Raw genomic sequence first — 140,582 nt, 5'->3', positions numbered from 1 at the left:
TTACGCAAAGTGTATGTTGATTGAATGTAGGGAGCTTTGGAATTCTTTGTTGTCTGGTGTAGTTGATTGAATGCCTTGGATCGTTGTGGGCGATTTTAACATCATAAGGAAGGAATCTGAGAGAAGAGGAGGACGTCCACGACATTTCTCAGCAATGGAAGAATTTAATAGATTTATTGATGCAGCTGGATTGTTTGATTTACGGTTTGAGGGAATCAGTTTTCGTGGTGTAATGGCCAGGAGGGGAGGGCGAGGAGTTGGGCCCCGTTAGATCGTTCTTTGATTAGTGCAAATTTTATCACGATTTTCCCAGAGGCTTATATGCATTATTTACCACGCACAACACCAAATCATGTACCAATCTTGATTATATTGGAACCAAAGTCCTTGTCGTATGGTTTCTCGGCTTTTAAATTTCATCAAATGTGGGTTACGCATGAGTCTTTTTTGGATTTTGTGCTAAGGCTTGGGAGGATAGGATAGATGATCATGGTATGCCGAGGTTGACCAAGGAGCTCAAAAAACTTAAACTAACTCTTCAACTATGGAATTGTGAGGTCTTTGGTAACACGGGTCAACATATTAATCAGTTAGAAGATCGGTTGTAGAGATTGGAGGAAAGATTTCAGGAAGAGGATGATGAAGAAGATGGGCAGGATTATTTAGTGGCAAAGTCAGAATTGGATGTGTGGCGAGACCAAGAAGAGATGCGACTTCGTCAGCAAGCTAAGCAGATTTGGCTGAATAAAGGAGAAGCATCGGCTTTGTTTTTTCTGGCTTTCAATTCAAAGAAAAAAAGAAAGGTTAAGGAGATGAATTTACAGGATGGGAGATGGTTACAAAGTTCGGCAGAAATACATAATGGGGTAGTGGAATATTTTCGTCAATTTTTGGCTCACAAACAGGTGGAGGAGTATCTGGATTTATCTAGTTTGGTGCAACATGTTATTCTGGAGGAGGATAATGATAGATTGGTCCAACTCCCTTCAATTCAAAATGTTAAAGATGCAGTTTTATCAATCCCTATGGATAGCAGTCCAAGACCTGACGAGTTTGGTTCTTGCTTTTATCAAGCCTATTGGCACATCGTTAGCAAGGATTTAGTATAGGCAATGCAGACATTTTTCTTGGGTGCTGACCTGCCCAGGTTTTTTTCGACTTCTTAGTTGGCCCTAATTCCAAAAGTTGAGGCTCCAGCTAGTTTTGACAAATTTAGACCCATCAACTTATGCTTGGCTTTTTTACAAGGTTTGTTAAAAAATTATGGTGAGTCGATTATCTCCTCTTCTCTGACGGATCATGTCCCCGAAGCAAGATTTTTTTTCGGCTTCGTAGTATTTTGATAACATTAGTCTAACTCAGGAACTAGTGCATAGTATCAACAAATCGGTTCCCGGGAGGGGGGGGGATATTATTCTTAAGATTGATATGGCAAAGGCATATGATAGTGTTGATTGGAGTTTTCTCTTGCATGTCCTGGTTTCTTTTGGTTTTTCGATGCAGTTTTGTGGTTTGATCAAGAAGTGTATTTCCCTACCTTGGTATTCTATGGTTATGAATGGGGTACCAAGAGGATTCTTTCAAGGTGGACGTAGTTTGAGGCAAGGTAATCCTATCTTACCTTATCTTTTTATTATTGTTGAAAAAACTCTTTCAAGGTTGATCAAGAATCAGTTTCAACAAAAGAAAATTGGTGCGTTTACACATCCTCGATCTACCTCTATTATTTTACATTTGTTATATGCTGATGATATAGTAATTTTTGCTAATGGTAGTAAAGTCTCGGTACGGGCTATTTCAGATACATTTAGTATTTATGAGAGGTGGTCGGGTCAAAATGTGAGTAAGGCTAAATCCTCTATAACCTTCTCTAAGCATATTGAGATTGCTAAACGTCGAGCCTTGCTAAGAATTCTAGGATTTGCGGAAGGTTCCTTGCCTTTTAAGTATCTGAGAGTGCCAATTATTTATGGTCGTTTGAAAGCAGTGCATCTAGAAGAAATTATGGGAAAATTTAAGGCCAGGATTGACGGTTGGAAAAATAAATTGCTATCGAATGGTGCTCGGGTATTATTGTTGAAGCATGTTCTAATGTGTCTTCCCATTCATTTGCTTTCCATTGTTCATGTTCCCTTATTGGTGATGAAGAGTATTAGTAGGAGCTTTAGTAATTTCTTTTGGGGTGTTAAAGATGGGAAGTCAAAGAAGCATTGGAGGTCTTGGGATAAACTTTGTTTGCCAGCGGTAGAAGGGGGTTGGGATTCAGAAGCTTTCATGATATTCAAAAATTCTTATTGATGAAATTTGCTTGGAAGGTAAATACAGAAGATTCTTTATGGTCCAGATTTTTCCAAGCCAAATATGTCAAAAACCACCATATTTTGCTTTTGGAACATGGTAAGGGTACTCGGTTTTGGAGGATGGTCCATTCATGTATTCCGGAGATGTCCTTAATTTGACAAAGTGGAAAGTTAGGGATGGAAATGTGGCTTTTTGGTTGGATAACTGGGTAGATGACGGTCGCCTTGGAGATGATTATCCTATTGTGGGAATTCAAACTTACAAGTGAAGGAGTGTAGGGTGGAGAATGGCTAAGATGTTGAATTACTAGTTAATCTCCTTGGTGGTGAAAAGGCTAAAGAGGTCATGAAAATTTTGAGCAAGGCTCAGGTTGGTGCGGATGTGCTTGTGTGGAAGGAGAATACTAATGTGAAATTCACATCTAAGAGTGCATGGCAATGTAATAGAGTTCGAGCTCCTAAAATCCAATGGGTTGAGTGGGTTTGACATTATTGTCCTAAAAATATTTAGTTCACCATGTGGAAGGCGTTTAACAACGCACTAAGTGTTGACGACAAATTAAAATCTGTTGGAATCCCGGTGGTATCAAAATATGATTGTTGTTCGAAGAGTGGGTATGAGGATTTAAATCATGTGCTTTTAATAGGACATATTGCAAGATAGGTTTGGCAACGTGCAACAGCTCAAGTTAGGTTAGGTTGTGTGTCAGGTTCTACATGGAATCAAATTGTTGATGTCTGACTTATAAAGGCGCCTAAGAGCTCACAAATGGGGTAGGTTCTAGGCATATTGCCTTCTATTATTATCTGGAAATTGTGGCTTAGGCGTTGTCGTGCTAGGATAGAAGGGGTCTTTCAGTCGTCAACGACAGTTTGGCTTCAATTTAAGCTTTGGATGGTGAGAGTTGGGGAAAAGTTAAAGACAAGGAAGTTATTTACTCCATGGGATTAAGCTATTCTCAACGACTTCAACATCCTAGTCAAGCCTACAATAAGAAAAGTTACACGGCTTGTTTGTTGGCAGCGTCCGCAAGCAGGCAGATTGAAGCTTAACATAAATGGGGCCTCGAGAGGGAATCCTGGATTGGCAAATGTTGTAGTTGTTCTTCGAGACTCGGAAGGTAACTTACTTATGGCATTCTTGGCTGCTATTGGCACAAGTTCTAATAACTATGTTGAATTGATGGATTTGTTACACGGCATTCGAATGTTAAAAAACATAGGTATTGTGCATCTTGATGTGGAGTTAGATTCTTTGTTGGTGGTTAAGTGGTTAAAGGAGCAGAGTTGTGAAAACTAGTATCTTGAGGACTATTGGGAAGAAGTCATAGATATTGTTAAGTGCTTTCATGTTCGAGTATCTCATATATACACGGAGGGGAATGCTTCGGCAGATTTTATGGCAAGGATGGGAGCGAAAGGGATTAGTTGCCAATGGTGGTCCTAAATGGATATTCCTTCCCGTCTTAAAGGAATTTTGCGCATAGAAAAGATGGGTCTACCTCATATTAGACTTGTTTAATACTAATCATAAGGGTGGTTTTTTGGGTATATTGTAAAGTGGTTGGATGTTTATGGTTTTTTTTATGTCTGGGTTTTGATTTTTTATGAATATTTATAACTCTCATGTGTTTAATTTGTTACTACGGTTTTCTTTCGCCATAAATGAGAGCTATCAATAAAATTGAAATTCCGTCCTCTTCTTAAGAAAAAAAAAAAAAGTACTGATCTTTGATCATAACTTTGTACTACTTCTCATTTGGTTGTGAAGCACTTATACTCCAAGTTGACAAAATAATTGTCTAATATATCGAAGTACCTTTTTTCTGAAGAAAACACGGGGAATTAGGCCAAACTAGTGTTGGGTGGGTTCGGATTGAAATTCGACAGACATGAGTTGATTCTTATAATCTCCTTTCTCAAGATGACTACCATTTTCTCTGCAAACCTTTGCCAAAAATTGATAATTTCCCAATATTTAGGCTGCTGGCAACTTTTCATATACAAAGGTATACACAAAGCAAAAAAGGGCCTGGCTCTATCTTCAAGCTAGCCAGCTAGCCAGCTAGTATAAGTATTATATATGTATGATGGAATGGGAATTTGGGATTAAATATAACAGAACAAGTATTATATATGTATAAGTATTATATATGTATGCTGGCAACTTTTGCTACTGTTACTTATTTGAGGATTTCTTCTTTTCATGTAACATTTTCAGATATACGAGTAAGAAAATAGAAAAATAGGAGAATATAGAGAGATCATTTAAATATAACAGAACAATTATACTGTAATTACAGATTCAAATACCTTAAACCTTGTTGATCACAAAACAAATTAAGGTATTAAAATAACACTAGGGAAAATCTTATGGACTCTCGAGCAAATAAAAAACATCATAAAAGAAGTAAGAGAAAATATACTTACAATCGTGAATTGCGTAACCGCCGCGTAATCGCTTTGAAAAAAAATGAATAAAACATGGGACCCACATGAAAAAAATTAATTTTTTAATAGTGGATCCCACTCTTTTTCAAAGCAATTATGCGAGGGTTACGCACTTTACGGTTGTATGTAGAATTACTCTTCAAGTAAAGAACTTAAGTAGCATAACACTATAACAGTAGGAAAAGAAACCGTTCATTTAACATGCATGCCAAGAGATAGATGAATGATGGATGATGAGTCTTGTGTCCAAAGCTACTAATTCCATCGACATTTAAATATCCCAAGGTTTAGGTCGATGATGATCTATTCCATCTCAGTACTTGAATATATCTCTTGACAATTCAATTTCAGCTCACGGCTTATTGCAGGAGACTTGAACTTCTGCAATATCAACAAGCTTTACATGTTGCTTAACCCTTTTCTTCCTAGATAGATAGATAGATACCTTTTATCATAGAATTGAATTGAGCATGCAAGATGTGTTTACTTTTGAAACAAACAACTTCCTTTTCTCCTAGCTCTTTGATGAAAGATGACAATTCAAACCAATAACCATGCCCTAGTACTGATCTTTTATTAACGTTGGGAAAGTATATAGTACTACAACTTATCGATTCCCAACATTAATTACGCAGCAAAGAAACTGCAAACTGACATAGCAAAGCTGCCAGAACATACCACATGGCCTAGCTAGACAGATCACATTGCACATCCGGGACCAATTTTCAAACCAAAAACATAACTTACACAAGAATTTGGTGCTCATGATCATATGCATGCAGGAATTTAAAACGTTTGAAAAACAAAACCATAAAAAAAGAAAGCCACAAAAACCTCAGAGAATCTACTTTTTGAAAAACCAATATCAGTGAATGTGACCTTACGGGTTGTTAAATTTTACAGATATCTCAAAACTTGTTGATCGAGACCGATATTGCTTTACGTATGCATAGTTGTCAATTTGGGCTGTTTTTTTTTTTTTTTTTTAATTTTTTTTTTTATGTTTCTTATGACCTTTTGATCAATGGAAACCACTCATGAACGAGATTTGAAAGCATATTTATCAACATAATTCAGCAATATCTTCATATATATACTAGCATGCACACGATAGATAGATAATGCCTACAAAACTTTTAGAAACCCTTCCTAATATTAATGCATGTCTTTTTATTTTCCTCAACTCATGCATTTTTAGCTTTAATTATGACTAATAAATTCATAGAAATTAATAAATTTTACAGGAAATTGAAGATCGAGCAAAGTTCTGATTAGTTTCGATGGTTAATGTTAGTTCGACAGACAATATATATCGAGAGCCATCGCTCCTAGATCTCTCTCTCTACTCAATCGACATTTGTATGGTTTTCGATTTTCCACACTTTCTATTACGAACATAAAAATAAAGAAAATAAAATAAAAAGAAAAGAATTTATAATTTCAGATGGTTTATGGATTCATAACAAACTTACTCATGTGGTATGGATAATAACTTTAACCATGATTTAAGCTTCCAGCATTTGAAACCAGCAGGCATCACGATTATATGCTCAATGATCTTCAAAAGTTCGAGATATGTCACAATCAGAGGACTTCTGGGTTTCTTGCACTTCTTCATATGGTTGAGCACTGTAAAGTCTTAGAGTAAAATAGAGAAAGCAGAGTTTGAATATTTAAAATTATGTTCATTAAAGTGTTCTGATGTGATCTATATATAGTACACAGGTATAACAAATTACATTTGATACGGAAGTATTTAAAAATTAAATATCAAGATAAGAATCCCAAGAATCACGACTTTGCTTCTTTCACTCTGCACGGCAATTGAGGAATTTGTTTTGCTGAAGACTCGGGTGCTCCAGGTTGTTTTGCTGAAGCTGAAGACTCGGTTGCTTGAAGTTGTTTTGCTGAACTGCTTGTTGCAGTTCCGTTTGACTCGGTTGCTTGAAGTTGTTTTGCTGAACTGCATGTTACAGTTCCGTTTGATGCTCCAATACGCCCCCTCAACCAAATGGGCAGCTCTTGCACATGCAGGTTGTGTCTTAATAAATTAAATCGAGCAGCAGCCAGTGGCTTGGTAAGAAGGTCTGCAAGTTGGTCTTTGGTGGACAAAAACGACACATAGAGTTTCTTCTGTAAAACTTGATCTCGTACATAATGAAAGTCAATTTCAATATGTTTGGTTCTGGCATGGAACATGGGGTTTGAAGACAGGTAAGTTGCTCCAATATTATCACACCATAGCTGCGGACAGTGAGGGAGCTTGAGGTCAAGATCATGTAGTAGGGACTGCAACCATTGAATTTCTGCAGTAGTGTTGGAAAGTGCTTTATACTCAGATTCTGTACTGCTGCGTGCAACCGTTTTCTGTTGCTTACAACTCCAGGAGATCAAATTGTTTCCATGAAAAATACAATAAGCTCCAACACTTCTCCTATCATCATTATCTGCCGCCCAGTCGGCATCACTAAAACCATGAAGTGAGTGAGTAGAGCTGCTGGAAAAACGAAGGCCAAAGGAGATTGTTTGTTTGAGATAACGCAAAATCCGCTTCACAGCTAGCCAATGGGGCACCTTGGGGTTATGCATAAATTTACTAACTCGATGGACAGAGAAGGCAATATCAGGCCGTGTAAATCCCAGGTAATGAAGTGCACCGACAGTGCTTCGATAGAGTTGCGGGTCTTCAAAATCACTTCCCTCGAATTTTGAAAGTTGGCAATTAGTGGACATCGGTGTGGAGCACGGTTTGACCTTGTCCATTTGGACCTTGCAGAGAAGATCAGCAATATACTTCCTTTGTGTGAGAATGAGATCGGATCCATCATACAATATTTCGATGCCAAGAAAGAAGGATAATTCACCCAAGTCCTTAACTGGAAGAGCATGAGCCAATTGAGTGATAAAATTAGTAATTGCTGCGATGCTAGAACCTGTAACAATGATGTCGTCCACGTAAATAAGAACTACCAAATAAATAGGACCTTGGTTAAATATGTAGAGGGATGTGTCTGCCTTGGATCCGCGAAAGCCATAGTGCTGCAATTTTTCCGTTAGTTTTGAAAACCAAGCACGAGGTGCTTGACGAAGGCCATAGAGACTTTTACGTAAGCGACAAACATAATGTGGAAAATCTGGGTGTTGGAACCCTTGAGGCTGCTGCATATATACTTCGTCATGGAGGTCGCCATGGAGGAAAGCGTTTTGAATGTCAAGTTGGCGAAGAGGCCAACCTTTGGATGTTGCTAGAGATAAAACAAGGCGAACAGTGCTCGGTTTTACCACTGGGCTGAACATTTCCGAGAAATCGACACCAGCTTGTTGGTGGTACCCCTTGGCAACCAGGCGAGCTTTGAAGCGTTCGATATGTCCATTTGCATGGGTTTTGATGCGATATACCCATTTATTTCCCACAAGATTTTGATGAGGTGTTGGTGGAACTAAATCCCAAGTTCCATTTTTGATCAATGCATTGAACTCGTGGTTCATTGCATCACGCCAGGAAGCATGCTTGGATGCTTCAGTAAACGAAGTTGGTTCTTTAAATGGTGAGGTACAATCTGCGAGTAAGCATGTTGGTAAGGGATACCTGACTAAGCCGACAAAGGGAAGCTTTGGCTTTAGATTGTTGGTTTGGGAACGGGTTATGATGCGCCGAGGTGCAGCTAGAGGATCTGTTGAAATATCTGAAGCACAAGTGGCAAGTTGAGCTGGAGCAGTGGGGATATCTGTGTTCTCGACTTCTGGTAGACAAGTAGTTGGGTCCTGATCAAGGGCTGTTGACAGTGGATCAAAGGAACAAGAACTATTACCTGCAGAAGGGGTGAGTGGGCGTGGAAGTGAAGGAGTTAAAGACAAAGGTAATGAAGCATTAGGCAGTGGAATGGAGGTACGGGTGGATTTGCAATTTTTATAAGGAAAGAATGACTCATCGAAAACAACATGCCGGGATACAAATATTTTTCCTGTAGATAAATCGAGACACTTGTAGCCTTGATGTGAGAGACTATAACCAATAAAAATACACGTTTTCGACCGAAAATCAATTTTATGCTTATTATAAGGGCGTAAATTTGGCCAGCAAGCACACCCAAAAATTCGCATAAAATTGTAGTGAGGTTTTTGTTGATAGGCTTTTTCAAAAGGAGATTGATTTTGCAAGATTTTGGTAGGCAAACGATTGATAATGTAAGTGGCAGCCTGGAAGGCATCTTCCCAAAAGGATGTAGGTAGGTGAGAGTGGGCTAACAACGTAAGACCCATTTTCACGATTTGACGGTGGCGACGCTCAACAGAACCCATTTGTTCATGTGTATATGGACAAGAGAGACGATGTTGGATGCCAGAGTTTTTAAAGTAAGCATTTAGTCGACGATACTCGCCACCCCAATCAGTTTGAATTTTTTTAATTTGGGTCTCAAAATGGCGTTCAACATATATTTGAAATTGAAGAAAAATGACTTCAACATCAGATTTGTGTTTTAATGGAAACAACCAAATAAATTTAGTATAATCATCCAAAAAACAAATATAGTAACGAGAACCATAACTGGAAATAACCGAACTGGGTCCCCAGACATCAGAATAAATTAGTTCCAAAGGCTTTGTAGAAACATTAGGAGAAGATGAAAAAGGTAAATTATGGCTTTTAGCCATCTCACATTCAGGACAGACAGGTTGTCTTTTATTATATCCAACAGGAATTTTATTAGCATGCAGCACATGATTGACAGTGCGAAAAGAGGCATGGCCTAAGCGACGATGCCAATCAGAAATAGAAACACGAACACCAATGAAAGCGGTAGAAATAGTGCGTTGGAGAGGCTGGGAAAAGCAATACAGCCCATCCTTGCTATGGCCTTTATGCAGGATGTTCCCCGAGTAGTCCTTAATCAGAAAAAAAGAATTGTGAAACTCAAAATAAACATTATTATCTTGAGTAAATTTTTGAACGGAGAGTAGATTTTTTGTGATTTGTGGAACAACAAGAATTTGATCAAGCACAAAAGATTTTGAAGGGGTGGGAAGAGAGGCAGTGCCTGTGTGTGTAATAGTCAAACCTGATCCATCACCAACTTGTATTTGATCGGTTCCAACATACTCGTCTGTTCGGAGATTGAGATTATGCAGATTATTTGTTAGGTGGTGAGTAGCGCCAGTGTCAGCATGCCATTCTTGATCAGATACTTGCTGAGGTTGGCCAGTAGAGAGATTTGCTTGTGCAGGTTGACGTTGTGGGGGAGGTAGAAAATGAGGATCGTACCGTTTGTAGCATCGAGATGCTGTGTGACCTGGTTTTTCACAAAGTTGGCACCAGAGATTAGATGGGGATGGAGGACGAAAAGGAGAATTACCTCGGCCTGAACCACGGTTGCGCCCCCTGCCACGGAAAGGTTGAGAGCTACGTCCTCGGAAGTTGTTGAAGGAGGGAGACTTAGCGGCAACATGAGCAGAGGCAGTTATAGAGGGAACCGTTTGAGAGTGCTGCTGAATACGGGCCTCACATGTGAGCAGCATTGAGTAGAAATCTTCTAATGGCATAGTGGTGTCACGAGCAGACACAGTGGTGACAAGAGAGTCATATTCAGGTCCAAGACCAGCAAGAATATATGTAATAATGTCATCACATGTTAAGGGATGACCAGCAAGAGCGAGATCATCAGCCAAGCGCTTAATATGCAGAAAGTATTCACTAGCCGTCTGGGTGGTTTTACGTGCATTGGAAAGTTGGGAGCGCACATGAATGGACTGAGCTCGTGAGTGGGAAGCAAAGGCAGAGGTAAGAGCCGTCCAAACTGCATGTGAGGAAGTGCAATGTGCAACTTGTGCAAGAACTTCATCAGTGAGAGAAGCATTGATGCAGCTTAGAAATAAATTATCCTGAATTTCCCATGTGTCAAACATAGGATTTGGAGAGCAGGTGCCATCAGCAGCACGTAATTCTTGTGGTGGTGGTTTGAGAGTGCCATCCACATAACCAAAAACTTTTTGGCCTTTCAAGTAAGGAAGCATAGTAGCTTTCCAAGTGAGGTAATTGTGACGGCTAAGTTTGGTGATATTAAGAGAGGAAGTGGGACTGAAGAGAGGAAGAGTAGAGGTAGACATGGTGAATAGAGGAAAACAAAGATGTGGGATCGTTAGGCTGATACCATGTAAAGTCTTAGAGTAAAATAGAGAAAGCAGAGTTTGAATATTCAAAATTATGTTCATTAAAGTGTTCTGATGTGATCTATATATAGTACACAGGTATAACAAATTACATTTGATACGGAAGTATTTAAAAATTAAATATCAAGATAAGAATCCCAAGAATCACGGCTTTGCTTCTTTCACTCTGCACGGCAATTGAGGAATTTGTTTTGCTGAAGACTCGGGTGCTCCAGGTTGTTTTGCTGAAGCTGAAGACTCGGTTGCTTGAAGTTGTTTTGCTGAACTGCTTGTTGCAGTTCCGTTTGACTCGGTTGCTTGAAGTTGTTTTGCTGAACTGCATGTTACAGTTCCGTTTGATGCTCCAATAAGCACTAGAGCTACTTGTGGACACAGTAATGTACACCATGACTTATGGGCTTGGATTGTGATGACGATAGGGAAGACAGATACTTAAGAATACAAAAATTCCTCTTGAAAATTCAAATGTATCTTAATTCAAAGTAAGTTTGGACTAATGAAAGTGAGCCAGCTTCATCATGCAGCCTAATTCGGGTAATATCATAATCTCTACTCTTAAATTTCGGACATCTTCGATAAGATTTGTGCTGTGCTAGCTCCAATATCTTTGGTTTTGATACCATTTATCATCATCTTATAAAGACGCTCTAATAAAACATCTTGGTTATATCCAAAAGATTTGGTCGGTTTGGAATTCCTTGTGATCTTTTTATTTAGTCTAAGTTTCACCAAACATCCATACAACTCCTTTAGTTAGCATCTAATTCTAAGCAGAGTATCTGGACACATATGCCTAGCTAGTGCTTGCGTGAGCAAAGGGATCTCTTACACAGGGGCGGCTCAAAGGGCAGGGCGGCTAAGGCGCTTGCCTGAGCCCCCACTCCTTAAGCCCCACCAAAAAGCCCCTGCTAACGTGGTTTGTTTAAAAAAATGTCATTTATATTATTTCAAAAAATAAAATTGATAAAAAATAAATATTAAAAAAGGTTAATATTGTAACGAACACTTCTCAATATTCTTTTAACATTTTGTTATGAGTTGTAAATAAATTAATAGAGCAATATTTCTAATAAACACCTTATAACATAAAAGCGTAGTTATTTAAGATATACACTAATTAAGAATAGAATACAAAATTTAGATTTTAATCTCAACTTTAAATAATATTGATCATGATCTGAAAATAAAATTTTTATGATTTTTTTTTTTTTTATGATTTGGGAGAGGTGGTTTTGAATTTCAGACCTCTATTTTAAAAATTAAATGTTATGACAATCAAGTCACATACCTTTAATTAAAAAAAAAAAAAAATTCTGATCTTGAAACTTACATAGGGGAAAAAAAAAATCGTATATTTTAGAATCTGTTTATTTGTATTATACTTAATTGGAGAGTTGATTGAATTATTATATTAAAAGTTCTTGAAAATAATCTCATCTTAAATTCTTGCCTTAGGCCACCGTGTGCATTGAGCCGCCCTGGCTATTACACGACGCTAATGATCAACTGCAAAATGTAATCCACTTTTGAAAGAAAGTCCACTACTTTCCAGTTTCCAATAAGAAGATGACATTCATATCACATTTTACACAAATATTCAAAGGTCTGAGAAATATTTCGGTGATCATCTACTCTTATTATATATATTCTTTAATGAAAATCGAGTAATATATATATATATATATATAACAGATGAGAAATGATATATCTAATGCTATTAATAATATTCTTTTCCAAGAAATTTCTGAGAAATTTCAATCATTTTGCTTATTCAAAAATGGATTGGTGCTGTTGCACCTGAATTTCTTTTGGCCTACGAGCTTCATTTCTATAAGATGTTTTGATCGAAAGTAAGAAAACTAGAGAGAGAGAGAGAGAGAGAGAGAGAGACTCTTTATTATCAAACTTCGCCTTTCTTATAGTTTTATTAGTTTCAGACGCCAAATTTTCCACAAACAGAACGCTCAAAGTTAGGTGTTAAACGTTAAGATCAAGTGTTTAAGGTTGATACTTTTCTAGAAGATTGATTTGTTCTATAATCATGCACTAATCACTCAAAGTAAAGTATATACATCATGTATTGCCAACACGTGTGCGGCGCTTAGACTCTTTTATCATTTTGTATTGACAAAAAACAAACACCACGATTGCATTTTTGTGCTTTCATGTTGAACCTATACTGAACATGTCGGCAGGCTTTTACATTCACTGCCCCATGACAATATGAATGAGAAGTGTGACCATAGATCATAACGTGACAAAATTGCAGGACCTCTAAGTAATGTAATATAATAACATTTGTGAGCAGAAGGATATCGTGTTGGATGTATACAAGTTGATTAACAACCTGCTGAATGGTGTAAACTGTAGAGACATCAGTCCACCCCCACAAACTAATCATGAAATATTGTACTGAAATGTTCCAATTTTAGCGGCTTAAAAAGCACCAATTTTAGTGGAGATAAATTGCCCACCATGGCCTCTGATCTCTTAATCTTAGTTTCTATTTGTGTTGTCATTTATTGTTTTGTCTTAGTTCTATATTAAATATTAAGAATATAATACAAATAATTAAATCTATTTATTCTTATCAGCTTAAATTTTTGGAATGATGGGTGATTTTGTATATATGGTATCAAAGTAGAGGTTCTGAGTTCGAACCCAAACTCTACACTCTATCTCGTTTAATTAAATATTTCACGTATTGAAAGCAACTGATTGAGGGGGACGTCTCACCACTCACCACTTGTCCTCCTGTTTAAGACTATGATTGCCACTTTCGAAAATTTAATTTGGATTCCGAAAAAAATTATGGATTTGGAAGTGAACATGCACAATGAGGATTCAAAAGGTTTTATAGTAGAATGACACAAAATATCAGACAAACATCAAGGATTCAAGGGTTGGATTCACATGATCTACAGTTATAGGATACTGATCAGTGATCATTCCCATTGATGTAATGATCGTTTCATGTAATATCACATGCCGACTATCATTGGTTCCTGAACCAAACTACGCCTGCATACATGATTGCTTCTGGTTCTGTTTCCCTCAAGCTAGTAAATGACATGTTTGTATATTTTTCTTGGTTGTAACCGAAATTCAGATAAAGTCTCTGCAGCCTTTGACATGATTAATCCATGGCGAGTTACTGTTTGCAAACTTATTGCTTCTTTAACTACTTTTTTTATTTAGGATTGCCATTTTCCATGTAATGAATTGGATCTACCAACTTGATTAGTTTTATGCCACGTGGGGTTTTAATAAGAAAGCCTGGTAATCCTACAATGTCAATGATGATGGGCTGCTTCAACCTATCTTTCACTGATTGTGTTTTTTAGTATTTTACGGTAACAGCATCGGCTCTTACTCTATCGAATCATCTAATGTAAACCCATTCTATATCATTGATTTTGTTTCAACCTAATGTAGATCCTTTCATAAGGTTGCTGTGTTTGGAATATGTGATTCCAACCTCCATGATGAAGAAATTTATGGGCCTAACTCATCTCATAAAACCGGTTCAATAAGAGAGGATTGTTCATTCCTTATAAACATGCCCAAGACCTTGTCCACAGATAATGTGAGATTATTCCTCAACACCCTCCCTCATGTGCAGGTAGGGCTGCAAACGGTCCGGTCTGGCGATGGACCGAAAATTTTCGGTCCATTATTTTTCCGGACCGGACCGGACCGAACACCCAAAGGGACCGGACCGGACCAATAGCTATCAGTCCGGTCCGGTCCAGTCGGTCCGCCCTCTTTTTTTTTTTTAAATAATTAATAAAAAAATTTATTTAAAATACTAAATTAAATTAAGTGACTTATTAATGTGGATTATGTAACAAACTTAATAAAAAAATATTTTATATGGTCAATGATAATAAATTAGATGAAAATTATATTATTAATTTATATAATTACTATATAATTATCTAATTGATATTATATATTTATTAATTCATAGAATATTAACAAGTGTTAATAGTATATTTAAAATTTTATATTGTTAATAGTGATAGGTTAAATGAAGATATATATAAAATATTGTTAATTTATAGAATATTAACAAGTATTAATAATATATTTAAAAATTTATATTGTTAATTGTACAATTATTATATATAAAATATATATAAATTTTTTTTTTTTAATTTTTCATTCGGTCCGGTCCGGTCCGAAAAAACCGTGGACCGGACCGAATGATTTCGGTCCTCTAAAATATAGACCAGACCGGACCGGTCTAAGTCTCGGTCCGGTCCGGTCCGGACCAAAACGGTCGGTCCGTTCGGTCCGACTGGACCGTTAATCACCCCTATGTGCAGGCCAATATTTTTCCTAATCCTTGGGCCCAACCTGATCCGACATCCATGCCAATATAGGAAAAACCGACCCGAATCTAGTCGGGTCAACCCGTCTAATATCAACCAATCTCCAGAAATGTCTTTTAAAACCCCTTCGAACCCACAGCCTATATGGGTTTCTTCTTCAATTGCTATAAATTCTCTCAAAGCCTCCAAATCGTTCTCTATGCAGCCTACTCCGAACTACTAGGGTTTCGAAAGCGAGGGTGAGAAGGAACTTAGACACTGAATCACCATAAGGGCCAAGTTAAGATTTGATTGTAGTCTTATTGCCATATGATATTTGTCGGACCCTACTATTTGCTCGATCTAAAAACTAAAAAATGGACGGTTTTTAATTTTTCTAATCTCGTACTGGGGTTTGCTCTTTGGTTTCACAGTGGAAGAAGAAGCGCATGAGGAGGTTGAAGAGGAAGCGCCGAAAGATGAGGCAGAGATCCAAGTAGTTCTCTTGCCAATAAATCGACGTTGTTTTGTGTCTAATTGGTTTTTGATTAGAGAGTCATAGTGTTTTCCATTTTTACGTTTGGATTTAATATCTGAAAGGTTGGAGTTTTGTGCTGTTAAATGAGTTTTTTCCTTTCGCTTTTCCTTTTTGATCTTTGTCTAGTTTGTCTGAGTCTACAGAGCATCAAAGAAAATGGGGCCCAACGTTGCAACAAAACTACGCCTCCGACCTCGCGAGCTTGGCTTAGTATCAACCCTATCGCGTAGCCGCAGCACATGCAGGGCATAGACTTTGCCGATGACAACGACTTAGGTGATAACAGAGAGAAATGGGGAGTGATGGCAGCTATGGTTTGAGATTTGGGGATGGATGGCATAAGGTCTGTGATTGTTGGATCGAAACCGATAGTTAGCGGGTTTGACCCACAAGTTCGTTCAACCCGCTTTTATCGGTCGGGTCGGGCCAGGCCAACATCTTTTCTGCACAACCCTACCTGTGGCAGGCTCTGATACCATGAAGAAATTTGTGGGCCTAACTCATCTCATAAAATCGATTTAACAAGAGATGATTGTTCATTCCTTATAAACATCCTCAAGACATTGTTCACAGGCAATATGAGATTATTCTTTTCCCCCATTTGTTTTTCTAGTTCACTCACTTTTTATCTCCGACCAAAGGAATATAATAGCATAAAGTGAGGTAAAAGGAAGGCATGAGCAGTGGACCATGAGTCCACTACATCTAAATACAGGGACCATTTACTAGAATAAACCAGATAATCCTAACAAAGGGCTAGAAGTGAGTGACAAATTAGCAAAAATTGACCTGTTACAACAACATGAGACTTGAATGGTATCTACTGTATGTCATATATATGGCATAGGTATCACGTATTTTCACAGGTTATGTAGGCATGCCTTTCCCTTTTTTTTTTCAAAGACTGAAAATATATAATATACCGTCTTTTAGGAAATTTTTAAGCACAGTGATTCATTCATTTGTCCTGAACGAATATAGCCATTGTGGAACAAACAAACCAAAAAAATATTTGACCCTGACTTTGAAAAGACATTTAATCATTGTTTTTATGGAAGGAGGCAATGCCTCCTTTGTGATCTTCAACCTATAAAAAAAGTTGATCCCATCTAAACCAGAATTTGGACTTTTATTGTAAAGAATGAAATGATGGAAATGGAGAATTTCATAAGATACACATATCCATCTTGATGTTGCAGTTCGCACTGCAGCAAGGTGATATCAGGCACTCTTAGGGAGGTGGTGGGGCAGCACTCAGCCATTATTTCTCCTTGTGGTGTTAATCTTTCTTCGAATTTATTTATACTGAGAACTCTTTCATACTAGAACTCGAAAACTGCACACTGCAGCATATTATCAGACAGACATGGCAAAGGCCATTCTTCTTGCTATTACAAAGGTATTAATGATTCTACTATTTACCGGTTGGATTTCCCTTTGGCTTCTAAAGCCCACACAACTGTGGACAAGGAAATGGAAAGGAGCCGAAGAGACTGCTAGGAGTACTGTGCTTGGATATTATGGTACCTTCTCAAGACTTCATCCATTTAAGTTTTACCTACTGCCAAGAAATTCACTGAATTAAGCAGGAGTTTCATAATTGAATGTGAAATTAACATTAGTTAATAATGGAAATATGTTGCAGGTCTTGATTTTCTTGTGTATACATTTCCCCTGATTGCTTTGGCTATAACCGGACTTGTTTACTTGGATCTGAAAGCCAGGGAACCAAAAAACAGGTACTATTGTCTCTCATCTGGTTTTAGAACATCGCCACCGTAATTCTTAATTTATTGATTTTCTTCTCCTGCTTAAAAATGTATGACAGGCAAGGAAGGACTACACATGTGACTTTCTCAAATCCAGTGGTTGTGAACAGTCTTATTGGTGTTCTCTCCGGTATTGAAATTCTGGCAGTGTTTCTGTTTGTCCTTTTCTTAGCATGGACTTTCTATGCCCACATCTCTAATGATTTCAAGAAGTTGATGCCAGACAAAAAACTCAAGTTGAATTTGTAAGTACCTTTGCTAGATATGTTCGACACAGAAAACCAACAATTTCACCATTTTTAATGCTTAATTTGTATTCCAGATGGCAACTCAAGTACTTAAGAGTGGCAACCCGGTTTGGTTTGCTAGCAGAAGCCTGCCTGGCTTTGTTGCTTCTGCCAATTTTAAGGGGGCTGGCAATCTTTCGCTTACTTGGCATTCAGTTTGAAGCTTCAGTAAGATACCACATCTGGGTTGGGACAGCAATGCTAACTTTTGCCACTTTACATGGTGCAAGCACCTTGTTCATCTGGGGGATCAGTCACCACATTCAGGACGAGGTAATCATACCCTTTTATTGTCCATTTCAGTCATTCACTTTACAGATTATTTTTCATCATCACTACTACTTGGTATTTCAGTTTAACTTGTATCATGTTTTTCCGTGGCTTGTTTTTATTGAACAACAGATATGGAAATGGCAGAAAACTGGGAGGATATACCTTGCTGGGGAGATTGGTCTTGTTACAGGGCTAGTGATCTGGATTACAGCACTTCCTCAGATAAGGAGGAAAAACTTTGAACTCTTCTATTACACGCATCATCTCTACATAGTCTTCCTAGTATTTTTCCTGTTTCATGGTGGAGATCGGCACTTCTATATGGTTTTCCCCGGAATTTTCCTGTTTGGCCTTGACAAAATACTCCGAATCGTACAATCAAGACCAGAATCTTGCATTCTTGCAGCACGTGTCTTCCCTTCCAAAGCCATAGAGCTTATTTTGCCCAAGGATCCAAGTAAATTTGCAGTCCCTTTCAGTTACTAGAAAATCATAAAAGAAAAGGCTTGAAAGTTCTCCATGAAGCAATTTTTCCAACTCATTTGCAGGCTTGAAGTATACCCCGACAAGCGTGCTATTTATGAAGATACCAAGTATCTCCAAATGTCAGTGGCACTCTTTCAGTATAACCTCGAGCTCTAGTGTCAATGATGATTCCATGTCTGTCATAATTAAATGTGAAGGATGGTGGACAAATTCGCTCTATGACTTGATACAAGCTGATCTAGACTCAGATTCGGACCAGACGAAGTGCATACCAATAGCAGTTGAAGGCCCTTATGGACCTGCCTCGGTCGACTTCCTAAGGTGTAGAAAACGATCCAACTACATTAAAATTTTCTGTGAATTAGTTATAGGACTTGTTCAAGATGCTCAACTGTTCATCATCTCCTAGAAATCATGTTCGTAGGATTTAAATTTTCTTTACTAATAAAAAGAAATCTTCTTGCAGATATGACAGTCTACTTATGATCGCCGGGGGAATTGGGATAACTCCATTTCTAAGCATTTTACAGGAAATTGCCTCGGCACAAACCAGTGGCAAATATAGATTCCCCACAAGAGTGCAACTTATATATGTTGTGAAGAAATCTCAAGATGTATGTGTGTTAAACTCAATCTCATCTCTGTTCCAGAGCCAGTCAACAGAAAGATGGCATCTAAAACTAAAAGTTTTTGTGACTCAAGAAGTGCAAGATGGTCCAACTGTAAGAGAACTTCTATGTGATTCATCTCAAGTTCGAACTGCACAGTTCAACACAAAATGTTCGAATTATGCAATATATGGACTTGAAAGTCTGCTCTGTATTGCAGCCTTGGCTGGATTTGCCTCCATTGTTTTCCTTGTGTTCCTTATTTGTCTCAATCGTATCTTTGTTCCCTCCCAAAAGAAGGCCTCCAAGGAAAAGACTCCTTCTTGGGTTGCTGATCTACTTCTCATATCTTCATTTGTCATAGCTTTAATATGCTCCACTTTGGTGGCAGTCATTTTGAGATGGAGAAGGCTGAAGAATGAGACTCCACTAATCTTCCAAAAACAAGGCAAAGCCATGGATGTAGAATCAAGGATGGCCCTTGAGGAACATGAAGTCCATTTTGGAGGAAGGCCCGACTTCCAAGGTAATTTCTGTATTCCTCTTTCCATAACTTTCCTTATTTGTTCCCTTTTTTTCTTGAGCATCTTGAGCAAAGACAAATTAGTCTCGGAATCTAAGAACGGAATAGGATCTAACGAGTGAATTCAACAGATATATTTGCAAAGTTTCCAAATGAAACGGGTGGATCTGATATTGGAGTCATGGTGTGTGGACCTGAATCAATGAAAGAGTCAGTAGCTACAGTCTGCCAGCATAAGTCTCAAGGTTTCAAGATGGGGGGCGCCAAGAAAAATAAACCACACTTCAGTTTCCACCCCCTCAACTTCACACTCTAGTGCATCGATCACAACATATAAAGTACAAGATAGTGTCTAATGTAAGCATACCTCTACTGGAGATCATGATAGAGGTTTGTCTAGATTGCTTGCTTATGTGATTGGTCTTTAGGCCATTAAGTAAGGAATTGCAGCATGTGCATGTTTGTACTATACGATACTAGGAATTCCCTCAAGAACTTGGAACCCTTAGTAGTTCTTTTCTAGACTGTTTGGAACCCCTTTCTCTTTCAAAATGGATTTCCTGATCATATGTTACATGATTCTATTCCATCATCTCAATTTGAACTCAAAGGAGTCCAAAGAGCCTAGCCAAAAGCATTAACTTCAACCTTTCATTTATGGAGAGATAGCTCGTGATGCTCAAATGGCTCTAAAAATAAACCTTGACTACTGTAAGTGCAGGTCATTCAGGTAAAAATAAACCTTGGCAGGTCTGACTTCTCTTTTGCACTTCTCAAGGTCTTCTCTGGAAAAAAGAAAAAGAATAATCACCTTAATGTTTTGCCACCAACTTGCCACCAACTTGTCATAAGTATATAACCTTGTCAAGACTGCTTTAATTTAGCTTGGAAGCAAAGACTTTTTCTAACTCTTGACTTCTCTTCTAATACATGAGCGGTGATGGTACTGAGCATTATTTTTTATGGCAAAAGAATACCGTGATAACAGTACTACAAAACAGCTTGGTGAAAAGGTAGACAAATCAAGATGCTAAAAACAACTTGATGGTACTAACATCAATCACTCTTAGCTTAATAATCTTAGGCAATGGTAAGGCAGTAAGGCTACATAAATTGAAGATGACATTGGGCACTATCTATTTTCTCAGCTTGCCCTACAACATGCCAAGGCCCCCAAAATAGACCCTCCTTTTTCTTTTCAGAGCACACCACAATGGACCTCATCTCTTTGACTCTGAGGACCACAACGAATAGGATAATGTATTTGATCATTCTATCTTAGCTTACATATGCATGGAAGATGATAAAGAAAAGTAAATAAAATTATATATTATTCACAAACTACAACCTTTTTTTTTTTTTTTTTTTTTTGCATAATAATAATTTATACTGTCAAAATGGTCATTTAACCCTCTCGATTCATTGCACAATTCATAATTTATTATCTCTTAATGATAATAAGATAAGATGATTTTAGACGAGTTGAATAAAATATTATTAGAATATTATTTTTTAATATTATTATTATTATAAGATTTGAAAATTTTTAATTATTTATTATATTTTATGTAAAATTTTAAAAAAATTATAATGATGAGATGAAACAATCTTCATATCTAAACGGGGCCTAAGATTGTATTGTATCATTTTTCTTATTCATAACATTTTATTTAAGAATAATTTTAGTGGTTTGGATTTCTTGTTGGAGGAATAAAAATGATATTTTTTAAAAATAAAAGGAATTGTTCACTATTTTTTTATAATTATTATAAATTGAGAAAAGTCTATGCATGATTTGACAAAGCATTTTAATAGATGCATCTATTGATTAAAGATTAGACAAATGGACCATAAAAATAATATTATGGGGTCTGTTTATTCTGTCTGTCAAAAGAAGATCCAATATAATACTGCTAAAAAAATCCAACTTAATTAACAATATTATATCCAACTAATCAATGGCTTCAAGAACTCTTTTATTAAAATGAATACAAATTTTTAATTTTATCCAAAACAAAGCCCGATTTATTTTTACTAGAAAAAAATACAAATCATACAAAATATAATACAAAATGCATAAAAATGTTTTTTTTTCTTTTTGTTACATTAAAAAAAGACAGTAATGTGAACTACGTCGTGGAAAATAAAATGGTGCGTCAATTCTCAGAAGTCAGTGAAGACCATTCATAATAAATTCTTTTATAACAAAAAGAAATTTTGAAAAAAAAAAGAAAGGCATTCACACCGCAGATCGCAGCGGCGCCACCTCCTCTGACTCGCCACCGCCTAAACCACCACCGATAGTATTGTCGCCGCGTGCCAAGTCTGACAGCAAATCCGCCGGAGCAGCGGCATCCTGCTCGCTCACCAATACTGCTACCACGTCCTTCATGGTGGGTCTCCGTTGGGGATCAGGGTGACAGCAAGCCAACCCAAGCTTGAGCACCATATCCATCTCCTCCGGCTCATATTCACCTCTCATCTTCGGGTCCGCCGCCTCACCCACCTTCCCGCTCACGTACAGATCCCTCACCCAGTCTATCAGCACCACCTCTTCCTCCGTCGCGGCCATCTCTATCGGTCTCCTCCCACAAGCCACCTCGAGTATCACCACTCCAAAGCTGTACACGTCGCTGGCCCACGTGGGTGAGGCCACAGTTGCGAGCTCGGGTGCTAAGTAGCCTAAAGTCCCGACCACGCGCGTTGTGTTGGGGACTTCACCGTGCTGGTATAGCTTGGCGAGTCCGAAGTCTCCGAGCCTACCTCGCATGTCCGAGTCTAGTAGTATGTTGCTGGACTTAACGTCTCTGTGAACTACCACTTGGTCCCAACCGTGGTGAAGATAGTTCAGGCCTTCGGCAATGTCGGCAAGCACTCTGCGGCGTTGTTCCCAGCCGAGTAGCTTCGTAGGCTTGTCGAAAATCCATTTGTTGAGGCTTCCATTGGGCATGTAGTCGTAGACAAGCATGAGTTGGTTGCCTTTTCTGCACCAACCACGCATTTGGACAAGATTCTTGTGCTGGAGCCTGCCCATGCTGGATATCTCTGCCATGAATTCTCTCAGCCCTTGTTTCGAATCGTGGTTCACGCATTTGACTGCTACTTCCGTGTTGTTTGTCAAAGTTCCTTTGTAGACTTTGCCAAATCCACCCGAGCCGAGAAGGTCATCATTGGAGAATCCATCAGTGGCCTCGCTAAGCTCCTCGTAGGAAAATCTGTGCGGCCAGTATTCAAGCTCCCAATCTTCGATCTCATCCTCTTCATCTCGCAATTTGTTCTTTCGCCAAAACAAGTAAAACCCAGATGCACAAATGATCACAAAGGCAGCACAACCCAGGGTGATCCCAGCAATTTCCCCAGTTGACATAGAATTAGACGACGATTCAGGCTCAAAAAGGGGCAAGTTGGTCGTGTTTATTTCCCTAGCAAATCCCGTGTCGCTCAAGCTCCAAGCCAAAACCCTCTGTGCCTCAATCCATTCAGTCTTCGACGCAGAAAATCCAACATACATCTCAGCCGAAACATAATTAGCTATAACCGGATCCTTGAAAGTAAGCGTGGGCTTAGACGGACGAGACATACCAATCGGCGCTATGGTAACATTGATTTCGAAGTCGGTACCATTAAAATCGATCCAAGCTCGTATATTCTGACCAGTCTGCATTCGGACGGGGACAAAACCCCCGGTCGAATTATAGTAACCGGCCGGCTGGGTCTTGGTCGATATGATATTATTGAGATCTATGCCGATGTGATTATCATTCGGGTCATTGAACTCGGGGTTTCGTCCCGTATCAAACTCAACCGCCAAAAGGGGCGCCACGGTAGGAACAGTAGCGTTGGTGAAAAGCCCAAAGTACTGGCTAGCAATCGCGCCTGGTGGGGAAGTACTGTTGGACAGAACAAAGGCGAGGCCGAATTGAGGACTTGTGGAAATCTTGGGCAGTATCGAGAACACGAAGGAGGTTGAAAACGAAGCAATCGTGGAGGAATTCGCGGTGGGTCTCATGGAGAGCTTGGTGGGATAGAAGGCTCGGCCGTAGGAGTACTGGTTCGAATCGTTGGTGAGACGGACGACGGAGGAGTCGAGCAGCGCGTCGTTGATGAGCGTGAGGTTGGTGGAATTAACGATCCCATTGAAGGAATTGAAGAGGAAGTCGACAGCAAAGGTGGGGGGAGAGATGAGAGATAGTAGGAAGACGATGAGTAGCATCATCCGTACAGATTCCGGCGAATGAAGGGTGATCTGCGGCGGCTACGAGACAGAGAGAAATTGAAGTAGCTGCGGAGGATTGGTCAAAAACCCATTTGGATAGGGATACTCAGTGATAATTTTGATTATATTCACCATACGCACCGCCGGTCTGAAAGCCAGCAGTACGTTTGAAAAATATATATATATAATATACTTGTTTTAAAAAACAAAAAGATAAGTTGGGGCTTTGACTCTGTAGATTAGAACTTTAGCATTATTCAGTTTCTAGTTTTGATACTTACAAATTGAAAAATTTTATATATCTTATTATTATCTCACTTTTTATGTCTTAGTATACTGCTATACAAACACATAATAACACTCATCTCGTATCATAAGAACTAAGCAACATTTTGAGCAGCGAGTTTGAATGGGGAGTTAAGAATGGGCCTGCTACGTTGCTTATGGGCCGTGTGACATTGGGCTGTAGAAGAGCCTTGTCTCTCTCTCTTCATGATTTGGCATTGCCTTCCATTCCATGCGTGTGAGGGCTGGCTACTTTATTTCCACTCTCTTAAAAGTTTTGGATGACTTCATCACTTTCAGGCATATTATTGTAGCCTCAATCCTCAAATATTATTTTTTAAATATAATTAATTGAGATTTACTCACCTTTTTTCTTTATCTATTTTTTTTTTTTTTTGGTCCTCTCAATTAACAATCGCTACTTCTTGGGACGCCTATATATAATAAATATTAATTTAATCCGTTCGGCAATCAGTTCGATATTAGACATAAAAAATAAAAGATAATACAATTTTGATATCGACTGTCAATTTGCATATGTTCTCTAGGGCTGTACAAGAACCATCCAAACCGAACAGAAACCAATTAGACCGGCCACCGAAACATAGAATCGGTCGAAATCGGTAGAGAGCCGATCGGCTTGCAGTAGAAAATAGAGAAAACCAATATTTGTTGGTTCGGTGCCGATTTGAACCTAATTCAAATCACTGAACCAGCCGATTAAAGAAATTATATTTTTTTATAAGTTCTGTACTCAAAACAACGAATTTATAGTTAAGTTTAATTGGAAAGAAGTCGTTTTAAACATGTAGTTTGTGTTTTAAACACAACTGAAATGACGTTGTTTAAATCAAGTATAACGACGTCATTTTATTTATAACGTAGTAAAAAAAATTAAGTATAACGACGCCACATCATTTTGAAATTAGATTGTCTTCTTCCTCTATTATTCTGCGACACACTCTCTCTCTCTACTCTCTCAGGCTAAGCTGGCCGCTAAACCAATTTTGAACCACTAGAGAATCGCCAGTGTTTCTCTTTCCCATCGATCGGTTATAGTTGGTTGTTCCTTCCCCTTTTCTCTCATCTATTGATGTTAATTTTGCCCAAAACCTGTGCAAAAATGGTTGATTTTCACCCTTAAATTGTTCTCACTTTAATAAATATTTTTTTATTATCTATATTTTCAAAATTATTGACAATTTAAATATGGTATTTTTTTTTTTAATGAAAGCCCCTCTCTCAATAGGCCTGGTTTAGTCGGTTTGGATAGCAAAGTATTCCCAACTCATCTAATCATATCTCATTTCATCTTATTTTAATATTCAAATATCACAATATAAATATTTTCAATTTCAAATCAAGGGATGTAACCAGTCCATTTCGGTTCAATTTTAGACATATTTTATAACCGAACCGATATATAACGGTTTTGAGATTTGAAGAACTGATACCGCATTAGTTACACCCTAAAACCGATACTTCTAATTTTATCGGTTTTGATCTAGTTTTTTCGATATATTATATATATAGTATAATAATATTGTTATATAGTATTAATATAACTACTAATAATATAGACTATAATGATAATATATAGTTATTTATATAGGATTTTAAATTTTAATGTTATCTTAATTAGTAATTTATCATATAATAGAAAATTGTTTTATATATATTATATATATTCCATATATAATATAAGAAATCATATAAAAAATATTTTATACAATATAAAAAATTAAAAAATATATATTAAAAAGTAAAAATATTATAAAATTAAAAAATTATATTCAAATAAGTTTTTAATATAATCTTTCGTTTTAAAATTTAAAAGAATTTATTATTTTTTACATTTTGTATGAAAGTTTAAAAAAGTTGTAATGACTAGGTAAAAAAAAGGTAAAGATTTGAAATTGAAAACGTTTTGTGTTTGAGTGATATTTAAAAATGAAATATTTGAAGATATTTAAGAACAAGTGAGAACATTTTTGTTCTCAAACAGGACTTATATATATATATATATATATATATAATCGTGTATTATATTCATATCTACTCCTAAAAGATATTAAATTAACGTCTAAGATAAAGAGGAATATCACTTTAAAAATTAACAAAAATGGTAGGGACACCACTGGTATATAACAAGTGAACAATTAATAAGATATCTTTCTAGAAAAATTATGTTGACTATTACTTTGACTTTTGTGTATTTGAAATTCAAAAATATTAATATTTTATTATGAAATTGTAAAATGATTTGTTTTTTGTGGAAAGCACTTCGTGAAGGTAGAGGCCGGGGGTGCGACAATGAAGAGTTGAGTCACGAGTAATCAACCCAAATCATTGCGATATACTTGAAGTTGGCTCCATCCGTTATGTCTTGGGTTTGGAGAGATCTTAAAACTATTAAGTTTTAGATCCTTTTGTTTAACAAATGTTTTTTCATTGATCTTGTATATGGGGTAATACCAGCATGGTGGAGGTAGAGGGTGGGGTGGACCCTTTCCCGCGCCTTGCCGGCATCATGTGGGGTAGGGATTTTCAATCCCGACCCTTACTCTAGGGAGGAGGGATCAAAACTGTCCCCACCCAAGCAACCCAAATCATTGCGATATACTTGAAGTTGGCTCCATCCGTTATGTCTTGGGTTTGGAGAGATCTTAAAACTATTAAGTTTTAGATCCTTTTGTTTAACAAATGTTTTTTCATTGATCTTGTATATGGGGTAATACCAGCATAGTGGAGGTGGAGGGTGGGGTGGACCCTTTCCCGCGCCTTGCCGGCATCATGTGGGGTAGGGATTTTCAATCCCGACCCTTACTCTAGGGAGGAGGGATCAAAACTGTCCCCACCCAAGCAACCCAAATCATTGCGATATACTCGAAGTTGGCTCTATACGGTATGTCTTGGGTTTGGAGAGATTTTAAAACTATTTTGTTTTAGGTCTTTTTGTTTAACAAATGTTTTTTCATTGGTTTGTATATGGGGTAATACCAGCATGGTGTAGGATGGGGTAAACCCTTCCCTGCACCTTGCCGACATCATGTGGGGTAGGGATTTTCAATCCCGTCCCCTACTCCAAGGAGGTGGGATCTAAACTACCCACCACCCAAGCAACAGTCTATTAGATCTAAAAATTATTTTTTGATTTAAAAAATATTTAGATCCAAATTATAATATAATTTTAATTATATTAAAATTTGTAAATATAAAAAAAATTTAAATTCATTAGAGTTGAATTTTGTATTGCTTTAACCTCCTAAGCCAACATTTATATAGGAAGCCAATATAATACAATAATCATACTTAAGCAATGTGAGACTTACTATTAACTTGAATATAACTTTAAATTTTCTACAAATTATATATATTTATATACAATATATTTATTTAATAAATATTTATATAAAAATTTAAATTTAATTTTTTATATTAAGAGAGGCAGAGCAAGGGGCAGGACCCTCTAGGGTCAGCCCGCTCCTTGCCCCCACTAGGAGGCTTACATACGAGGCGGCCAGACAGGGGCGAGCAGGCCCCCCTATCCATAACCATACCGGTGGTGAAATAGAGAGACAGGAAGGCATGTGTTGTAAATTATTGTATATATGGCTCTCAAATAATTTCACATTCTGATTTCAATATAAAAATCCCATATAACGGGTAGTATTTTTAACTATAAATATATTTAGTATATACAGAGATTTTATAAAGATGATTTGGGATATCAAATTGTATAGATTTTTTTTATTATAAAATATATATATGTAACGCTACACATTAATTTACTTTAATTTATAAATTTGTTTTTATAAAATTTTATATTAAACTAGTATTTATAAATACATTAATTTTGTTTATAAATATATAAGATAAAAAAGTATTTGGTGCGAACCGGTCCTTGAAAAAGTCATAGCAGTACATGGACCATGGGTCGGGCCCATTGAGCCCGCCTTTTCCTACTCATTTGGTTATTGCTTCATTGAGAATAAACGAATATCCGAATGAATCGTTGAATATATTGGAACGGAATGGATCCTTTCTGGCGAGAGTAGTATAGACGGAAAGTTTGCGCGTGGGCTCCACCTCCCATGACGTCATCATCCGAAGTTCCGAACCCTTTCCTCCTCCCAACTCCAAGTCCTAGGCTCTTCTTCCTATAAATACACAACAAAACTTATGCCTTTGGTTTGGAGAAGACACCACCTCTCCAACGCCTTCCCCGGCCCCCTCTCCGCCTCCTGCCCTGAGTTCTTCTCTCTCTCTCTCTCTCTCTCTCTCTACAACTTTCACCAGATAGTGTACCGAACACCATGGGCATGGAGTCTAACAAAGTTACAGATACTATCAAGTTCCTTTGTAGCTATGGCGGAAAGATCCTCCCTCGCTATACAGACGGCGAGCTTCGCTACGTCGGCGGCCTCACCCGAGTCCTGTCCGTCGATCGTTCTATTTCCTATACAGGTTCGTGTTATGTGGCTTCTTGCACTCGTTTCTTGCGATTCGGTTCCTGTGAATTTGTTCGGTCTATGTGGATTTAATCCCGGTTTATGTGAATTTAATCGTTTTCTTTTGTTTGTTTTTTTGGTTTTGCAGAGTTGATGGTGAAGCTAGGGGAGTTCTGTGGCTATTCTGTGACTCTGAGGTGTCAGCTACCGAGCGGAGATTTGGAAACTCTCATCTCAATCACCTCCGACGAAGATTTGGCCAACCTGATCGAAGAATACAATCGAGCTTCGTCGTCGATGTCCCATCCTCTGAAGATCAGGGCGGTCCTTTCGCCACCAAAATCTCTCAAGAAAATCTCCCCTCCTCCGAGCGTCGATTTCTCTGCGTCTAGATCGCCGTTCGTAACCGCCGAATCGTTGGGGAACTCGGCGGCCTACCACTACGTCCCGCGGACTTATTCGCCTCCGATTGGATACCCGGCCGGTGCTCGGAATTGCTCCGCAAAAGGGAATCGGTATAGATACCATGTCCAGCACAACCCTAGAGTTCTGTATTCGTATTCGCATTTTGTTCCGCAGAGCAATTACCGGTACTGAGCACCACCAAAAGCCAGAGACGTCTAGACTGTAGTTGAAGTAAATTACACACCATTACAGCACTAAAAAGAAATTTGATGATGGCGAAAAAGCAGTTGACCAAACAAAAACAGACAAAAACAAAAAAGCGCCCCAATATGGAATTAGTTTCTAAGGATTTTTTGAATTGTTGTTTGAATTAAAGAGAGAGACATACATTGGATTTTTGTGCCTGAGAATTCTGAACCCTGAGTTGAGTTCCATATTCTTTTCCGCACAAAAGGGAAGCCGTTAGGTTTCCCTTAACACGCCGTTAATTTTGACGGGGCCGTCACCTGTGTTAGTTTTCTGTTTGGGCCACGTATGTGCTTTACGGGTCTTTACTGACAGGAAATCGAATTCCAGTCGTACGATGGAGGAAGTAGTGTGTCGAATTCAGCTCTTGACACGTTCGGATGCCGGACTCAGTCGGCTTTAGATTCTAACACGTGTGTAAGCCTCTCTTCTCCGTCGGTCATAATTTATTCTAGTTTGAATTGGTGTGTTTTAATTAATGTTTTGAGACTTGGAATTTTATTTTATTTGTTTTATCGGGTGACATGCAGGTATCGGCTGCCATTTGGCTGCGAAGAGAAGGTTTTGAAGATTCTTAAGAAAACAACTTGCACATGCTTTGAACTTGCTCTTAAAATGACATCTGGGGATGCTTTGCACAGAGGGAAGAATAAATTCAATGAAACCCCAAAGAAAAAATAAAAAAATTAAGTTTAATTTAATTAAACGAAGCTGCTAATGATATTGCATTTAGAAATCATGCGCCGTGACCCCTCAGGGACTAGGAGAGCCCACTTTGTGTATACAAAAGAAAATAATGGGGGAAGACTCGAGACCATTGACTGCATAAAGTGATTTGAAATGAACCCAAAGGATGGAAGAAAGGCAGTGAGTTTTTTTGTTGGAAGGGGGCAGCTTTTCCTTTACTCTTCCAATCGTTAAAAACGAGTCGGCAAGAAGGAAAAAAAGGATATTTTTATTTTCACCAAAAGAAAGTAAGAAGAGAGAGAACTTTCTGCCCACTTCTCTAATCATGACAAGGACATACAATTTGTAGCTTTACCTAATTAACTTAGAAATTCAGAATTCGAAGAATCGTGTTTAGAATGAGATAAACATGAATAATAGTAAGATTATTAATTAAAATTAGATAGAGATCTGTTCCAAACGGGTTTTTATACTGAATTCATGTTTTCAATGAGAAGTGATTCGATGTAACCGCACCGAACCATAGTTTGCGTGTGCCGGAAGCTTAGCAAAACGACAATTTAATAACCCTCACCCCAACCATGATTGAAAATGCACCAAATCTCACATCATAATCAGCCCATACATGCATGGATCATGTTAGAAAAATACCCATTTGACAATCCCAATTTGACCACTATAACTAGTTTCACTCCATAAATATTACAACATTTAGAGCCCGCCATCTACTCATATACCAACTATTAGTATTATGTAGCCTTTTGATACCAGTTTGTCGAAGAGTCTGGAGATGGAGAAAAGATAGAATAATTTTTTCCTCATGATTGTTTATTGGTAGACCCATCAGTAAACACGGTATAAAGAGACATCTATTGGAGTGTGTGTGTTAAGTGTGTAGTCTGGAGATGTATCTTTGAAGCTTGCAATTGTTCTTATTAACTATAAGTCATGTCATTGCATATGCCAACATTAAGTATCTTTACACACAAAAGGTAAGAATTGGGGGAAGCATACAAAGCCTTTTCAAGCAGTTTCCTGCTCAAACTCTTCACCCTCAGATTCCTCTGCATTGTCTGCATCGTCGTCATCGGCATCATTGTCATAGTCTTCTTTGTCATTATCAACTGTGGTTTTCCCAATCACAACCAGGTTGCTATTTGTCTTCCTGATCTCATTACACTGCCAAAATTATACATATTAACACCAAAATTAATCATCTAAAAGGAAATGTGGATGAAAGGATCAGAAGCATGTCACTATCTTATGCTAGGTATAAGACAGATTGATTGCATTGTTTCTGCACAAGAATTTCATCATGTAAAGTGCTCGAGTCACTGGGATTTTGCACTGGGAAAAAACACAGAGGGAAAAATGTAAACACTGTTGTGAAGAGTGCATGAACTGTGTTTACAATTCGTGTTTTCTTCCCGTGCAAAATCCCTGCGTTTGTATCACGGTTCTTTCATCATATACACTTTATATTATGATACAGACGAACCTGGCATCTAATTATGTACATGGCTAACCAACTTAAGATAGCTTGATATATGATGATAGTCTGTTTCATTTATTTATTCTCAGATTTGGGGTCGGGGACGGGTAACAAATAGAAAACTTTTGAATGACAACATTCTTCCTCCAAATTGTAATCAAATATAAAGTTATTAGATTAAAATTTTGATAGATTGAATAATATCTAACATGTAGGATCAAGTGAAAGGTTCAAACTATGATATTTAAATGACTTGAACTCGAGCTAACTCACAGGTGGGTAAGGTTTAATCTCCCATGCTTTTATCAACTCCAGATTCCCACTCGCAACATACAAATTCACGAGACTACCTAGACTTCTATATCAACTTCAGTACATCAAATAACTCTTTATATGAACTTGCCCTAGATAAACTTGAACTTGAACAAATAAAGACCCCTGCAGCCAGAGCTTTTTTTCTGGTATTGATCTACAGCAATATTTATTTTGGATAACCAGGTATTAAATCATGAATGATCAAACTCTTTGTACTGTATATTAATTCCACAAAATGTCAAAAGCAAGAGTCCTCAAGTCCAACTAATCATCCTCACCACAACAGTTCATAATGTTTGTTTGGATCATCATTTTAATCTGGCAGATTAATTTTATATTGTGTACGATAATAAAGAGCAAGATCCGGGGTAGATTTCACCCATCAATATAAACATGTTTAAGGAACACAGAAGAAATTGGAGGAGACAATTCATAGAGATTGCCGATTTCACTCTTCCCGCTTGTTCAGCTAAGTTACAACATTAAATAACTCGCATACGGCATTAGTTTAAGATTATGAAATAAGCTATAGCAATCTGATGAAACATCCAAAGTTCTAAACTTTTAACTAACCTATACAGTATCATATTTTGAATCCAGCATGTGGATTATGGAGGCTCACATATCAAAAACAAACCAATAAAGCCTCATGCATTTTCAAAAAAAAAAAAAAAAAATCCAGCTAGATCAATAATTCCTGTTAAATACTTGATCAGTGAACAAAACTCACCGGATTATAAGTTTACAAACCCTCTCACACTAGCAAAGCAAAACTCTTAACGATCAGTTCTTCAAACTAAAGCCTTTCTATACTTGATTGTGTGCAGATAGTGGTTTAGATGACATAAAAAATTAATTTCAAGTCCAAATCATAATTAGCATTGTCTCCAGCGTATGGTACCAATGTAATTAGACCTAATCCTCTAATCCTTTACAATGAGAATAATGTCAGAAATTACGAACTGTTACATGAGAATGCAATTTCCGTTAAATCTTTCAAAACCCAGAATGCAATGTTTGAGTAAGCCCTCACAAAGAGAACGAAAGATTAAAACTTTTGTTGGAAATCAAGCTTTAGATGGAATCTAAGTAAAAAGGGGTTGGTTGAAAGGTACCTTTTCCTCGAAATCGGACTCCTCCATGGCGAGAAGGAGCTCCTCGCTGTGGGGTTGGGGCCACTGAGAGGGAAGCAGAAACGACGTCGGAATCGTCCTCGTCGACCACGGGTACTGCGTCATGAACGCCGGGAACTGCAACATTTTTCCTTTTCCTTTGGTTTGGTTTCCTCGCTTGGTGTGAGAATGAGTTCCCTTCCTTCTCCTAGTTGACACAGACGGCTAATTAATTGATGTCGTTTTAGTAACGGTACCAATGAGCCTATAAATATACTTCATAATTTAAAGTTCAAACCACACGAATTCTTGTTATACAATAATTATTAATTATACTCTCACAATTTTATTTTACGATATTTAATTTTAATCGATTCTTATTTTAGTAAAAAAATTATTTTATTTTCGAAATGTAGGAAACCATCAACATAATTTAAATAGTAAGGATTTGATTTGTCATTACATAGAAAAAGATATACACTTTTTACTTTCTAAATAAAATAGAAATCATTCTAATATATCTTTTCAATTTAATAATTATATTGTTAAAAATATAAATTAATATAATATTGATTAAATATAATTTAATGATTTATAGTGGGATAATTGATGGTGTGGTTTTATAGGAGAAAACTTCATGCTTTGAGAATTTTATAGCTTGCAATTTTTAATAATATTAGCAATTTAATTGCACATTTTTTTTTTCTTTTATTAATTGAACTTAATTATATATATCACAAATGAGAGGGTTGGTATATTATATATTATATAATATATAGATGCTTTTATTGCTTAATAATTCTATAAACTTATCATTATAAATGAAAAAAAAAATATGGGGATATTAGATTTTATTTTATTTTTTTATTCGGAAAGGGGTCTAACCAAGCCCTTCATTTTGGAAATTTGGGTGTTATGCCACCATATGCCTTTGGCGGGGCTAAGACATCATACAAGTTCTAAAAAATCTTATTGTATATGAATTATAATCTTGAATGAATAGTGTGCTTTCGAGGACAGGTGCGCCTACAATTAGAAACAGATGACATCTCCCACAGATGGAAACTTGAAGAAGAGTCCAAGACTGTCTGAAAACATGATAAACATATAAAATCTCTGAAAGCAAGGCAAACAAAGGAAACCTCAACGTGATAAATCATAAAAGTCATTGATTCCTCCATTCTTCTGATTCCAAAGTTCTTACCAAGAAAAATCTCAGTCTTGAAAAGAACCAGAAAAGAAAAGAGAATACTAGAAAATAACTAGGGACTATGGACAACCGTTTTGAAGAAACCATGATTCATTGCATTTGATTCTCTCCCCTCCACCGTTGATCTTACCCAAAACGCAAGCAAAACCGACACAGTCAAGGCTTTCATCCACGTCTTCTCACGTCTCTCGTGTCCTTCTGCTTTTACGTCCACGTTTCCTCGTTAGTTTCGCATACAATCCAAAAACGACAACTGCCCTTAGCTATAAAACCCATTCCACATTTGAACCCCACTTCTCTTCCGGATGCCCCACCTTCGCTTCCTTTGTAAAAAATATTAGCGTCAGTTTTGTAGACATGAGGCTATATGTGTACGTGTTGGAGGCCAAAGATTTGCCTGTGAAGGACTCGTATGTGAAGCTTCGGGTTGGGAAGAAAAAGTCCAAGACTAGGATTTTGAAGAACACCATTGTGCCGGTTTGGAATGAAGAGTTTGTGTTCAGGGTCCATGGTACGGATGAGGAGCTTGTGGTGTCTGTTTATCACCATGCTGAGGAACCCAAAGTCTTCAGTGGCTCTGGGAACTTATTGGGTCGAATTTGGATACCATTATGGTCTGTTGCTGCTGAGAAAAATCAGACATTGCCACCCACATGGTTTCCTCTTGAAAGGCCTAAGACTGGGAAATTCATTAATGAGAATTGTGGTTAGTCTCTCTCTCTCTCTCATATCATATTTAGTTGATTGGTTCCACTACTGAATTTTTTTTGTGGCCTTATTCTTATATCATGCGACATGCTTGCTTCGTAATTCTATGTTGTACATTGGAATGAAGTTTTCAACATTTAGACGGTTAAGGGAGTTTGTATTTACAATCGATTTCAGACTATTTACTTTTGAGAAATGCTTGTTTTACAAACAAATCAACTTGCATTACAAAATGGCGTGGCCTGATGCTATCGTGTAAAGCTCCTTTACTGTTTATTTGATATTTATGAACTGCTAAAGATTCAACTTCATTGTAATATAAGATGCTATTGTCCATTAACAACAGAAAAAAAGGCACAAACAAGTAGCATTTCAAGAATGTCTGGTTTACTTCAGAAAAGATTCTCTCAAATATTTCAGACGAGGAATTTCTTTATTTTTTAGGGGAAAAAAAGATTTGGCAAAGCTAATTTTGTTGTCTTCTGACATTGGAACAAGGTTCTCCTTGCTTAGTATGACTTTTTTATTTTACATCTCGTGGCAACAAAATGTGCATCAGAGCATGGCTCTTGTCTAAGCTTGGGGCTTCAATGAATGACTTATTATTTTTACTTGCTGGTTGAAATATTATGCCCAATTTGAAGAATGGATATAATATCCATTGGACTTCCAAGATATACCCGTATCTCATTATGGCAATTTCGTTTAATCTAGGCAACAAGTCACATGGCAATCACCTAAAACCTACAATTGTTTAAAGGGCTGGCTTAGTAGAGAAGCTAAGACAAACATCAATGATATAGAACACCATGAAATAGTGACGAGTGCTGTCACAAGTATCTTATTCAGCAAATTGTTGATTGGTTAGTTATAATGAACTTGATGAAAACAGTGATGAGAAATACAGATTAAAAGGCTCAATTGAACAAAAAAAATTGCTGCTCATATGACTGGCATTATATCTCTGTTATTGTTAGCTCTATGTGGCCTTTAAGATTGAATTTCTGAAGGTGGTGTCCTTTTCATTTTGGGCATCCTTGGCTACCTCTGTTTCAAGTCTATATCTTTCCCCTTTGCAGGAAAAATCTTTCTCACCATTTCTCTTCATGGAAAAAGCTATGAAACTTCCACCAACCGCCTCCTTTGTGCACATTCAAATAACAACATCGAGGAGCCTAAAGAATTGGAGGTTTCATGCATATCATGTCAGGACATGTTTAGCTCCAAAGCTCCAAGCCGGAAAATAGCAGAAGGAAAACATTTGATGAAGACTATTGCTAATCGTCTGGAGAAGATATTCCATAAGAATGAAGAAGCCTCGAGAAGTGATGATTCTTCGGAGTTATCCAGTACATTATCCGACTATGAGGATTGCATGGAGGAACATTCCTCTAGCTGTAGCTTTGTAGAGGCTATTGAGATGATGAAGTCAAGATATGATGAACAAGATAAAATGCCCGAAAACCTGCAGGGTGGCATTCTTCTAGATCAGTTATACGTAGTATCATCCCAAGATCTTAATGCCTTTCTTTTTTCCCCTGATTCGCAGTTCTCAAAAAACTTAGCAGAAGTACAGGGAACAAAAGATGTGCAAGAGGGACCTTGGATGTGGAAATCAGGAGCCACATCAAATTTAACGCGAGCTGTTTCCTACACAAAAGCAGCAGCAAAGTTAGTTAAGGCCGTTAAAGCCACAGAGGAGCAAACCTATATAAGAGCAGATGGAAGGGAATTTGTGGTCTCAGTAAGTGTTAGTACACCTGATGTTCCATATGGAAGTACATTCAAGGTCGAATTGCTTTACAAGATAGTGCCAGGACCAGAGATATCTTCAGGAGAAGAATCGTCCCGTTTAGTAGTGTCCTGGGGCATTAAATTCCTTCAAAAGACGATGATGAGAGGCATGATTGAAGGAGGAGTTCGTCAGGGACTGAAGGAGAGCTTTGACCAATTTGCCAGCTTGCTCACTCAGAATTTTAAAACTTTCGATACTGTGTCCGTATCCAACAAGGATGATGTGCTGGAAACTTTGGGAACAGAACATCAATCAGACTGGCAATTGGCAACAGAATACTTCTGGAATCTCACTGTAGTTTCTGCCATTTTTATGGCTATGTATTTCCTAGTGCATATTCTACTCTCTGAGCCCAGCAATCTCCAAGGCTTGGAATTTACAGGACTTGATCTGCCAGACAGCTTAGGAGAGCTTATCACTAGTGGACTTTTAGTCATTCAGTTGGAACGAGTCTACAACATGATCTCACACTTTGTACAAGCAAGGTTGCAAAGAGGTGAAGGATATATGCTACTTAGCACATAGCTTATGAACTGACTTAATCTATGGCGCACTCACACTTGGTATCACTTTTCTTTGTCTGAGGATTCACTTATTTTGCCAATCTATTTCTATAGGAAGTGATCATGGAGTTAAAGCCCAAGGTGATGGGTGGGTTCTTACCATTGCTCTAATCGAAGGGATCAACTTAGCATCATTAGTCTTGACGGAGTTTTCAGATCCCTATGTTGTCTTCACCTGCAATGGGAAAACGAGAACAAGCTCTGTCAAGCTTCAAACTCGTGATCCTCAGTGGAATGGTAAGTCCCTCAACTTCTTAGAAACCACTTTCCATCAATATCTCTTCATCCAAATTTTAATCCATAACTGTTGAAACAATTATGCAGAGATACTTGAGTTTGATGCAATGGAAGAACCGCCATCAGTTTTAGATGTAGAAGTTTTTGATTTTGATGGTCCATTTGACCAGGCCACCTCACTTGGGCATGCTGAGATCAATTTTGTTAAACAACCATCTACTGAACTTGCAGATATGTGGGTCCCCCTAGAGGGAAAGCTTGCTCAGTCTTCTCAGTCGAAATTACACTTGAGAATGTTTGTAGACAATAATAAAGGAGTTGAAATGATTAGGGAGTATTTGACGAAGATGGAAAAGGAAGTTGGAAAGAAGGTGAGCCCCAGCACCCTTGTTTCCAGCCTACTCATGCACAACAATTTTTTTGTTGTGGTGGTTATTTTCCCCATGTAGAAATGTTGAACTTATGCCATAACTGTTTACTGACAGTTGAGTCTACGATCACCTCACAAGAATTCAACATTCCAAAAAATATTTATATTGCCATCAGAAGAGTTTCTCATCAGTGACTTTACATGCCACCTGAAGAGAAAGATGCCATTACAGGTGCTAGTTATATTTAACATGCGAATAGATATTCTATACAGAATGGTTTATAAGGATCACCAGTGGAAGTTCTTACCCTGGAATCTCATGGGTGTCCAACAAATGAGCTTGTTAAAGTCAATCTGGTCTCAAGACACAGAGGTGATTGAGATTTGCTCAAATTAATTTTGGTCACCTGGCAGTCCCATTTTCTTCATTGTTATCAGGCTTAGTCAATTACTGTACGTGGATGATGATGTCAACAATAAGGTAACTTATATGTTGCAAGTTCCATGGAAGTCCCTAAGTTTGGTTTAGAACGTAAAGCATAAATTGGCCATGTAAAATGAAACTTCTTTACCCCCTCCAAATTGAAATGGATTCTTTTGAAATGGTAGATTAACTTGAGTATTGAAACAGCAAAGGAACTCATCTAATTGAGCTAAAACCTAGAAGGCATTATTTAAAAGGCCATGTAAAGTGCAGTTGGCTGATTTTATGCTTGGCCAAATGGCCCAACAATTTATTCGGTGGAGCTACTGAGAGTTCCAGTGATCAGGTTGACCTGCTTTTGTATGTTTTCTTAACCTGTTTATTCCCATGTCTCCATAGCTTCAAGTTGTAAATTTGGAATGACTCCTTTGGTGCAGGGCCGGCTCTTTCTTTCCTCAAGAATTGTTGGGTTTTATGCCAATTTGTTTGGACATAAAACTAAATTTTTTTTTCTTTGGGAGGATATTGAAGATATCCAAGTGCTTCCTCCATCCCTGGCATCAATGGGCAGCCCTACACTGGTCATAGTTCTGCGGAAGGATCGAGGTCTTGATGCAAGGCATGGAGCGAAATCTCAAGATGAAGAAGGCGGGCTTAAATTTTATTTCCAGTCATTTGCATCATTCAATGGAGCTAGCAGGTGGTAATGAAATAAAGTACTTAACTCATGCACACCCATGCTAAAGGATGATTTCTAGTTCTTGATTCCCACACTAATTGCAAGCCTTAAACCATCTTGTACTGACAGAACAATTATGGCTTTGTGGAGAACAAGAACGTTGACCCCTGATCAGAAAGCACAGATTGCCGAAGAGCAGGAGGATCAAGATGACACGCCCATCATGCTTGAAGATGCTGGAACCATTCCGGACGTTGAAGATGCAAAGTTGTCCAAGGTTTTTACTGCAGAACTTCCCATCAATGTGAGTGGTCAATATTCTTCTCATTTATCTTTTATTGCTTCATTGTGCATTCAAAGAGGGTCTGCTGCTAGTATGTCACACGCCAAAAGCGAGCCTACCCTTCTCAAGCCTACCAAAATAGCTTATGCTTACCAAGCCTAGTATACTAAAATTGGGCTATAGTACGCAAGTTTTCCCCCTTAGTTTTTAAACCCAGATGTTAAGACTTTAGATTGATTTTATGATCTCTCTCTTTACACAAGCAAAGTTTGTAAGGCTTCTCATTGCTAACATGAAAACATAAGAGAGCAAAATGATAGAAGATCGAATTTTTTCAACCAATACTAGGGCAACAAAAATGTTTAAACACTTTTAAAGGTTCTAGTTGTTGTACAGTTCCTCAATGTATTCTAACGTAGAAACATATAGTATTTTTCATTCAATAAATTCAGTTATTCCTGTGTATCGTACGGTTCACAACAAGTTATCAAATATTGCAATACGTACACTCCACTAAGATTTTATGGTCAAAATTGTGCCACTTCACTCACTTTTCATCCATCTTAATAGTTAATTGAATAAGAGTGGTATATTTCAGTTTTTGAGAACTTATGATGCTATATACCAATTTGGCATATTGCACCATGGTTAAAATGCCTAGAAGGATGTACAATGTATTTGTCCCCAAGAAAAGAAGACAGAGAAAGAAAGGGTTGAGGATGGGTACCAAACATGGCATATATTTTTAGGTAGGTTGACCACCAGTATCAGTTTTAAGGGGATCGGGTGAGGAACTGTTCTATTGATGCTGCTACTAGTCTGTATCCTCTAATAAGGTGCCTGTAATTGAACATGAAATAACTTTAAAGAACTTGTTATGTGGTGCTGGTTGGCAATGGTGCAGATAAAATCATTGATGGAAATCTTTGATGGAGAAAAGCTGGAGCATAAAATTATGGAAAAATCAGGTTGTCTAAATTATGCAACTACGACTTGGGAGCTTGTGAAGCCTGATGTTTTCGAACGACATTTGTCATACAAGTTCAACCGCCATGTATCAGTTTTTGGAGGAGAAGTCACATGCAGACAACAAAAGTTCCCCATTGCTAACAATGAAGGTTGGATTGTGAATGAAGTTATGGCCCTACATGGTGTCCCCTTTGATGACCACTTCCATGTAGGTTTGATTGGTCCTTCTTATTTCGTGTCTTATCTTCTTGGGAACTCTTATGAAATATGAAAACAAGTCAAATAGTCTTCATATGGTAATTTCCTTTTTCGAGCAGGTTCATTTTAGGTACCAAATGGAGAAATCTGTTCATACTGATTGCTCATGTAAGTGTGATGTTTACATTGGTGTTACCTGGCTGATAAGCACCAAATTCCAGCAGCAAATCACTCGGAACATAACTGATAGGTTTGCCCATCGACTGAAGGAAATATTCGAAGTTGTTGAGAGAGAGATTCTCTTTAGAACTCAACAAGACAGTTCCATTTGATAGTTTTGTTTTGTTTTTTGTTTTGTTTTTTCTAAGCTAAGCATATTTCCTCAAATGTTTCTATTGTATGAAAAGTAGCTGAGAATTGCATCTTGAAAATATTGTCCAGAACAGAACATGTTCCAAGAAATTTTCATGATTTTCTTGACTTCTTCCTATAATAATCGATGAGGTGTATTTATCATCTGAATAAAGCGAAAATTAGAAGCCGTCTACACAAAAGAGTACCCTACTGTAATATATTAGTTTTTACATTTCTCTTATGTTTCTGAACTATTTATGTTTCTGAACTATTTTACTGCTGTAACCTCTTATGTTTATGGAATGAATGCATCAAACTACTTGCTGAGAAAAAAAAAAAAAAAAAGAGTACCCTACTGGAGACAACAGTACAGTGATAGCAACCACAAGTTCTGGAGTGACCAGTTCTCTGTTGTCAGTGTCATTTTGTGTGCGATGGAGTGATTGCTGATTATAAAAGAAACCCGAATTCTTTTTCTATTCAGGAACAGTAAATTAATCTTCATAATATCTTTTTTGGGAAATATCATCAACTTAATTACCAAATTAATTACCAAGACATCACGCAAACAAGTTCAAATATTCTACAGATGAATCATAAATATTTTGGTTGTTGTCACCACAAGTTGATATTTTTAATTACTTCTTTGGACAGAGTTTAGATATTTGTACAACTACCAGTCTTGAATAAGGGGAGCAGGCTTGATCAATTTCTTTGTTTATACGTATGTGTGAACCTGTGTATATAAATATATATATATTTATATATATAGAGAGAGAGAGGGAGAGAGAGAGGTATTATAGTCATAAATTTTTTTTATAAAAATAAATTTATAGACTGATATGATTTCGTTTGATACGTTAGATATATTTTACAATAAAAATTATAATTTAACTTATAATAACAAACTATATCAATTTGTGAGATTATTTTTTACGGGTAAAATCATTTCTCAGATATATATATATATATATATATATAATCTTTAATCTTAAAACGGCATACATATAATATGCATACACCCATTGACTAATGTTGGTATGCGATTGGAAGAAGGAAATAAGAAGTGAAAAAGAAAAAGAAAAAAAAGACATGCACGGATTAATTTTTTAAATATTTATTGTCTAACAGTTTTAGAAGTAGGTACATATTTTTAATTATATATATAAATAAACTAAAAAAAAATGAAGATATGATATTGTGATTAAATTCATAATCACATTGGTTTAATCGAATTCGATAAGAATATCACCAATTATTTCCCACTTTTCCTTTAGGTTATTAAGTCAGTCTCAGTGATTAAAATGGAATCTCATCTGGAAAGTATAACTGACATCTTTGCTGTTTTTGTAATCAACAAAGTCGTGCTTTGACGCGTGGCTAAGACGGCACACTTTGCCTCTTTACTTTATTTATAACCGTCTGATTTCTTAATGGACCCCACGGTTATTCTGTTATGGTAATCTTCGCCCAGATGCTTCTCTCTCTCTCTGCGAGTGACACTGTTTGTTCAAGAATCAAAACTATAATATAAACAAACAAGGAAAATACATATCGTCTTCTTCATCACACAGACTCTCTCTCTCTCTCTCTGTGATCCGAACCCTAATCTCAGAGAACGATGGATCCTAACCCCAATAGCTTCCCGATTCTTTCCTATGTCATGGCACGAATCCCCTCTCTCGGGCCTAGGCCCTCCCCTCTCAACTCCGAAATTGACATCGAACGGCCACCCACACAGTACCCGAAGACGCTCTCCGACCCTTCTTCTTCTTCCGTACAGGTTCTAATTGAGGAAGAAATGCCCCACCTCACCCGCCCGGGGGTCCTGGCATCCATGACCCGTGCCGTCTCCGACGTGGCCCAGACCCGATCCGTGCTCAACACCCTCGGCCCCCGCCCCGACCACGAAGTCGTTGACAACGCTAGAGCCAGGCTTGCAGACGTTGAAGCCAACCTCTCCAAACAGCTCGGTGAAATCGTGCTCTCCCCACGGCCGTCCGACGTCGACCGCCTACAGTGGCGAGCGCACCTGTCGGAGCGTGAGAACGAGCTCAGGCGATCGTCCGAGAAGGAGAAGCAGGTCTACAAGGCTATAGTTCAGCTGGACGAGATGCACGACGCGTACGAGAAGCTTCTGAAGGAGGCTGAGGAGAGGCTGGAGAAGATTTACAAGTCAGCAGAGGCGACGGAGGGGGAGTATTCTCCGAAATATGAATATATTCCGGCAACAGAAGAGCCGAACGAGGAGGTGATTGGGATTTTGCAGGCGGGGTCTGGGGAAGGATTGGAGAGGGTCGATCTGTCAAGTCGGAGGTTGCGGTTCTTGCCCGAGGCGTTTGGTCGGATGCGAAGCCTAGTTGTGCTTGACGTTTCGAGTAATCAACTTGAGGTAATTCTACAATTTCAAGTTTTAGTGGTTCTTTTCCGTCAATATATATGGCATTTCCCTTCAATTATGAGCTTAGTGTTAACTTTTTATATAATTAGTTGTGATCTTAGCTTTATGGGTCTCGAATATCCGAATTCCTGTAGTTGTTCATTCAGTGAAGCTTTTAGTTTTGTTGAACGGCAAGAAAGATCAAAACGATCGAGGGCATATAATATTATTCAGCTAGGATCATATCCTAAGGCTAAATATACTGGAGTATGCATTGGTTAACTAAAATGAATTATCCTTCTTAACAATGTTAGCCCTTAGTTGGGGAATGCGGCTCTCTCCTGAAGCATAGATTTGGGTTATGATACATTTGCAATCATTCTGGGTTGAGGATTCAGGCTCACGCCAGAATTAGCTGAAGAGGCAGCGCTGTTGTAATACAGGATCCATACTGTTTTCACAAGAGTTATATTCGGAATGATTGAAAGCATGTGTTTATTGTGGTCAAGAAATATTCAAAGTTGAATGATTTGGAACCGGCAAGGAATTTCGTTGATGGTACAATACCATATTTGAAAGAGAGTTCCACATTTATAAAATATGCAATTAAATGGTGTATATTAGAGAAGTCTAGGATACTGTTTTCTTGCTTTTGAGTGTCTCATACTTTAAATGTTACCAACGATGAATGTTGATTTTTGATATAAACTTGAATGAAAAATTACATCACTTGTTCTCCTAATCATGATATGGAAAAGTACTTATTTACTGGGTTTTTGGTCTGTCATATTTTCCCCTCATATACAAATAACTTCTGTGTGAAATAACAGGTCATTCCTGACTCAATAGCGGGACTAGAAAACCTGGAGGAGCTTAATGCCTCCTCTAATCTTTTGGGATCACTGCCAGACTCAATTGGCTTGTTGCAAAAATTAAAAATTCTTAATGTCTCAGGAAACAAGCTAGGTGCCCTCCCTGACAGTGTCTGTCATTGCAGGTATTATGATAGCAAAAAATAAAAAAAATAAAAAATCCCATATCCTTTTTCCCAGGTTTACTGTTTGGGAAATTTAGTTCTGTCTTTTGCTATTATTCAGGTCATTGGTGGAGTTAGATGTAAGCTTCAACGACCTGAATTATCTGCCGACAAACATTGGTTATGAATTAGTAAATCTTCAGAAGCTTTCGATACAATTGAACAAGATTCGTTCCCTTCCCTCTTCTGTATGTGAGATGAAGTCTCTGCGCTGTCTCGATGCTCACTTCAATGAGCTCCATGGCATTCCATTTGCAGTTGGAAGATTGACTAATCTTGAAAGTCTCAATCTTAGCAGTAATTTTAGTGACTTGAAGGAACTCCCTGACACGATTGGTGATTTGACCAACCTGAGGGAACTCGATCTCAGCAACAATCAGATTCATGCTCTTCCAGATACATTTGGTCGGCTTGACAATCTGACCAGACTCAACTTGGACCAAAATCCTCTTGCAATCCCACCAGTAGAGGTTGTGAATGAAGGGGTTGAAGCTGTCAAAGTTTTTATGGCTAAGAGGTGGCTTGAGATACTGGCCGAGGAAGAAAGGAAGAGCATGCTTGAAATGCAGGAACATGCCCAGACTGGATGGTTGACTCGCAGCACCTCCTGGTTGAAAGCTTCTGTTTCGAATGTTTCAGAATATTTGGCATCCCCCAGGGGATCTCCTAGAGACCCTTGTCTTGATCAGCAGCTATAATGCTGATAATTGATTTTGATTGCGCAATTTCGTTTGCTCAAATGCGAAGCCGGGGGGTTAGGGTCGGCTTTGATCTTCTGCACTCTTCGTACTTTCTCTTTGATACTGCATACAGACATCCAGTCACACTTGAGGATGTCGAGTATCTACACGATTTTGTTCATTTTCCAGTTTCAGTTGTATGGGAATATAAGTTTTGTAGAAAATCTAGTAGTCGTGGCCACGATCTCTGCCTTTTCTTTTTGATGACAGTGTTGATTACTTGTAATTGTACATTCACTACAATATGGAGTATCAAATTTTGGCACCAGTCTTCTTTCAGTTTTCAGTACTTAATCAGCAAATTTCTTAACTCCGTGTTTTAGGTAAGATCATGCTATAATAATGGAGCTATGTGCAAGACCATGCCACCCTTAAGCTGTATTTTTATTTTATTTTATATTATTGTGCATGTATTTGTGTTTTTTCTTCTGTTGGCTAAAAGGTCGGTCAAAGGATGCCCTGTATACAAAATCATTGAAACTGTCAGGTCACAATTTTTATCAAATCATCGAATCAACTCGATTTACGGAATGAAACGATTTATCGGGGCATTGAAAATCATCCAATTCAAGAAAATTTTCGGAATATTCCCACTTTTCACAGCACTTAAATTATTGAGTAGATGCCCCTCTTGGCCAACCTACCCATGTGCAGCACATGGCTGCTAATTCCTTTCCAGTTTCCCAATCCTCAAATCAAGCATCCAACTTTGATCTACCAAATAATAAAAAGAGAACACACCACCAACCATTAGAAAACCCAATAAACACCCACAAAAGCAGCTTCTTCTTCTTCTTCCTCCTTATCCTCTCCTCATCAGATCGATCACATTCTCTCTGACAAACATGAACCTGCCTAGAACCAGAACAACAACAACAACAACAAAATCAATATTGTTGTTTTCTCCCCTTGTAACTTTGTGCTTTCTCTTATCTTACACTGACTGGATTACTACAGGATGTTCATGTTCTGCCCTCAGCGTGTGGATGCTACCTTCTGTGGGACTGGTTTTGATGGTGACATTGGTGATAGTCGCCGCTCGGGCCACCATGGTGACATGGATCACAGTGCTGGTGCTGCTGTCCTTTGCAGGAAAGCGTCGCCGGGTGCTGGCTCAACATGGAAGGAAGATCACTGCTGATGTTGCAATGCATTTGTTCAGGATTTTGCTCAAAGAAAGAGGCCTTGTCGCGGTGGTTTGTGCAACAATTGTGAGCCTCATGGCCATGGTTCGCCTGAGAGAGGCTGAATAATTTCTTCCTTTTATTTCCCCTCTTTTGTAGAGTTGTTCTCAAAAGATGTTAAAAAGGAAACTTTCCCAACTTGCATTTGGGATATTCCAGTTGAGAAGTAGATTGAGACCCCTTCTCCTTAGAAGTCCCTGCCGTTTTTTGGGGGGCATTCTGCACTTGGAATCAATATAGGGGCTCTCTGTAATTTGTCTATACTGTAGTGGCTAGGATTCTCAGTTATATTGTAAATTGTTTAAATATTATATCTAACTCAAACTGGGATCTTTTTTGTTGTTGTTGTTGTTATTATTATTATTATTGTATGGGCAATTGTTTCGTGTCTTAGCAGTTAGCCATACTGTAATTATAGCAGGCAATTGAGCCCTTTCCAGTTCTGGAGGAGGTGGTGTTTAAAAGGAAAACAGAGTGTTGAAGAGAAGGAAATAACTAAGGCATGTGAGGTGCTTGAGAGACTGTCAGAGAGTAGAGGAAAAATATTTCACTCGTATTTCTCCCTTCTTTTCATTACACTGTACATTTATCCAATGACAATATTTATACAGATTTCTCAATGTAAGATGTAAGAAAAAATCCTGATCTAACGGTGGAGAGTGATACAATCTGTTGTGAGGGAATATTCTGGAGATGAGACACGCGGTACTGCAGTCATTTGTGTAGTGCTGCTGCTGTGCTGTCCTGCCGCAAGTATGAGAGAGCTACGGATGGTGTAGTGCTGCTGCTGTACTCTGCAGAAATGTGTAGTGCTGCTGTGCTCTGCTGCAGGCATGAGGGAAGTGTTGGCGTGTCCATGATTTCTGATTTTTCCTGAAGCCGTTGCTTTGGCTGTGCATGAGTTTGAAGTTTCTGTCTTAATAGTGTTTAGTGGAACTAAACGTAATTGGGCTGCTTCTTTATCAGATCAACAAACACAATCATAATATCAAAATGGGTTAGTTTTCAAGCTGAAATCGATATTTCTTTTGTGTTATGGGCAAATGTTCTTTTTGGATATGATAAAAGTGCATTAAATATCGTCCCATATTGATACCTTAATTTTTGGGTGACTCGTGGAATCGGCCTGCTTGATAACAATTTCGAGGAACTCAACTCAAAATATAATCTTTGACTAATGACTAATCTTTTTAGAGTATTAAGCCTAAATATGGCTTTGGACTTTTCTTTCGGTCGTTACAATTTACCTCATGCATTCATTTGCGTGGTTTATTGTTGTCTGTTGTGGACTTGTGACTCTACTACAAGTTAAATTTGGAGATACTGATCTAAGGCGAATAACATGGCTGCATGGTTTGGTTTGAGGGGAATTAAGATCCTTGGTTAGATGTTAACTCATATGCTCGATCTAGTGGAAATTCCACCCCACTTAAGGGTTGATTTTATCTCATTTCATTTCATATAATCATTATAACGTTCTCAAATTTTCATATAAAATATAATAAACAATTTAATTTTTTTTTTTAAATTCCAAAACAAAAATAATATTACAAAAATATTTTATTCAACTTTCAACAAAACATCTCATCTCATCTCATCTTATCTGAACTGTGTAACAAAACAATGTAAGTTCTCTTCAACTCTATCTCACTTGAATTGCATAATCAAACCAAACGAGGTTAGTTCTCTTCAACTCCAGCAACTTGCTTATAAGGTTTTAAATCTGTGCCACGACAGCTCCGGGAAGCACTTCAACTACATGAAGTAGCACTTTCAAAGCTTTGAGACGATATAGTTTCTAAAGCTACCTCTGGTCCAGTTCTTGTTGAGCTAGCTTGTTGATTTTATATCAAAGACGACATAATCTACCTCAAATCTGTGGTCCAAAACATGCAATTTGATTTTAAAGGATGGAGACTTGGGTGGGGAGATGGTGTAAGCTTTCGTTGGAAAGCATAATACATTTTTCAATGTTAGTTTTTATTTTTTTATTTTTTTTAGGACTTTTGGCTTGTTTCTTACCTTCCGAGTTCCGAGTGTAGTGGCAAATTATTTGGGAGTTTTTACTCTTGAGAAAATGCTGCATCCACCTACAAAAGTTATCGATTTCACTTAATTGTTAAAAAAATATTTTTAAATGAGTTTGTGAATTTTTTTTTTAAAAAAAAAATATTTAAAGGGATTTAAAAATTATTGAAAAGTTAAAAAAAAAGTGTATTGAACTTCTCGGTATGAATCCTTGGGAGTTACTGTCGGTGGCTCTAACATGATCTTTTTATCATTTGAGAAGGCTTTTTTTTTTAAATTTATTTATTTTAAAAACCTCTAAATTTAGGATAATTTTCTATATCCAAATCTTATCTTAAGTGGTCTTTGTAATCATCATTTGGATAGAATTTAAAATATAATAGACATTGAAATGAAAAGGAGAATAATGAGAATGAGATCAGATAAACTTTGAAGATTCTAGATGAAAAGAATACCAATTATAGGTTCCTATTTATTAAATTATATTGCGATTAGACAAGTCAAATCTCATGAGAATTACAAAGTTAAATATCTTGAATTAGGTAAGGATAATTTCATGATTTCAAATTTGAGAGCTTTATGGTGGAGTTGTTGCTGTCATGCAAAGCATCATTGGAGTGGAGCCTTTTCGGTGGAAAAGCAAAGATTGTGAAAAAGGATCGCCGAGGTTTTTTAAAGAGTCCGGTAATATTACCGGACTCTTTAAAACTCAAGGCGGGTCGGGAATCTTTACATTTTTTACACTGACCAATAACATCTTAATAAATGTAAGACTTATGTAATTTATAATGTGGACTAGTGTATTGAATAACTCATTCTCATTTCTCTCCTCTCCATGTACACTCTCCCCTCTCATTTCTCCTCTCCCGTCTTTCCCTTTCTCTCTTTCACCAGCAACATATATTTGGGTTATGATACATTTTCTCTCCCCAATGCCAAAACAAAAACATTATGATAATCTCTTGTTTGCTGGTATTTTTCCTTTTCATCATTCCAAAACAAAAACATCCTAACCTTATGTGCTCAAATCTTAAACAAATCTTCAACGATACAACAAATCTTTTGCTAACACCCAATAAAAGAAAATCTTCAACAATCAATACAACATTGAAATCCTCATGGTTTCTATTAAAATCTCCTACTAACACTCACTCACCCACACACATAGTATGTTGGTACTGCTCAAATAACCATGGAAATTGCCTGTTTCTTCTCTGTAAAATCATGACGATAAGCAATGTGTTGTCCCTAAAAGTTACTATATTACTAACGCGCATGAATTTCAAGTGCAGGTATCAAAAGCTAAAAACCCAATTTCAGGTCCAAGCATCAATTTCAGGGTGTCTTGGATTTTACCATTACATTATTAGTTAGTACAAAATCATATTATATGACATATCAACCCATAAAATTTTCACATTTTCTCAGAAGCCAAACATAAATTAAAATACAACAAAATCAAGATATGATCTGAGTTTGGTTGAGGGACAACAGGAAGGGAGAGAGGGGGGTTTCGAAGGGAAGAGAGAGAGAGAGTATTTTACAGAGAGAGATCAGAGAGATAGGGGAGAGCAAGAGACGGGTGTGAGGAGGAGGAGGAGGAGGAGGAGGAGGAGGAGAGAGAAGGGGGGGAAGAGATCGGGCAGAGAGAATAAAATAACGTGATCACATGCATGTGGCTTATTCTCGAATTTGCTGCAATCCATACGTGGCAATGTCTTATTGGTGGGTGTAAAAGAGGATTTGTCACCCGACCGGTTGGTAGCTACTCTCAAGATAAGTTATAAGAATAGTGATACATATTCTTACAATGTTATTTATAATTTTACTTATAAAATTTATTTTTTAAAATTTAAATTTGAATTTTCTTTTCAGCATATTTGACACATGTAAAAGTAAATTTTTTTTATAAGTTTTTCTTACCATTTTTCAAGTTTTATAAAGTTAATGTGTTTCAAGCAAGTTTTAGCCTACTTTTGACTATAACAGTGGCAAAATTAGAGCTTTTGATAGAGCTTTAACCCAAATAACATTGAGCTTTTGATTTTTTAGTAAAATATAAGGTGTTTTTCCTATTAAGTGAAATGGTAAATAGTAATTGATGATAAAAAATTATTATTATTTTTTAATATGAGCAAGAATGATGTAGCCCCACCTTAACGCCTTTTTTCATGTTCTCTCTAAGTCTTAGCTACGTTTGGATGTTGAGATGAGTTGAGTTTTTTATGAATAATAATGAGTTGAGATTGTTGAATGAGTTTGGTGGGGTTCACTTAAGATAAGTTTAAAATGTGTTTAGATGTTAAGATGAGTTTAGATATATTTATGAGAAATTGTAAAAACAATAGATCCCACCATTATTCGGCTACTGTTCACATGACAGTAAAAACAGTTATCTTCCGGCGTCAAACACAACACTTGAGAGAGAGTCAATGGGTCCCACAAATTAAAGAGAAATAGAGAGAGTGTCGGGCAAATAAAGTGAAAAAAGAGAGAGAAATAGAGAGAGTGTATCGGGTCCCACGAATTAAAGAGAAATAGAGAGAGGATGTCAGTGGATCCTATTACTTTTTGAAAGAAAAGAGAAATGAAAAGAGAATGTGGGTCCCACGAAGTTTGAGTTTGGAACATTAAATACTCTCAACTCATCTCAACTCATCATTACAACTTTTTCAAATCCCAACACAAAATATAATAAACAATTCAACTTTTTCAAATCCCAAAATAATAATAATATTAAAAAATAATATTCTAACAATATTTTATCATCTCAACTCAACTCAACTCAACTCACTTCAACATTCAAACTCACTCTAAAGTGTGTTTAGATGTCAGAAGTACTCTAAAAATGAACTCATCTCATATGAGTTCATCATCCAAACGAAGCAAGCTCCCACTGGCAGTCTTTTGAAGCGCCTAAGCCACTGGTGAACACCATAAAACTGTAAGAAAAGTCGCTTGGAGCCATTTCCCAGTAAACCCTGATCTACATTTGTCTTTATCCTATCTCTGCCGTCCAACCGCTAATAATCCAGACGATTATTTAACGTCTCTTTGATTTTGTATTCAGGGCTAGAGCCTTTTGGGGATTGCGAGGAAAGAGTTCTGCTTTGCCGCTCACTTGGACGCTGTTTCTGAGTAATGGACTTCTCGGAGATCGAGAACAGTACGGTGGTGATCAAGGTGCGATTTTTACAAGTTTTTGTTCTGTTTTTAGTTTAATTTTGCATTTGGTCACTCGTTAATATGTTGTGTTATAATGGATCTATGGCTATGGATTTTTGGTTTCCTTACGATCGGTTTTGTTAATATAAAAAATTGCACGACAATATGAAAGGAGAGAAACAGTCACTATCAGCCCGCTATGATGATCTGAGTTTCAATCGGTGTAGTCCCAATGCAGTAGTCCCAATGTGGCTGTTCGTAGGTCCAAGATTGTGAATGGAAGATAAATATTGAGAATATAAAATAGAGATATATATACAAATTTACATGGTTCAATATAAAGTCTACATCTATGAAATTTTTGAAGAGGGAATATCTACTATAATAAGTTGATTTACAGCCCTCATTGTCTCTTTTGAAGTCTGTTTAGAGTCGTTTAGCCGTTTCCTTTTACCTATCTCATCTTTTTGCGTGCACATAGGGAGTTGTGAGAATTGGTCATCTTTCCTTGCATGTCTGACATCTTCTCTTCTTTTTCGTTTCTTTTTCCTTTGCCTCTTCTCCTAACACCTTCCTTTTTCTTGTCGTCCATTTCTCTCCCTTTTTTTGTCTTTTAATGATGGAACCTCCATCTTTGGGTTAGGCTTACTATTCTCAGTATTTATTTTTTATTTGCTGTCATTGATGTATGCACAACCGCACTGAATCATGCCGGAGGCTCCAGACTACACCAATCGAGACCCAAGTTGTCATAGTAGGTCGGGAATGACTCTTTCTTTCCTTCCCGACTGATGTTCGATTTTTGAAATTAACAAGTTTGGCCAGCAAGAAGGGGTTCGATTTTGAATTTAGTTTTCAAATATAAATATTGTGGGTTGAAGTCTCAGCATCTTAATGCTAGTTTATGCGGTTCTACAGATTAAATTGGGAGATACTTTCAAGCGTATTAAAATTCGTCTCTTTCGTGGAAGAGCGCACTTTACCATGACTGATTTGAGGAGAAAGATCCATGATTTATTTAATTTTCTTGCTGGTGCTAAATTTATCTTGACATATGTTGACGAAGATGGTGATGTGGTAACACTTTTTGATGATGATGATCTGTATGACGCGTTGACACAGCGCATGAAAGTAGTGAAAATCAATGTGCAACTGAGCAATAACAAAGGAGTTAGCTCCTATGCTCAATCTGGTGGAAGTATTTCTACCCAACGTCTTACTTCTCTTCAAACCCAGAATCAATGTCCGAAGATCATCAAAACTGAGGTTTCAAAATCTGAGCTGCAACTCCAGGAAGCACTTCGGCTGCATGAAGCACTTTCAAAGATTTCAGAGGATATAGTTTCTAAAGCTATCTCTGATCCAGTTCTTGTTGAGCTTGTTGATTTCATATCAAAGATGGTACAGGACCTTAATCTGGATTCACAAGCTCATTCTGGTGAAAATTCAATTACTACGTAGAGTGGGGAGGACGATGACGATGATAAGTAAGCGTGCGAATGAATCGTACAAGAGTTTGGTTTTACGCTGACGGAAAAAACAAATCAAGTAATGATATCAAGCGTGCTGTAAGTTAATGCACTATATATATATATATATATATATATATGTATCATAGAAACGTGGTGTTTGTAACTACATGATTTATTTTTGTAATTCTACATATAACCGTGAAATATACAACCGCCGCGTAATCGTTTTGAAAAAGAATGGGGTCCACTATTAAAAAAATCATTTTTTTCATGTGAATCCTATATTTTATTCACTTTTTTTAAAGCGATTACGCGGCGGTTACACAATTCACGGTTGCAAATATATTTTCTCTTTACTTTTTCTCAAGGGCAACTTGAGTCTTGATCGCAGTGTGCCGCTAAAATATAGAAAAACATGCATGATGAAATATTTGTGTGATGTATTGTATTGTATTGTAGATAATCTTGTGATTTTATGCTATTGTGTTTTACTTTTCAGATCGATTAACAATATTCATGATGACTTATATATGTACTCTAATTTCATACAAGAATTGTTATTTATTAATTAGTACTTAAATAATCTTTATCTTATGATGTGGTATTAACTCATTTAGATTATTGTTAAAAATTGATGTCACTATTGTCACATAAGGAGGAAAAAAGAGGTTATTTTTCATTATGCTAACAATTCTTATTGGGTACATACGTGCTGTGCTTGAGATCATGTTTTCGTAACACCCATTCCCGTAGCCTAGAGAATATGTCAGATGACTTTCAAAAATCGGGCCAGACAAGAACAGACTCGCACAATTAATAAAACATTTCATTAATTCATAAAAACAACATTTAAATAAGCCAAGTCTTAAAAATGAAATATAATCAGAGTTTCAATCCAAGATAACTAATAAAATGAAATTCTAATTAACTTTAAATCAAACTAATTTTATTGGACATATAGACTGCATTAAATACAAATTAAGCTTCCTTGTCTACGCGTTGCTTGCTTGCCTACTCCTTTTGATAGTTTTTCTCACTTGTATGGTTAAAAACATAAAATAAAAATAAGAAACAAATCATACCGTAAACATAACAAATACAATACTTTCTTAACAAATGCATGCTTTAAAATCTGAATTGCTCATAAAGCGTGACATTCTACATACTCTATGAATGACGTATAAGATTCACTTTCACTTATCTTATCTTATTGGTCAATACATATTAACCCTTGTGAAAGGTTGTGTACCAGTCCCGCTACTTATGACCACAAGGAAAATCGCTAAGCTTACTATACATATCTATGGTGGACCGCACTTAAGCTCGTGGCTAGCAAATTTACCCATAATTACATTTGTACCGTGCATCTCTATGGCCATCTTAATGCTTGATCATTCTTAATCTTGACTTATCTTATGCTTATCATACTAGAACTTTCATGACATATAACACATGAAATGCACTACATAACATGGCTTACATAAAATAATAAAACTATAATATGACATGGCATAATGAATGACATGCAAGACATAACTAATTATTATGTTCTACATATTTAACATCACACCTTGGTACATAAAAATGGGCTTTCAAGGAAATGACTATATCTACTATAATAATTTAAGAGAGTTTACAATATTTCGAAGTGTACAATCATGCTACTTATCTCATGGTGCTAATCCAAGAATTTAATCGTGTAACTCATCACCTATACAAAACGATTACTTTATATTCAGATAAAATAAATTTCATGATAATTATAAAAGCAATGCTAGATATAGTCTTAGGGTGCACAGGCCCTATACACTCCCTATTGACATCTCACTTACCACAAATCAGCAAAGATCTCATTCAAATTAGCAATACCATGATTTTAGGAAATTAGACATTAATTTTTTAATTGTAAATTCATACCATACTCAATTAATTACCATAGATAGCTTAATTCCTTGTATCTATTTATTTGACCATTCCCTTAATATAAAGTTTCAGAAGTACAAGTTTATAATTTTGACATGGTATCAACCTAACCAATCTTCTTTCTCGTGACCAAATGGTCTCTTCCGCAAAACCTCCTGCCTCCCCATATCTCTTCCACCCCTCCGACTCTCCTAGCCTTATAACTGTAACACTCCGATTCCGGAGGTCTGGAGAGTTAGCTCTTAATACTTAAAACTCACAATTCATCAATATATTTATAGACTCCAAAATATAACGTCATTAGAATACTACAAAATCTCTTAATAAAATCCTCAACTTCTCAGAAATCTTCTATGAGTAATCCACTATGCTTAAATAATCATCTCACCGATACTCCAAAATCCTGATCCTTAGCTGGACTATTTAAAAATTATCTGAAAAATAATTGGAGATAAGGGGTGAGTTATCAACAACTCAGTAAGCAGAGAATATATACTAGTGTATAAACATGAGCATTTTCACAGAGTTCAGAATGCAGAAACAAAACATTTTAGTATCAATATGCAAATCTCAAAAATACATATTATCAGAAAATCAGAGCGACTTTTCAAACATTTCATATTCAGAAACCAACATTTCATATTCAAAGATTCATTTGGCACAACATGACTGAACATTTTCGTCTTATCATATCATATCAGAACATCATATCAGAACATAGACCATATTTAACCCCCGTGGTAGGGTTGTGCATCTTGCGGAAAGCCAAGCAGAACATAAATCACCGTGTTACCAAAGCGATTGCACTCAGAACAGAAAACCACTATTATATCCCGTGGCAGGCCAGAGGTCACTATTATCTCCCGTGACAGGGCCAGAGGTCACTATTATATCCCGTGACAAGGCCACATATCAGAGCAAAACAGAATCAGGATCACCATATCAGAGTCAGAATCAGAGTCAGAACAGAATCAGAAAGTCATGCCAAAGGTTTTTCAGATGCCACATAATATCAAAACAGAGTACTGATATTCAAATCATTTCACATTTTCCAAAACAAATTCAGAACATCTTCACGTCACATGCGAAATTTATCAAATTCTCATATTCACTCATTTGTCTCAGTTCAATAACAGAATGTCAAAAATAAGCTCATGTCTACACCAGTCATGACAGAAAATACTTTCTTCTTAAACAGAATCTCACGAGTAATGCATAACAAATATCTGAGGTTGTTTTCAGATTTCTTTTCATAACAAAACATGCACATTTTTCAAAAAGGACCTCAGCTCATTTTATTTTATGCAAAGTCTAGCATAGGAACCCCGCTTACCTGAACTTCTTAGCTTTTCAGAATTTTCCTCAAAATGTCGAACAATTAACAATCATCACCTATCAAATAATCAAGTAATTCCCGTAAATTTTCAATCAACCACTTATAATCAAGTTATAAATTGACACGATTTGATACGAAATATTAAATTTAATTAAAATTATTTTACAATTTAAAGTAACGCATTTAGACACGTCAATTTGTACGTTTATTTTTATAAAATTTCTTTATTGTTAAAGTATTTTTCTAAAAAAAAAATGGTATTTAAAATGTTACATGCCAATTGGCAACCGTAATTTAAAAAAAAAAAAAAAAAGTCATACCACATGTACACTGAGAAAAATAAAATGGACAGCTCACATGTGCGTTACTGTTTATATTTAGTGTTCATAAATAATAATGAACAACATTATCACACGTGAGTACTAATATTGGTTTTGGTAAATTTGACTAATATATATATATGTCACTTTTTGGTTATGACTAATCACTTTTTGATTAGCCATATATATCACTTTCTATAATTAATAATAAAATACTATTTTTTTTAAAAAAAAATTTATATACTTTTTTAATGCATTTATAATTTTTTTTTAATTTTTTTTCATAATTTGTAACAATCTATACATCAAAATACATAAAATTCATCTATCAACCTAAATTAACTTCATTTTCAATACAAACCATTAAAATATATGCAAAACCGGTGTTGTTGAGTTTTTAATTACGTTTGGGTAGCGAAGATATCTCAACACTTTCTAAATATTTTCATACGGATGAAAATACTTCAAATGCCAAACACAACGAAACCATCTTCGTTCCAGACTTCTGTCAGACCCATGGGCATCTCAATAGTGTTTCACTACAGACAAGAATTAGTTCTCCCACCAACATTTTCTCTCTCTCCCTTCCTCTCGGCTACCCTCCCCGATACCTCTCTTCTTCCTTTTCTCTTTATTTCTTTCTTTCTTTCACCCATCACACTCCAAGCAATTCGAATCATCCCTGTGAAAGTTGAACCTCCAGAAATCGTACCTCTGCCAAGCCGACCCATCTCTCTTTCTCCCTTTCTTTCGACAACTTCCCCCATTCCCTTCCCTTTTTCTCTCGGTTACTTTCTCCCATCACAGTCGAAGCAGTGAAGAGTTAAGTGTGCAATTGAGGAGTCCATCGACAGTGAAAGCTAAACTCCTCTGTCTAGCGATCGTACCTCCCTCTGTTGAACCCCTCTCTGTATTTTCAAGCATCCCCACTGTGAAACCGTCTCTCCCTCTCTCTTGATTTTGGCACTGAAATGAGTTGATAGGCTCTCCTGAGGGCCGCGTCCTATCTTGGACAAAATTTTCAAGCTACGGGAGATTCCCAAACAAAGGACGAGCGCAACCCGAGTGTGAACACGTGAGCTAGTTTTTTCCCCAAATTTCTTTATAACGCAGCCATGGTCAAAGGCACAATACACAGCTGCTCTTCTTGCATTACCCTTCGATCAAAACTACCCATAGGGTTTTCCAGCAGATCCTTCATCACGGGGCCGAGAACACGGTCCTTCAAGGTAACATTAATCAACAACTCACATTTTTCCAAACTATTATGTTTATGTACTAAGTAGCAAACTACCTATTACTGAGGATTTACAGAATATGAGTGGGAACTGCTTGCTAAATATGTGTAGAGCCTATATTGTTAAACAACACTTTGTACATAGATGATTATTATTTTTATAACTGTTGGGAGGCCAAACATTAATCTATGGTGTTTGAGATAATATGTTTTTTACAATCGTAGATTAGGTTGATTTGAATGAAATGAAGCTGTTTTTTGTTGGACTGCCCATGATTACAGTGTGACTACCCAGGATTACACTGTTTTCAATTTGGCCATGTATCCCCTGCACTGTGAACATTAACAGAAATATTTGTTTGATTTCAATGAAATCAAGCTAATATTGGTTTGTTGTGTTTGAATGTAGCTTTATGACATGTTTTTTTAGCCAAAGATTTGGCACCAGAAATACAAATCATTGATTGAAATTATTCAAGCATTAATATTAATATTAGTTTCTCTACCTGGTTGGCCTATCCCAAATTAGGACCTCTCCAAAACCTAATATAGGAAACTACCTATATTATATATATATAGGTAATTATATAAGCCCCCAACTACTGGCCATTTTGATTTCAAGATGTTCCAAAAGCATATAGGATAGAGTTTATTTATTTTTAGTTTATAGAGCTTTGTTTGCTTTAAAGAAATCATATTCACCAACTATTTGATTATTGCTTCCCTGAAGCTGCAAACATTACTGAGGACAGATTCTCTTTTTAAAAATAAAAGATTTGTATGCATTTGATTTCAATCATTTTTCTTTGTTTTTAGTCAAGTTCGACTACAATGATTCGAAGCTGTATTTTTTTTTTTTTTTTTGTGCATGTCTAGTTTCAGATGTATCTTTGTTCAATTGGCTACTATGGCATACAAGTTGATTAATTCGTGTATGCCATAATCAAATGGTTGGAATCTCAATTTTCATAGGTATAAATTCATATGTTTGGAGGTGCTTTATTTGGTTAAGTACTGTCCAGCCATTTGCCTTTGCATTTTTTTGAGTAAAGTGTCTACTTTCTAGTTGTAGACTTTTAACTCTTTTTTCCTTTTTATAAGAAGATTTTGGTTGATTATATATCTTATATTTTACTTGTACCATAAAATCATAATCTTGCTTTATTTACAGAATAACTACAGTAACTATTTGCTCTAAAAAATATCTACACACAAGTTATTATTTGACATGAAACTATTTGCTCCTCCCTGTTCATTTGTGGACTCTCCCTCCCTCTCTCAGTTTGGACTAATATAGGAAACTACCTATAATATATCTATATATATATATATATATATATATGCACTTATATTAGTCCCCATCTACTGGCCATTTTGATTTCAAGAAGCTCCAAAAGCATATAGGACAGAGTTTATTTTTTTTCAGTTTATAGAGCTTTGTTTGCTTTAAAGAAATCATATTCACCAACTATTTGATTATTTCTTCCTTGAAGCTGCAAACATCATTGAGGACAAATTCTTTTTTAAAAATAAAAGATTTGTATGCATTTGATTTCAATCATTTTTCTTTGTTTTTAGTCAAGTTCGACTACAATGATTTGAAGTTGTATTTTTTTTGTGCAAGTCTAGTTTCAGATGTATTTCTGTTCAATTGGCTACTATGGCATACAAGCCAGATTAAATTCGTGTATGCCATAATCAAATGGTTGGAATCTCAATTTTCATAGGTACAAATTCATATCTTTGGAGGTGCATTATTTGGTTAAGTATTGTCCAGTCATTTGCCTTCGCATTTTTTAATGCATTTTTAATTTTTTTTTCATAATTTCCAACAATCTATACATCAAAATACATAAAATTCATCTATCAACCTAAATTAACTTCATTTTCAATACAAACCATTAAAATATATGCAAAACCGGTGTTGCTGAGTTTTTAATTATGTTTGGGTAGCGAAGATATCTCAACACTTTCCAAATATTTTCGTACGGATGAAAATACTTCAAATACCAAACACAATGAAACCATCTTCGTTCCAGACTTCTGTCAGACCCATGGGCATCTCAATAGTGTTTCACCACAGACAAGAATTATTTCTCCCACCAACCTTTTCTCTCTCTCTCCCTTCCTCTCGGCTACCCTCCCCGATACCTCTCTTCTTCCTTTTCTCTTTATTTATTTATTTCTTTCACCCATCACACTCCAAGCAATATATATGCGCTTATATTAGTCCCTATCTACTGGCCATTTTGATTTCAAGAAGCTCCAAAAGCATATAGGACAGAGTTTATTTTTTCAGTTTATAGAGCTTTGTTTACTTTAAAGAAATCATATTCACCGACTATAAGATTATTGCTTTCAAGAAGCTGCAAGAGCACTAAGGAGGTGTTGACATTTTTAGTTTGAAACCATTTGTATGCATTAAAGAAATCATTTTTCTTTGTTTTTAGTCAAGTTCAACTTGGTTTGCAGATTTTAAAAATAGTGGAACACGTCTTTATCTAACTTTGCAGTTGTGAACAAGAAAACTATACGAAATGCCTTCATCTAAACAATGTTCCTAAGCTTATCCAACTCATCGTGAATTTGGTTCATATCTTCATGTATTCCGTTTACATCCTTTTGTTTTTGGATTTCTGACATTACCTAAAGCTAAGCTTTTTTTTAAACTTCTAAAAAAAAAAATACTGCAGTGGGAACTCCACCTAATCCCTTTGGATTTTGATTGAGTAAACCCATATTGGATTTTAGAATTTGATTCAATTTAGTAAACCCATATTGGTTTCAAATCTAAACCATCAAATTTGATTTCAATGTACTCAAATTGCTTTTCTCGTGCCTTACTTTTTTTGCAGTTGATCTATTACAGTGATACTACCTCAGATATTCAATGCGTGCTTCAAGAGAGGTATGAATATTTGTTATTTTTACCATGCGCATTGGGCTATTAGTTAAACTGCTATGATCTTTACAAAGCACTAGATTAGTTTTTTTTTTCTTTTTTTGGCTTATTAATTGTACCCATGATTTTTACCATACCCATTGGGCTATTAATTAACATTGGTACCATGTTAGTAAAACTTCTATGTTACTATTCTAATTAGTTAAATTTCAAATTGTACCTTAGCTTTTTACCATACTCATGGGCTATCAAGTGATATTGGTACCATGTTATTTTACCATGTTCATAAATATGAGTTAAAGTTGTATGTGAATATATTAGTGAAACCATATTTATGATTATTTCACATTTTGGAGGAAATACTTATGTTTGCAATGACCAGCACTCAATGGATGAGTCTGAGGTCCAACGTGATCACGAACTGTGGACCGATGAATTGGAGGAGATGTTGGTAGACATCCTCTATCAAGAGACCATTGAAGGAAAATTGGTTGGGTCGAAGATCACCAACCGAGATCATCTGAGACTTGCAGAAAATTTGTCTCAAGTTGGGAGGAAGGCAATTGATGCGTCACAAATTAGGGGAAAAATCACTCGCTTGAGGCAGAGGCTACGACTGTTCACAGATTTAATGGGCAAACAGGAATGGGTTGGAACCCACAGACAAAAACTGTAATTGTCACGGAGGAACATTGGGCTAACGCAATAAAGGTAAAAAAATTATTTCTATAGTATAATTTGTAATACATGTTCGAGTTATATATTGGGATTGATTTATTCTCATTCTCTAGTGTATATGGCAATTATAATATAAGTTTTTTCATTGGGCTAGGTGCGTAGGCAATGGAGGAAATTCAAGACTAATGGTTGTCGAGACTACGATCTCCTATGCACCATTTTTGGGCAGTCTGTGGCAACGGGTGTTTACCATTTTGCGTCCACGCAGCAACCCCCTACGAGTGAGGAGGATGATCGACTTGAGGAGGAGGTGAAGGCACGAGGCACCATACTGGGAATTGCCACGGACTCGCCAATAGACATAGATGGGCCATACATTGATGGGCTAGCTGGGAGATAGAGACAAGCTTGTCGTCGAAGAAGGGAGCCGATCTGAGGTAGCATATCCCCAAAATTTAGCAAAACTTTAAAAGTTATGGCCGCCAGCGCCGCAATGAGAAATGAGTTGGATAAGCAGTTTTTAGAGGAATGCAGTAGAAAGTGCAGCAAAGGCGATGAGACCGAGTTTGGTTCGGATGTGTCATATAGCAAGCTGGGTGCCTATATGAAGTTTTTGGAGGAGATTACCCTGGCGCTCCCTGAACATCAATTTAACAAAGCAGTAGAAAAGTTTATGCATGATAAGGTAGTTGATATGTTCTTAATAATGCTCCCGAACCGCAAAATTGATTGGATCTAGGGGTTGCAGTGACTTAGCTTGTCTGTTACCTAACTGATTTTACGTTCATTACTGCGGATGTTGTTTTCATTGACATTGTTGTTTATGAGCTGTTTAGTATGTTAGTATTTATTGTGCTTGTTGTGTGTTTGATTTTATGACACTATATCAGATGAACATGTTATTGACAATTTATGAATGCTGCGATTTTTATTAACTTGCATTATTTGGCAAGTGTTTTATAGTTATTCTATTAAAGAATTACTAGTTATTAGCATTGATGTTATTTTTTATAATGATTTTTCACAATACAGAATGGATGCTAGAAGTGGGTCAAATGATGAGCCTCAAGTAAAGGCAAACAACACTACCAAAGCTGGATCAAGTGGTAACCAGCCTCCAAGGTGGGAAGATTACGAAGCTTGGAGGAGGCGTGATATATCTAGTAGTAACCAGCCTCCAATGTGGGACGAATACCTACTTTCGAGGATGCGTAATGATTCGATGTGGAATAACACGTTTATGCTTACAATAGCAGCAGCAGAGGAAAGCGCAGTGCCAATATTTAAGTGAATGCCAGAACATAACATCGGCTTATGCGGACGAGACTATATAGTTGCAATTCTCAACGGACATCCGAAAAACTGTTGGAACTTGTTTCGGATGGAAATATATGCATTTGAAGCTTTATGCAATACATTGCGGGCGAATGAATATCTGGCATCGACAAGAGAGGTTTTTGTGGAGGAAGCTTTGGCAATGTTTGCATACATACTCGCACATGCCCAAGTTCAACGAATCACAGGCGACCGGTTTCAACACTCTACTGAAACCGTTAATCGGCATGTCTATGCAGTGATGCTTGCCCTATGTAATCTTGCTCCTGATGTGATTGCACCTACACATACTACTGGGGTGGCGCCTTATATTCAAGGCAATCTAATACATTAGCCATGGTTCGAGGTAACAATTTCTTACTCTGGTTTAAAGAAAATGAAATATAGTTGAAAATTAAGAGACCATGGTCGGTCCCATTTTATTAAAAATGAGAGAACTCACAATTTTACAATATATGATTGCAGAAATGTTATGGTGCAATTGACGGGACTTATATCAATGCATGTGTGCCCGCAGAGGCAACTAACGCGTATCTATCTCGTCATCAACAAGTTAGCCAAAATGTGCTGGCAGCATGTGATTTTGACATGAAATTTACATTCATATGTGCTAGCTGGGAAGGCACTGCCCATGATGCACGCCTGTTTATGGATGCGTTGAGTCGTCCAGGGATCAATTTCCCATTGCCTCCTGAGGGTAAGAATTATTTTTCATTAATTTATTGAGGAACGATTTTTTTTCCTGACGTAATGTTTGAATCCCACATTATTCTTTTGTTAATTGGTTTTTAGGTTATTATTACTTGGTTGATTTCGCCTTTCCGTGCACACTTGGATTTATGCCCCTGTACCCCAGGGTGCGGTATCATAGGTCTGACCGGCATAGCAACAGCTCATTATCTGGATATCAAGATTATTTTAATTATCGACATTCTTCCCTCCAGAATGTGATTGAGCGTACATTCGGTGTGCTAAAAAAATTGTTTCAAATTTTGAAATTAATGAACCATACAGGGTGACACGACAGCGGTATATTGTCATTGCATGTTGTGTCATGCATAACATTATTCGATCAATTATACCAAATGACAAGATATGGCATAAATTTAACAATCCGAATCTTTATGAAGGACAGACTGTTGAGGATAACTCGGAACATTTGTTGCATATACTTGACATGTCATCTGCCTCAACACAAGCCATGGCTGGAACCAGGGACTCTATCGCAATAAATATGTGGGCACATAGGGAGGCCCATTGATACTTGCTTAAATTTTATCTTATTGTATGTTTTGGGATTTTCGCATGTATGAACTATAATTCTAATTCTAATTTTTATTATAATTTCTAAAGGGTTTAATTAAATAAGTTTCAGAGTGAATAAAAATGTGAAATAGCGCAGTTGCGAGTTGTCATCATAACATAACGAGTAATTCTACATACAACCGTGAAGTGTGTAAACGCCGCGTAATCGCTTTGAAAAAGAGTGGGGTCCAATATTAAAAAATTAATTTTTTTCATGTGGGTCTCATGTTTTATTCACTTTTTTCAAAGCGATTACGCGGCGGTTGCACAATTCACGGTTGCAAAAATCTTTTCTCTAACATAATATATAGCCAAAGATTGATTTTTACAAATTTTGATTATAATAAATTTTGGTAGAGAGAATTTTTTAAATCAAAATTCATCATTATCATACTTGTTAAATGAGAAATGCAAGTGATGTTGAAGTTGGGTAGAAATATATGTAAAAGATCGTATATGGCAAAAGATGTGTTTATGAGCACATATACAAGAAAAAATTGATAATAGGGGGACCATAAGGACGTCCCGGCAATTTCAAATGGGTTAAATTAAAAAAATTTCGGAGTGAAAAAAAAAATTTCGAAATAGCACACTGGAAAGATATCATAATATATAGCCAATGATTGATTTTTTATAAATTTTTATTTAAATAATTTCCTCTAATACAAAACAAATTATAAAATGCATAATAATTTTGAATACGTTATTGCCCCCGTCGTCCATTCAAATAATTTTGATTTAGGCTACGTTATATATAAAATTTGTATTTCAATGCGTTATGAATTTTTAATTTGTAATAAAATTCAAAATTTGTATTTCAATACGTTACTGTAAAGCATGCATTTGTAATTTGTAATAACAAGTTATCGAAAACCATGAATTTATAATTTGTAATAATATACAAATTTTTTATTTCACTACGTTACCGGAAATGTTTGCATACTTTAATCAAAGGTCGATTTTTAATTAATTTGTAATAATTATAATTAATTTGTAATAATATAATTAATTTGCATTTTTAATCAAATTTCGATTTTTAATTTGTCTTGGGAATTATTTATTATGCTAAAAAATTGATCATTATAATATATAAATAAAATCATCATTTCATCATCATTACTAATAAAATCAATCATTGATGGGACCCACACATTTTTCAACTACTTATCTAAAAGTTAACAACTCAAAATATTTAATACATCCAAACAACTCAAAATACTCTCAATGGGACACACAAACTCACTCTAATCTCTACTTATAACTATTCACAAATATTCTTAACAGCTTCGGGAAACACTTTCAATGCTTTTGGACGATATTAGTTTCTAAAGCAAGCTGCCTCTTGTCCACGCAGTTGTTGAGCTTGTTGATTTTATATCAAAGATGGCACACAGTCCTACCTCAGTCTGGTGGTCCAAAACTTGCAATTTGATTTTAAAGGTTGGAGACTTGGGTGGGGAGATGGAAAGCTTTCTTATTTCAATGTAAGTTATTTTTTTAGTAGGACTTCGGCTTGTTTTTCTTACCTTCCAATTGATTGTATGCTAGTGGTAATTAAATTATTGGGAGCTTTTACGCTGTACATGTTTTTATATTTGTGAAAGAAAAATTCTTCTTATCAACCATTATTCACCACTCTACACCCCATACCTTATGAAAAACACCCTCATACCTTATGAAAAATACACCTACATCTTATGAAAAAGTTATAGGTGTGGGGTATGAGAATGAATGGTGGCTGATGCATAGTAAATCCAATTGTGAGAATTTTTTTTTTGTTGTAAAAATTAAAACCTCTAAATTTAGGATAATTTTCTATATCCAAATAGGGTCTTATCTTTAGGTGGTCTTTGTAATCATCATTTGGATAGAATTTAAAATATAATAGACATTGAAATGGAAATGAGAAGAATGAGTATGAGATCAGGGAAACTTTGAAGATTCTCAATAAATGAACATGGAATATAAATCATACATCCTTATGTATTGAAAAATTACATTGGGATGAGATAAGAAAAATGTCATGATAATTAATTACAAAATTAAATATCTTGAATTAGATAAGGATAACTTCATGATTTGAGAGCTTCTGAATATAAAAGTTATGGGCTTAGGGTGGAGTTGTTGCTGTCATGCAAAGATTCATTGGAATGGAGCCTTTCTGGTGGAAAAGCAAAGATTGTGAAGAAAACCATGCATGGAGGTTTTTTTTCTTACGTTAGTGTGTTTCAAGCAAGTTTTAGCCTACTTTTGAATGTAAAGAGTGTTAAAAAAGTAAAAACCACAGAAAAATAATTTGTCGTTTTCGTATTTGGATCTTCTTTTGCAAAAAAGAAAGAACTAACCCAACATAAAGCTTTCGAGGCTAAAGAAAAAGAAGAGGGAAAAATAGAAAAGGATATTCGGACTTAGCTCTCTTAATTTCGAAGGTATAATCAAATCAACCCTATATGTTGTTCTGTTATATATCCTATGTCTGCCTTCTAATCGCTAAGAATCCAGACGATTATTTTAGCTTTTCTTTTAGTTATATTCAGGGCTAGCTAGAAAGTGTTGGGCGTTGCGAGGAATTAAATATTTCTGCGTTGCTGCTCACTTTGACGCTGTTTCTGAGCAATGGACTTCTCGAAGAACACGAAGGTGATCAAGGTGCGATTTTTACAAGTTTTTGTTCTGTTTTTAGATTAGTTTTTCATTTGGTTACTGAGAGCATGCAGGTTGGGAAAAATGCGAGGGTTAATTTGTTGTGTTATAAAAAGTCTCGATCGGCATCTTAATGCTAGTTCATGTGGCTCTACAGATCAAATTTGGAGATACTGTCAAGCGTATGAAAGTACATTTCGACGCTGGACACACGGACCTTACCATGACTGATTTGAGGAAAAAGATCCATCATACATTTAAATTCCCTGCTGATGCTGACTTTATCTTGACATATGTTGACGAAGATGGCGATGTGGTAACACTTTTTGATGATGATGATCTGTCTGACGCGTTGACACAGAGCATGGAAGTACTGAAGATCAATGTCCAACTGAGCAACAACAAATTAGGTATTGACTACTATGCTCAATCTGGTGGAAGCACTTCTGCTACGGTTTCAAAATCTGTGCTGCAACGGCTATCTTCCTGGATCTGGGAAGCACTTCTGCCACTGTATGAAGCACTTTCAAAGATAGTTTCTAAAGCAGTCTCTGATCCAGATCTTTTTGATTCAATATCAAAGACCGCACAGACCTACCTCGATTATCTAAAGCAGTCTCTGATCCAGATCTTGTGGATTCAATATAAAAGATATGCATGAACCTCGCGTGCAAGAGTTTGGTTTTATGCTGACGGAAAAAACAAATCAAGTAACGAATATCAAGCGTGCTGTAAGTTAATGCACTATATATACATACAAGGTGTTTGTAATTGCATGATTTACTTTTTCTCAAGGGTGCTGTAACTTGAGTCTTGATCGCAGTGTGCCGCTAAAATATAGAAAAACATGCATGAAGAAATATTTGTGTGAAATATTGTATTGTATTGTATTGTAGACAATCTGGTGATTTTATGCTATTGTGTTTTAGTTTTCAGACCGATTAACAATATTCATGATGACTTATATATGTACTCTAATTTCATACAAGAATTGTTATTTATTAATTAGTACTTAAAATAATCTTTATCTTATGATGTGGTATTAACTCATTTAGAATATTGTTAAAAATTACTGTCACTATTGTCACATAAGGAGGAAAAAAGTGGTTATTTTTCATTATGCTAACAATTCTTATTGGGTACATACGTGCAAGCTGTGCTTGAGATCATGTTTTTGTAACACCCATTCCCGTAGCCTAGAGAATATGTCAGACAAGAGACTCACACAATTAATAAAGAAAAATGCTACTTTGTCCACTCTATTTGCTCCCTCATTTTCACACTTCATGTATTTTATTTTTTTTATTTTCTTAATAGTTAAAGAAATTATTATTAGTGTATTGATATTTTCTTTATATTTGTTAAAATGATAAAAAAATGTAAATAAAATAATTGAAGAAAAATAAAATGAAAATTTTGAACTAATAGTAAGGTTGAGTGGTGCACTCTGAGCGGCAGAGTAGCACCGCTCATTAATAAAACATTTCATTAATTCATAAAAACAACATTTAAATAAGCCAAGTCTTAAAAATGAAATATATTGAGAGTTTCAATCCAAGATAACTAATAAAATGAAATGCAAATTAACTTTAAATCAAAATAATTTTATTGGACATATAGCCTGCATTAATACTAAGCTTCCTTGTCTAAGTGTGGCTTGCCTACTCCTTTTGATAGTTTTTCTCACTCGTATGGTTAAAATCATAAATTAAAAATAAGATGAGTTAAAAAACTCAATAAGAAATACATCATATCGTAAACATAATAAACACAATAATTTCTTAACAAATGCATGCTTAATACTAAAATCTGAAATGCTCATAAAGTGTGACATTCTACATACTCTATGAATGACGAATAAATTTCACTTTCACTTATCTTATCTCATTGGTCAATACACATTAACCCTTGTGAAAGGTTGTGTACCAGTCCCACTACCTATGTCCACAAGGAAAATCGTTAAGCTTATCATACATATCTATGGTGAATCGCGCTTAAACCCGTGGCTTTCAAATTCATCCATAATTTCATTTGTACCATACATCTCTATGGCCAACTTAATGCTTGATCATTCTTAATCTTGACTTATCTTATGCTTGATCATTTTTAATGCTTGATGACATATCTTATGGCCATCTCTATGGACATACTTTCATGACATATAACACATGAAATGCACTACATAACATGGCTAACATAAAATAAAAAAACTATAATATGATATGGCATAATGAATGACAAGCAAGACATAACTAATTATTATGTTCTACATATTTAACATCTTACCACTACAACACAATTGCTTTTTAGTGATGGTTGGAAAATTGTGACAGTCTCCAAACCGATACTAAAAAGTATTTTCTGTGACGGTTTCCAGAAACCGTCACTAAAGACAGATGAGATTTTTTTTTTCGTTCCAACGTATGGGAAATTTACATTCGAATGTCACATATATGTTCGAATATTGTGGCTACTTACGTGCAAACGTGAAATGTTTTGGCGCCAACGTTCGAACGTTAGTAATTAACGTTCGAATGTAAAATGTATTGTGTCAACATTCGAACATTAATTACTAACGTTCGAACGATAGTAATTAACGTTCGAATATAAAATGTATTCGCCAACATTCGAACGTTCAATTACTAACGTTTGAAAGTTAATTGTAAATTTAAATTAAATATGACTCTAATTTAAAAATTATGTAATTTTTATAGTGCATAAATTGTGAACAAGTCTAAAAAATTGACTTGTATATATTTATATATACACAATTTGTAATATATAAATATATTTATGTTTATATATATTTGAAGTGCAGTGATTTAGTATTAAAGATGAAAAATATAAAATTAAAAAAGATTAAGAATTGAAATTAAAAAACCATAGAAATATTAAATAATATTTTTTCTTACATATATTAAAAGCAAAATATAAAATATGATCGAATTTCTTAAACAACACTCAGATGATAGTTTGCGAAACAACACATCCCCATATAGAACACCTGAACCATTGAGGGTATACCTTCCCCTCAATGTGCAGATATTTACCCAGTCTCTACTGACGAAAACATTTCTTAGGTTCGTCTACTCCCATATGTGTTTGTCGAACTCATTAATCAGGACCTCTCGCTCTACCATAACAATATGAGCCCCAATACGAGCAGTGCCCTGAGTGACAACTTCCCTCCCTCGTTTCCTAGTATGCAGAGGATGAGCTATATCCTGAAAATAGAAAAGGAAAAAAATTATTTACATTAATGTATTTTTTGTGTTAATTTTTAGCTGCTCTGCATTAACGTTCAAACATAGTAAAAAAAACGTTCGAACGTTCAGATAAAATGTTCGGACGTGATCCTTTACGTTCGCACGTAAAACACATACGTGCAAACGTATAACATACACGTTCGAACATAAGCAGTAAATAAATTTAAATGACGTACATTCAGACGTTTCTGTTATACGTTCAAACAAATGAGTTTTACGTGCAAACGTAAAGGATTCACATCCGAATGTTGAAGCATAAATAAATTTAAAAAGTAATACGTTCAAACGTTATAATTAAACGTTTGGACGTAAATTTTACGAAAAATTTACGTCTGAATGTAAAACAATACACGTTCGAAAGTAGAAGCCTTAACGACTATGTAATTGAAACGTCGTATGTTCGAACGTCTTGGTGACACGTTCGAACGTTATGAAATGAAGTATACACTTCAAAAAACTTTTATACGGTGAATATTTGGCTAATGGCAAGCTGTGGTGGCCGGAAAATGAAATGGAAAATTCGCCCACCACTTGGCCCGTTTTAAACAAAACCAAACACAAATTTCAAATAAAATACATGTTATAGGTTACATGGGCTTCCAAGGAAATGACTATACCTATTATAATAATTTAAGAGACTAGTTTATAATATTTCGAAGTGTACGATCATGCTACTTATTTCGCAGTGCTAATTCAAAATTTTAATTGTGTAACTCGTCACCCATACAAAATGATTACTTTATAACGAGATAAAATAAATTTCGTGATAATTATATAAGCAATGCTAGATATTGTTCTAGGGTACATAGGCTCTATACACTCCATTTGAAAAATAGTTTGGCCAACTATTAAAAAGTATAATCTTCATGTGATATCAGATTTGTTTATTTATTTATTTTTTTAACGAAGAGTGCAAATCATTTCCCTAAAATTTATAAGCATGTGATTGAGTTATAGCCGTAGGGAAGAGAGTCATTGGAGCCTAATTTCTTTTCCTTCGTTTTAGAGAATTATTTGAGCCTTTCGTCAGAGTGATTTTAGGGAAAGAATCACTACATTGAATCCTTTCTAGTGGAAAAGGATTGTGAAGATGATCATCAAGATTTTAAAGGCCTGCTCGACATAAGATTAAGGGGATGTTTGGAAGTTGAGATGGTTTCGTTTCATTTTATTTCATCTCATCATATCTCAATATCTAAACACTACTCAAACATACATTTTTTAATTTCAAAATTTTAACTTTTTATCTAATCATTACCTAATCATTTCAATTTTTTCAAACTTCTAAATAAAGCACAAAAACTAATTCAACTTTTTCAAATCCTAAAATAAAAATAATGTTAAAAATTATATTATAACAATATTTTAACTTTACAATATTTTTATTCAACTTTTTCTCTCTCAATTTCTAAAACCCCATAAAACATTATAACTCAAACCATTTCACTAATATTCACAAGTCATTTCACTACTTTTTACAGATTTGATCTTACGGGTAGGCAAAACTTCCGCCCACTTTGACTCCACCTGACGCTCGCTCCAATTCTGACTCCGACAAAATCGAAATTGTCGGAATTCGAAGTCAGAATCAGAATTTTTTCAAAAATTTTTGTCGGAGCCGATGTTTGCTTCGAACTACCGGCTCTGACTCCAATGTTCAAAAAAGATAAAAAATAAAACCTCTACAACTTTTACTCTTCCCTGAACAAATAAAGTGTATATCATTGGTATATTTTTATGGTTGTTCTGTCTCTGTCTGTCCATTCTCTCTATTTACTTTTCCTTTTGCGATTTCAAGTCACCATCATTTTTCTCTTTTTCTTTCATGGGGTGGAGTAGAGAGAGTTGTAGACTTCTGTTTTAATTTTCAAATGAATGTCAGCGACTCAATTTTTTGTTGTTTTAGTTTTTCGCTTTTTTTAATTTTTTTTTAAACTTTTGTTCAAGGGCCCCGTGCGAACTGATGTTAGTTTTTTTTTTTTTTTTGCGAAGAGGAGTGTTGTAGCCACAAAGGGATTATACAAAAATAATCTCATAAATTGACATGACTTTATATGATCCGTTAGATCTACTTTACAATAAAAGTAACTTTACAAGCTGATGAATCATATCAAGTCACGTCAGTTTGTCGGATTACTTTTGTGTAATTCCTTTGTAGTTAAAGTATTTCTCTTTTGAGAAATGCTATGTGTCTCGCTGGGTTCTCCCGATGGTGAGTCTCGATGTTTTTTTTTTAGTTAATGATTACGGAAATATTTTTTAATGATGTTGTGAACTTTTTTTAAAATATTTAAAGGTGTTAAAAAACACATGAAAAAAAGTAAAAAAAAAAAATAGATGAAATACAGTAACGGAAGAACCAAACAGGAGCCTACAACGGTGGCTGTAGAAGGACTTTTTTGGTTTAAGGACCTTGAATCGATGAATGTTATTTTTCATATATATAATTAGTTTTTAGTCTCTCACTCACACTGACAGTATCCTAGCTGCTCTTCGGTGATCTGCTCTCTTTCCAGTCTCATTTCTTTTAGTTTTCCGTTTCTGTGGAGCTATCTTACAAAGGAAGAGCACCGGAGTACATATATACCATTCACCAGAATATTCAGGCTCTATATCATCACGGTGGCTTTAGCAACGTCGACTATGCTATTGTTCGACTACGGATGGCGACCAACTGAGCCGTCTCTCTCTCTCTCTCTCTCTCTCTCTCTCTCCCCTATGTGACACTGACACTTCAACATCTGACTTTGACTCCACTGCTCTAATTGGAATCGAAGTTGGAGTCGAAACCCATTCCTAAAATTTTTCATCTCATCTTATTTCATTTCTTAAACATTCTTTAAGAGTTAGTGCGTTTATTTGAACTTTGAGTTTAGAGTAAGCTAAATAAATACTCAAATAGACCCGTAGTATTTATTGAGCATTGAATAGTGTTTAAAAAATTCACTTAAACAGCTATAAATGTTGTGAAATCTTTTTTTTTCTCGGTAGAGGGAGAGGTTAGGAACCGGTTCTGATGTAAAGACCCTCTTTGCACCCTTCAATAAGTAGCTGACACGTCATCATTGTACAGAGAAGAAAATAAAACTGACCTCACTTAGGGTAGGTTTGGGGGGTGAGATGAGAATTTTGTGTTTTGTTTTGAAGTTTAAAATATTATTATTGTTTTGGAATTTGAAAAATGTGTATTGGGATTTTAAAAAGTTGAATTGTTTATTATATTTTGTATGGGAATTTGAAAAATGTGTAATGATGAAATGAGATGAGATGAGAATTTTGTGTTTTGTTTGAGGTCCCAAACCTGCCCTTAGTCACTCAAACAAGGGAAATGCTTTTTCAACATAAGGTGGTCACCATGGTCTCCACCGATTGAATTTTTTTATTTTTATTTTTTAACTTAATTGTTAAGTAAGAACTTTAAAATGAATTTCTGATTTTTATTTTTTTTTAAAATATTTAATGAATTTTAAAAAAATGTTTGAAAAAGAAATATAAAAATAAAGACTATTTTTTCATCTATTTGGTGACTGTTTCGGTGGCCTCCCTACGTGAGAGTAGCACCACTTCTCAAATAATAAAAATTATAGATATAAGTCTCACATCTCTACGTACTATTTAAAAATATATAATTTTATTATTTTAATCTCTTATTTTATATTAAATTAAAATTTAAAATATGAGAATAAAAAAAAAATTATATATTTTTGTACAGAGTATGGAGCTCTTGTAGCACGTACAGCTCCTCAAACAGTCCACTCCCTGCATACTAAACTCTTTATTTCTCCCCTCTGTCTCACTAAAAAAATCTTGAGTCTCCTCTCTCGGACGTTCGCAGTCCGAGAACGTCTAGATCGTTGTTGATGCATTTTGGCTGTCGGGGCTACTCCATCTACGTACATAAATGGAAAATTTGAGTACGTCCGGTTAAAATTCTACGCAAATATTGGGAAAATATCATTTCTCAATTTTCTAAAACTCAAACCAAAGCCGAGTTTCTATATCGATACAGAAATCCTAATACAGTAACCAGAGGAACATATTGAGTACGAAGAAACATCTCACCGGTGGTGGCCAAGAGTAACTTCCGGAATCTAACAATGCTGAAAAGGTGATCGATGCATAGAAAGATGTTATTCTTCGAATGTTTTCGGAGGGCAAGGCTAGCTGATGAGAAAAAAAACATAGAAAGGAGAGTATATAATAACCATGAAGAACGAAAATTTTCAGAGAATGATCTTAAATAACTAAATAATCATCAGTAACTTTTTCGTTGTTGGAAGTTGGGCTTCAGAGAGAGGAGACCCAAGGATTTTGGTTAGGTGAGAGAGAGGGGAGAGGCTACTCCATGGAACAATGACTTGTCAGCCGCTTATTGGTGGGTGCAAAGATCTTTACACCGCAACCAGTTTGAAGTTAATCTCTTTTATATATATATATATATATATATATATATATATCTTTTCTTAAATTTAAAAAAATAAAAATAAATATAATGTATGAAGATAATAAAAAATTTGTTATTATTATTATTATTGTATTGGCAATTGTTTCGTGTCTTAGCAATTAGCCATGTATACCAACTGAGTTTTAAATTAAATACCGTGTCGTACTAGCCAATACGATTGATATTTACCGTGTCGGGATAGTGACCGGTACAAGAAATGTATGTGTTTCTTACTGGGTCAATTACCGGTGCGTTTCGGTCAATACTGACCGGTTTCGATGTACCGGTCGAAATTAGTGGATTTTTATATTTTTAGTATACTTTCGTAATTTTCACTCCAATTCTCACATCTGAAAACTATTTTCTTAATTTTTTTTAATTTCATTTTCTCGAAAGCTGGAAATCAAATCTCTACTCCTCTTTTTGTGATGAAGATGAGTGATTATTTTTTTAATAGTTGGATTGAGAACTTAGAAGTATTATTGAGTTTTATAAATATATGTTTTAACTTTTTAAGACTTGTAATGATGCTATTTTAAAATATTATTTATACATATATAATTAATTTATCTATATATAAATTATCACAAAACGATACCGGTATCGAAATATTTTATCAATACCTTATCCAAAACGGTCACCGAAACATGAGTATTCAAAACTTTGATATATATTGCAATTATTGCAAGCAATTTTAATATACATCAACTTTCTGTAGCAACTGTATTTTACTAATGAAGTCATTTTTTAAAAAAAAGAAAAAGAAAAAGGAAGCAATTGATGAGCCCTTTCCAGTTCTGGAGGAGGTGGTGTTTTGTGTAACTAAACGTAATTGGGCTGCTTCTTTATCGGATCAACAAACACAACATAATAATATCAAAATGCATGGGTCAGTTTTCAAGCTGAAATTGGTATTTCTTCTGTCTTATGGGCTAAATGTTCTTTGAATATGATAAAAGTGCATTAAATACCGTCCCGTATTGATACCTTAATTTTTGGGTGACTCGTGGAGTCGGGCTTGATAACAATTTCAAGGAACTCAACTCTAAATATAATCTTGACTAATCTTTTGAGAGTATTAAGTCCTAAGGCGAATATATAGCAAGCATCTTATATATTATGTTTATCATGGGACACTGGATTTTAACATGGCTGCACTGGTTTGAGGGAAAAAGATCATCCTAATTGGTTCATTTAATAATATCCCTGTTGATGCTAACTTTAACCTTACATGTATATTGACAAATTAAGATCGATGGTGATGTACGTAGTAACACTTTTTGATGAAAATTATCTGTACGTGGTGAGGCAGCGGCGCCTCCTGAAAGTCTTGATGAGGATCTGTTAACTCATATGTTCGATGATCTATTAGAAATTCAATTAGTTGTCTTCAAGTCCAGCATTTATATATGTTCGAATATCAAAACCGTTGTTGCTGATCAGTTTTTAATTAAATCTGTGCCGTACAACAGCTTCGTGAAGCACTTCAATCACATGAAGATTCTCAATAAAATTAACATGGAATATAAATCGTAGATCCTTATTTATTGAAAAATCACATTGGGATATATGAGATAAGAAAAATGTCATGATATATAATTAATTACAAAATTAAATATCTTGAATTGGATAAGGATAATTTCATGAATATTTGAGATTTGAGAGCTTCTGAGTGTAAAAGTTATGTGCTTAGGCCGGGTGGAGTTGTTGCTGTCATGAAAAGAATCATTGGATTGGAGCCTTTTTGTGGAAAAGCAAAGATTGGGAAGAAAATGATGTATGTTTTTTTTTAAGTTAGTGTGTTTCTAGCAAGTTTTAGCCTACTTCTGACTGTAAAGAGTTTTAAAAAAGTAAAAACCACAGAAAAATAATTTGTCGTTTTCGTATTTGGATCTTCTTTTGCAAAAAAGAAAGAAGTACTTAACCCAGCATAAAGCTTTCGAGGCTAAAGAAAAAGAAGAGAGAAAAATAGAAAAGGATATTCGGACTTAGCTCTCTTAATTTCGAAGGTATAATCAAATCAACCTATATGTTGTTCTTTTATATATCCTATGTCTGCCTTCTAATCGCTAAGAATCCAGACGATTATTTAACTTTTCTTTTATTTGTTTTCAGGGCTAGCTAGAGCGTGTTGGGCGTTGCGAGGAATTAAATATTTCTGCTTTGCAGCTCACTTGGACGCTGTTTCTGAGCAATGGAGACGGAGGCGTTCAAGGTGCGATTTTTACAAGTTTTTGTTCTGTTTTAAGATTAGTTTTGCATTTGGTTACTGACAGCATGCAGGTTGGGAAAAATGAGAGGGTTAATTTGTTGTGTTATAAAAAATTTCGATCGGCATCTTATTAGTGCTAGTACTTCATGTGGCTCTACAGATTAAATTTGGAGATACTCTCAAGCGTATGAAAGTAGATTATAATTACTACGGATTTTCGGAACTTACCATGACTGATTTGAGGAAAAATATCCATCGTATGTTTGATATCCCTGCTGATGCTGACTTTATCTTGACATATTTTGACGAAGATGGTGATGTGGTAACACTTACGGATGAGGATGATCTGTCTAATGTGGTTACACAGTGCATGAAAGTAGTGAAGATCAATGTGCAACTGAGCAACAACAAATTAGGTGCTGAATCCTATGCTCAATCTGGTGGAAGCAGCATTTCTACCCAACGTCTTACTTCTCTTCAAACCCGGCATCCATATCCGAAGATCGAAACAGGTGTTGTTGCTAAGGTTTCAAAATCTGTGCTGCAACAGCTCCGGGAAGCACTTGACCTGCTACATGAAGCACTTTCAAAGATTTCGGAGGAATAGTTTCTAAAGCTATCTCTGATCCAGTTCTTGTTGAGCTTGTTGATTTCATATCAAGCGTGCTGTAATTAAGTTAATGCACTATATATATCGTAGAAACTTGGTGTTTGTAATTGCATGATTTACTTTTTCTCAAGGGCAACTTGAGTCTTGATCGCAGTGTGCTTCTAAAATATAGAAAGATATGCATGATGAAATATTTGTGTGAAGTAATATTGTATTGTATTGTATTTTAGATAATCGGGTGATTTTATGCTATTGTGTTTTAGTTTTCAGAACCGATTAACAATATTCATGGTGACTTATATATGTACTCTAATTTCATACAAGAATTGTTATTTATTAATTAGTACTTAAAATAATCTTTATCTTATGATGTGGTATTAACTCTATCATTGAGAATATTGTTAAAAACTGATGTCACTATTGTCACATAAGGAGGAAAAAAGAGGTTATTTTTTATTATGCTAACAATTCTTATTGGGTACATACGTGCTGTGCTTGAGAACATGTTTTTGTAACACCCATTCCCGTAGCCTAGAGAATATGTCAGACAAGAGACTCGCACAATTAATAAAGAAAAATGCTACTTAGCCTACTCTATTTGTCCCTTCATTTTCACGCTTTATGTATTTTAGTTTTTTTTCTTTTCTTAATATATAAGTTAAGGAAGTGATTATTAGTATATTGATTTTTTTTTATATTTTTTAAAATTGTTTTAAAATGATAAAAAAAAATATAAATAAAAAAATTGAAGAAAAATAAAATGAAAATTTTAAACTAGCAGTACGGTTGAGCGGTGTACTTTGAGCAGCAGAGTAGCACCACTCATTAATAAAACATTTCCTTAATTCATAAAAACAACATTTAAATAAGCCAAGTCTTAAAAAATGAAATATAATCAGATCGAGTTTCAATCCAATCAAACTAATTTTATTGGACATATAGCCTGCATTAATACCAGTCTTGTCTAAGTGTGGCTTGCCTACTCCTTTTGATAGTTTTTCTCACTTGATTGGTTAAAAACATAAAATGAAAATAAGATGAGTTAAAAAATTTAATAAGAAACACATCATACCGTAAACATAATAAACATAATAATTTCTTTACAAATGCATGCTTAATACTTACTAAAATCTGAAATGCTCATAAAGCGTGACATTCTACATACTCTATGAATGACATATAAAATTCACTTTCACTTATCTCATTGATCAATACACATTAACCCTTGTGAAAGGTTGTGTACCAGTCCCACTACCTATGTCCACAAGGAAAATCGTTAAGCTGATCATACATATCTATGGTGAACCGTGTTTAAACCTATGGATTTGAATTTCACCCATAATCTCATTTGTAACATGCATCTCTATGGCCATCTTAATGCTTGATCATTCTTAATCTTGACTCATCTTATGCTTATCATAAGAGAACTTTCATGACATATAACACATGAAATGCACTACATATATAACATGGCTAACATAAAATAATGAAACTATAAAATGACATGGCATAATGAATGGCATGCAAGACATAACTAATTATTATGTCCTACATATTTAACATTGGTACATAAAAATGGCCTTCCAAGGAAATGACTATACCTACTATAATAATTTAAGAGACTAGTTTATAATATTTCAAAGTGTACGATCATGCTACTTATTTCGCAGTGCTAATTCAAAAATTTAATTGTGTAACTCGTCACCCATACAAAATGATTAGTTTATAATGAGATAAAATAAATTTCATGATAATTATATAAGCAATGCTAAATATTGTTCTAGGGTGCATAGGCCCTATACACTCCCCTTGAAAAATAGTTCGGTCAACTATTAAAAAGTAAAATCTTCATGTGATATCAGATTTACCCTTTTTATTTTTTATTTTTACGGAGAGTAAAAATCATTTCCCTAAAAGTTATAAGCATATGATTGAGTTATAGCAGTAGGGAAGAGAATCATTGGAGCCTAATTTCTTTTTCTTTGTTTTAGATAATTATTTGAGCCTTTCTTCAGCGTGATTTTAGGGAAAGAATCACTGCATTGAATCCTTTCTAGTGGAAATGCCAAGATTGTGAAGATGACCATCAAGATTTTAAAGGCCCGCTCGACATAAGATTAATGTTTGGAAGTTGAGATCATTTCATTTCATTTCATCTCATCACATTTCAATATCTAAACACTACTCAAACATACATTTTTTAATTTCTTATTTTTAACTTTTTATCTAATCATTACTTAATCATTTCAATTTTTCAAACTTCTAAATAAAACACAAAAACCAATTCAATATTTTCAAATCCCAAAATAAAAATAATATTAAAACATATATTATAACAATATTTGAACTTTAGAATGTTTTTATTGAACTTTTTCTCTCCCAATTCCTAAAACCCCATAAAACATTATAACTCAAATCATTTTAGTAATATTCACAAGTCGTTTTACTACTATTTACAGATTTCTTAAGGGTGGGCAAAACTTCCGCCCACTCTCACTCCACTTGATGCCCGCTCCAATTCTACTCCAACAGAAGCGAAATTGTCGGAATTTGAAGTTGGAATCAGAGTTTTTCCAAAAATTTCTGTCGAAGCCGATGTTTGCTTTGACCTACCGGTAAAGTTATCGGTAAAGTTATCGGTAAAGTTAACCGATTGTGTAATTGCAATTGTCAGTACAATACATTTTTTTTTTATGTAAATCTTTTTAACACTTTTAAATATTTTTAAAAAATAAAAAAATTTATAACATCATTAAAAAAATACTTCATTAATCACAAAGTATAAAAAATAAAAAATAAAAAAAACAAGCTAGAGCTCCTAGCAGGAAGACTAATATTCCTTTTTATTTCGTGATTAAGAAAATGTTTCTTAATGATGTTGTATTTTTTAATTTTTTAAAAATATTAAAAGTGTTAAAAATATCTATGTAAAAAAAGAATAGCCTAGTCGGAGCTCCCAATAATGGCTCTAGTATTATCCATAAAGAAATGATAAAGAAATGGAGAGAACAATGGATTCGTTTGGTTTGCAACTTTGCATTGGGCTAAACAAGAACTGACGAAATCGGCCCGCAACAGAGGAGCACGGAATCAGAAGACACCGGTAGAGAACAGTTCGGCCAACGAAAGAAATTCCTTAAAACTAATGTCAGCCGGTTTGATTCCAGTTTGAACAAGCCCATTGTATAAATATATATACATATATTTATATATATATATAGTAGTTAAAACGATGTCGTTCAAGTTTAAGTGAAATGACGTCGTTTTCGACCTAAAGTAAACAAAAAAATACAAGTGAAACGATGTCCGTTATTTTATACATAACATATTAAAAACAAATATGAGTGAAACGACACCATTTAATTTTAAACCAAATGACGTCGTTTTGATTTGAGCTCTTCTTCTTCCCCTCCCCTCTTTTTCTCCGATTTCTCAATTTCTCTAATTCTCTCTCTCTCTCCTCTACTCTCTCAGATGAACCTCACCGCTAGGGTGACCGAGAACAGCCAAAGTCAATATGTCCAGTATTTCTTCCCCCCATCGGCTAGTATGGTTGGGTGTTCCATGCAAATCCCCTCCGGCATCGGTTTTGGTCAAAAACCGCGCCAATAGGGTTAGTTTTCACCTCTAGTTTGCAAAATGGTCTCATTTCATCTCATCTTATTCCATCCCAACATCCAAACATCACAAATATTTCTCAATTTTAAATTTTAAATTAAATTTTTTTTTATCTAATCATTACATAATACTTACAACTTTTTTAAACTTCCAAACAAAATATAAAAAACAATTCAACTTTTTCCAATCTCAAAACAAAAATTATATTAAAAAATTATATTGTAAAAATATTTTAACTTTATAATATTTTTATTTAATTTTTTCTCCCATTTTTCAAATCTCCATAAAACATCTTAACTTAAATCATTTCATTACTATTCATAAATCAATTCACTACTATTCACAAATTTATCATCTCATAATATCATCTTAACTTAACGTCCAAATGAGGACTCACCTACTTCATGTGTTTATTTAGCTCCTATATTCACTAATTTTTAGGGAATGCTTGAGAAATTTGATGAGATGAAAAATATGTGAATAATAATGAATTGTTTTGAGTTAAGATGTTTAATTGGATTTTGTTAAATGAGAGAAAAAAAACATGAATAAAAATATTTTAAAATTAAAATATTGTTAAAATATAATTTTTTAATATAATGTTTTTTTAAAATTTGAAAAAATAGTATTATTTTTTATGTTTTGTTGGAATTTTTGGAAAGATATAATGATTAGATGAAAAAATTGAATATTTGAAATTAAAAAGTATTTATGTTTTAGTAATATTTGGTAAGAGAATTATGAGAAATTTGTGAACGAGATGATGAGATTAGTTTTTCAAATAACCCCTTAATCTTGTATCCAGCAGGTCTTGGCGATACTGAGGTAATTTTAGATGATTTGAGTTGATATGTAAATAGTAGTATTTGTGGGTGTTATTGAGATGTGTTTAGGCTACGTTTGGATATTGAGATGAGTTAAGTTGAATTGTGAATAATAGTATTTTGTAGATCTTTACTTTTTTAGATTGAGATGAGTTTAATTTTTTAGGTTAAAATGTATGAAATATGTTAAAATGCGTTTAACTTTTTTATGGGAAGTTAAAAAAGAATAATGGGTCTCATCATTATTGGTTTGAGATGAGTTGAGTTGGGTTCATCTTCCAAACATAGCTATGTAAATAGATTGAAATGTGTGTTTGAATGTATGAAGTATATTGAAATGGATTTAACTTTTTAAAAAAAGTTGAAAAAATAAGAAATTCCATCCATAATTGATTTGAAATGAATTGATCAAGTCATCTTGACATCCTCCTTAAGGTGCAACGATTACAATTTTGGATTAACATTACGAGGCAAGTAGCACCATCGTAGACTTAATTCAAAATATCGTATACTAGTATATTAAATTAGTAGGTAAAGCCATTAATTTCTTGAAAGCCCTTTTTATATGCCAAGGTGTGATGTTAAATATGTAGAGCATGATAAATAGTTATGTAGTGTATTTCATTCATTATGCCATGCATGTCATATTATAGTTTTATTATTTTATGTTAGCTATGTTATTTACGTTGAAACATGCATGCTGATCATACTTCATATTAGAAAAATTCTCATATAATAAGCATTAAGATGATTATAGAGATGCATGATACCAAAGAAATTATAAATGAATGTTAAAAGTCACAACACTACAAGAAAAATGACCTTTTGCAGCGCTCAAAATCGTCGCAAATACCTTTCAGAATCGCTACATTTGATCATTTGTGGCGATTTATAAATCGCTGCAGGTTCGCCACAATCCTAAAGCCATTTTTGATCAATTGTGGTGATTGGAAAGAATCGTTAGAAAATCTATTATTTCCGGCGATTTTAGTCTGTCGGAAATGTTCAAAAAATTGGACAGAAAAGGCCTTCCGACTTGCCTTTAAAATCGCTGCAAGAAACTATTTACGGCGACATCCATCGCCACAAAAACTTAATAAATCGCCGCAAATAATGAATTATTTTCGCAACGATTTAAAAGTATCGCCATTAGGAATTATTTCCGGCGGGTAAGTTTCGCCGCAAAAAGGTTATTGTGGCGATTTAATGCCGCCACAAATAAGTTTCTGCTATAAAAAATTATTTCCGGCGATCAAAACTCGCCGGAAAAGATGTTTCACAAAATAAAAAAAAATGCACAAAACAGTATAAATATGCAGTCTACACATGTAATTACCTAAGACTGATCCCAAACAGATATTTGGCATTACTGTAATGTGAAATGGCTTGTCAAAAGGAGAACAAAAGGATATAATAAAAATAATAATAATCTATCCTGCAGATGAGGGACAATTAAAACTGAGAAATTAAAAAAATGAAACTGAGATGAGGGATAACCAAGGGCATCTCTGCACCTGCTACTCTGCAAAGTTAGAAGCATTATAGTTAGCATCAGTTAATCATCCTCATCAGCACGGTCGATCTCAGACTTCAATCAAGGAGATTTATGTGAAATCCGCCCACAGAGACGCCAATAAGCTCTCCAGAATGAAAGAGAGATTTCTCAAATATCCAGATATCACGGACAAGGACCTGAATGACATAAGTATTGGAGAGTGTCGGGAATGGATACTAAATATGTCAAAAAAGGAAACGTGACATAATAAGTGAAAAGTGGCATTACATCTGACACTATGAACAGAATATTCGAACTGTTTTCAGTTTAAACTATCATTTAACTGTTATGATACTCTGTTAATATTACTAACTGTTCCAAAGGTTTAAATAAATAGAAAATGATGAATTTATTCATTTTATAATGTTCTAACAAGTGTTAATACATGTGTACAAGGGTTGCCTGCAATGGATCAATTGACCATCTATTAATGCTTTGTAATGATTACAAATTGTACTGCGATAAAAAAAATTTGTAGTTATCACTGCTCAAATTAATGTATGTTAGACACAGCGTGTCTGAGCCCAGGATGCTTAGCCACTCTACAAACTACAAGAGAGCTAAAATGAGGGATTGATACATAAATTTGGCAGGACCACTTTATTAATATTACCTCATTTGATTTATCTCCAGCTACGACAGCACCTCCTGAATCATAGGCTTCAAACTTCTGTAGGAACACACACGTAACTGAGAATTTTACATAGTTCTTGATAGATCAACATATATCAATAATCTAGGAAAAATATATGTGGATGGTGAAACCAAACCACAGATTGTGTAAAACTCGGTTGCACCATTACGTATGATTTACCTCTTGTGGGAATATTGTCAGACAAAGTATATATTATGTCATAACACAAAACAACAGCATAGATATAGCACCATTAAGTTCTATGGAATAGCAAGTGATTAGACTTATCATACACCAAACCGATTTGTATGCCTCATATTTTACACTTTAGTCACCCCAAACTCACATATCAACACCTGCTTTGCCAACAACAAATGGTCACAAACTTGCACAAAACTGTCAAAACCAGAACGAATGTGTTTCTCACATAGGAATGCTTAGGGGAGAAGTGGTTGAGGCAAGGAAATCCGTTTCCCATATTGAAACGAATTTGGCATCTGTTGCAGCATTTCTTCAAGTGAAGGTTTTGGTCACTAACATGCCTGAATTCATGCAAGTGAAGGGAAGTAGTGACACACTGACATGAGGCATGGAGGAGTTTGATCCCCTCATAAAAAGCTCCTATTTGGGTCGTTTTGGAGGTCTGTGTTATGTCATGTGACATAATGAATTACAAGGCTATCTAGCTAGTCGATCAAGTTCATTAAATAATTATTCAGAAGTAGAAGCCTCATTCTCAAAAAGCTCGTTTTGGCAGTAACTTCACATTTCATAAGAGTCCTGAATATTATACCTGATATTTAACATCATACTTAACAGGGTCCTTGAAGAAATACTGAAACTGCAGTGCACAAAAAAAAAAATGGTATTAGCAGAGTGCTTATTACGGATATAGCACGTATCGTAGCTAGAAGCAAATGGGCAAAGAATAAAATAACAAAACAGAAAATATTCATGGTTGAACCGTAATATCGACAGTAAGGAGTGCACCTAATTACAATTGTTAGTTAATTAATTAAAATGAATATATAATTTTTAATTTTATATAAACGATAAGTCCTAATTTCATTTTCAACTGGAGTAAGTGATGAAGTTCCAATGAATATTAATATAACATGCAATCATATAAATTCATCATGGAATGAAGGCGAATTTTGGAAATAGGAAAAAAATGATTAATATTGGAAATAGGAAAAAAATGATTTACCAGCTACAGAGATCTGAGTTATGTCAATAGAGGCAACACAAATCCATTTGGCAGCTTCTGCTCCAAAAGCAACTGGAAGTGACTGCCCGAACGACATTATTAAGTTTATGAAAGCATCTTCTAAGATGGTCAATTCTAAATTGTTGCCAACATAGCAATAATTCGTATTACCAAAGGGTAAGAGACAATGGAGAACTGGAGGTACCTGAAGTCCTAGTGCTCTGTCTCCTTCGATACTTTTGAAATCATTGACAATGGCAACACCCAATTGAAATGTGATGTAGCCAAATTTGTGGAAGAATGCATTCCTCCACCCATCCAGTTTAATCAAACTCCAATGTCAAGTGATGCAAATAAAAGAGAAGATTCCTACACTCATCCAGGTTGGCACAAATTTTATAAATAACTTTTGCAAAGTAGCAGTCAAATTCAAAGTTAATTCACAAAAACCTAACATAAATTATAATAGACAGCAGTTTAGACATGAATATTCCCTGTGCATTTGTGGAAGAATGCATTCCTCCACCCATCCAATTTAATCAAACTCCAATGTTAAGTGATGCAAATAAAAGAGAAGATTTTCTAAGGATTGTCTTGGTAAGTTATAACCAATCAGTAGTCATTAATGTTCATTCAATACCCCTTCATCCATTACCAACTGGGATCAACTGGGATCAACTGGAATCAGATGTTCATTCCTTTCTTCACCATAAACGTAGTCATTGTAACAAGCAGTTAGTAACTTTCCACTAGGTGAACATACTAAGCCTAGGTTCAGTTCTGAATTGTTGATATCAGTCTTTAGATCCATCAATTTATAGATAACTGCAGACTAAAAAGGAGTTGCCATATGCTTAAAGACGCATTCCCGCTCATAAATGAACTTACTTCTGAGAGCCAGCAGCCTGGTATTTGTGAACTGGTAATGCATTTATATCTTCATCATTCATCGAAGGAGTTGTGGAAGTATTATCAGAGTCCAGTGCTCTGAGAGTATCATAATCTGAACCAAAATGAACAGAACTTTTCATCCACAGAAAAAATCACATATTGAAATTCAACCTAAACTGGAACACAAACATAGCCTTGCTATGTGCATGTGGACCATCAATTTCCAAGAGGTGACCCCGTTATAAAAATCTAACAAATACATTTCAACAAAAATGAAAATACTTAGGTCATCAAACTCGTGGTCAAGAAGTGCAAGCTGGAGTCTTAGTCCTTGTAATCGTCCTCATATATGTTACCTATAATATTTAAACTAAAAGCTACTTGCAAAAGTAATACTACTCTAACATATTATATATAGAACATTAATATATATTAATTGCACATGAATTTCTTCTTAGACTTGAAAGAAACAAAATAATAAATATTAATACATGTAAATTAATAGTATATGCATGGTTGATTGGTTCGAGTGATAGGACCACATGCAAATTGTAGACAAAGAAAGAAAAACAAAAAATAGTTTAAGATATATACTATATAGTATAGGAACAATTTAATAATTAATAGGCAAATTGCAAGCTGACCAGAAAAAATTTTGTGAATACCAAAAGGACCAACTTCTTTTTCATTACTAAGAAGATGACTCAGGTCTAATACCAAAAAAGAATAGTGCAAACGAAAAATGTAAGAGTAATGTCTTATGAACAATTAAGAGATTCAGATTAATACATGGTTCAAAACAAGATATGCACATCTCATCTAAGCCAGAGAACAAATAAAAGGTGTGTGCGCGCACGTGCACGTGCTCACGTTATAAATATAAGCCAATCACCAATTCTAATCAAATGAGATTGTATTTAGAAGAAAATCCATGCTAATTTAGTGCTTATGAATCAACTGAGAAAATCCCTATGAAAATAGCAATCTATTTCCTTCTAGAGCGCAATAAAATTAAGTAACCTCTAAATTACTAAGAAAATGATCAATTCAGTACTGAATTGATATCTTTTCTCCTGTTTCTATCTAATAGGCATGGTACTCACAAAACACCAGACTATGAACAAGCACAATGATATCTTTTCTCCTGTTTTTTGGGTACACACGTTCTAGGCTATGCTTCAAATTTTCACGCAATGATCCAGGCTCGTTGAATATTGTAAAGTACCAAAAGCTAAAACTTGACAAGCTCACGTTTAGTGTGGAGAAATTAAACCAAGATAGGTTTAAGAAAGCATACCCTATCTCCCTGCTCACTGTGCTCAGCAAAATCAAGATTCCATTCGCTAATCCTCTGATTGCAGCATATCCTCCAGTGGCGAAGGCCCTAAGAAGGTTCAGAGTCGCCGCGGATTGGCAATAAGCCCTTATCAATCTCTAGGGGTCCGGAATCCTTGATTTCTCATTAAAAGCATCTCCATTTATGTTGTCTCCTTTGTAACTCGGCAGTTTCACACCATCCCTCTCCTCAAATGGAGCCGATCTGCTTGGTCGAGGGCTCTGCAGCATGGACAGCCGAGATGCAAGTGATCAGGGGCTTGGCGTCGTACGCTTTGGCGGAAGTGGGAACCAGAGAGTAAGTGGGTTGGTGATGGGGGTGAGAAGGAGGGGGTGGCCGTCGAGGTGAGTTCGCGGTGGCCTGCTGGGGCCGTTGGCGACGGGCTGTGTGCGGCGGAGGGTTGAGGGAGAAGAGGGACTGCGGAGAGAAAGGGGGAAGGGGGAGAGATGGCTGGAGGGAACGAAATGAGAATTGAAAACCTAACGCGGGGGATTTAATTTAATGAGCTTTTGCGGCGCTTTTGACTCGCCGCTAATAAGTTAAAATGGGAGCATGTATTTTTACAGCGACAATTTTCGCCGCAAATAGTTAATACCGCGGCGATTTTCTTTAATCGACGCAAAATAATACCGCTACAGTTTTATAATTTTATTGTGACGACAAAAATCGCCGCAAAAGATATAAATGTCGCCGCAAAAGCAAATTATATATTTTCCCTCAGTGATTTTTCAATTTCGCAACGAAAATTAAGCAGCGACTTTAAAATCGCCGGAAATAACCTCTATTTGCAGCGAATTTTTTTGTGACGATTTTAAAATCGCTGGAAAAGGCCTGATTTCTTGTAGTGCAAATATAAGCGTGGTCCACCGTAGATATATGTATCTGATAACATTAAAAAGATGAATTTAATAATGAATAACATTTCTTGATGCGCTAGAGCATGTACGTCATGGATATTGTTAATGTGAAAATTAAAGCACACTACATATAGCATAAAATCACCAAATTATCTACAATACAATACATATTCACACACACACACACACACACACATATAAATTCTATTCATCATCCTCACACCACACACCACACATAATTATTTATTTATTTTTCTCTTATATACTAAATGTGTAGTATATGGATGATAAATAGAAGAACTCAATTAGTTTAAGAAGAATAAAATTAAAAAAAATTAAAATAAGTATGGTATGTAGTATGTGAAGATGATGAATAGCGCAAAGCTGAATATATATATAATATATATATATCATCATGGCATGTTGTTCTATATTTTCGCGACACACTGGTTTGTATCTAATGGTCAAAGAAGTGACCACGTGCCTTCACCTATCTTTAGTATTCTGATTCCTTTGTTGTAATCTATCGGTTAGCATATGCCCACGTGTTTGAATCAGAGTAATTAGGGTTGCTGAAGTTGTAGCCGTATAAAAGGCATACGATGGTCACTGTAGCCGTAAGGGAAAAAAAAGAGAACACAGAGAGACAGAGAGAGGCTTCAATAGAGAGGAAGGTTTTCATGAGAGAAACTTGTAAATCTAAAGAGATTGAGAGAGTTAAGGTCATACAGATGACCTAAATCTTGTAATCTGTACATCCTTGTGATTTGAAGCTTGAATAAGACGATCTCTGGCCAGTTTTTCCTGTGGACGTAGATCCGAAAGGATCGAACCACGTTAAATCTTCGTATTCTTGGTATTTTCGTTCAGTTCTTTTATTTCTCAATCTGGTTGTGTTTTTGTTTATGATTTCTTGAATCAATCTTGATACGTTTTGCTGCATTTGGTGTTCTTGCCGAATCACTAATTTTTACAACAAACAACATATAGGTTTGATTTGATTAGACCTTTGAAAGAGAGCTAAGTCTGAATATCCTTTTCTATTTATCTCTCTTCTTTTTCTTTAGCCTCGAGAGCTTTATGTTGGGTTAAGTTCTTTCTTTTTTTTTTTTCTTTTTTTTTTCTGTGGTTTTTACTTTTTTGACACTCTTTACAGTCAAGAACTTGCTAGAAACACACTAACTTTGGCAAAGAAAAAAAAAAACCTCCATAGGCACCAGTACGTTTCGGTCAATACTAGCCGATTTCGGTGTACCGGCCGAAATTAGTGGATTTTGGTATTTTCAATATACTTTCGTAATTTTCACTCCAATTCTCACATCTGAAAACTATTTTCTTAATTTTTTTTAATCCCATTTTCTTGAGAACTGAAAATCAAATCTCTACTCTTCTTTTTGTGATGAAGATGAGTGATTATTTTTTTACTAGTTAGATTGAGAACTTAGAAGTATAATAGTTACATATAAATTATACATATATAATTTATACATAAAATTTCTTGAGAATTTCGAAGTATTATTAAGTTTCAAATCTCTACTCCTCTTTTTATTGATGTTATTTTGAAATATAATTTATACATATATAATTAATTAATTTATATATAGATTATTACGAAACGATATCGATACCGAAATATTTTATTCATGTATCTTAACCATAACGGTCATGTAATATACATCAACTTTCTGAAGCAACTTTATTTTATTAATGAAGTCACTTTAAAAAAAAAAAAAAAATAGCAAGCAATTGAGCACTTTCCAGTACTGGAGGAGGTGGTGTTTAGTAGAACTAAACGTAATTGGGCTGCTTCTTTATCGGATCAACAAACACAATAATAATATCAAAATGCATGGGTCAGTTTTCAAGCTGGAATCGGTATTTCTTTCGTCTTCTGGGCAAATGTTCTTTGGATATGATAAAATTAAATACAGTCCCGTATGGATACCTTAATTTTTGGGTGACTCGTGGAATCGGGCTTGGTAACAATTTCAAGGAACTCAGCTCTAAATATAATCTTGACTAATCTTTTTAGAGTATTAAGTCCTAAGGCGAACATTAAGCAAGCATCTTAGATATGTTTATCATGGGACACTGGATTTTGACATGGCGCGCTGCACTGGTTTGAGGGAAAAGATCATCCTAATTGGTTCATTTTAATATCCCTGTTGATGCTAACTTTACCCTTACATATATATTGACAAATTAAGATCATGGTGATCATGTAGTAACAGTACTTTTTGATGAAAATTATCTGTACGTAGTGAGGCAGCGTCGCCTCCTGAAAGTCTTGATCAGGATCTGTTAACTCATATGTTCGATGATCTATTAGAAATTCAATTAGTTGTCTTCAAGTCCAGCATTTATGTTCGAATATCAAAACCGGTGTTGCTGATCAGTTTTTAATTAAATCTGTGCCGTACAACAGCTTCGTGAAGCACTTCAATCACATGAAGATTCTCAATAAAATGAACATGGAATATAAATCATAGATCCTTATTTATTGAAAAATCACATTGGGATATATGAGATAAGAAAAATGTCATGATAATTAATTACAAAATTAAATATCTTGAATTAGATAAGGATAATTTCATGAATATTTGAGATTTGAGAGCTTCTGAATATAAAAGTTATGGGCTTAGGCCGGGTGGAGTTGTTGCTGTCATGCAAAGAATCATTGGATTGGAGCCTTTTCGGTAGAAAAGCAAAGATTATAAAGAAAATCATGGAGGCTTTTTTTTTAATGTTAGTGTGTTTCCTGCAAGTTTTAGCCTGCTTTTGAGTACTGTAAAGAGTGTCAAAAAAGTAAAAGCCACGGAAAAATGAAAGAACTTAACCCAACAGAATAGCTTTTGAGGCTAAAGAAAAAGAAGAGAGAAAAATAGAAAAGGATATTCGGACTTAGCTCTCTTAATTTCGAAGGTATAATCAAATCAACCTATATGTTGTTCTTTTATATATCCTATGTCTGCCTTCTAATCGCTAAGAATCCAGACGATTATTTAACTTTTCTTTTATTTGTTTTCAGGGCTAGCTAGAGCGTGTTGGGCGTTGCGAGGAATTAAATATTTCTGCTTCGCAGCTCACTTGGACGCTGTTTCTGAGCAATGTCGACGAAGGTGATCAAGGTGCGATTTTTACAAGTTTTTGTTCTGTTTTTAGATTAGTTTTGCATTTGGTTACTGAGAGAAGGTTGGGAAAAATGAGAGGGTTAATTTGTTGTGTTATAAAAAGTCTCGATCGGCATCTTAATGCTACTTCATGTGGCTCTACAGATTAAATTTGGAGATACTCATAGGCGTTTCGAACCACATTTTAATCCCTTCCGTGAACGCACGGAACTTAGCATGACAGATTTGAGGGAAACGATCCATCGTATGTTTAATATCCCTGCTGATGCTGACTTTATCTTGACATATGTTGACGAAGATGGTGATGTGGTAACACTTATTGATGATGATGATCTGTCTACTGCGTTTGGACAGTGCATGAAAGTAGTGAAGATCAATGTGCAACTGAGCAATAACAAATTAGGTGTCGACTCCTATGCTCAATCTGGTGGAAGCAGCATTTCTACCCAACGTCTTACTTCTCTTCAAACCCAGCATCCATATCCGAAGATCGAAACCGGTGTTGTTGCTAAGGTTTCAAAATCTGGGCAGCAACAGCTCCGGGAAGCACTTCTGCTACATGAAGCACTTTCAAAGATTTCGGAGGATATAATTTCTAAAGCAGTCTCTGATCCAGTGCTTGTTGATTTAATATCAAAGACCGCACAGACCTACCTCAATTATCTGGATTCACAAACTCATTCAGGTATGGATTCAACAACGCAGAATGTTGATCATGACGAGGGGGACGAAGGTGGGTGCCAATGAACCGTGCCAGAGTTTGGTTTTACGCTAGCTGACAGAAACAACAAATCAAGTAATGAATATCAAGCTGCGTACGTGCTGTAATAGATCTCACAGTGGGAAGAAGGATTAAGTTCAAGGCCCTTGGCCTTTACCATATGTTATATTACTATTACTATTATAATTAGTTAATGCAATATATATATATAGTAGAAACTTGGTGTTTGTAATTATGTAATGATTTGCTTTTTCTCAAGGGCAACTTGATAGCAGTGTGCCGCGAAAATATAGAACATGCCATGCATGATGATATATATATATATATATATATATATATATAAGTTTTGCTAGTCATCATGATCCCCACAAACTCATACAAGAAAATTGATAGTGTCATCCGTTCGTCAAACTTCACATCTGAGAAATTAAGAAGCCATGCAAGAGAACATTTTAACCCCTTCTTCGCAACCGCCCTATGTCTCGGTTTTATGGTACGTACACTCCAGACCATATGTAAAGAATGCAACATAAACAAGTCATCCAAAGGCCTTTTCATCTCCATTTGCAGTAATCAAAATTAAGTTTCATGATATCAAGATTCAAAGCAAGCAGTTGGGGACACCCGACAATCATCGTCCTCACTTGTTCCAAGGAGAATCCACAAAACATTCAAACTGAAGGTTAAAATAAATTAAAATAAATAAATAAATAAAATAGGGTTCCGGATTTAGAATCCGGATTCATACGGATTCCAGCCCGGGTCTGACCCGGGCTAAACCGGTCTAGGTTCCGGCTTGAATTTGAAATCTCGGTTCCGATCCAGGTATACCTGAATTTCCGGGCGTGAACCCTGATGATCAGTCTTACAATAAATGTTATTCATTATTAAATTCATCTTGACGTTCAGATTCACTTATAATTTCTTCGATGTCATGCATATCCATAATTAACTTAATGCTTATTATCTGAGAATTTTCCTAATATGACGTATGACCAGCATGCATGTTTCAACGTAAATAACATAGCTAGCATAAAATAATAAAACTATAATATGACATGGCATAATGAATGAAATACACTACATAACCATTTATCATGCTCTACATATTTAACATCACGCCTTGTACTACAAGAGATTGTATTTTTTGAGGCAAAAATTTGTCTCAAAAAACACAATTTTCGTCCCAAATTATATTTGGAGACGAAAAAATTTCATCTCAAATTTGTCTCGAAAAGACTGTTTCAAAAAGTTTTGGAAGACAAAAATTAAAATTCATCTCAAAAAATCATTTTTAGAGACGAAATTGGGCGGATCCAATCGAAACCATTCTAACGGATACTTTTTTTTTAGACGAACCGGTTTTGTCTCAATATATTGTTCGAATGGAATATTTCTCCGTCCGAACCGAGATGTCCGTTCGAACGATATGAAATATTCATTCGAACTAATGTCCATATTTGATCATGTTCGAACGAACGGAGTGTTCGAACAGATTTTATCCGTTCGAACTAATAAAATTTTCAAACGACTTGTGTTCGAACAAAAATTATGTCTGTCCGAGCAGAAATTTTATTTTCAGAAATTATATCCGTTCGAATGGGATTTTGCACATAACTATTGTTCGAACAAATAATTTATTGTTCGAACGTCCATATTTCTCTTTTGTTTTTCGAATGTGGCAGTTTTCGTTTGAATGAAATTACAAATAGTAATTTATCGTTCGAACTGGTTATTTACCGTTCTAACTGTATTAATCATACAGATCAGAATTTAATGAAAAATATCATATTAATATTACATAATTTGTAATTCAAACATCAATTGTTCAAATGTTTTTTAACATCATAATAGCAATGAAAGAAAAGATAAATTTGAAGATTATGGTGGTGGCATAGAGTTTTGTGACATCATTGACTGGAATTATTCAAACATTTTTTGGTTATTCAAATGCGTTATCTCTTCTAATCTCGCCTCCAAATCTACTGCTTGATCTAATCGGGTCAGCAACTCTTTTTCTTTGGACCTCAATCGTTCTATCTCAAGTGCTGCTTCCTCCAATTCCTTAGTCTTGTCGTCATTCGATCTAGCTCGAGAATAGGATGATGATGATGAGGATGGTTTTACGCAACGTCCTAAGCCCCTCAAATATCTAGAACGTAATCCAAGAACTTGAGAAATGATCTAAGCATCGTTGACAGATGATGCATCAGATGGATCCGCAACAGTTTCCTTAAGAGATATCATCTTGTCCTACAAAAATAAAAACAATAAAATTAGTATAAGTAACAAAAATATTATGTGACAATGGAATTAATAAACTTAAACTTACATAATTTGTCTCTGCTTTGAGACTAGCCCAAACACCATCACGATTTTTATGTGTTTTAGGATACAATTAAGTCAAATCATAGTCAGATGGACTTTTTTCTTTCTGCAAAAAGAAAATTTATATTAGAACTTGAATTAGAAAAAGTGTATTATATGTTAATATTTTACGGATACTAAAATAACTTACCATTTTGTTAGACAAACGATGGAAAGATTGAAAACCTGCATTATGATTTATCTTTAAATTTGATCTATTTGCTTTGTTCACAATACTCTGTTACTAAAAGAAAAATATTAGTTTATATGTTTAATACATCTGTGATATACTATTAAAAAAATATAGCAGCGATATTACCTGATAAGCAGGATCTTCAAACATATCACAAACTTTCTCCTATTCGTTTGGTGGAATTGCTTGGAATGGATTTTGGCGCGCCTCTATTGTAGTACTGAACTTCTTATAATGTGCATGACATCGACTTTTGTACCTCCGAAATACATTTGACATCAGTTCCACAACCGTTAATCGATCCTCTCTTCAGCCAAAATTAAGCTCAAACTCATCCTTTAAAAAATTATAAACAATTAGTATAAATACAAAATAACTTGAAAATAACATGTTATATACTTAGTTGTTTGAGATATAGCTTATTACCAAACAACGGTTTTTTATGTGGTCTTTCACATCTTGGAGAATTTTAAATCAAGAGGATGTAGCAATTGGTGCATATATGCGAGTAAGTGTACCAACATAAGAAGCAAGCTACGCTGCTGAATCTCCGGAGCCACCGGTGTGATCATCAAAAATATCAACCTTGATTTTACCAACTTTCATTACTTTCTCTATGCAGACACTCCTCGTAGTGCCTCTACATCGGCGCTTGCTTACAGCAGCTATATATACAGTAATTAAAATATAACTTTTTTATTAAATTAATTTCTTTTATAGATATATTACTTAATTTGAGAATAAAATATGATATGTTAATTTAATAAAATACTTTATTCTGGGCCTGTTGATGTTGGCTCACTATTCATGATAGGTGAACTACATGGGAAGTCAGTAATGGATGGGGGATGGCACACGTGTTGCTTTGCGTTTGGGAGACATATCTATTTGAAATTGTAACAAATTATTATTCAAACAAACGTTATCATAACTTTTACATATTAATATTACTTACAAAAATTCATATTTGAAATTCATTCACTATACGTTTTACTGGACCAGTCGACTTCATCCTCACTAGCACTTCAGTTGATTCATCTTTTTTCGATATTTCACCCTCAATTACTTTGGGTTGAACATCGTCTCTACGCAATGAGACCATATCAAATTAGCTTAGATCAACAAATAAATTGATGCCTACTTCATTTTCTTGATATGTTTCTTCGTTTGCTGGACTATCAACTTCTTCATGTGGTTCGTCTGCCTCTGTAATGTAATCATATATATTTCTTAGTACAAACTTCTCCACTACCTGCCATGGGTTTTCGTACTCCGGATCATCTAAATAAAAAACTTGATTCGCTTGGCAAGCGAGAACGAAAGGATCGTTCTCATACCATGTGCGAGATGTATTGACACTTACAAAATAATCATCGTTACGCACTCCCAACCTAGGATTTGAGACATCCCACCAATTACATTTAAACAACCAGACCATATATCCCCCCACGTACTTTAACGCTATGATATTTTCCACAATTCCGTAGAAGTCAATGTTATCATCCCCATGGCTTCATTCGACTACGACCCCACAATTTTGAGTTTTTCTATATCGTTCTCTATCAGTTGTGTGAAATATATATCCACGCACCAAACATCCTGAGTACTGGATGGCCTGCCTGGACGGACCACATGCTAGAGCATACAATTCTGGTGAGATTTCTTCTGAATTTTCACCCTATTTCAATGCAACCTATATCAATAAATATTATTATATAGAAAAAAAAATAGAATTAGTGGTATGACATTCGTATTATAAAATGGGACTTATCAGTAATACCGTATATTTAAACCACGAGGTAAATTCCTCTTCATGCGTCTTTTCTACGTCAGTTACACTATTCGAGCGAAATAGTTGTATATGTTTGTTGTGCATGTTCATGTGAATGTTTAATTTGTATGAAGTTATACTATATTATTATAAATAAACTTAAAGATAACATTGATTTAGATGATCATTACTAACCTCAAGTAGTGATCAATCTCTAAGCAATTATTCAAGACATACCACATAGATCGTAGCCCCTGTATGCACCTATGAGACGCACGGTCTGGGAAAATACAGTAAATGTCGATGAGACTCTCATCTCTCGCCCACCTTCATAATTTCGGTCTGGTCTTGTAAATCTAGTATCAGCCCCACGAAAATACATTGAACAAAAGGTATGCCACTCATTATTAATATATGACTTTGCGATCGAACCTTCTGGATGAGCTTTATTCCACACAGATCGCTTAAGTTTTTCCAAAAAACTACTGAACCGGGCCAACGACTAAAGTCTCACGAGGTAGGTGCACAACCAAATGAACCATTACATCAAAGAATGAAGGCGGGTACAAACTCTCCAATTTGCACAATAATACTGCAATGTCAGCTTCCATTTTTAAAAATACATCAACTTTCAACGTTCTACTACAAATATCTTTGAAAAATTCCCCTAATTCTGTGAAAGTTGTAAGAACATCTCGATTAAGCTTTCCACGCACACCAACTGGCAACAGACGCTGCAGAAATATATGACAGTCGTGACTTTTAAGACCAGTTATCTTCCAATCATGTATTCGAACACATCTTGTCATGTTTGAAGCATAGCCATTGGGTAATTTGATTTTCATAAACCAACCACAAAATTTCTTCCTCTCATCATTTGAAAGTGTATACCATCCGATGGGCATATAAGCTGACGACCCATTATCTTGCAAATGCAACTCCAGTCTTATCCCCAGCTCCTTAAGTCTTTATAAGAGTTAGTTGTATCTTTTGTCTTCCCTTCTATTGACATCAAAGTGCCCAATATATTCTCACACATATTTTTCTCGATATGCATAATATATAAATTATAGCGCAGTGTCAAGGTATACAAGTATGACAATTCAAAGAAAATACTTTTTTTTGTCCAATTCAACTTCACTGCTTGTCGTTTTCTCTTTCGAGCCCTTGTATCTTTCCCAAATATGTTTTCTGAAACTTCCCTCAATTGCGCAATAATATCATTCCTAGACAATTCTGGCGGTGATGCTCTGCGCTCAACCCTTCCATCAAACATCGCTATATTTGAATGACATTTATGATCATGTGGTAAATAACGACGATGACTCATAAAACATAATTTCCTACCATGACTCAACTACTAAGACTATGTATCTTTATTATAAACAGGACAAGCTATTTTACGTTTTGTGCTCCACCCAGACTGATTTTCATATGCTGGAAAATTATTTATTGTCCACATCACAACAACATGTATCTTGAACTCCCCCGACGAGGCCGCATCATATGTACTGACACCCTGATCCCACAACTCTTTCAACTCTGCAATCAGTGGTTGCAGATATACATCTAATTCATTCTCTAGTAACTTTGGCCCTAGTATCAGTAGCAATGTTTTGAATACCATACCAAAAGTCGTACCGGTCAAGGCATTGGAACGAAATATTTCGATACCAGTACCGTTTCGTGTACCGTTTCGAGATAGTCAATATATAAATAAATTATATATATAAATATATATTATAAATTATATTCAATTATATTCTAAAATAATAGTCTATATATGAATAAATTATATATAAATACATATATATATCAATTATAAATAGTCTAGTCTGAATTGGGAGTAAAAAAATAAGCTTGTAGTTTGAAAAAATGAAAAAAATATATGGAAGGCCAAAATATCGGCCGGTACCAGCCGAAATATAAGCCGGTACAGGCCGAAATTGAGGTACTGGCCGGTATTTGAGCTGATACGAAACGTATGGGATACCTGTACCGGCCCAGCGGCCGGTACAGTACGAAATTTAAAACAGTAATCAGTAGAGTCATCATAAAATATGAATTCTTCATACACTTCTAAAATGATAAGTTATAGAGCATTAATATGACAGGCCAAAAATAATTATTGTCTGCAATATTTTTAGTCTATTATTGCAAAGAATATCTACAATTTCTTTTTTAATTATTGTGAAATTAGTTTGCTTAATTTGGTCTGGACTCTGTATTGTGATGATTCTTTATACCGTATGTTTGGAATTAATATTGAAGTCACAGGTGTTTCATGGAAATCATGCCCAAACGTAATACTGTGTCGTGGATTTCTCTTTCAATATCAAATAAATACATGCATTCGTTTTTGTATATATGTATATTCTTCTTTAACTCTCTATTCGAATTGGATGATTTATAATGAGTTTTCTTACTCATCATCTCACACACTATATATAATTTTTATTTTTTTATTTTTTTTTCTAAACTAATTGAGCTCTTTTACTCATTATCCATATACCACATATTTGATAATTAAAAAATAAAAAATTATGTGTGATATATAGTATGAGAATAAATGATATAATTTTTCTTTCTTTTATTTGGTTATCGGGTAAGGATTAATAGACATTCCAATTTCCATTGGGAACGACTATTTTTTAATATGAAAAATAACTATTTATCTCAAAACTCTCAAAACGGGGAAGAACAACTATTTTAAAGACATATCTGTAAAATTCTTAAAAATTTATTTTCATAACCTTTCTAAAATTTTATCGGCAGGTTGACCACAATTTTTTGGTGTTCATCCGACCATAAAATCCCACGGGTGCCGGACTATCCATAGAATGGTACCGTGGAAATAATGTTATATATAGTCACCAAATGTAAGTGTCATTCAATTGTTTTAAAAAGAAATATAGTTCATTATTAAAAAATTAATTTTTTTTATATAAATTTTGTATTATTTATTTTTTTAAAGAGATTGCACGGTGTTCAACTTCATGATTACAAATATCATTTCTATTAAAAAACAAAGGTTTTAACTTCAATATTATCATTTGTTAAATCTTACCAAATTTTCCTAAAATTACATATCATAAAATCAGTTGTCTAAATTTTTAAAGAAAATTAAAAACTTAAAAAAAATTTCACAAAAAATAAAAAATTGTCAAATTTTTTATGGAAAATGATACTTGGCCCTGTAAGTTTGTCCCCTCAAAATTATGCTTCGGATATTTTATTTTCTTTTTATTTTTTTAATAGTTAAAGAATTGACTATTAGTAAAATGATGTATTTTTTTATTTTATTCAACAACGAACACATTTCAAAATGGGTCATGCCAGCAGGCCGCCCAACGTTTAGCGCTAGGAATACCGCTAGTTATAAATTTTTTGTTCTTTTTGTTTTGATTTTATTTTAAGTATGTTTTTTTTAACATTCTTAATCATTAAGAAAAAAAATAAAAAAAAAAATAATTTTACTAATAATCAATTTCTTAACCATTAAGAAAAAAATAATTAAATAAAATTAAAATGCATGAGTGGTAAATTTGAACTGGGATTCCACTAGCATTTTCCTTTTAAAATTTCTTATTGAAATGACTTTTTATTTTTATAAATGAAAAAGTTAAATATTTAAAATTAAAAAATATTTATAATATTTAAATATTAAAATGAGATGAGATCATCTTATAATCCAAATGATTCGATTTTTCTCTAATCATTTCTATAAAAGAAAAAACAATGCCGGGAAGATTGAGAATAGTGCCCATGCATTGTATCAATAAGTGCAAGTACATCTTTTCTTTTTTTCTCTCTCTCTTAGCCAGTTTTTAAATATCTTTAAATTTTTTTAAAAAAAAAATCACTAATAATAAATTCCTTTACCATTAAGTAACAGGAAAAAAAAAACAAAAAACAAACACACACACAATCGGTTAACTTTACCAGTTAGGTTTCTCTATGTAAGTAGCCTAAAGAAAATGGGTTACTTTAAGAAAGTTGCTTGGAGGCATTTCACTATTTAAGAGAGAGAGTCATTGACTCATTTGTGCATGTATCCTCATAAACCCTCTACATTTGTATTTGTCCGATCTCTGTTGTATTTTGTATTCAGGGCTAACGTTTCGTGGATTGCGAGTAATAATAGTTCCACTTTTCGTCTAACCTGGACGCTGTTTCTTGGCAATAATGGATTATTATGACTCCGAGGATGACAGGGTGGAAATCAAGGTGCATTTTTACTGGTTTTTGTTCTGTTTTTAGTTTAGTTTTGTGTTTGGTTGCTGAGAGAAGGTTGGAAAAATGAGAAGGTTTGTTGTTAGTTTTCATGATTTTCTCTCTTCCTTTGGGCTTCGTGTTGTATTCAATGAGATTAGTTTCTATGATTCTCTTTTAAGCTCCTGATTTATAACCAGTGTTACCTGTTGTTTACTTGCTGTTACTTCATGCATTGGTGTGTCTTTTGTGCTATTAATAGGCCTAAGAATTTCAACTATTTAAGTCAGGTGCCCTTTCAAATAATGCAGATATTGGATCTTAAAATAGCTAGGAAAAATGATAACCTGTTGTGAACTTGTGGCTCTACAGGTTAAATTTGGAGATACTCTAAAGTGTATGAAAATTTATGATCAACCCAGGATGGCTAGTTTGAGGAGGAAAATCCGTGATTCATTTAACATCCCTGCCAATGCTGACTTTACCCTGACGTATACTGATTTTGATGGTGATGTGGTAACAATTTGTGATGATATTGATGTGAATAAGGCGTTGGGACGGGGCAGGATCTATGTCAAATTGAGCAACAACAAAGGTGTTAACTTCTACGAGGCTCAATCTGGTGGAAGTGGTACTACTTCTACCCAACTAATTACTTCTCTTCAAGTCCAGCATCCATGTCCGAATATCAAAACCGAAGTCATTGCTGAGTGTTTAAAATCAGTGCCACAACAGATCTGTGAAGCACTTAAACTACATGAAGCACTTTTAAAGATTCCGGAGGATATAGTTTCTAAAGCTGCCACTGGTCCTGTTCTTGTTGAGCTTGCTGATTTTATATCAAAGATCACACAATCCTACGTCAATCTGGATTCGCAAAGTACTCGATCTCGCCCAGACTCAACAACACAGAATAAATAAAAAATAAAAAAATAAAAAAAAAAATACTCAAAATTAGGCTTTGTTTTTGTAGTTTTGTTTCCTAACTTTGATTGTATGGTAGTCTGCATAGAATCCATGATAATGAGATGGACAAGAGGCTGCTGAACAAAATTAACGAAGGAAGTATTGAGCATGATGTAATGGATCTCATAGTGGGAACGGGAAGAAGGCTTAAGTTGAAGAACCTTTCCCATATAATATGTAATTTATATATATATATATATATATATATATATTTATATGAAGCATGCCATGATGAAATATGTGATGTATTATATATATTGTTAGATAATCTGGTGATTTTAGTGTTTTAATCATCTTTTTTAATTTTCTGATATGATATTGAATAATTGAGAAATTATTTATTATTTTTATTAATATGTTTCAAATTTGATGTCACGTCAAGAGAAAAAAAAAGTGGATTATTTTCATCATATTAATTGGCAAAAAGTCTTGTTAAAAAAAAAAAAAAAAAAAAATCCTCCGTGATTTTCTTCACAATCTTTGCTTTTCCACCAAAAAGGTCATCTCCAATCCAATGATTCTTCTTTGCATGACAGCAACAACTCCACCCGGCCTTATAAGCACATAACTTTTATATTCAGAAGCTCTCAAATCTCAAATATTCATGAAATTACCCTTATCTAATTCAAGATATTTAAATTTTTAATTAATTATATATCATGACATTTTTCTTATCTCATATATCCCAATGTGATTTTTCAATAAATAAGGATCTATGATTTATATTCCATGTGTTCATTTTATTGAGAATCTTCACGTGGTTGAAGTGCTAGCTTCCCGAAGCTGTTGTACGGCACAGATTGAATTAAAAATTCAGCAACACCGGTTTTGATATTCGAACATAAATGAAATGGACGAGAGGCTGCTGAACAGAAACGAAAGAAGTATTGAGCATGCTAGCTGTAATGGATCTCATAGTGGGAACGGGAAGAAGGCTTAAGTTGAAGGCTCTTTACCATATAATATGTAATTTCTATATATATATTTATATGAAGCATGCCATGATGAAATATGTGATGTATTTTATTGTTAGATAATCTGGTGATTTTATGCTATGTGTGTTTAAGTTTTTACATTAAGAATATTAATGACTTACATATTCTTACTCGCTTTAGTGTTTTAATCATCTTTTTTTAATTTTATGATATGATATTGAATAATTGAGAAATTATTTATTATTTTTATTAATATGTTTCAAATTTGATGTCACGTCAAGAGAAAAAAAATAAAAAAAAAGTGGATTATTTTCATCATATTAATTGACAAAAGTAGTCGGCAATTATAGGCAGAACACAAGCAACCGACGTGGATATATATCCATGTCATTAAGTGAAACAGAGCATTTAGACTCCTGGGGCTTAATAAAACAGGACTGAACTTGTGGGTGGAAAACGAAAAAGAAAGAAGAAAATGTTGCAGGATAGACGAAGAACTACATCTAGACGGTGCGGATTGGTGTTTACCAAAACACACCATTTCCCCTAATTACATCAGCAATATAAATCGCTTATGACTACTGATGACAATCCTACTTCATTATTTTAGTAAATATGCCTTTGTTCTCCATTAAGCTCTAGCGGTCAGGACCAACTAGGAAGGTAATTGTGGTGAAGGCATTGAGGATGAAAAAGGTTGTTAGTTAATTCTGTTAATAGTTTACTACAAATGTCGTTTACATTGTAATAGAGGTAGTAAGTGCTACGGGTTGTTTAGCTCATAAGGGAATGAATGAAACGCACGTTTTGATGAAAGTATGAAACAGTGTCGTACGATATTACCATAACTATAAAAACAGATTAAATGAAAGAGAAACACACCAAGTATATTCATTAAGTTGATTTCTCTCCTGATATTCTCTTTCTTTTCTCTCTCTGATTTTCTCCCTCCTTATTCTTACGTAATCTATTCCATCTTCTTACTTCTTCTTTCCCTAAGATCTTATCAAGAGTAGGGTCCATTACAATTGGTATCCAGAGCCATGGCAGAAGGCACACATTCCTATGCTCAAGTGGTTGATTTTTTAAACCAGCTTTGACAGCAACATGATCGTCAACAGAAGCAGATTGAGGACACCATTGCTGTCTTGGTTCAACAGTAAGAAACTACAAGACTTGATCGAGAGAACCAAGACAAACGATTTACAGAAATTCTACAACAAATTTCAAAATTTTCTCTAAATGGTTTAGTGGGTCATGAGGAGGCTGCAAGGAATGTAAATGACACATGGAAGCGGGGATGAGACACACTTTCGAGAATTAGGTGATAGAACCATCTTAAGGGGAATCAAGATTGAGTTCCCAAGATTTTTTGGTAAGGATCCTTCGGCTTGGGTGTATAGGGCTAATCAATATTTCCTATACCACCAAGTGCCACCAGGGCAGAGAGTTTTTATTGCCTCCTTCCATATGGATGAGGAAGTATTGTTTTGGTTTCAAGATGGCAGTGAAGCAGGCGTATTTCATTCTTGGGAGGATCTGACCCAAGCAATTCAAGTAAGGTTTGGCTCATCTCCCTATGATGATCCAATGGAATCCCTTACAAGGTTGAAGCAAGTGGGATCTGTCACAACTTACAAAACAGAATTTGAGTTAATCTCAAATAGAGTGAGAGGCATCTCTAAAAAGAATAAATTGAGTTGCTTTTTAAGTGGCTTAAGGGATGAAGTGAGGCTGCCAATGAGGATGTTAAGTCCCAAAAGATTAAATGATGCATTTGGGCTAGCCAAGATTCAGGAGCAATATGTTATGACTACAAGAAGACCATATGGAGAAACAATTCTTTTGACACAGCAGTTCTGTCACAAAAACCAACTCCAACTCCTTCAATTTTGGGACCTCCACCAGTCAATTCTAAGGTACAGTTTGCTCCCAAACTTTCTTATCAAAAACTAACAGACTCTCAAATGCAAGATCAAAGGAGGAAGGGGCTTTGTTTCTTCTGTGATGACAAATGGCAACAGGGTCATAAATGTTCAAGGCCAATATTGTATGTCTCGGAGAGCATGAATTTATCTCAGTTGGAGCCATTGGCTTTTGAGGAAAATTCTGATAAGCCCTTGGCAATAACTGATAAAGATGTGCAAGATATGCTTATAATTGCTTCCATCTCTATGCAAGTTATGGTGGGGACACCTAGCTTGAGGACTATGAGGGTTTTTGGTCAGCTAAAGAAAAGGTGGTTCACCATTTTGATCAATACTGGCAGTACCCATAACTTTGTGGATACTACAGTTGCAAAGAAGTGTGACTTGTTGATTCAGCAATCTGTTCCCAGGCCAGTTAGAATTGCAAATGGTGGCATGATCAACAGTGTAGGAAGATGTGAAGCAGTGTCTTTGCATGTGCAAGGTACAACCTTTGACACTGAGTTGCTGACCTTGGATCGGGGTGGTTGTGATGTGGTTTTGGGAATCCAATGGTTGCTGTCATTAGGTCTCATTTTATGGGATTTTGGTTAGCTTCACATGCAGTTTACTTATAAAGGCAGTTTGACCTATTTGAAGGGTTTGGTTTCTACCTCTAGCAATTTAGTTGATGATGTTGAGATTGTTAAACTCATCTCAGTCCATTTCAAAGGCCTACTTTTGCAAATAACATCTCTTCAATCCCAAGAGGTGGTAACTAAGTTACCTAAGGATATCTTAAATTTGTTGGACAGATTCACTAAGGTTTTTTATGAACCTAAAGGCCTCCCCCCTCAACGATCTCATGACCATCAAATTACCTTAAAACCAGGTACAACACCAGTTAGTGTAAGACCTTATAGATATCCATTTTATCAAAAGATTGAAATTGAGAAAATAGTGACAGAATTATTACAGTCAGGGGTTATAAGACCTAGTCAATCTCCTTTTTCTTCACCTGTGCTCTTGGTAAGAAAATGAGATGGTTCTTAGCATATGTGTATAGACTATAGAGTACTTAATGAAGCAACAGTCAAAGCAAAGTATCATATTCATGTGGTGGATGAGTTACTTGATGAGCTTTTTGAAGCAAATGTGTTTTTTAAGATTGATTTTAGATCAGGTTACCATCAGATTCGCATGAAGGATGAGTTTCTTGTAATGCCCTTTGGACTCACTAATGCACCCTTTTACATTTCAATGACTCATGAATGATGTGTTTAGACCTTTTTTAAGAAAATTTGTCATTGTCTGTTTTGATGACATATTGGTTTACAGTCTAGATTTTCACTCTCATTTGGACCATTTAGCTTCTATTTTGCATACCTTGGAAAGTCATCAGTTGTATACAAAGCAATCCAAGTGTCACTTTGCATGTGTTGAGATTGAGTACTTGGGGCACCTTTTGACAATGTTGTGTGCCGAACTAAGCTTCTTTTCTAGTTTTCTTCTTCTTCTTCTTCTTTTTATAACTCCAACATGGCAACACACCACGTCAGCCGACTACACCAAGATTCCTAGCCAACGACTGAACTTAGAAGAACTGTAACAATTATTATTGAGTATGCGCATCCTATGCTTTTGTTGTTTTCAACTAAATTCCAATTCTAGTTGGAAACTTCAAGACAATGCAAAGTTCATAAGATAAGAAATCAAAATTGATTCAGTTCCTTTCCGAAATTAAGTCAAAAATTTACAGGACTAGAAAATTTCATAGTACAAAGTAGAAAGAAAATATAATATATGATTAAGCCATTCCACACAAGCTGTGTGCCTCAAGTTTTGGTGAATGATTTTGTGGCAAAGTGGCAGTAAAAAAAACTCTTGAAAATGTTCAATAATTATAATGAAAAATCATATATTGCAATCTTGAATTACTGTTAACACACATATCCTAGCTAAACATTCCAAAGATGAAGGTCAATTGCAAATTTAGAAGATTCTCATTGCTTGCTTTTTGCATATCAAATTTTAGATGGAAACAATCAATATATTAGAGATTATGTGATTGTATTTACATGTATACGATATGCGATAATTATCTTTCGTTTAATTTATATTTCCATACCAAGTATACGTTGCATTCTTGTATAAATTCAATAGAAATATATACTGGTTTGGTATGGAAAATCAAACTAGTAGGCAAAAATATTACCTTAAGGGGTGTCTAACCAAATCCCACGATACAGGAGCCCATGGGCCCAAAAATTCATAAGCTTTTCCAGCAGAGACCAAGACCGCAACCGTCAAAACAGATGGATACAGAATTCAAATCTAAACGTCATTAATAGTGACTCAATGACGTAACGGGCAATGTGGGATATTGATGACCTCCAGTGTGATATTGGTCGCAATATTTGTCTGTTGTATTAATACTCCCCAGCACAGTACTCAACCATACAAGCAAAACTAAGGTCCTAACGATCTACATTTCAACAAGGATTAAATGTAGTCAAGCCAGATGGTGAGCCTTACCATATGCAAATGTTTGACTCATATAAACAGAGATCAAGGTACGTACCCAATGGGACTATGGGACAAAAATTGAAAACATTATGTATACTTCATTATCACTAACTTAGGCTTCAGAGATGCCTCACACCACAATGAGCCTAGGGTTGAGCAAAAATCCAAAAATCTGACTCCGATTTTGACTCACCTCCAGCTCCGCTTCGAGTCGGAGGTCTTTTCCCCTAAAAAGTCAGAGTCAGAGTCATAGATGGAGCTGAACTGACTCCGACTCCGCTCTTATCCGACTCCGATGCGTCGACTTCGACTCCAACACCGATATTATATATATTTTATAAATATACGTGTTTTTCTATATATTAATCATAACAATTGTATAAAATTATATATTATATAGTTAGTTAAACTCCGTACTATACTAGTATGAGCTCATTATTATTAAATAATATATTTTATATAGACTAAATTGATTAATAATAGTTTATATGTAAGCGTCATACTATTACAATATTTCTACCATGTAACAATAAATTACTAATATATAAAGATAATAATATGTACTACTAATGTATAAACACTAAAATGCATAATAACATATAATACTAATAAACTAAGTTATTAATGTATAATAACATATAATATAAATGGATAAACACTAATGACTAATATATAACTTGTAGTGATTCTAGAAAATGATTTAGTTTTGTACTTTTGGTTATGTTTGTTTAACTTGTAGTGATTCTAGTGAATGATTTAGCTTTATAATTTTGGTTATGTATTTTTAACTTGTAGTGATTCTAGTGAATGATTTAATTTTGTAATTTTGGTTATGTATTTTTAATGGATATTTGTGTATCTCATAATTTTGGTAATGTATTTTTAATGTAATTTTGGTTATGATTTAGCTTTGCAATTTTGGTTATGTTTTAATAAAATTGAAAATTGAAATAATATTTTTTTAAAAAAATTGAAATATGGAAGCCCAAATCCAATTGGTGAGAGCCTAAATGTCAAATTGAAATTCCTAATAGCCTAAAAAAAAAACCCAATATAAAAGCCCAACTCTGACTCCGCTCCAACAAGTCGGAGTTAGAGTTGGAGCGGAGTCTATACGAGTCGGATATCGGATTTGACCTAAGTGAGTCGGAGTCGGAGTTAGAGGTAGGGCACTCCGACTCCCAAATAATGGGTGCTCAACCCTAAGTGAGCCACTCCTACCTCTTGGTTGCAAGTTGCTACAGACTTATTATGGGAATATGAAACATGCCCACAACACAAACCATTTATATCCAATTCTTTCATGGTATCAGAGCAACCATAAGACCATTTCGTTGTTCCTACTTTGAAAAACATGGAATCTTACTCCACCATTTCTGTTGCATAGCATATCACCTCTTTTACCTTACCTAACATCACACACCATATATCTACCAAATTAGATGGCATTATTATCTAAATTGGTGTCACAATTTCTTCTCATTCTCAGAAGTCATGAACTTATGGGTATTGTTGATGGCACTAAGTCATGCCCATCATGGTTCCTTATTGATGAAACTAGAAAAAACAACATAGTATTCATATCTGATGACTCATTGCGACAAAAGAAAGACCAATGTCTTTTGGCTGGTTCATTACCACATTCTCTGAAAATGTATTGTCCTCCATTTATGGGCTAATTAAACATTTCAAGACAAGTGTGGACATCATTGGCTGCTCTATTTGCATCTCAATCTTGATCAAGGATTGCTTATTTATTGGGTCAAGCTTATGGTTGTTGGGGAACCAGTAGAAGATGATAACCTTATCTCATACATATTGGGTGGATCGAACCTAGCCTATATTGCATGTATTACATCCTTTTATTTTTCAACCCTTGAACTAGATGTCTATGTCTATGTTTCAGGACTTCCAAGCTGGCTTTTGAACCATGAAACTCTGCTAAGAACTCAACACTATTACGCCTCAGACTCGGGCAACTTTGCATTGTATATTCAAAAGCCAAAGGCCTGTAGGTAGAATTTCAAAGGCAAAAATCCTAGACAAAACAAGGGACAATACAAACATGATTGACCTGGAACTAGGAATTCCTTAAATGGTTAAATGCATGGTGAAATTTTTGTTAACAAAAAAAAATCAAAGCATTTCAATTAGATGGAGGGGGTGTGTTTACTTCTGCCTAGTTCAATCAATTCCTTGAAACCCATGGGCATACTACGTAGATTGTCTTGTTCTTATACTCCTCAGTAGAATGGCTTGGTAGAGAGAAAACATAGGCATATAGTAGACATTGTCATAGATTTCTTAGCTCAATCTAAACTCCTTTAGTATTAAGTAGAAGCATTCAACACTACTGTGTATCTCATTAGTAGACTGTTCACTACAGTTTTACAAAATCAGATTCCTTATGTCAAACTTCTGCATAAACAAATAGATTGCTCTATCTTAAGAGTCTTTTGGTTGTGCTTGCTTTCCTCTCATTAGACCTCATAATCATCACAAGCTAATGTTTAAGGCTTCGTTTGGAACCTCAACTCATAATTACAACTTTTTTAAATCCCAATACAAAATATAATAAACAATTTAACTTTTTCAAATCTCAAAATAATAATAATATTAAAAAATAATATTATAACAATATTTTATCATCTCAACTCAACTCAGTTCAACATCCAAATGTAGCCTAAGTAAAAAAGAAAAAAAGCATTTTCCTTAGTTATTGCTCTACTTATTATTATTATTTTAAATTTTGTTTCTTCAAAGCAAGCCAGATTAATTATGTCGATGTCACGTCAAACCAAGCCACATTTAAATGGTTCTAACCAGACTTATTGAGAGAATAGATGCATTGACCCTATGACTCGAAACTTTATTTTAAGCAAAAATGTCATTTTTTATGAAACTTCACTCCCAGCTCTAGACTAGACTCCATCTCAACTCAGGCCCTCTGCAATTGAATCTACCATTTGAGCAAACATCTCCTCACAAGTAATGAATTTGTCTTTAGAACACTAAGAACCCTTGAACACAATATGTTTCTCCGAAATCCAAATCTTGCTGTAAGTCCTAAACCCCCTACTGAGAACCCTTGAACACAATATATCCAATGAACCCTCTACTGCAGACTTAAAACCTGATGACCAACTAGACACACCAAAGACCTCCTCTCCCTATCCCACTCATCCTAAATTGGCATCAAATGTCCCACAAGTTATTGCCTCTTCCAACCTTCCCATTGTAACTCGATCCCAAGATGGGTCCAGAAAATCAAATGCCTTTCTTGAGTTCAAAATATGTTACTCCACCAAGTATCCACTCCAAGCCTTCCATTCAATTTCTCTGCACATTACCCCTAAAAACATTTTCTCAAGCTGTGAAACAACCTCATTAGCAGTAGGCTATGCAAGATGAGTCAAGGCATTTTAAGACAATCATAATTGAACATTACGGACTAGGCCACTAAAGAATGTAATATCCAACAAATGGGTATTTAAGGTCAAGCAAATGCCAACATTGACATGTTCAAGTTTAGGTTTGTTCTCAAGAATTTGAGCAAAAGGACGGAATTGACTTCATTGATACTTTTAGTCTAGTAATCAAAGCTTCAACCATTAGGACTGTTCTAAATCTTGTTGTGCAGTTCAACTGGCTCAAAAGGCAACTGGATGTGTCCAAAGCCTTCCTTCATAGTTCTCTTGAAAAAAGAAGTTTACATGGAGCAACTGTCATGTACATTTGCAGTGTAAACTTCAAAAGACTATTTATGGACTAAATAGGCTCCTAGAGTCTGGTTCAACCAACTGACAAGCACTCTTCTTAGTATTGGATTCATTGAGTCTAAAATGAACTACCCTTTTTTTTTTAATCTTTTATCAATCTAATGTTCACATGTTCTTCTTAATTTACATTTATGATATCATAGTAACAAGTAATAGCATGTCTATCATCCCTAATCTAGTTTCAAGTTTGAGGTAAACTTTTGCCATAAAGCACATCTCATCTAGTTGGAGAATTACAATATTGCAATATTGCAATCGACATTACATTCTTCATCAATCAATTGTGCTAATTCATGCACAATCCCTCCACCACTCACTGAATAAATGTTAAAACGGACTTAATTACCTCAAAGGTACTAATGATCGAGGACAACTTTTTTTTTTTATAAAGGTTCTCTACAATTACATGCATTTAGTGACTTAGACTGGTTAGTCCATTCTGATGACCGAAGGCCCACGTCTGGTCTTAACCAATATTTCTTGGCTCCTCTCTAATTAGTTGGAGTGCAAAGAAACAACTAGCACTAAAGCTCAATATAAATCACTTTATCATGGTAACTGTAGGATTGTTTTAGCTAAGGACGTTGCTTCGTAACCTTCATACGTATAAAATTCTTAAAACTCCATTTCCATCATTTTTTTAAAATCATTAAAAATATCTCCATTTCCATGTATGTTCCTGTTCTTTTAGAAATATAGATAGGATTCTTTTAAAAATTGGAATTTTTTTCGCAAATCAAAAATCTTAAATATTATAAAATGAGTAATATTACCATGCCTCCTAAATTATATGATTCAATTTGCTCTCTTAGTGTGGCACCACAAGGTGTCACATGGCGTATTTAAAAATTAAAAAAAAACTAAAAATATAAACATAAAAAAGTAGAAAAAATTTAAGATTTTAATCTTTTCCTTTTTATATTTTCGAGCTCCATTTTATTTTGAATATATATTTTTTAATATTTTAATAAGTCATGTAATATGGTGCCACGTTAAAAGAGGCAAATAATGATATAAATTAGCGGGTATAGAATCACTACTCTTATAATATATACTTAATATATTTATTTATATTCTAATTAGACCCCAAAGCAATGAATAGTGATGGTATAGTAAAATTTATGAATAATGCTATGTACAGTTGTGGAGTGTATAAGTATCGTGCAGTCGTTTTAAAAAAAAATAAGGTCTATTATTAAAAAATTAATTTCTTTTTATATGAGTTTTATATTTATTCATTTTTTTAAAATGACTACATGATACTTGCACATTCACGATTACAAATATCATTTCTCAAAATTTATTTAGCTTTCAATGATTCATTCGAAAGGTTTCACATTTTTTAAGAAAACATTTTAATTTCAATGTTATCATCTGTTAATTCTTATAAGATTTTCCTAAAATCACATCTCATCTAATAGTTTCTACAAAGAAAAAAAATTAAAACAATTTTCATAAAAAAAAAAGTCACCAAAATTTTATTCAAACAATTATTGCAATATTTATTCATAAAAATCACTAAAAATATCTCCCAAAAGTTTTCAAACATTAAAGATATGCTTATTTCCTTCGTGAATTTTCTCGAGACTTCTAAATTTTCTCGCAAGGCAAACAAAGAGTCAAAACTGTACCAAATGCTAGAACTTTCCTTTTCAACCGTCAGATGTTCTCTCTCAGATCTCGATGATATCTCTAATGGCAATGCTACGACTATTCCTTTGGCGACATTATCTATGTGGCATTTAGATCCAACACACTCAACTCCACCTTACGAACCCTGCACCTGAAAACGTGGCACAATGGAAACTACATAAGGATTTAAACCAATGGCGTCCCGCCACGCATGATATGGTCCCACTGGACCAGTTTTCTTTTCCGCTAAGATAAAGCTCCCTACAAATAAAATAAATGGAAAAGAAAAAGAAATTTTTCTTATCGCCCAAGTCACCGAAAACTTCTATAAAACTGAGCTTACAGAAACGCAAATCACTGTCTTGTAGCAAAAGCTTGGTGCCATTTCAGCGCGCGAGCAAGCGAGAGAGAGAGAGAGAGAGTCAATTGTGTCTGTGTCCACTGTAACCCTCGAAGTTTCTGTGTTTTCAGCTTCTATCCCCGTAAATCGCTTGGAATTCGTACGATTATTGAACTTTTCTTTGATTTTTCCTGGTCAGGGTTGGCGAAAGATTGAGAGGTAATAGATCCGGACGCTGTTTCTGAGCTATGGAGGCTAAGGAGGAGACGCTAGTGATCAAGGTACTATTTTTTTTACAAGATTTTGTTTTGCGTTTTTAGTTTAATTCAGTTTTAGGTTGATGCAACGATGTTGCGAAAATGAGAGGGGTTTATTCTAGGTTTGTGGCTATGGGCTTTTTTCTGTCTGTTTGGCCGGTATGATAGTGTTTGATTGTGAATACAGTTCGATAGGCCGATTCTCGAGTTTTCTCGCTTGTGACACTATTATGTTCTGTTTGGTTCCCGTGAAAACGTAGGACAGTTCTCAGTTGACCTCCAAAGGAAAATACGATTTTTTTTGTTGACCAGTAAAAATGGTTTTGGTACCGATAAAAAAATGTTTTTGATTTTCTAAATTTAGGGCTGAATTTAATAGATTTCCATTTATAGAGAAGGGGTTTTTATTTTTTCTTTATTCAGTTCTAGTGTACTCTAGTTCTACGAGTTGGGGATTGTAGTAGTGCTGCAATCAATTTAGGAGAGGTCCCATTGTTGATCTTCTGGCAGTAATATAGACACTTGGACCTTGAATTATTTTCCTTAAACTGTATCTTTCTATATATTTGGATGATTTGCTGCTGAAAGGGCGTGCTTTATGGAACGCTGAATGCTTGGATCTTCCTGAAGATATACTGTTGACACCAAATGAAAATGGTTGCAAAATAGAATTGGTTTGCGATTGACGTCTGCACCTGATGGAAGTGGTTTCATTTCAGTAGATATAGTTAAATTTGTCTCTTTAGTAGATACAGTTGTGAGATAGATACAAGTCGGTGTATTTAACTGAAATGTTCATGTGCAATCTTACAGATAAAAAATTAACTGAGATGTGTGGAAAAGTTGCTCATGTGATTTCTGCGTTGGCGTGGTTATTTATTTGAATATTGTGCTATCAAATAGGCGTGAGAATTTCAAGCATTTTTTGTCTTTGTCGTGTACCTTTCGAATGTAAATATTGCGGGTTGAAGGCTTGTAATCTTAAAAAGGTATTGGAAACTTTGGTAACCAGTTGTGGACTCGTGTCTGTACAGGTTAAATTTGGAGATACTCTTAAGCGGATCAGAGCTTTTATTAATGAAGATGAAAAACTAGATCTTGACATGGCTGGGTTGAGGGGGAAGATACTTAGTTTCTTCAATTTCCCTGCTGATGCTGACTTTACCCTGACTTATGTTGATGAAGATGGTGATGTTGTAACTCTTGCTGATGACGAAGATCTGCATGATGTGGTGAGGCAGCGCCTGAAAGTCTTGAGGATCGTTGTACAACTGAGCAACGACAAAGGTGTCAACTCGTCTGCTCGATCGAGTGGAAATTCTACCCCATTAAGATCTCCTCGAGTCCTGCCTCCATCTCGGACTAACAAAACAGATTTTGCTGAGGTATTAAAATCTGTGCCACAACTACCACGCGAAGCACTTAAGCTACATGAAGCACTTTCAAAGCTTTCGCTCGACATTGTTTCTAAAGCTACCTCTTCTAAAGCTGCTGCTGGTCCTGTGCTTCTTGAGCTAGTTGACTTTATATCGAAGTTGGCACAATCCCAACTGAATCTGGATTCACACTCTAATGGTGGTGCAGGCTCAAGCACACAGAATGTTGCTGGTGGTTCAAGTGCTTCAAAGGACGGAGACATGGCTGAGATGATGCCAAAGTCCATGCTTGTCGACTCAGCAGCCGAAAACAGTCAACGGGCGAACACTGGAAATGTAAGCAGAGGTGTTGGGGCACCGGTGACCCCTCTCCTTAAGTCTGTTGATTTGAATCTACCTCCCACTGATTCAAATCCGTTAGTAACTGTAAAAGTTGGATCCTTTGCATCTGATGTTCCTGTTGGAGAGGACAGGAAGAGTGCTAAGAAGAATGCTAAAAAGGACAGCAAAGGTAAGTCATCTGGTTGTGTTGCAAATGCAAGTTTATCTGTTCCTGCAAGGCCTACCCACCCTTTGAATTTGCGACGGGTTCCTTTCAATGAGTGTCCATTTGCTGGGACGCCCATAGGAAATGATTTAGCAGTGCCTTTTTTTGGATACCATCCTCACCACCCATCTAAAAGGAGCCATAGAAGTACTCCGCTCGTGGGAGGTATTTTCCACAAGGGTGTACAATGTGATGGTTGTGGAGTTCATCCCATTACTGGACCACGATACAAGTCTAAAGTGTAAGAAATTTATTTAGCTCTGTTGTTAACCAGTTAACGAAGTATTTCTCGAGACTCATCATCGTAAAAGCTAATTTTGAATAATTTGTTGCAGAAAATCCAACTATGATCTTTGCAGTATTTGCTTCTCAGAAATGGGCAACGAGACTGATTACTGGAGAATGGACCGCCCTATGTCTTGTAGGATTCCACGGTCCTTCAATGACATATGTGAGCAAGTATGTAGCTTCCTTGTATCTGTCGTGCTGCTCTTTGTATCTCGTTTGTGTACTGATTTGTAGTCTTCTGTCTATATTTAAATTCTCAGATGAATCCTCAGATGGATTCTCAGATGAGTTCTCCCTGGGTTGCTACGCCAGATATATTTAATCTGTCTAACCAAAAGCTAGATAGTCGCTTCATTTTGGATGTTAATGTGATGGATGGTACTGTGATGGCCCCATCTACCCCATTTACTAAGATTTGGAAGATGCGCAACAATGGCAGTGCAGTTTGGCCTCGTGGGACACAACTTGTCTGGATTGAGGGAGACAGATTAAGTAATGCCTTTTCTGTTGAGATAGAGGTGAGCTATTTTTCACAATATTCTAGTATTCTTATCATGTTCATGCCTTTTTTGTTTTTTGAGTCTGGCGTCTTTCTTGAGTATTGGATGTTATTATTCTTCCTTATTCACCTTTCTCAACTCGTTGCTCAACTCGTTGCCAGGTTCCTGAGAATGGTGTGCCTGTGGGCCAGGAGCTCGACATTGCAGTTGATCTCACCGCACCTGCATCTCCTGGTCGATATACTTCAATCTGGAAAATGGCTTCCCCATCCCATCAAATGTTTGGGCAACGTATCTGGGTTATGATCGAGGTAAGCTCGCATTACATGCACCCATCTTGTTTTCTGAATATATGCCATGATAATCTAATTCTCTATAATCTGTGCTTAAATCATTCATAAAATAATCTGTGCTTATACATTCATAAATTCAGGTTGATAAACCAAAAGGCTTGAACCTGAATCTGTCCCCCGATACTGTTCTTGAAATTATAGAAGCAAATGGTGAGCTTCTCCAGTCTGGTAACTCAAACACAACGACAGAACCTGTAAAACCAGTGGTTGATGAGCTGCCTAAGGACCATGATCTGAACTTTCCAATAAATGATACGTTACTGGTTGGCAATGGCATCTCTTCTTCATCTGCAACACAAGAGGCAGTGTTATATCCCATTATTGACGTCTCTGACGTTGCTCTGGCAGCACCCACCCAGGCACCATCCAATGCCCCCGGAGCACCAAGCCATGCACAATCCGACACTCCTTCAGCACCCACCCTGGTGCCGTTCAAAGTTGTGGATCTAATGGCATCAGCTCAAGGGGTCACTGTAAAGAACGCTGTTGAGGAGACCCTTCTTAAGGAACTTGAGGAGATGGGTTTCAAGCAGGTTGATCTGAACAAGGAAATCTTGAGGATGAACGAGTACAATCTGGAGAAGTCTGTGGATGATCTCTGTGGTGTTTCGGAGTGGGATCCAATCCTAGAAGAGCTGCGGGAGATGGTAAGTTTTCTTTGGAAAGCATAACAAAGCTTTCAATGTTGGCTTTTCTTTCTTCTTCTTCTTCTTCAGGTTATTATTATTGCTGTTTTATTTGCCTTGTTTCCAGCCTTGGATTGCATTATATAGCAGACAGCCTTAGAGGGATGTTTAAAATTGTTGGGTAAATGTTGTGTGACTGCAGGGATTTCGTGATGATGAAACGAACAAGAGGCTGCTAATGAAGAACAATGGAAGTATCAAGCGTGTTGTGATGGATCTCATGAGTGGGGAGAGGAGGGCTTAAAAAGCTCCAGTTGACTGCTATTTCCCATATAAATAAACTTGAAATAAATGTACCGATCCAGTGGGGATTGGATGGCTTGCTTTTTCGTGAAATCGTAGTGTGTGGGTTGCAGAATCAGGAACATTTATGCCGTAATGAAATATTTTGTAAATATATATATGTAATGCTTGGTCGTTTACTGGATATGTCAGGCACTTGGGAGGAGCCACCTGCCCTTACTCTTACATTTTATACATTATTTAAAAATATATAATTTTATTTTTTTATCATGAGAATAAAAAAATAAAATTATATATTTTTAAATAATCTACCGAGAAACATATATCTAAAATTTTTTTTATATATATATACACACACATGCCATAATGTCATATGTTCTCTGCTTGTGACTCGCATTCACCGCCCTAAATTGTATTATGCTTATTTATGGAAAAACTAAATTTATAGAATTAATTTAATAAATAAAAAAGCATAGGCCTCGTAACTCCAAAAAGATAAAAAGAGGCAAAAGAAAATCTTCGAGTTTTAATACAATATAGTCACATTTAACAATATTTTAATACAATATTTATTAAAATTTTAGTCATACAAGAAATAAGTAGACCATACAATAACTTATCAATGTAATGAATCTCTATTCAAATTCGTATATAAAGTAGACCATACAATATTTATTGCTGTGTATATAAATATTTTGGTTGCCGTTAAATATATAATAAAAATTGTTGGATCTACTTTATATATTTATCTCTTTTTTCACTCAGGACTCTTGAGTTCGAACAAAACTTTAAGAGAAATAATCCGATCAAACGAGACTTTGTCATTTAACATATGAAAGAAGAAAACAAAAAGAAAAGTTTATATGAACAGAATAATTCTGAGTGGAGGCTGCTTGACTCTCACTAGAGACCCCTATTTATGCCTGCATGATGAAGCCTTGGCCATTACGTGAAATCAAAATATAAGAAGACTGGATATTTTGTTCCATACTAGAACGTTGCAAGGTAAGAGCTACTCCAGGCATTTCTTATTGCCCATGTTACGAGATCGGCATCCATGTGCTTTTGATTAATCTATGGCTTCCCAGCCTCTTCTTTATTCCCCACCCCCCCCCCCCCCCCCTTTTTTTTATTTCTTTTTTTTTTTTGCTTGCTTCTTGTAGGCTACCAGTCTTTATTGCAGTAGGCACAACTCTGATCTCTATCTCTCTATATTCTTTTTCTGGACAAAGACTTATCTTTTTCATGATTTTGTCTGCAGATCAGGAGTGAAGCTCTGAACCTAGAAATATTTAATTAGCTGAAAATCCATTATTCCATTTAATTAACGTCTATAATGGGTCATAGGTTTCGATTATTCTTCACATACTGAGTTTTTGTTGATTGCTTATCATCCCCTGTTTTCCTTTCTGGGGATTCCTCTCTTTTCCCCATGCATTTTCAAGAAATCTCTTTGGGCTTTGAGCTTTGTTTTCGTGTTTAGTGTCACACACATGGCACTATCTTTTTCTGTTTTCTCTCTCTGTTGCACATGTGGGCTTATCTGCTTTTGCCTCCTCTAGGAGATACAAGGCATCAGATTATAGTAGAACTCTTCTTGATATGTGGTTATGAGCAGCAGAAAGTATCAGAGTACCACGGAGCATGTCGTGTAGTGTCAGCTATCCATTCACTCTCTGTGCTAACCGGTTTTTCGACGCTTTCATTTCAGTTTCGAGTTCTGAATCCTCTGATATGTGTTAGAGTTCGCCGGTAGATATTGATGTTAAGTTCATTTCTGTTTTGAAAGGATGGAATCTGGGCGTAGGATCTACTCACCTGATGAGTACATATTGGATGCAAAATGGCTTATTGATCCCAACCATCTATTTGTTGGGCCAAAAATTGGAGAGGGAGCTCATGCTAAAGTGTACGAGGGAAAGTAAGTTTAAAGCTTTTCTTGAATTTGATTCTTCCTAGTTATTTGGTCTGGAGAATTTGACCTCTGGGCAATGCCTTTCCTCAGGCGTGGCAACTTTGTTCTTCTTTCAGAGACCTATAATTTAGATCTGCAAAATACTTGCATAGGTTTTGTGAAATGAAGCCTCTCTCTCTTATTTTCTGCCGTTTACTACGTATGCACCTTTAGGTAATCAGTGGATTTTAAGTAATCACAATATAGATTTCTATTATCTTGGTAATGCTTAGAAGGTGCTGTTAATAGTTCAATCTGTTTTGGTATTTTGAATTCCTTATTTTGAAGGGAGTGGTTACACTTGCATTGAATTGTGCTTTAGTAATCACTCAGAAATCAATAAATTGCAAGTGTGTATGGTTAGCTTACTGTCTAGATATTGGTAATTGGGTTCTCTTCAGATGCAAAAACCAGACTGTTGCTATCAAGATTATTCATAAAGGAGAAACTCCAGAGGACATTGCCAAGAGAGAAGCACAATTTGCAAGAGAAGTTGAAATGTTGTCCAGAGTTCAGCATAACAACCTAGTGAAGGTTGGATTTGATTAGAAAAGCTTTATAATCTCCTATTATCGTGTATAAAATCTTATAAAAAAAATATCAAACTTTGTATCGACAGTTTATTGGTGCTTGCAAGGAGCCTGTAATGGTGATAGTAACTGAGCTTTTATGGGGAGGTACATTACGTAAGTACTTGCTGAACATGAGGCCTGGGTGCTTGGACAGAAGTGTTGCTGTTGGGTTTGCACTTGATATTGCTCGTGCTATGGAATGCTTGCACTCTCATGGGATCATACACCGTGATTTGAAACCTGGTAATCTTTTCATTCCCATGTTTTATCTTTTTATGCCCCTCTACATCAATATTGAACCCCACACGATTTTCTGTATACAATTGCGTATTCAACAAATAACTTAACTACTTGATCTTGTATTGTAATCACACTTGCAGATTTTCGTTGGTTTCATAAATAGGTTGTTGTCAATGCAATTTCATGGTTTAGCTCTCAAGTAATCAGTATCTTTGTGTCCAATCTGTATTGCTCTACTTTTGAATTTTTGGAGCTAATATGCTGTATTGACCTTTTATTGACAATTTATCATCATTCGAGTTCTTTAACATAAGCCAATAGCTTTTGGTTGTGCAGAAAACTTACTCATGACTGCAGACCATAAAACTGTTAAACTGGCAGATTTTGGTTTAGCCAGAGAAGAGTCGTTAACAGAGATGATGACAGCTGAAACTGGGACATACCGTTGGATGGCTCCAGAGGTAGTTCAGTAAGAAAGGCATGGTTTTGTTTTCCTCTTCCCCTTCACCTATTTCTCATTTTATGAATAAGGATTTGCTTTCTTGCATGTATTGGTGGCAGTTGTACAGTACTGTGACATTAAGGCAGGGAGAAAAGAAACATTATAACCATAAGGTGGATGCCTATAGCTTTGCAATTGTGTTATGGGAGCTTCTGCACAACAAAATGCCTTTTGAGGGAATGTCAAATCTCCAGGCAGCTTATGCAGCTGCTTTTAAAGTAAAAGACACATTCCCCATCTGTTTGTTATATTTTCATGTTGTTACTTTGAGAATTGCAGTAGTTTTACTGAAGCCCCTTTGGCACTGTTAAATCTAGCCGATAATTTTAAGGGGTACTTTGCCATTTCAGAATGTAAGGCCTAGTGCTGAGGACCTCCCGGAGGAATTGGCTACAATTATAACTTCATGCTGGCAGGAGGACCCAAATGCTCGGCCGAATTTCAGCCAAATAATCCAAATGCTACTAAAATATCTCTACACCAATTCTCTTTCAGAACCCTCTGTTCCTCCTCGAATTTTCATGTCTGAGAACATTGTTTTGCCACCTGACTCTCCTGGTACAAGGTCTTTGATGCCAGTACGCGATGACACGGGGGACACACCTAAAGCAATGATGGAAGACAAGCCAAAAGGCTTCTTCTTATGCTTCAATCAGTGTTATTAACCCCTGAATAGGAAGCCATCTTTTATCTTTTAATGCTGATGTTGAGTTTACCAAACACAGTAGGATCTTGGTCTCGAGTAGATAGATCTATTTCTCTAGTACTGCAACTAATAGTTTATTCTTTGGATTTGGGGTCAATTATGATGCTTGATTATAAGATAATTGAAATCCAACTCTTTGCTTAGAAAGGAAAGATGCTCATGATGCAAGGCAGATTTAGGAGTCTGTTATTCCTCACCATTTCCTTTCTTCTCACGTAACCTATTTTGCACAGACATGAACCCATACGGGTTGCTTAATAATTGCCATGTAAAATAGAATTACACTGCAGAATATTAAAAAAATAATCAGTATTTTTAATAAAAGTGCCAAAAGATTTGCTTATACAGCAACTATATGAGAAAGACATTAAGACATACCCATGTGACAACAGCCCATGCGAACAAGATTTATATCTTATTATTGGGATTAAACTAAATAATCCTCAATCAGTGGCTCTGAAGATTGTTGGAAGAACGAGATCGCATTGCTTTCTTTTTTTACAAAATCTCCAATTCAAGCTCACACCCATTATGAGGTTGACAATAGATCTCTTTATTCTCTATGTTCTACAATTGGTAAAGTTTTCTTTAACAAATCGTGCAATGTTCTAGACTGTGGGGTTTACCAGTAGTCGTTGCAAGAACATGATCCCTCTTTGAAATGATGGAAGCGATTCCTATCCCTAACTATGATCTCTCTATTATAGACCCTTGAGATTATCTTTGTGGCATTGTGGCAGTCTGTACATACTCTAAGATTCTTCGATATTCGGATTGTAGTTCCAGGTGGAGTTCTGATAAGACCGAAGGCAATGGCCAACTTCTCACTATGGTGAGAGACTGAAGCTTCCTGATAATCTTCCTCAGCATCCAGTCTTGCATCTGCTGGGTTAGGCTCATAGCCCGCTGACTTTATCTGTTTCATCATGTCTTCGATCGTGCTATATATCTCCTTAAAATCAAGATGTCCATCATCTTCCGATAAAAATTCATGAACCACTCCATCTATCTCGATCAAGCTACAACCTGGTGCCTTTTTAATTCTCTGCTGCCGCATCTGACTCCTCACCCTCAGTGCATCCTCACGTCGACCAATCAATGCATAAATATTTGATAGAAGTATGTAATCCCCACTATGAGCAGGCTCCAATCTGGCTATGTGCCTGAATGATTCTTCTCCGATTTTAACATTTTTATGAACCCTGCATGAAGCCAACAGTGTTCTCCAAACAACAGCATTGGGTTGGATGGGCATGTTCTTTATAAACTGATATGCCTCTTCTATCAATCCCATTCGACCAAGAATATCAACCATACAACCATAGTGCTCAATTCTTGGCTCAATGCCAAAGTCTTTAGTCATGCTGAAGAAAAGACTTCGACCCTCATCAACCAGACCTGCATGGCTGCAAGCAGCAAGAGCAGCAATGAAAGTTACATCATTTGGTTCAATATTCTTTCCCCGCATCATATAGAAGAAATCAAGAGCCTTTTTCCCCTGTCCATTACTGGCAAGACTTTGAATTAGTGCTGTCCATGTATATACATTTTTCGTATCCATGCTTGTAAATACTTCAATAGAACTGTCTACGGACCCACATTTTGCATAGAAATCTATCAGTGCAGTTCCAAGGTTAACAGTGAGTTTCATTTTCTTCTTCTTTATATAGGAATGAGCCCATTTACCAGTATCAAAAGCTCCAAGGACGGCACAAGCATCAAGAACACTAACCATGGTGACCTCATTGGGCTCCACATTGGCCTTTTGTTGCATTTCGTGAAACAGATTGAGAGCCTCTCTACATCTATTTGCTTGGCTATATCCAGAAATCATGGCACTCCATGCCACAACATCTCTTTGACCCATCTGGTCAAACAACCTTCGTGCAGTATCCACTTCACCACATTTTGCGTACATATCAACAAGAGAAGTCATCAAAGGAAGGTTTTTCTGTAGTCCATTTGACTCTATATGCTCACTAATCCACTCCCCTAATTCCAAATCAGCCAACCTTCCACACGCTGTCAGAACACTGATCATCGTAACCTCATCAAAGCAAACACCCGATTCTCGCATTCTACAGAATAACTTCAAAACCTCTCCCCAACACTCGCTCTTCGTGTACCCAGCAAACATCGAATTCCACGCAACAACATCCCTCGTCAACATTCCATCAAACACCCGACGAGCAACCTCAACTCTACCGCAATTTGCATACATGTGAATCAAGGTGTTCTCAACATAACCATTTGATCCAAACCCGCATTTCACAAAGTGCGCATGGACTTGTTCACCTTCCCTCAGTGCTCTTAATCTAGAGCAAGCCTTTAAGATGCTAGGAAAAGTAAACTCATTGGGTTCTACCGAGCTTTCGAGCATTTTTTTGAACATAAGTACAGCCTCATGAGGGGATTGCTTATACGTTAGGCCCCTAATGATGATGTTATAAGCCGACGAGTCGGGTTCGTCCATTTCCCCGAAAATCGAGAGAGCATAGTCCATGGTGTTGGGGAGAAGAATGGCGGTGGATTCGAGGAGGTTTTCAGCAACTGCCGGGTTAAGGACGAGGCGTGTTTTGAGAAGGTGGGCATGGATTTGGTTGATGTCTTTGGTGGTTTTGCATCGTTCAAGTATCAGCGCTCTTGGATTTTCCGGGAACTGGGGGATGGCGGTTATGGCGGGAAAGACAGAAAGTGTACAGGGCATTTTGCCGCCGTGCTTCGCATGGAAACTGGGTTCGCTAATAGTACAATCGGTTCTTAAACAATCAAATAGAACAGCACTCAAGCTGATGCTTTGGATGTTCGGTTGATTTGTATTCCAACTAAGGCTGCAATTAGATACTGAGCTCTCGATTTTTTACGAATAATAATGAATCGAGATGAGGAAATAAATTTTGTAAAGTTTATTTAAGACGAGTTTAGATATATTTAAATGTTAAAATGAGTTTAGAAATATTTATGGAATTTGAAAAAGGTAATGGATTACACGTGTAAAGAGATGTTGAGTTAAAAAAAATTATAAATTTCACATGTAAAAATGATTTGAGTTGAGATGAGTTTAGTGATATTTATATAAAGTAATTTTATTTTTATAAATTATTTATAAAAAGGTTCTTCATTTAAAATTTAATTAAATAAAATATTATAAAATAATTATATATCTATCATTTTTTAATATATATATATATGAATATAAACAAAAATATAAAATATAAAACTTTTTTTTTTTACTAATTGATTGCATTAATAATATATTTAAAACGAATATAAATCTTCCTTGCTTGACCGAATGAAAAATGCAGAAGACATCTGACTTGGTGGTGGTTGATGAATTATGAAATATGAAGTTGTGCAATATGTGAAGCACTTGAAAAAGTTTTCAAGGAATCACTATCTTGATGGCAAGTGATCAAGATAGTGATTTGGAGGCCCATTATGCCCCAATCAACGTATTACTAAGGTATCTTCCAAGGAAAAAACTGTGATCCTCCTCCCCTTTCTTAGGTTTGTATATCATCCGAATAAGTGCTTGAATCTAATGCTTGATATTGACAAAAGATGGAGCATTAGGTGCGGTGCACCTTTTTATGTAAAGAACAAAGAGATTTTCCCTGTTCTTTCTTCTTTCTATAAATTGTTGTGTCCATTATCCTTACAACTTCGTAGCAAAACAATAAGTTACCCTGATCTCCAGCACCAGTATGGCTGGGAACCAGTTGCCATCATCACTTTTCACGATCATTACCATGATCCTTTTCAAAGCAGGAAGAGCATGCTTAGTGTTCTCAGTGATGTCCCCCAATACCAAAATAATCTCGGGACCTTCAATAGCAAGGCAACATATCAAGAAGAAGATGATCCTGATGCTCTCCACATCAATCATTCCAAGAATCTAACTCCGAAGTTCCTAGAAAAGCTTGACGACCTAGAAGAAACCAGCTCGGACGAGGGAGCCGCATTAAGATTAAGCACAAGTACAGAGGACTTCGCAAGCTTAGAAGAAGCATAGTTAGGCTCTTGAGTTTGCTTAGAAGACCCTAACTGTTGCTTAGAAGAAGCATAGTTAGGCTCTTGAGTCATGAAATTTCGAAGTGAAATAGGCTTGTAAGTATGTTGCGTGGTTGGTTGGCAGGAAAAGCATCCCTTATACATGGGTGTTACTAGCTAACACTAAATAACATGCCATGCCCCTCTTTAAGTGTCACCAAACTTGTTTACGTGACAAGCAAACCTTTGATAAGCACTTGGTCGCGTAGTGTATATCAAAGATTTTGGAATCCTACTTGCTCAATAATCTTTTTAAGATCAGGATGCAATGTGACCCAACAATTGCTCTGTTCATGTAAGATAGGAGACTGCACATGTGTAACGACCCGGCCCAATAATTCATGTTTCATTTCGCATATTATAGTTATATATGTATTATGCATCTCACTTTGTATAAAACATGTAAGCTTTCATAAGATCAATTATAATATAAGTTCAGAATAATTAATCAGATGGTCATTCAGATGCACAGTACCAATGCAACTTATGGGTAGATGTGCAAGTCACGGAACTAAGTGTGGTCCACCATAGTATGCTAGAATACTATTAATGGCTCCTCTTGAAGACGCGGAATGTGGGGCTAATGCATAATCTTACCCACAAGATTAAGTGTATGAGCCAGTATGATAAGTGAGATAAGTCAGATAAGCCAAGGTAAGTCATGCATGTCATAGCATGTGTATGAATTAACATGACTTTAAATTCTCAGCATGAAATATTTTATGAAAAATCTTATGTTATGTATGTTTACGTTAAGATGAATTTCTTACTGAATTTTCGACTAATTTTAGTTTATTTATGTTTTTAAACCACTCCATGTCAAAATATTTATGAAGCTAGAGCTACAGGACGAAACTTAGTCTAGGAAGGCATAACAGTGACCTAGATCATGTACAGAGATTTTTAGTTATGATTTTTACGACATGAGTTTTGAGAAATTTTAATAAATACTTCCGCGTACTCATTCTTATGATTTCAATATTTTAATAAAAAAATAATTTTATTTATTAAATCTTTATACTTGACGCTTCTTTTAAAATGAAAGAAAATATTTTTAAATTAAGGTTAAGAGTAGCACTCCAACTTCTAAGAATTTTTAAAAGTGGCTTTATTTTTAACTACGGGAGCATGGTGTTACATCATGCTCACGATTAGTGGGGATAAGTAGCCTCGTATACTCTTTGTTAGGCATGAAAAAAAAAAAAAAGACAACCATTGGCCTTCAAAATGCTACAATACGCATGATTTAGTTTAAGACTAAACATGTTTAGAGTTTTTCAAATTGTGGATATGAACATGATTTGGTTTTACCGTTAAATCAAAGGAAGGCCGGCAAGGTTAATGCCTATCTGCCTGGATTTTAGAGGCTTCAAGAACAACGTGCAGACTGTCACTTACATCTTAATGCAAGAAGAACAACCATAGAAATAGAAGTATTTAACATTTAAATAGTTTCTTTACTCTGTGTTCTTGCAATGGTGTGGAAAACAAAATAGCATTAGGGGAAGCACTGTTCCCTTTTTTCAAAAGAACAGGGAAACACAGATGTTGTGCTGTGCAACCTGCAAATTGAATTCACAAAACACACGAAGTGAGGCTACACTGACCGTAATGCATGGATCAAAACTGTTTTATCCTTTCCTCGTGGAACATCAGCATCATTACCTCGAAGACATCACTTTGAACAAGTTTCTTAGGCTATTCCTACCCTTTTCCTTGAGCCTCCTATGGACACGACCTTCGAGATCATTCAAGGCAGTAAACGGGTTATCCGAAACAAGCCCTGCCTCTAATCTTTTGGACAAGGTGACAATCTCATAGGAATCACATAACGATTGCCCGAAATCCCAAGTTACAACCTCGGTGCCATTATCCGATGATTTTTTGCTGCTCATTGCTTCGAATTCTTGCCTGAATCGAGATGGCTTGCCTTTGAAGTTCTGCTTGTGGGCATCAAACTCCGCCATCGGCCGAGAGCTGCCGGAGTGGCTCTGCCACGCTTGAGCCACAGCCTTGAGGATTTCAAGCTCTTGCTCATCACTAAGCTCTGGCTTTTTCTTCATGGCCCCTCGGTTTCTCTAACAAAGACTTGTTTGGGGGCGGGCCATGTTATCTTGGGTGAATTAGAGCCTTACGTTACTGCTTTAGCCTATGGTGGGAGATAAGCTTTTTGCCTCTCGAGTCTTGACATCCATATCTTTTCCTGTTTCAAAAAGGTATCTCTCTTTTTCTCTGAGGATGTAACCTGACAACAATGGAACGCTTCCATTTGGATAGGACCCTCGAGTCTTTGATAGGCATGAGTTTGTTTTCTGTCCCCACTTTTATTTTCTACTAATAGATTGCAAATTGGCCTCTTCTGGAAAGAAAAGGACAGTCGCTTTGAAGGTTTTAAACCAGACAAAACTTAAAAGTTAAACACAATTATCTTATCTTTAATCCTACCTAATTTGGATCAAGTTCCCAATTGTACTAATAGTTTATGGTTTTAGAAATTGTAATTTTCTTCCATAACTTAAAAGAGTAATAGTCCGGAAATAAGTTTGCAAATCTCGTATACTTCACTTGAAAAAAAATAGAGTTTAAAATTAAGAAATTGGTTTTTTATATAGATTTCAAATTTGTCTATTTTTTTTCAAATAAAGTACACAGAGCTTGCACACTCTGAGACAATGAAATTGTATATGTTTTGTGGGTTGGCGACTTTTAAGGTATTAGATTGTAATAAAATCTTTTGGGAAATAAAATGATATAAATTTTTATTGAAATGAAAAAAGAGAATAAAAATGTTAGAAAGCATACTATTAGTTATTGTGAAAATGTTTAGTAAGTTAGATTAATCTTTTTAAAAATTATAAAAGTTCAAAGGTTACTAGATATTGACATATTAAGGGTGCGTTTGGAACATAAACTACTCTAAACTCATCTCAATTCATCATTACAACTTTTTCAAATCCCAACACAAAATATAAGAAACAATTCAACTTTTTCAAATCTCAAAATAATAATAATATTAAAAAATAATATTCTAATAATATTTTATCATCTCAACTCAATTCAACTCAACTCACTTCAACATCCAAACTCATCCTAAGAAGATGAGATAAGAGCATTGGCAATGGACTAGCTAAATGCTAATGCAAGTCCAAACTTTAGCTAGATGTGAGAAAAAGCCTCCACATTGGACTAGCCAATGATCTAAAGCTTAAGACTTGATGAATAGTAAATCTTAAGTCCTCTCCAAATATGGCTAGTTACTATTCACAATGGAAAGCAATATTTAATTATTTAATCACTTCCATCTCGCTTTGAATGGTAAAACATGCATGACATGCATATTATTTCTACTGATTAATAGAGTAGACATATTATTTCTACAAAGCATAAAGTTCTAAGAAATATATAAATTGTATTTGCAAATAAAAAAATAAAAAAAAGTAAAAAATATAATATTATATTATTATTTTAACTTTATAATGACTAGTCCAATGTGGACTCACTTAATCAAAAATTGATATTATAACTAAAAATTAAGATTCTAGTCAAACTTTAGACTTGGCAATGGCTAGTCTAAGAGCATTCTCATTGGATTAGCTAAAAGCTAAATCCAATGAGAATTTAGCTATTAGGTCAATAAATTGCTCACATTGAATTAGCTATATTCCATTTGGAATATAGCTACAGTAATATCCAAACTAATTTCTAAATTTGGAACACACTATTCATTCATCAAATCCTTTTTATATTATTTATTTCTCTCTCTTTTTAATATTAATTATTTATCTCTCTATTTTAAATGACAATTAAAAAAATATAATTAGAATACAATTACAAATTAATATATAATATTATAAATAGTAAAATATGATAAAATAAAATAAATTTATAATTAAAAAAATTAAAAAATTTTTAAAATTATTAATTACTCATTACTATATAATGAATAAATGGATAATTCAATTTGAAAATTTGATGTGAATAGTCAAAATTAAATTCATCTTATATTATTTTATTGTCATATAATGAAAAAATGGCTATTCCAATGTGGAGATTTATAAAAATGGAATAGCTAAAAGTTAAATTCATCTTACATTCATAAAAAATGTACTTTAATTTAGCCATTCCAATGAGAGTGCTCTAACTTTTAAGATGTAAGAGCATTCTTATTGGATTAGCTAAAAGTTAAATCTAATGATAATTTAGCTATTAGATCAATAAATTGTTCACATTGAATTAGCTATATAGCTACAGTAATATCCAAACTAATTTTTAAATTTGGAACACACTATTCATTCATCAAATCCTTTTTATATTATTTCTTTCTCTCTCCTTTTAATATTAATTATTTCTCTCTCCATTTTAAATAACAATTGAAAAAATATAATTAAAATACAATTACAAATTAATATATAATATTAGCTACAGTAAAATATGATAAAATAAAATAAATTCATAATTAAAAAAATTAAAAAATTTTTAAAATTATTAATTACTCATTACTATATAATGAATAAATGGATAATCCAATTTGGAGATTTGATGTGAATAGTCAAAATTAAATTCATCTTATATTATTTTATTGTCATATAATGAAAAAATGGCTATTCCAATATGGAGATTTATATAAATGAAATAGTTAAAAGTTAAATTCATCTTATATTTATAAAAAATATACTTTAATTTAACTATTCCAATAAGAGTGTTCTAAAGAAATATCGTAGGGCCCAGCCCAGCACAACGTTTAGTAGGGCTCCTTCCGCAAAAGTTTAAATAGCACCGTCAAGGCGTCACTACATAGTTTCCCGCCCATTTGCAAAGAAAATTCGAAAATCACCATTTTCCTGTTCACTCTCTTCTCGATCTTCTGCGGCAACGCTTTCCAGAATATAGAGCCCAAGGCCAAATTCCACCCAAAATGAGCACTCCAATGGAGATAACCCTTCAAAACCCTCAAGAACCCAATATCTCAGATCTAGAAAATGGCGACGCAGCCTCCGCTCCTCCTCCTCCTCCTATTCTCAACGAAGACAAAGTCCTCGTTTCGGGTACTTGCCGGTCTCATCTTCAATCCCCATTGTTCATTGTTTACTTTTTCTCTGATTCCACTCTCCAAACTCGAGGTTTTGAAAACGGTTTTTTTTTTTCCTTCTGTTTTTGGAATTCAGTTGAAGTGTGCTTAAAGCCCTCCAGTACAGCTCGGATCGACGATGTCCGTTCTTCAGTTGAGAGGTGCGCGATCAAACCATATATACACTCACACACACACATGAATGAATAGGGAAATTTCAATTATTTTGTTGACTTAATTAATTGTCTTATTAAAAACTAACGTGATTTTCCCTCTCTGGACTTATGTTTAAGGAAAATGTTAAATGTACTTCAACAAAAACTTAAAAAAAAAATTACTTCTCCGCATATCAGTAATTGATACGTTGAAAATTATGAAATTTGAAATTCAAAATTATGTTCAGAATGCTCGAAAATAGGAGTTTGAGCTATAATGACGGGCCAATTCCGGTGCCTCTTGATGATCCATTTCTCACAGAAAATGTGCAAAGAATCCGAATCTGTGATTCAGGTTTGTTCTCTCTCTATCTCTTCAATGGTTTTATTGGCGACCTAAATTCTGGAGTGCACACGTAAAAGCCAATGTCTTAGAAGCTCCACGGTTTTGTTTGCGGAAAGTGAAACAACCAGCCCGACTGAATACTGCATATTTTGCTGATTTTAGTATTTTATTCTAAGAAAATGAAAACATAAATGGAATTATACGGAAGGAAACCCATTTCTGTTTTTCACTTGTTCTGCTGCTTAAATAGTTCATCTTTTCAGATGAATGGGTGCAGAATCATGAAGTTCTTTTGTTCTGGCAAGTGAAGCCCGTTGTACATGTCTTTCAGGTGAATTGTACTTTTACTTGTAAATATAGGCAGGACTTTTTCATTTTTTATTTTTCAGAATTTGTTACTTGTTTATACATCCTTATTTGACACAAAGTGTATGTGGTTTTATCTATTTTCTTTAGTCATCTTATGGTGGAGTGGTTGGAGTTATTTGAGTTGGAAAGCATGGAATGTTGGTATACTATTTGCTTTCGTTAACCTCTGGTGTTGAAGTTCTGATTATTGTTTTAGCGGATCTTTTCCAGCTTAGTGAGGAAGGACCATGTGAGGACTTGAGTGAAGAAGGACAACTTTCTAGTTTCAATGAATGGATGCTTCCTGCAAAGGAATTTGATGGCATGTGGGAAAGGTTTGTTTGCAGGCTTTGATTTGTTGTGACATTTTACTACCGGTTGGCCTATATTCAGATAATTGGTATTGCAGCTTAATATATGAATCTGGCCTCAAGCAAAGGTTGTTGCGATATGCTGCAAGTGCGTTGCTCTTTACTGAAAAGGGTGTTGATCCTTTCCTTGTGTCATGGAACCGGTAAGGCTGTGATTGATTCCTTATCAGCACTATAGATATGCTAAGCTTCAATTGTTTGTATTAAGTGGAAATGGTCTTCACCAACCTATCAATTTCTGCTGATATACGTGTTGGGCGCAATACTTATAGGTTGTCGTAACTTTTAATTTCTTTGAGATTGACACGTTTTATGTTTTGAACTGTTTGGGTATTGTCCTTTATATTTATGTGTGCCTTCCCTAGTTATAGCGTTAATTTCAGGATTTTTAAAGTTACCCAATCAATACATTACATACATAATATTGGAGATTTCATTCAAAATTTTGAAGGAGATCTTGAAAAATAGAAACCAGGAACATTTACTGTGATTAGAGGGAAAAGTAGAAAAAATCAAGTTATATTTCTGGTTATGGTTTCATACTTCCCGCACTTTGTTGGATGAGAGTCTCAGCATGTTTGGGCACCATTAGGGTCATGTAAAACCACTTAAGAGTTGGTTGGAGAGCTGCATAGATATGCCATGCATCAGAAAGTTATCCTTACCTGGTAGGAGGATAAAGTTGTAACATGGATTGTGCTATGTATATGAATATCAATGGTGTTGTGACTTCAATATTGCTCTCAAGTGAAGGGTTTAGTAGAGTAATAACCAGGTGAGCCTGAGGTTAGTACACAAGGAAGAGTGTTGAATAGAAATCCAAAATACAAAATGAAATTAAATTAGTGACGCTTTATTGAATAGAAATTGCAAGTGTTGATCGCTTGGCTGACTCAGAAATTAAATTATACGAACATAATATCTTAAAACACCAAGCTTTGAGATTCACACAACACCTCTAATGATAGTTCCAATAAACCTCTTTTGAACTCCACTAGAATTCATACAAAGGATGATCTTCGAACGATGATTTGCAATAAAAACACCGTGATTAACTTTTCAAATGTAGTTTATGAATTTAATGGATAATGAATTAATTTGCAGGGATTCTAAGCTTCAATGTGCCCGAACTCTATGTAAATCAATTAATTATACTAAATATAAACATAAAGGATTGTTAATAACGTACCAGTAGAAAGTTGGGTTCACCCCTTGCTTTCGCAAGGCTTCTATTAGGTGGTTACACCAAAGTTTGTTCAAGAACTTGAAGAAGAAAAAATCTCCTAGAATGCTCCAATCATGTTCACAAAGCTGATGGCTCCCACAATTGGACCAAATAAAGCCCTAAATAAGCTTAGAAATCCCATTGCAATAAGCAATTTCAGATGAAAATTCGTTTAATTTTTGGGCTTTGATGTTCCTGTAGCCCTTTGAATCAGCTTTCTAATGCATTAAGAATTGCATCAATCCGACATCTGTGGAGACGTTCAATCTGTCTCTAAATAGAATTGATTCCAAACTCCTGCAAAATATATGTTCATGCATTAAAAATCATTTTAAGCATAATTACCCGCAAGCAGTACAATAAACACTATTGCTTAATGACTGTACATGCTTGCAGCATTATTCTATTGCATGGACCTCCAGGAACTGGGAAGACATCTTTATGTAAAGCATTAGCACAAAAGTTGTCCATACGATTTAGCTCCAGGTTTGCTGATGTAACTAACACCCATGAATATGTTTCATTGCATTGGATTAAATTAAGTGCACCAGAGGTATCTATTCTGCACTCATCCTATTATCTAGTTTACCTTTTTTTTTTTTTTGTTGAATCAGATACCCACAGTCCCAATTGGTTGAAGTTAATGCACATTCGTTGTTTAGTAAATGGTTCTCCGAAAGCGGCAAGTTGGTATGTATTTACAGTGTAATTCCTGAATAGCTCTCCTGGGTACTTGATGGCATGTTATTTCTCATGTATTTAGGTACCAAATAGTTTTTATGAAAAACTTTAATCTAAACTTGAGTCAACAGTTTGTCACGATATAGTTTAACATAACTTTGAGTCGACTGGCGCTCAATTAATATACATCTTTTCCTGGATTGGATTTGGCTTCTAGATGATCGGCAAACATTGCTACTCGGGTTTCTTTTATTTTTAATATTTTAGGAAAAAATGTCCATTGACTTGTTTCATTATTTATTTGGGAGAAGTTGTTCTTGATACTCTTTGTCCAACATGGTGATCTATAATTTCTGGAGTTGATTCGATGTTGAAGCTATGTTACTCCTATCGTTTTGCAAGACATACAAGAAAAAGATCTGTTCCTCCTTTTTAAAACGGACCAATATACCCTGATGCATTTGGAGACCATAGGGAATTAGCACAGTTCAGGTCCCGTGTTGTTCCCTTATACTATGTTATGTGAAATTGCCAACTTGTATCTGCATATTTGTATCTATTGTATCTATCTTGCATGTGATTTGAACCGCCAATACGCATTCTCATTTTTAGGTTGCAAAGCTTTTCCAAAAAATTCAAGAAATGGTGGAGGAAGAAAACAATCTGGTATTTGTTTTGATTGGTGAGATTTAGATTTATATTTCAGAGAATTCATGTATATTTTAAGCATCCTCCTTATTCGTGTATAATCATTTACGTCTGGTGATGCTTCAGATGAAGTTGAAAGTCTTGCTGCCGCTAGAAAAGCAGCTTTATCTGGTTCCGAACCTTCGGATTCTATTAGGGTATTGCACTTTGCCCTTCCACCCTTTTCTTTTGCTGTACTGATTCATGAATTTTGTGGACTACATGTGCCTAAATAGGATATGGTTTTCGGAATGAATGTACAAGAGCTCATCTTTTAACATTTTATTTCATCTTGGATTGAGGTTTCAGGTTGTGAATGCTCTACTAACTCAGATGGATAAATTGAAATCATCGCCCAACGTGATAATCCTGACTACCTCCAATATAACTGCAGCTATTGGTAAGTCAATATTTGCTTTCGGTTTGGGTGTAAATTTCCAATTGTAATGCCTTGCACGGTCACTAGAAGCTAGATATGCACCAAATTGGCAAATTGACTTGCATGGTATGAATATAGTAGACTATTTCACAAAGTCAGCCCATGATGATGCCCCGATGCGATCTTATTTTTTGGGCTGCTAACATCTTAGAGGATCTCCAAACCAGTAAGATTTCCAATCTAGTAAAATCTTATGAAGCTTTAGCAACTAGATTTCTACAAATCTGATGAACAAATTGAGTTTAGAAATTCCAGGCCTCTCATCACAGACCTGCTTGAATCCCAGCAATCAGTTAGCTTATTCTCCAGACCCTTGTTTCTTTTCTTTATTTTCTTGTCTTTTTATTTTTTTTTCTCAACTTTTTGTTTACCGTGTGGATTCCTCTATCCTCTTTCAGTTCTCTCTCTCTCTCATGACAAATTTTATCTGACATTTTAAGCTGTAAAGATTAATCATCCCCCTTTTGTTCTCTTTACATTCTGATCAATATCATTTGACTTGTAAGAGAGAGCACCAACTATTAAAATGCGTGTATTTACCCATTGTTGGATTTCAGATATCGCATTTGTTGATCGAGCTGATATCAAAGCATATGTTGGTCCTCCAACACTTCAAGCCCGTTACGAAATTTTAAGGTCCTGCTTGCTGGAACTTATGAGAAAGGCAATCTTGTCGAGTTTTCAGGTGCAGACACTCCCTCTCTCACCTTGTCCAAGTAACAATTTTTCAGTCGCCCATCACGTCTTCCTTAACCAAGGGGCGGTGTGCATTTGTTGGAAATTAAGTATCATGACTAACAAACACTGAAATTTTTAGGAATGTGACCAGCTTATTCTCCCAAATTACGCAACCATGAAAGAAAAGTTGAACATGCCTGAGACGCAGGAGGTTCAGGCCCCATTCCGCCTATGTAAACAGTTGCTTGAAGCTGCAGGAGCTTGTGAGGTGAGAGAAAACATTTCTGAATGCCTACTGAGCTTGGAATCGTTCTTTAACTTTCAAAGAAGCAGAATGATCCTCCTGTTGTTTTCTTTATCAGGGTTTGAGCGGAAGATCTTTAAGAAAGCTTCCATTTTTGGCACATGCCGCTCTTTCCAATCCCTACCATTGTGACCCTGGCAAGTTCTTGTGTACAATGATAGATACAGCAAGAAGGGAACTTTCCGAGCTACATGAATGATTCAATGAAATTTAACTCCATGTAAAAGATATATTTAATACTAAGTGAAAGTATAATTAAATCCACAACATCTAGTTTCTATTTTGGCCTCCATTTGTGGTGGTCATGATAAAAGTAATGGTAACTCAATATTGATGGAAGGTCTCAAATGCCAAACGTAAATGTGAAGAGTTTGCATGTGTAATGGACTGAAGTACCTTGAACGATTCAGAGGCTTCCAATTATCCGAAGTGGGGGATTTTAGACTTATTGTGTCCCATTCATTTGGTTCTGTGATTTGGATTGTCTGTCGCCGGGAAACAAAAGCCATTCCAAGGAATGCTGATTGCTGCGTCAAGATTTTTCTTCCACTTGTCTTGGAGGGGAGTGGTCTGTATAGATGCAGGACAAAAATAATTATTGTGTACTTAGCTCCTTTAACTGATATTCTCCTCACCAAATCTGGGGAAATGCATTTGTTTCAACTTCTCCACGAAAAGGAATATGCAATAATGCAATGGATCCAACTTACTCTTACCTCTTGCTGCAGTACCCTTGCATCTGTGCCGAGATATTTTAACTAAAAATCTCAGATTTGATTATATGCAAATATTTGAACTAAAAACATCTTCAGAACCTCAATTAAAACTAGTTTTCCTAATCTCAGATTTGATTAAATGATAGCATCACGGCATGTTTGACAAAGTAAATTCAAAAGATATGCCTCTCTCTAGCCTCAATAATGTACAGTAGATGAAGACATTCTGGACATCAATAAATGAAGCATTTAGACTAACCGCTAGACACGCATCATGAACTAATTAGTCCATTTGCAGAGCCACCATGCATAGCGAGCACAAGAATGGCACCGCACAAAATCTGAATGCTTAAGGATCAGATATTGGATAACCATGTACATCAGCATAACCAAAGAACATGCGCGCTAATGCTTATCATTATTTTAGGCAAACCCAGAGAAGAAGAGTTCAAGCAGTACTCTTTTACTTCCCATTGTAACAGTTTGAACACCGATCAGAACCTTTTTTTTTTTTTTTTTTTTTATATACGTAAGTAAATTATATTGATATGAATGAAATAAGCATAACTCATGTACACAAAAAGTATACAAAAGAACATCTAAATACATTCTAGATTGAAGACAAAAAATCATGAACATTGTTTCCATCAAGTACAATGGCCAAAAACCAAAGCATTAGAGTGTGCATAAAAAAATTCTAAAGCTCTGCCATTGTGCACTCCCTATCTTCAAAGCATCCCTCATTTCTTTCCGACCATATACACCACATGATACGCAATGTTGAACACCGAGCAGAACCTCACAACTACAGAAGAGATTTCAGTAACAAACTTATTCCCGAAAACTTCCATTTAATTCTGAGGCAGTGGTTTTCTGCTGCGAGTAGGAATAAGACGAGATAACATCATCCAATGTATTGAACAAATTTGATTATACAATGGTCATGAAGCAGCATTGTCATTCCCTGTTGAACCAAAAAGTTTGCCAATTTCACTATGCTTACGAATATGATGAGGGCACTTGAAAAGAAGATCTTTGGCCTCAGAATGCCTACCTTCTTTAAAGAACGATTTGAAAACATGAAGGTAAGCAGAAGAGGATGGATATTCTTTTACACTTAATGCCTTAAAAAAGTCTGCAGCATCCTCCACAGTCCCAAACTTCGCAATATATTGGACAAAGGGTTCCGGGAAAGGTGGGTGATTTTGCTTCTTCATTAAACGAAGCAAATTCAGTGCTTCTTCAAGTTTCCCTATGCCTAAAAGCTTTTCAATCATATTTTTATAGGTAGCTTGCCAAGGTCTTAAACGATCCTTATTCACCATCTCCACAAGCAATTCGTATGCACCATCTACTCTCCTCTGACTAAGGAAACCGTTAATTAAGACATCCAGCAGATCAGCATCAACATCACAGTTCTTCTCTATCATCTTCGCCAAACACATCAGTGCCTTTTCAAGTTCATTAGCTGCACAATGCCCTTGAATCAAAATAGTCCAAGTCTTAATATCGGGAAGGCATCCTTGTTCTTCCATCTCATCCAGCACCTTACAAGCTTCTTCAAGCCTCCTCATCTTACAAAGTCCAAAAACCACTTGGCTGTATGTGATATTATCGGGCTGATACCCTGCGTTTCTCATAACCTTCATAATATTCTCTGCCTCATCAAACCTTCCTGCACTTGTCAACGACCTATGAATCCCATCATAGACTGCCTTAGAGAGAGTATGACCCATTGACTCGTATTTCTTTGCAACTCTAAACACTAAATCCAGATTCGGGTTATCACCGGCTGATATGGTCCTCAAAAGCATGCTACAGTCCTGAACTGATGGCTTAAATGGGCCATCCATCATAAATTCATAAAGCTTCACCGCGTCCTCCATCATCTTGTACTTCTGAAACTGCCTTGATATTTTTATATATGTGTCAATATCCATCTCATAACCCGCACTCTTAATCTCCTCAACAACGCTCCAAAACAGTTCAATTGAATCATCCCTACCAAGAACCCTAGCAATCGCATTATAAGTCACCGCATTGTGTCCATAACCACTACAACGGCCAACCCAATAAAAAAATTTCAAGGCCTTCGAGGGATAATTTCGAAGTTCTTTCAATACTCGTATCACAAAATTATCCGATAACACGATTTTGAGCTCCTCCAATTCATGCTCAACCTCATCTGTCCACTCTGACTCCAAAACAATATCAACCACCTTCTTCACAACATTCTCCATCGCATTCTCTACAAGCATCCGACTGTAGAAGTGTTTCAACGCTGTGACATCGCTAGCCATCTTCCCCTTCTTAAACTGCCCCAAAAGTGTCAAATATGTTTCCTCATCAACATAAAACCCTTCCTCTTTCATTTTTCTCAGCGTGACCCAAAACTGCTTCATTGACTCTTTGTTAACCAAAATCCTAAGCATTAAGCTATACACCGAAGAACTGGGTCTAAAACCAGCTTTCTCACAGACCCAGTTGAAAAAATCGGAGGCCTTTTCTGGGTCTTTATCGAGTTTCTTCAAAATGTAAATAACTGTTTCGTGGGTCAGTGAAGGGTAGGATTTTTTTAAGTCAAGCTCTAACTCGTCGGACCAATCGTTGGACAGAAGGAGTTCCACTACCGAACTTGGTTTCGACGAGAAGAACAGCTTTTGATGGGTACTTAGGAAGTACGAATTGTGAAAAGATCGATGTGAAAGAGAGGCATAAAAGTGATTCACCTGGCTGGCGAGAGGTCGAGTTGCGGGACACCGAGTGGAGAGGAACGAGTTGACGAGTCTGAGTGATGTAAGGGTTGCCTTTGCTCGGTTCATGGTGTAACAACCGCCGGCTAGTAAGGAGGAGGAGCAGGTGGAGACGGCGGCAGCAAGCAAGGTAAGGAGAAACCGAAGTACAAAGAAAGTGTAATGTAGTGTTCGAGTGAAGTAAGGCAAGTCTGGAGGGTTCAGGGCGTGGGTCATGGGCCCTGGGCCTTTTCCTTTTATGTTGGGTCTGGGTAGATTAGTGTATTAAAGGTCTGTTGTTTATTTAAGAGTTCATGGGTTGTTTAAGTGGGCCGTAGACCAGAGTCGTTTAATAATATTATTAGTAGTTTGAATGTTGAGTCCGTATGTAATAGGCCTTGCATGGCCCAACAGTAGGGTCCTTTTATGGAAATTCCTGGAACCTGTAGTGGCATCTGAAATTAGTTAATAAAAAAACCATATTTCTCTCTCTTTTGTCTTTCCCTCGAAGAAAGCTATCACCTTTCCATTTCTCTTGCTATTATTTCCTTATTTATCAGCTGTGTTACACATGGCTACTCAGGGAGAGGCTCTCCGCCAGATGTTTCAAGAGTTTTCACAGAGAGAAGGCGTTGAACATTCGGTCCGGATCCGATTGATCAATCTGGGTCAAAAAGTACCCAACCCAGTTGGTTAACCAAGGCTGGAGCAAAACCATGCTAAGAGTACTGACGGTTTGGGCCATATTCTGGGCCGAGATGGTTAATGCAGTTAGGCTCCATCTGTATTAGTCCCTCCTCCCCCTCGAGGTGTGACCACCTAAATTCTGTTAAATATTGAGCCTAATCCGTTAAATCTGATAGAGAAATGATTAACGTGTAAATTTTACGTTCTTTTTTTTAAAAAAAAAAATTGAGTAAATATAAAATTTATATAAAAATAATTAATTTTTTATTAATGAACCATACTATTTTTTAGAAAGAAAAATTTTACTCATCATTCTCACACCACACGTAATTTTTTTTTTCTTATCAAATAGTATATGAATGATAATTAATTCAATTAATTTAGAAAGAATAAAATTTAAAAATTTAAAAAAATAAAAAATAAATATAATGTATGATGTGTATGGATAAGAAGTATCAAAACTCTTTAAAAAAATATAAAACTGTACCTAAAACTACGCAAACGGGGTGTGTGTATATATATATATATATATATATATATATATGTATGTATATGTTTGTTCCGAATGAGTACTACTTATGTAGTATTGTTTGTGATCTGAAACAGCTACGGCCACTTTGAGCTTAGAGCAATAGCATTGGATTAGCTAAATGCCTTTTCATCTTTATATTTGACTAATTTTAACAATAAATGGCCCACATTGAATTAGCCAAAGACTTTTCATCTCAACTATAAGCTACAGTAATTTCATTTTTCTTTCTAAAGATGAAAAGTCATGTAGCAAGTCTAAACCCATTGTTTATTATATTTTGGCTCCTCTCTCCAGTGGCTCTTTTCCTTCTTCTTTCCAGGGACCATTTTCCAGCAGTTGTGATGTATTGCCTCACATTATAATATGGTGGGATAAAAGCAACAAATATTGATATCGATTTTGTTTATTGGATTGTGAAAATGAAAATGAAAATGATTGTTAGAAATTATAGGTGATTATAGGAGGTTATGAAAATAAAATTAATTAAAAAATAAAAATTAATTATAAAAATAAAAAATAATAATATTTTATTATTATAGAGAGTGTGATAACTAATTCAATGTAGACTTTAAGTTTTGAATAATTAGCTAAAAATAAAAAAGTTACATATTAGTCAAAATTTAAAGAGTAAAATAGTCAATCCAATGCCAATACTCTTAGAACAACAAGTACATGAATGACAACTTGCGTTGGGGGAAATGAAATGCAAAGGATTTGAACAATCTCGTTTTTTGTTTTTAATTAGCAGAGGATGGACAGCTTGTTGACTTGGGTGCATGTCTTGTCTACGGCTCCTACCTCAGGCTTTCATGCCAGCCATATATGGCGAAGACCATCTTTTTCCAGTACTCTTTGGATGCTGAGTCAGCTCTGCCTCTACCTCTTTGTACAAAATCAAACGGCAGATAGAAAGAGAGAGTGAGAGGACATGATCATCTGGGTCCCATGTTTGTTGGCTTCCAAGCCAAGTTTCGTCCCTTAAATAAAGGAAAGGTTTTATTCCCGG

General features: G+C 35.5%; 18 protein-coding genes across 23 annotated transcripts; 13 read left to right on the top strand and 5 right to left on the bottom strand.

Annotated features, from left to right (window-relative positions):
- The first annotated feature begins 16,904 nt into the window (after nt 1-16,904).
- On the top strand, nt 16,905-20,295 carry LOC108985875 (ferric reduction oxidase 8, mitochondrial). Its single transcript, XM_018958333.2, has 8 exons — nt 16,905-17,293; nt 17,416-17,509; nt 17,599-17,784; nt 17,862-18,099; nt 18,229-18,556; nt 18,648-18,906; nt 19,052-19,719; nt 19,848-20,295. Exons 1-8 carry the CDS (start codon nt 17,137-17,139, stop codon nt 20,030-20,032), a joined length of 2,115 nt encoding a protein of 704 aa, XP_018813878.1. The 5' UTR covers nt 16,905-17,136; the 3' UTR covers nt 20,033-20,295.
- A 1,386-nt stretch (nt 20,296-21,681) lies between these two features.
- On the bottom strand, nt 21,682-24,094 carry LOC108985873 (L-type lectin-domain containing receptor kinase S.1). The gene has a single exon (XM_018958331.2). The coding sequence runs from the start codon at nt 23,930-23,932 to the stop codon at nt 21,956-21,958; it is 1,977 nt and encodes a 658-aa protein (XP_018813876.1). The 5' UTR covers nt 23,933-24,094; the 3' UTR covers nt 21,682-21,955.
- A 4,315-nt stretch (nt 24,095-28,409) lies between these two features.
- On the top strand, nt 28,410-29,800 carry LOC108985876. The gene is made up of 2 exons (XM_018958334.2): nt 28,410-28,684; nt 28,817-29,800. Exons 1-2 carry the CDS (start codon nt 28,534-28,536, stop codon nt 29,263-29,265), a joined length of 600 nt encoding a protein of 199 aa, XP_018813879.1. The 5' UTR covers nt 28,410-28,533; the 3' UTR covers nt 29,266-29,800.
- Nucleotides 29,801-30,912: 1,112 nt separating this feature from the next.
- LOC108985877 lies at nt 30,913-33,160 on the bottom strand. The gene is made up of 2 exons (XM_018958335.2): nt 32,929-33,160; nt 30,913-31,185 (listed from the first exon to the last, which is right to left on the bottom strand). The coding sequence occupies exons 1-2, from the start codon at nt 33,070-33,072 to the stop codon at nt 31,030-31,032; spliced, it is 300 nt and encodes a 99-aa protein (XP_018813880.1). The 5' UTR covers nt 33,073-33,160; the 3' UTR covers nt 30,913-31,029.
- Nucleotides 33,161-34,438: 1,278 nt separating this feature from the next.
- Nucleotides 34,439-40,915, top strand: LOC108985870 (C2 and GRAM domain-containing protein At5g50170). Of its 2 annotated transcripts, XM_018958326.2 has the most exons (9): nt 34,439-34,841; nt 35,923-37,134; nt 37,256-37,438; nt 37,526-37,809; nt 37,924-38,040; nt 38,670-38,932; nt 39,041-39,215; nt 40,099-40,371; nt 40,481-40,915. In XM_018958326.2, exons 1-9 carry the CDS (start codon nt 34,493-34,495, stop codon nt 40,691-40,693), a joined length of 3,069 nt encoding a protein of 1,022 aa, XP_018813871.1. In that variant the 5' UTR covers nt 34,439-34,492; the 3' UTR covers nt 40,694-40,915. The 2 variants fall into 2 exon arrangements, with proteins under 2 accessions (XP_018813871.1, XP_018813872.1); XM_018958327.2 differs by lacking the exon at nt 37,924-38,040 and having other exon boundaries at nt 34,451-34,841; nt 40,481-40,902.
- A 1,298-nt stretch (nt 40,916-42,213) lies between these two features.
- LOC108985874 (plant intracellular Ras-group-related LRR protein 9-like) lies at nt 42,214-45,150 on the top strand. Its single transcript, XM_018958332.2, has 3 exons — nt 42,214-43,107; nt 43,926-44,092; nt 44,193-45,150. Exons 1-3 carry the CDS (start codon nt 42,337-42,339, stop codon nt 44,827-44,829), a joined length of 1,575 nt encoding a protein of 524 aa, XP_018813877.1. The 5' UTR covers nt 42,214-42,336; the 3' UTR covers nt 44,830-45,150.
- A 73-nt stretch (nt 45,151-45,223) lies between these two features.
- On the top strand, nt 45,224-46,397 carry LOC118347639. The gene has a single exon (XM_035687604.1). It carries the CDS (start codon nt 45,717-45,719, stop codon nt 46,122-46,124), a length of 408 nt encoding a protein of 135 aa, XP_035543497.1. The 5' UTR covers nt 45,224-45,716; the 3' UTR covers nt 46,125-46,397.
- A 16,010-nt stretch (nt 46,398-62,407) lies between these two features.
- Nucleotides 62,408-63,712, top strand: LOC108985871. Its single transcript, XM_018958329.2, has 4 exons — nt 62,408-62,768; nt 62,969-63,148; nt 63,244-63,313; nt 63,466-63,712. Exons 1-4 carry the CDS (start codon nt 62,408-62,410, stop codon nt 63,710-63,712), a joined length of 858 nt encoding a protein of 285 aa, XP_018813874.2.
- Nucleotides 63,713-66,220: 2,508 nt separating this feature from the next.
- LOC108985868 (protein NBR1 homolog) lies at nt 66,221-67,365 on the top strand. The gene is made up of 2 exons (XM_018958323.2): nt 66,221-66,405; nt 66,557-67,365. Exons 1-2 carry the CDS (start codon nt 66,373-66,375, stop codon nt 67,058-67,060), a joined length of 537 nt encoding a protein of 178 aa, XP_018813868.2. The 5' UTR covers nt 66,221-66,372; the 3' UTR covers nt 67,061-67,365.
- Nucleotides 67,366-76,059: 8,694 nt separating this feature from the next.
- Nucleotides 76,060-77,084, top strand: LOC108985869 (protein NBR1 homolog). Of its 2 annotated transcripts, XM_018958325.2 has the most exons (3): nt 76,060-76,118; nt 76,225-76,324; nt 76,482-77,084. In XM_018958325.2, exons 2-3 carry the CDS (start codon nt 76,304-76,306, stop codon nt 76,926-76,928), a joined length of 468 nt encoding a protein of 155 aa, XP_018813870.1. In that variant the 5' UTR covers nt 76,060-76,118; nt 76,225-76,303; the 3' UTR covers nt 76,929-77,084. The 2 variants fall into 2 exon arrangements, with proteins under 2 accessions (XP_018813870.1, XP_018813869.1); XM_018958324.2 differs by lacking the exon at nt 76,060-76,118 and having other exon boundaries at nt 76,136-76,324.
- A 13,611-nt stretch (nt 77,085-90,695) lies between these two features.
- On the top strand, nt 90,696-92,061 carry LOC109021765 (protein JOKA2-like). Of its 2 annotated transcripts, XM_019004476.2 has the most exons (3): nt 90,696-90,775; nt 90,882-90,981; nt 91,129-91,996. In XM_019004476.2, exons 2-3 carry the CDS (start codon nt 90,961-90,963, stop codon nt 91,729-91,731), a joined length of 624 nt encoding a protein of 207 aa, XP_018860021.1. In that variant the 5' UTR covers nt 90,696-90,775; nt 90,882-90,960; the 3' UTR covers nt 91,732-91,996. The 2 variants fall into 2 exon arrangements, with proteins under 2 accessions (XP_018860021.1, XP_018860020.1); XM_019004475.2 differs by lacking the exon at nt 90,696-90,775 and having other exon boundaries at nt 90,821-90,981; nt 91,129-92,061.
- Nucleotides 92,062-100,070: 8,009 nt separating this feature from the next.
- On the top strand, nt 100,071-101,400 carry LOC109021766 (protein NBR1 homolog). Its single transcript, XM_019004477.2, has 2 exons — nt 100,071-100,263; nt 100,621-101,400. The coding sequence occupies exons 1-2, from the start codon at nt 100,222-100,224 to the stop codon at nt 101,167-101,169; spliced, it is 591 nt and encodes a 196-aa protein (XP_018860022.1). The 5' UTR covers nt 100,071-100,221; the 3' UTR covers nt 101,170-101,400.
- Nucleotides 101,401-112,273: 10,873 nt separating this feature from the next.
- LOC109005540 (protein JOKA2) lies at nt 112,274-116,792 on the top strand. Of its 2 annotated transcripts, none has more exons than XM_018984529.2 (8): nt 112,274-112,423; nt 112,533-112,614; nt 113,625-114,754; nt 114,849-114,972; nt 115,062-115,319; nt 115,463-115,612; nt 115,735-116,301; nt 116,483-116,792. In XM_018984529.2, exons 2-8 carry the CDS (start codon nt 112,582-112,584, stop codon nt 116,582-116,584), a joined length of 2,364 nt encoding a protein of 787 aa, XP_018840074.1. In that variant the 5' UTR covers nt 112,274-112,423; nt 112,533-112,581; the 3' UTR covers nt 116,585-116,792. The 2 variants fall into 2 exon arrangements, with proteins under 2 accessions (XP_018840074.1, XP_018840075.1); XM_018984530.2 differs by having other exon boundaries at nt 112,302-112,436; nt 116,483-116,769.
- A 964-nt stretch (nt 116,793-117,756) lies between these two features.
- LOC109005542 (serine/threonine-protein kinase STY13-like) lies at nt 117,757-120,762 on the top strand. Of its 2 annotated transcripts, none has more exons than XM_018984534.2 (7): nt 117,757-118,271; nt 118,373-118,504; nt 118,939-119,071; nt 119,157-119,352; nt 119,671-119,810; nt 119,911-120,069; nt 120,202-120,762. In XM_018984534.2, exons 1-7 carry the CDS (start codon nt 118,228-118,230, stop codon nt 120,514-120,516), a joined length of 1,119 nt encoding a protein of 372 aa, XP_018840079.1. In that variant the 5' UTR covers nt 117,757-118,227; the 3' UTR covers nt 120,517-120,762. The 2 variants fall into 2 exon arrangements, with proteins under 2 accessions (XP_018840079.1, XP_018840080.1); XM_018984535.2 differs by having other exon boundaries at nt 117,758-118,271; nt 119,686-119,810; nt 120,202-120,760.
- Nucleotides 120,763-120,860: 98 nt separating this feature from the next.
- On the bottom strand, nt 120,861-123,404 carry LOC109005541 (pentatricopeptide repeat-containing protein At2g29760, chloroplastic-like). The gene has a single exon (XM_018984532.2). The coding sequence runs from the start codon at nt 123,262-123,264 to the stop codon at nt 121,180-121,182; it is 2,085 nt and encodes a 694-aa protein (XP_018840077.1). The 5' UTR covers nt 123,265-123,404; the 3' UTR covers nt 120,861-121,179.
- A 2,604-nt stretch (nt 123,405-126,008) lies between these two features.
- Nucleotides 126,009-126,821, bottom strand: LOC109005543. Its single transcript, XM_018984537.2, has 2 exons — nt 126,273-126,821; nt 126,009-126,169 (listed from the first exon to the last, which is right to left on the bottom strand). Exons 1-2 carry the CDS (start codon nt 126,668-126,670, stop codon nt 126,106-126,108), a joined length of 462 nt encoding a protein of 153 aa, XP_018840082.1. The 5' UTR covers nt 126,671-126,821; the 3' UTR covers nt 126,009-126,105.
- Nucleotides 126,822-129,423: 2,602 nt separating this feature from the next.
- Nucleotides 129,424-135,357, top strand: LOC109005545 (pachytene checkpoint protein 2 homolog). The gene is made up of 14 exons (XM_018984539.2): nt 129,424-129,652; nt 129,773-129,836; nt 130,079-130,185; nt 130,440-130,507; nt 130,756-130,859; nt 130,934-131,038; nt 132,517-132,606; nt 132,735-132,810; nt 133,414-133,483; nt 133,576-133,646; nt 133,798-133,888; nt 134,485-134,612; nt 134,745-134,873; nt 134,968-135,357. The coding sequence occupies exons 1-14, from the start codon at nt 129,523-129,525 to the stop codon at nt 135,106-135,108; spliced, it is 1,374 nt and encodes a 457-aa protein (XP_018840084.1). The 5' UTR covers nt 129,424-129,522; the 3' UTR covers nt 135,109-135,357.
- A 781-nt stretch (nt 135,358-136,138) lies between these two features.
- LOC109005544 (pentatricopeptide repeat-containing protein At3g48250, chloroplastic) lies at nt 136,139-138,529 on the bottom strand. The gene has a single exon (XM_018984538.2). The coding sequence runs from the start codon at nt 138,445-138,447 to the stop codon at nt 136,567-136,569; it is 1,881 nt and encodes a 626-aa protein (XP_018840083.1). The 5' UTR covers nt 138,448-138,529; the 3' UTR covers nt 136,139-136,566.
- Between the last annotated feature and the right edge of the window lie 2,053 nt (nt 138,530-140,582).

The sequence above is a fragment of the Juglans regia genome, chromosome 2, assembly GCF_001411555.2.
Source record: "Juglans regia cultivar Chandler chromosome 2, Walnut 2.0, whole genome shotgun sequence".
Classification (NCBI taxonomy): domain Eukaryota; kingdom Viridiplantae; phylum Streptophyta; class Magnoliopsida; order Fagales; family Juglandaceae; genus Juglans; species Juglans regia.
This window is presented reverse-complemented; position numbering and strand designations above follow the sequence as displayed.

What these genes read in the sequence shown, in the direction of transcription:
- LOC118347639 (XM_035687604.1), top strand. Translation starts at nt 45,717, where the DNA reads ATGAACCTGCCTAGAACCAGAACAACAACAACAACAACAAAATCAATA.
- LOC108985869 (XM_018958325.2), top strand. Translation starts at nt 76,304, where the DNA reads ATGGAGACGGAGGCGTTCAAG. An exon ending in TGGAGACGGAGGCGTTCAAG is followed by an intron (nt 76,325 to 76,481) that starts GTGCGATTTTTA and finishes GTGGCTCTACAG; the next exon opens with ATTAAATTTGGAGATACTCT.
- LOC108985875 (XM_018958333.2), top strand. Translation starts at nt 17,137, where the DNA reads ATGGCAAAGGCCATTCTTCTTGCTATTACAAAGGTATTAATGATTCTA. An exon ending in GCCAGGGAACCAAAAAACAG is followed by an intron (nt 17,510 to 17,598) that starts GTACTATTGTCT and finishes AATGTATGACAG; the next exon opens with GCAAGGAAGGACTACACATG. An exon ending in GCCTCGGTCGACTTCCTAAG is followed by an intron (nt 18,907 to 19,051) that starts GTGTAGAAAACG and finishes ATCTTCTTGCAG; the next exon opens with ATATGACAGTCTACTTATGA.
- LOC109021765 (XM_019004475.2), top strand. Translation starts at nt 90,961, where the DNA reads ATGTCGACGAAGGTGATCAAG. An exon ending in TGTCGACGAAGGTGATCAAG is followed by an intron (nt 90,982 to 91,128) that starts GTGCGATTTTTA and finishes GTGGCTCTACAG; the next exon opens with ATTAAATTTGGAGATACTCA.
- LOC109005540 (XM_018984529.2), top strand. Translation starts at nt 112,582, where the DNA reads ATGGAGGCTAAGGAGGAGACGCTAGTGATCAAG. An exon ending in CCACGATACAAGTCTAAAGT is followed by an intron (nt 114,755 to 114,848) that starts GTAAGAAATTTA and finishes AATTTGTTGCAG; the next exon opens with AAAATCCAACTATGATCTTT. An exon ending in TCAATGACATATGTGAGCAA is followed by an intron (nt 114,973 to 115,061) that starts GTATGTAGCTTC and finishes TTAAATTCTCAG; the next exon opens with ATGAATCCTCAGATGGATTC.
- LOC108985874 (XM_018958332.2), top strand. Translation starts at nt 42,337, where the DNA reads ATGGATCCTAACCCCAATAGCTTCCCGATTCTTTCCTATGTCATGGCA. An exon ending in TTTCGAGTAATCAACTTGAG is followed by an intron (nt 43,108 to 43,925) that starts GTAATTCTACAA and finishes GTGAAATAACAG; the next exon opens with GTCATTCCTGACTCAATAGC. An exon ending in GACAGTGTCTGTCATTGCAG is followed by an intron (nt 44,093 to 44,192) that starts GTATTATGATAG and finishes GCTATTATTCAG; the next exon opens with GTCATTGGTGGAGTTAGATG.
- LOC109005541 (XM_018984532.2), bottom strand. Translation starts at nt 123,264, where the DNA reads ATGCCCTGTACACTTTCTGTCTTTCCCGCCATAACCGCCATCCCCCAG.
- LOC108985876 (XM_018958334.2), top strand. Translation starts at nt 28,534, where the DNA reads ATGGGCATGGAGTCTAACAAAGTTACAGATACTATCAAGTTCCTTTGT. An exon ending in TCGTTCTATTTCCTATACAG is followed by an intron (nt 28,685 to 28,816) that starts GTTCGTGTTATG and finishes TTGGTTTTGCAG; the next exon opens with AGTTGATGGTGAAGCTAGGG.
- LOC109005545 (XM_018984539.2), top strand. Translation starts at nt 129,523, where the DNA reads ATGAGCACTCCAATGGAGATAACCCTTCAAAACCCTCAAGAACCCAAT. An exon ending in TCTGGTATTTGTTTTGATTG is followed by an intron (nt 133,484 to 133,575) that starts GTGAGATTTAGA and finishes GTGATGCTTCAG; the next exon opens with ATGAAGTTGAAAGTCTTGCT. An exon ending in CAATATAACTGCAGCTATTG is followed by an intron (nt 133,889 to 134,484) that starts GTAAGTCAATAT and finishes GTTGGATTTCAG; the next exon opens with ATATCGCATTTGTTGATCGA.
- LOC108985877 (XM_018958335.2), bottom strand. Translation starts at nt 33,072, where the DNA reads ATGTTGCAGTTCCCGGCGTTCATGACGCAGTACCCGTGGTCGACGAGG. An exon ending in AGTCCGATTTCGAGGAAAAG is followed by an intron (nt 31,186 to 32,928) that starts GTACCTTTCAAC and finishes TAATTTTGGCAG; the next exon opens with TGTAATGAGATCAGGAAGAC.
- LOC108985868 (XM_018958323.2), top strand. Translation starts at nt 66,373, where the DNA reads ATGGACTTCTCGAAGAACACGAAGGTGATCAAG. An exon ending in AGAACACGAAGGTGATCAAG is followed by an intron (nt 66,406 to 66,556) that starts GTGCGATTTTTA and finishes GTGGCTCTACAG; the next exon opens with ATCAAATTTGGAGATACTGT.
- LOC108985870 (XM_018958326.2), top strand. Translation starts at nt 34,493, where the DNA reads ATGAGGCTATATGTGTACGTGTTGGAGGCCAAAGATTTGCCTGTGAAG. An exon ending in ATTCATTAATGAGAATTGTG is followed by an intron (nt 34,842 to 35,922) that starts GTTAGTCTCTCT and finishes TCCCCTTTGCAG; the next exon opens with GAAAAATCTTTCTCACCATT. An exon ending in ACAAGCAAGGTTGCAAAGAG is followed by an intron (nt 37,135 to 37,255) that starts GTGAAGGATATA and finishes CTATTTCTATAG; the next exon opens with GAAGTGATCATGGAGTTAAA.
- LOC109021766 (XM_019004477.2), top strand. Translation starts at nt 100,222, where the DNA reads ATGGATTATTATGACTCCGAGGATGACAGGGTGGAAATCAAG. An exon ending in ATGACAGGGTGGAAATCAAG is followed by an intron (nt 100,264 to 100,620) that starts GTGCATTTTTAC and finishes GTGGCTCTACAG; the next exon opens with GTTAAATTTGGAGATACTCT.
- LOC109005542 (XM_018984534.2), top strand. Translation starts at nt 118,228, where the DNA reads ATGTCGTGTAGTGTCAGCTATCCATTCACTCTCTGTGCTAACCG. An exon ending in TTCACTCTCTGTGCTAACCG is followed by an intron (nt 118,272 to 118,372) that starts GTTTTTCGACGC and finishes CTGTTTTGAAAG; the next exon opens with GATGGAATCTGGGCGTAGGA. An exon ending in ACACCGTGATTTGAAACCTG is followed by an intron (nt 119,353 to 119,670) that starts GTAATCTTTTCA and finishes ATAAGCCAATAG; the next exon opens with CTTTTGGTTGTGCAGAAAAC.
- LOC108985873 (XM_018958331.2), bottom strand. Translation starts at nt 23,932, where the DNA reads ATGATGCTACTCATCGTCTTCCTACTATCTCTCATCTCTCCCCCCACC.
- LOC109005544 (XM_018984538.2), bottom strand. Translation starts at nt 138,447, where the DNA reads ATGAACCGAGCAAAGGCAACCCTTACATCACTCAGACTCGTCAACTCG.
- LOC108985871 (XM_018958329.2), top strand. Translation starts at nt 62,408, where the DNA reads ATGCCAGAACATAACATCGGCTTATGCGGACGAGACTATATAGTTGCA. An exon ending in GGTGGCGCCTTATATTCAAG is followed by an intron (nt 62,769 to 62,968) that starts GCAATCTAATAC and finishes GTGTGCCCGCAG; the next exon opens with AGGCAACTAACGCGTATCTA. An exon ending in TTTCCCATTGCCTCCTGAGG is followed by an intron (nt 63,149 to 63,243) that starts GTAAGAATTATT and finishes ATTGGTTTTTAG; the next exon opens with GTTATTATTACTTGGTTGAT.
- LOC109005543 (XM_018984537.2), bottom strand. Translation starts at nt 126,670, where the DNA reads ATGAAGAAAAAGCCAGAGCTTAGTGATGAGCAAGAGCTTGAAATCCTC. An exon ending in TTCAAAGTGATGTCTTCGAG is followed by an intron (nt 126,170 to 126,272) that starts GTAATGATGCTG and finishes TTCAATTTGCAG; the next exon opens with GTTGCACAGCACAACATCTG.